This window comes from Lithobates pipiens, unplaced genomic scaffold (assembly GCF_037356315.1).
Source record: "Lithobates pipiens isolate NorthernLeopardFrog02 unplaced genomic scaffold, aLitPip1_a1.2 Scaffold_19, whole genome shotgun sequence".
NCBI lineage: Eukaryota > Metazoa > Chordata > Amphibia > Anura > Ranidae > Lithobates > Lithobates pipiens.
The window spans coordinates 427,788,044-427,932,222 of record NW_027507764.1 but is presented as its reverse complement, the minus strand read 5'-3'; the positions used below and the strand labels follow the sequence as shown (position 1 = coordinate 427,932,222).

The 144,179-nt window shown below is 41.8% G+C and overlaps 1 long non-coding RNA gene across 1 annotated transcript; it reads right to left on the bottom strand.

Annotated features, from left to right (window-relative positions):
• Positions 1–62,385: 62,385 nt before the first annotated feature.
• On the bottom strand, positions 62,386–118,688 carry LOC143998339 (uncharacterized). The gene is made up of 4 exons (XR_013277862.1): positions 118,531–118,688; positions 69,060–69,140; positions 63,166–63,302; positions 62,386–63,084 (listed from the first exon to the last, which is right to left on the bottom strand). It is a non-coding gene; the product is annotated as an uncharacterized LOC143998339 (long non-coding RNA).
• Positions 118,689–144,179: the final 25,491 nt, after the last annotated feature.

Sequence of the window (144,179 nt, the reverse complement as noted above, 5' to 3'; positions counted from 1 at the left end):
CCCCCAAACATTATATATATTTTTTTAGCAAAGACCATAGAGAATACAATGGCGGTCGTTGCAACTTTTTATCTCGCACGGTATTTGCGCAGCAATTTTTTGAACACATTTTTTTCAGAAAAAAAACAGTTTCATGCTTTAAAAAAAAAAAAAAAACAGTAAAGTTAGCCCAATTTTTTTGCATAATGTTAAAGATGAAGATACACCAAGTAAATAGATACCCAACATGTCACACTTCAAGATTGCACACGCTCGTGGAATGGCGCCAAACTTTGGTATTTAAAAATCCCCATAGGCAACGCTTTAAAATTTTTACTGGTTACATGTTTTGAGTTACAGAGGAGATCTAGGGCTAGAATTATTGCTCTCACTCTAACGTTCACGGCGATACCTCACATGTGTGGTTTGAACACCGTTTTCATATGTGGACAGGACTTACGTATGTGTCCGCTTCTGCGTACGGGCTCACGTGGACAGGGGCTCTTTAAAAAAAAAATTATTGTTAATTTTACTTTTTTTTTTTAGTTTGACACTTTTAAAAAAAATGTATTACTTTTATTCCTATTACAAGGAATGTAAACATCTCTTGTGATAGGAATATGGCATGATCACACCTATTTACAGTGAGATATGGGGTCAATAAGACCCCATATCTCACCTCTAGGCTGGGAAGCCTAAAATTCCAAAAAAAAAATGATCACGGCTTCCCAGCCGAGGCGGTGCCATTATTTTGAATGCAGAGGCCGGGCATGATGTCATAACATCGCGCCCAGCCTCTGAACAATCATAGAGACTCCGGGGACCATCTGGTCCGCCGGAAATCTCTATGATACCATCCAGGGGCCGGCAGATCCTGTGACCGACTCACCGATGGAAGCAGTGAGTCGGTAGAAGCACCGAAGGGTGGGGATGCCCCCTCCCACCGCCTGTAAGAACGATCAAGTGGCGGAACAGCCTCTATAATCATTCTTATGGTGCAGGGAATCGCCGGCTGAAAATGCCGATATCTGAATGATGTCTGTAGCCTCAGGCATCATTCAGATATAACACCACAAAGCCGACGACGTCATATGACGTACCTTGGGCGCCAAGTGGTTAATCGTCTCTGCGCTTTTTTATTTTTTGCACTAGAAACAAAGAGCGACAATTTTGAAAAAAACAAAAAATATAAAAAAAAAACATTTATTTCAGTTCAGGTAATATATATTCCCCTACATATTTTTAGTAAAAAAAAATTGCAATAGGTGTATATTGATTTGTTTGTACAAAAGGTATCACGTCTACAAACTATGGGATAGATTTAGGGACTTTTCTTTTTTTATTGTTTTTACTAGTAATGGTGGCGATGTGTGATTTTTAGCAGGACTGCGACATTGCGGCAAACAAACATTACACTTTTTGCGGACCAGTGACATTATTACAATGAGCAGTGCTATAAAAATGCACTGATCAATGTAAAGATGACACTGGTAAGGAAGGGGTTAGCACTAGGGGGTGACCAAGGAGTTAAGTGTGTTCCCTAGGTGTGTTCTAACTGTGTGTTACTGATCACTGAGAACAGTAGATCTCTGTCATGTCTTTTGTCAGAAAGGGGATCCACTTCTTTAAACTGGCAGATCCCCATTCTGCCTCTGTAGTAGGCAATTGTGGGTCGCCGGCAGACATTGAGTCCGCCCGACCTGCGGGCACTCTGCGCCAACCTGCTGATTGAAAGTGGTTAAGAATCCATGTTCTACACATCTGAATGTAGCATCTGAAAGCTCATTGTAAACATCTGAATGTACCATCTAAAAGCTTGACGCTTTTCATGAAATTATATCCATTCATCAGGAGCAGATGCAAGGAGAATGCCTAAAAAATTTGCATAAATGAACAACAATGACCTTGAATGTGACATATAGTTGTGCGCACCAAAGATAAACTGCGGACGGCGCCTCTTCCGGGAGCTGAGGCGATATGAATTGCAAAGATATACAGAATAGATGTACACAGAAATGAAATCCCCATGGAACAGCGGATGGTATGTTGTACATAAGTAGGGGGATCTTGTGTTGCAGCATCAAACATGATGCAAAGAGTGCACGGTATACCCAGAGTCAAGAGCTGAACAAGTTATTTCTCACACATGGCATAGGCATACTTGCAACTACACTCCAAAACACATTCTGCTACTTGTCCTGAATATAATGATACCATATGTGTGAGACTTTTTCACAGCCTGGTCACATAGAGAGGAGCAACACCCAAGGAGTACTTTAGCCAATATCTACTTTAAGACCAGACCTTATTCTGATACTTTTTTGTTTACAGAACCCCCAAACATTATATATTTTAGTAGTAGAGGCCCTGGAGAATAAAATGGTGGGTTTTGCAAATTTTTATGTCACATGGTATTTGCGGAGCATTTTTTCGAATGCAATGTTACACACTAATGCATGAATACATTTTAAACACATCAGGGTTTTCTCTAATCAGAAGCCCTGGATGACAAAGAGGGATAGGTGTCTCCTGAGAGAACTGGATAGTGCTTTTAGGAATGGTGACAGGATAAAGTACAGAGAGGCTAGAGCGAAATTAAAGAGAGGTATAAAATAGGTCAAATCCAAAATTATAAAAGCTAAATTGAGAAATACTTTAAGCAGTGGCGGCCCGCCCATAGGGGGCGCCCGGGTGCCACCCCCCCCCCTCCCCCTAGGTGTAAAAAAAAAAAAAAGTTAAAAAAAAAAACGGGCCCAAGGTGCTTTGGGGTGGGGGGGGAGGGCCGCACCTTGGGCCCGTTTTTTCTTTTTTTAACTTTTTTTTTTTTGTTGATGAGGACAAGGGCCTCTTCCCGACAACCCTGGCTGTTGGTTGTCGGGGTCTGTGGGCGGGGGGCTTATCGGAATCCGGGAGCCCCCTTTAATAAGGGGGCCCCGGATACCGGGCCCCCACCCTATGTGAATGAGTATGGGGTACAATGTACCCCTACCCATTCACCTGTGAAAAAAAGTACAAAAAAAACACAGGGTTAAAATATTTTATTGCACAGCTCCTGGGGGTCTTCCGTCTTCGGGGGTCTTCTCGCCGGACTCCTCCGCTATCTTCTTGTAGCTCTTTTGCTACAAGAAGATAGCGGAGGAGTCCGGCGAGAAGACCCCCGAAGACGGAAGACCCCCGGAGCTGTGCAATAAAATATTTTAACCCTGTGTTGTGTGTTTTTTGTACTTTTTTTCACAGGTGAATGGGTAGGGGTACATTGTACCCCATACTCATTCACATAGGGTGGGGGGCCGGTATCCGGGGCCCCCTTATTAAAGGGGGCTCCCGGATTCCGATAAGCCCCCCGCCCGCAGACCCCGACAACCAACGGCCAGGGTTGTCGGGAAGAGGCCCTTGTCCTCATCAACATGGGGACAAGGTGCTTTGGGGTGGGGGGGCCGCACGCCCCCCTCCCCCAAGGCACCCCCCCATGTTGAGGGCACGCGGCCTGGTACGGCTCAGGAGGAGGGGGGCGCCCGCTCGTCCCCACCCCCTTTCCTGGCCGGCCGGGTAGCGTGCTCGGATAAGGGTCTGGTGTGGATCTGGGGGGACCCCCACGCCGTTTTTTCGGGGTAGGGGGTTCCCCTTGGAATCCATACCAGACCTAAGGGCCTGGTATGCTCTCCGAGGGGGGAACCCACGCCAATTTTTTTTTCAGATTACATAAGGGGCGTGGTTTATGATAAGTGGGAGGGGTCAAAATGATGGGCGGGGTCATGATGGGCGGGGTCTGGCGCCCCCCCATCCAAAAACTTCACCAGCCGCCACTGACTTTAAGGAAATAACCTATGAGAAAGTTGGAAAGGGCTACAGCATATTCTTAACCATAGGTAGAGTAATAACATAGATGCTAAGCAAGGTATTCAATAAGCTGAGGAACTAAATAGTTTCTTTGGACGTTTTGAGGTCACAGATTCTCAGGAAACATATTTTTCAGAGTCGGATCTGGATGACATTTTGCCTCTTGTGCAAGAACATGATGTGCAATGGGCATTCAAGTCTGTAAATACTAGCATGGAGTCCCAATGATATCCCAGGGAGGGTCATTAAGTCCTGTGTGGCTGAACTGGCAGGTGTCTTTGCTAAGATACTTAACCAATCACTATCATTAGCTGTAGTACCAACTTGCCTAAAGTCAACTATCATTACTCCAATCCCTAAAATCAAAAATATAGATAGTTTAAAAGACTACTAATGTTTTGAAAGAGTGGTGTTAGGGCACATTAAAATAGGCTTGCCAAACAATCTTGATCCTCATCAGTTTGCATATTGGACAAACGGTAGTATGGAGGGTGCTATTGCTTTTACATTGCAAAGTCACCTAGAGTCCCCTGGCAACTATGTAAGAATAGTTTGGCATTTAATACCATAATTCCGGACTTACTAGTTGCTAAATTGCTGAAGCTAAAGTTGCCAGGGTCCCTTTGTTTATGGACAAGGGATTTCGGTGAAACGCCCACAAGCATTCAGGCTAGGTAAATACGTTTCCTCCAAGCGCATTATTAGCATAGGAAGAGGCATGCAAAGTTTTTTGAGTTCTCTCTTCTACTCGTTATACACTTGTGACTGTACTCCTTTTTTTTCCAATAAATTGTGTCATCAAATTTGCAGATGACACTACTATAATTGGTCGAATTCAGGGTGGTGACAAAGAGTACTACAGGTAGGATGTTGGAAGAATTGCAGAGGGGTGTGGGGAAAACAATCATTAAATACAGGAAAAACCAAGGAAGTGATACTAGGTTTTAGGAAGAGGAAAACTGACCTGGCACCATGCTACATTAAAGGAGAATTGGTAAAGCGAGTCCCTGTTTTTAAGTTCTTAAAGAGGAAGTAAACCCTTCCAAACAACTTGGACCTATAGGTAAGCCTAGATTAAGGCTTACCTGTAGGTCCAAGCAATATCTCCTAAACCTATATGGTTTAGGAGATATTTGCCCGAAAATGGGCACCGCTGTCTACGGCGCATGCGCCGTAGACAGCGGCGCGCATGCGCACTAAATGCGGCAAGTCCAAGAATGGATTTGCCAAATTTGTCGACTCCCGTGCGCATGTGCGGGAGTGACGTCATCGCGGCCTCGCCGTATGACAGCGGCGGAGCTGCGAGGCGCGACTCCCGTGCGCATGCGCGGGAGTGACGTCATCGCGGCTTCGCCGCTGTCATTGGTCGGAGCTGCGAGACGCCACCAGCAAGATAGACGCGGCGGACTACAGGGATCAGCGGCGACTTCGCTGGCTCCTGTGTCAGGTAAGTGACACATAATGAGCTACTATGCGATGCATAGTAGTCCATTATGCTTTACCTTTGCAGGGAAAAAAAGAGGAAGTAAACCCATCAGGGTTTACTTCCTCTTTAAGTGTTTATTACACCGAGTTTTTAACTTGGTCAGCAAACATGAGAGCTATCACTAAAGAGTGGCAGCAACATTTGTATTTTCTGCCACTCCTTAGGAAACATGGTCTAGGTAAAAACATCTTAGAGTCCTACTGAGAGCGTGCTGACTTACTGTATTCTGGCCCAGTATTCCAACTGCTCGTTAGCAGAAAAGGCTGTAAGTTTGTCTCTGTAGACAAAATGTATCAGTCCCGCTGTGTTGGTAGAGCCGAAAGGATAGTGAATGATTTGTCCCATTCTGGACATCATCTTTTCAAACTGCTGCAAACTGGCAGATAGCACGGAAATATTAGGGTGGGGACAAGCCGTTTCAGGCAAAGTTTCTTCCCCAGAGCCATTGGGTCTATGAATAAAGTCTTCCATAAAAACAAATAGACAGTAGTGAAGATTGGGCATTTGCTATGATAACTGCTCCTGTTGTGGGGGGGGGGGGATTAGGTTTGTGTGCATTATTAATAGGAAAGGTAGTGGTGCGCTGTACGTTGAAAAAGTATATCTATCGGTAAAGGCAATATATAAAATCCACAATTAGGGGATATGCATAAAATTCAATACAAATATAGTAAGAAGGTGTGCCTGTGTGGCCAATTAAACAATAATACTCGTTGCTACTAATATATAATCTGAAACATAAATACATAAAATAGTGGAAAAAAAACAACAGTATAAAATCCAAAGTGCAGCGTGTTGCGATCATAAAATCGCATAAAGTGCAAGTGCTCTACTGTGATGCGCATAGGCAAACCTTCAAGTATAAACAATAATAATGTGACAAACAATATTGGTGTATCAGACAGAAGTCCGTTTCAAGTGCAAGGTGCTGCGATTATTCCCATAATCGCACAGGGTGGGACTCCTTCAACATGATAATTTGTGAACAATGTGGGAATTTTGCAATGGAAAGGGCAGTGGTGCTGGTGAAAAGGGATATATCCTTTGTGGTTCCGTGTATGCCAGTAATGGATGTCCCCTTACCTTACCGCTGTAAGGTAACAGCGTATATAGAGGTCTTTGGGATCCTTTAGCGGAATTTCTCTTTAGTGTGGGGTTCCCAGGTCCTGACCAATGTTATGGTCCCTTTAAGGGGATTTCCTCTGAGGTATTGCAGTCAGGATTCCTCAATAATGTGGCGTATGCATGGGTTTAAGCAGAGATGGAGGAAGGACACTCCATAGTGTGAAATGCTTCAACAGGTTTATTTTATTAAAAAAGTTTAAAAGATACTCACAGACAAACAATCTGTACACACAGTGTATAAATGAGCTGCGGGCTCGGTCTACGTCACTTCCGGTCGCTGTGTCCCGACGCGTGTTCGTCACGAGTCACGTGACTTCATCACGTGTGCATTGTTACTGTTGCATTTTTTTTTTTTTTTTTTTTTTTTTTAAAGTTTAAATTTTTTATTAAAATATAGCAAATAAAACATGAACTTAGCTCCCTCGCAGGGGATTACAGTAACGGTGTTGCAAGACAGGAATGAAAGCTCAGAGAGCAAAAAGACAAACATAAGAAAAACACTGAGAGACCCAAGGAGGAGATATGGGCCCCTCCCGCTAAGGAAGAGGCTCCCAGTCTGAAAATATCAGTACCGTCCGAATAGTAAATTTCAGTGATCTGAGTAAACATCAAAAAGAGAGAAAATAAAAAATAAAAACCCCCCAGTCAACATAAAAAAAAATAAGAAAAAAATCCAACAAAAGGCCGCATAAGATACATGAGCAGACGGAAACAACCTCTGGGAAGATCGAGGCCCCGACACCCCAACAGGGAGCACGCTGTGCCGGGGTCTCGAAACCCCCTTAACCTGCCGATGTAACTGGAGGACTATATGCCTAACATTAGCAAAAAATGACTGGGATAAGTAATAGATCAAGAGAACGTACAGTGAACTAGGTGTAGGCCTCTGAGAGTCCCAACTACTAACATAGCTACAAACAGCTTATGAGGAAAAGGCCCAGGAGTAGTGGGACCGACAGTGCGAAGCTAGTGAGTCTAAGGCCACAAGGTGATAAAAAATAAAAAGAAAATAAAATAAAGATAAAACTGTTATGACCTGTCTTGAATCCTAAAATTCCCCAAAACCCAGTCCAACAGGGCATGGAGAGGGAGAGGATGTGGACGAGAGAAAGAAAGGAAAGAATAGGAAAGAGAGAGGGGAAAAGAGAGAGAAATAGGTGTACAGAGAGGGGTGCCTGGACCAAGGAGAGTCCGTGGAGATCATGATATAAAATGGAACTGGGGGCTAAACAGGAACCGAGCCCTGAGTCTGGTCTTATAGAAGGATCCCAATAAAGTTGGCCCAAGGTTCCCACACCCGCTTAAATTTGTCTATTTTGTCCAAAATTGAATGAGAAGTTTTTTCGTTGAACATAATCCAAGTAATTTTTTGTTTAAGTAATGGGAAGGAGACCCTGGGGGACTTCCAAGACCTGGCTATCGTCATTTTAGCACCGATAAAGAAAAAATGAATCAGAACTCGGCTATGTTTAGTGGTTAGGGGTATCGTTTGATTTAGGAGGGCAATTGCAGGGGATTGCGGAACAGCAAGACCAGTGACTCTACGAATAAGGCCAAAGGTCTTGTTCCAGAAGCTTCTGATCCTGGGGCACTCCCACAGGATATGGAGGAGCGACCCTAGATGGCCGCAGCCCCTAAAACATAGGGGCGAGGATTGGGGGTAAAATTTGGCCAGACGTGTCGGGACCAGATACCAGCGCGAGAAGACCTTGACGTCTGCCTCCATCAGAGAAATGTTAAGGATCCCCCTGAAGGCACTCGAGAAACAGGAGTGCCAAGTGTCCAAATCCCATTCAATATCTAGGTCACGCTCCCAGCTCAGCATGTATCTCGCCTTTTCCTTTGGATCGGCCAAAGCAGAGTAAATCAGGGAGATGCCCCCCCTCACGTCCATGGCTGACGAGCACCAAAGTTCATACGGGGAAATAGAAAGGGGGAGGGGATGATGGGAAATCAGAGTGTGTAGGAAATGGGCAATTTGGCGGAATCGAAATCTTTCTGAGTCTGGCATCTCCAGTTTAGATATGCAATGCCCAAGTTTGAGTGGCCCAGACGGGTTGAGAAAGTGCCCTATTCTATAAAGGCCTTTATCTATCCACCACTGGAATGCTCTAATATCCCTCCCAGGTGGGAATGAGGGGTTATTGAAGAGATGTGTAAGAGGTCGCCATTCTGAGGTGAGAATGTTGGCCTTGTAAAGCGTGTCGCATAGAGCGAAGGAATGGGAGAGGGTAGGGGCCATGATCGGGGGTCTAGATTTCGGGGGGCGCCACATCAGATAATCAATAGTGTGTTTGGGGATAGCTTGTCTTTCCATTTCGAGCCAGTCAGGCTTTGGTCCTCTGGAAAATACATTAGAAATCTGGCAGAGTTGTGCTGCTTGGTAGTACCACCAAAGGTTAGGCAGCCCAAGGCCGCCCTTCCGTCTAGGTCTAAATAGCGTTGTCTTAGGGAGTCTGTGGTTAGATTTGCCCCAGGTGAATCTAATGATCGCTGACTGTAGGGTTTGGATGTGGGATTTGGGGACAGGTATCGGCAGTGATCGGAAGAGATACAATAGTCTAGGGAGAAGAGTCATCTTGACCGCATTGATCCTCCCAATCCATGACAGCTTGTGGAGAGACCAATGCTCCAGGTCCTGTTTGAGTTTCTTAAACATGGGAGGGTAGTTATGTTTATATAAGTGTTCGATGGTGTGCGTAAGCTGGACCCCTAGATAGGTAATGAACGGGGAGCTCCAGGAGAATGGGAAATGCTCCTTGAGTCTGTTAACAAGGTCTGAGGGGACAGAAACATTGAGGGCTGTCGATTTGGCCATATTAACTTGCAACCCGGATACCTCCCCAAATTTTCGGAGGAGTTGGAGAATGTTAGGAGTCGAGGTGAGGGGAGAGGTTATAAAGAGGAGGACATCGTCCGCAAACAAAGCGCATTTATGTGTTGCTGTTCCGCATTTAACTCCCTGAATGTCTGGGTGGTTCCTAATGGAAATAGCTAAGGTTTCAATGCCAATGGCGAAGAGGAGGGGGGAGAGCGGGCATCCCTGTCTAGTACCTTTCCGAATCAGAAAGGGTTCGGAAAGGTGGCCCTGAAGTCTGATTCTTGCCTTGGGTTGGGAATAAAGGGCTCCCAGGAGATGAATGAAGTGCGGGCCAAAGCCCCATCTTTCTAGCACGCCAAAAAGGTATGGCCAAGTGATAGTATCGAAAGCCTTTTGCAAATCTATAGAGAGGAGGAAGCCTTCCTGTGAGGGTCCCCCATCCCAACCTGACTTAAGTAGAGAAATAACATCAACCGCCCTTCTTATCTGGTCCGGTCCCTGCCTTCCTGGGATGAAGCCAACCTGGTCCTTATGGACATATGCTCCAATAAAGGAGCCCAAACGGTTCGAGAGAATTTTAGTCATTATTTTTAAATCGTTATTAATCAACGAGATAGGTCTGTAATTGCTGACCAGGCTCTGGTCTTTCCCCGGTTTTGGGATGACCGAGATGTACGCTAAGTTGGCTTCAGGGTCCAAGGGTGACGCTCGGTTCAGGGAATTGAAGAACCGGGCCAGATAAGGGGACAGGATCTCAGAGTAGGTCTTGTAGTAAGATGTGGAGAACCCATCAGGACCAGGGGCGGAGTTGTTCTTAAGGGTTTTAATGACTGCTTTAATTTCAGCTTCTGAGATGGGGGCTTCCATCATTGTTCGGTGTGCTTCCGAAATCTTGGGGAGGGGAATGTTATCCATAAAGGTGTTAGATGACTGTGTGTTGTCCGGGTCAGGGCTGGAATAGAGCTTCGAATAGAATGCATGGAACGCATTCAGAATATGTTTTGGGTTTTGTGTGAGAGAGCCTGAAAGAGATTTGATTTTAGGGAGGGCCTGGGTTGTAAATTTAGGGGACAGCTTTGCTGCAAGGAGAGGGCCGAATTTGTCCGAATTAAGATAAAATCTGCCCTGCATCCATTGCATATGTCTTTCGGCGCTAGAGGTAAGAGCAGTGTTGAGGGCAATTTTGGCTGCATCCAGCATAGCCAGGGAGGAGGCCGTGGGGTGTTTCTTGTGTGCTTTACTTAAGGCCCGGAAATTTTTCTCTAGGTTAAGAATGTCAATGTGTTTTTCACGCTTAAGACGCGAGGCAAGTTGTATAAACTTGCCCCTCATTACCGCTTTATGTGCCCCCCATAACACCCCGGGGGATATGTCTTCAATATCGTTGGTGTTAAAGTATTCCTTGATGTCACATTCAAGGGCAGTACGATGAGCTGAGTTGGAAAGCAATGTTTCCTTCAGCCGCCATTGTGGAGTATGCGATTGGGAGAGGCAGTCCGAAATTTTCAGAATAACCAATGAATGATCCGACCAAGGCACCTCGACAATAGTAGCGTGAAGCGCATGGTGGATATCTGAGGAATGTAGGAAAATATGGTCTATACGGGCGTATGTCCTATGTGGAGCAGAATAGTGGGTGTAGTCCTGGGACGAGGGATTAAGTTCCCTCCAGGAGTCGATCATGCCCAAGCCATGAAAGAGTCTAGCAATGTTGAGACTCTGTTTGGGAGGTCTTTTCAGGAGGGCTTTATTAGGGGCAGACTTGTCTAGCACATGATCAAAGGCGACGTTAGAGTCGCCACCCATGAGAACCTTTCCTTCCAAATGAGGGGAAAGAAAGGTTAGCATGGAGGAAAAGAATTGAGTTTGGCCCTTGTTGGGAGCATAATAAGAAACGAAAGAGAAGAGGGATCCATTGATATGACCCTTGACTAAAATATATCTTCCCTCCCCATCCCTAATAACTTGGGACAGTGTGAAAGGGGTGCGTTTTGAAATGAGGACAGCTACTCCCCTCTTCTTGTCATCTGCATTGGCCAGAAAGAAGGTAGGGTAGTTTCGGTGCAGAAAGGAGGGGTTAAAGCTTTTAGGAAAATGCGTCTCTTGGATGAGGACGATATCCAGGCTCTTGGAATGGTAGCTGTGCAGGGCTTTGCGCCTTTTCATGGGGGAGTTTAGGCCCTGTGTATTATGAGATGCGATCCTTAGTGGTTGTGGTTTGGGGTCGTCATCAGCCATGGGTGTGAGGGAAAAAGCGCGAGTGCATGCCGGCTTTGCTTACCTGAACCAAGCGACCAATGGTCCCGACTTGGGGGATCCGATCATGACCCAGTATCCTAAGGGGTGTAAACCAGCTCGCTCTCCTTGGAGGCACCTGAGTGGGAAGAGAACCGTAAATACCAGGAAGAAGGAAGGGACAGAGGAAAAGAGAGAAGAGAGAGGAGAAGAGAGATGGAGAGTCCAGACGGAAAAGATGTCTGGATTCCCCAGGAGAGGGAGGGGGGGTTGCAGTTCCAAACCTGCTCCGATTCCCTCTAAGTTGCAGGGATCGGAAGGTGGGCAACCCGCAGCTGGGTTGCGATCCTGGTGTCACCAAGGGGGGGTTAGGCCCCAGGGTAACAGCAGGTGGAGTGGCAAGCAGGCCCGCTCCGGCCGTGCGGCACTCGCCAATAAAAAGAAAAAAAAACAAAATGACACCTAAAGCAAAAAAACACAACGTTATAAACATTAACAACTAGAATAACATGTAGGTATGGCAACTTTAACATACACTTAGTAATCCTAGTATAGGGGAAGGCCCCTAGGGAAGAGACACTCATGCCCTGCGGGCATATTGGAGAACACTAACAGTGAGACTTTGTTACAAAACAGGCATTCAGGGGCCAGAGGACAACCTCTGTGGAAGGGTAGGGGGGGTTAGCTGGAGGGGGGGGGGCGTGGGCCGGGTAGGGAAACTGTGGCCCTTCAGGAGAAGTAAGTTGGGGGAACCCCCAAGTTCACCTGGCCTGTAATAGAAAAAGAAAGTTAACCCTAAAAAACAGGAGGGGGGGGGGGAAGTGTAAGAAGTCAATCCGAGGTAACTCTAAAGTCAAGGACATGAGGACAACACTTCCAAAAGATCCGGTTAGGATGTAAAGAAACAAACAGACCCTTAAGGGTCAGAGGTGGAAGATGATCATCTTGGGGGGATCGTGTCACGGTGTCTCTTGGGTTGCTGCTTGACCCAGAGGGGGGTCAGAGGGCTCGACGGAGGAGGTCGTTTGGATGAGGTCGGGCGTGTCTCCATTTGTTCGGGAGAAGAGTCCTGGGAGATGAGTCCCAAGTGGAGGAGCAAGCGTTCGCCACTCTGGAAATCCGTGAAGCTGTGCGACTTTTCCTTGTAATGAAATTGTAGGCGGAAGGGGAAGGCCCATCTGTATTTAATCATCTTCTGGGAGAGAACATCAAGTAAAGGTTTAAGAGCCCTCCTTTTTTGGATTGTAGTGGGGGAAATGTCTGCAAAGATTTGGATTTTGACGCCATTAAAAAAGATATCTTCCTTGTTGCGTGACCTTTTCATTATTTCCTCCTTGACCCCATAGTAGTGTGGCTTGACCACGATGTCCCGAGGAAGGCCGTCTTTACGGGGAGGTTGCAGGACTCTGTGAGCTCTGTTCAATTCCAGCTTCTGGTCCGGGATGTCAGGGATAAGGATTTTAATCATGGTTTTAACAGTGTCATGTATATCCTCTTGCGATTCCGGGATCCCTCTGATGCGAAAGTTATAACGTCTGCTCCTGTTCTCTAAATCGTCGATTTTCGAAAGGGCAGTGTCCAATTGATCTTGTAGCGTCTGGATACAAGCAGAATTCTGATTGGTGCGGGCTGCGTTGTCATCCATCGTCTGCTCAATTAAATCAATTCTGCTCCCCAAGCTCTGGATGTCCGCCTTAATAGCTGCTGTAATCTGAGCAGCATTCTGGGCCAGACCCACTGCCAGCATGTCAGAGAAACTGTTCAAGAGCTGTGACACATCAGGGGGGTAGTTGGGCTGAGTGGGGGAAGCTTGAGGAGACTCAGCCATGCAGCTGGGTGGGTTGGATAGCGGGGAGAAAGGGTTTTCGGTCTGCAGCCTGCCCAGGAGAGATTCTGTGGATGCAGGAGAGGGGGAGAGATGCTGAGGGTTACTCACTGGTGCAGAAGGAGACGTCCCCGAAGTTGTCCCAAGTGAGGGGATTGCGGCCTCGCCGCGCGTTGCTTTAGCCGCCGCCATCTTGGGAGGCTGGGTGTCCGTCAGGCCGAAGTGAAGTTTGCGACTTACGTCTTTCTTAGTCGTCTTCCCCGGCATTCAAAAAGTTGCCCCAAATGTTCCGGAGCACGGGGATGGTCTCCCCGAAGGTGTCCGCTAAAGAAAGCGCCGGGAAAGTGCCGCGGAAGGCCGGAGCGGTGCGGAGCTCCCGTTCAGAGCGTCTTCCCGGAAGTCCCGCGCATGCGCACTCCTGTTGCATTTTTTTTATATAATGTGAGTGTTTTTTATGAAGAAATTTCATTGTACCTAGTTACAATGGCAATAAAGAAATTATCTATCTTATCTATCTTAATGAATTTCAGTGCATACAGAGACAAGATAATACCCACATTTTTGGTAAAATATAAAATATGGTGTTGCGCCGAGTAAATACCGTATTTATCGGCGTATAACACGCGCCGGCGTATGACACGCACCCCAAGTTTAGGAGGGAAGTTTAAGGAAAAAAACTTTTAGGAGGCAAGTTTAAGGAAAAAAACCTTACATTTTAAATGCCCATCAATGTAGCCTTCCACTGTCCCCCTGCAGCCCTACACTGTTCTCCTGCAGCCTTCCACTGTCCCCCTGCAGCCCTACACTGTCCCCCTGCAGCCCTACACTGTCCCCCTGCAGCCTTCCACAAAATTGCAGTATGGTAAGTTTTAAATTTACCGCCGCCGCCGCCATCTTCGGCTCCTCCCGCTGCGATCTTCGGCTCCTCCCGCCGCAATCTTTGGCTCCTCCCGCCGCCGCCGTCGAGATCTTCGGCTCCTCCCGCCGCCGCCGCCGAGATCTTCGGCTCCTCCCACCATCGCGTCGAGATCTTCGGCTCCTCCCGCCGCCGACATAGACCGAGCCGAGCCAAGGGTACTCGGGTACTCGGCTACTCGGCTCTGCTCGCAGTAACGCCCCTGACCCGCCCCTTGTCCTGGCTCCTGTGATGGACACAACACCGGGCCAATGGTGGGACGTAAAGGCTAGGAGGCGGGACTGGGCGTGACTGAGAGCGGAGCCGAGTACACAGTACACTCGGCTCAGCTCGGTAATTGTCGGCGGCGCTCCACAGAGCGCAGATCGGCAGGGGGATCGGCGTATAACACGCACCCACGATTTTCCCCTGATTTTAAGGGGAAAAAAGTGTGTGTTATACGCCGATAAATACGGTAGATACCATACATAGCGCGCTTTAAAATTGCGCAAGCTTGTAAAATGGCGCCAAACTTTGGTATTTATAATATTTAGATGACACTTTATAAGCCTTTATTGGCTACCAGGTTAGAGTTACACAAGAGGTCTGATGTTAGAATTATTACTCTTACTCTGACATTTGCTGCGATACCTCACATGTGTGGTTCAGTCGTTTAGGTATGCGTACGGGACCAATGTGTGCAAACATGGGGGGACGGGGGCGCTTAAAATGTTTTATTTAGTGCATGGTGCACTTGTACACTATAGTGCACTTGTACACTATGACAAATGTTGATCATCAACCGCAGACACCGACAGATGTTACAATGGAACACTATTGCACTATTGCAGATGTTTTTTCACTGGTACAGATGGTCATGGGGACACTGTGACAGATGTTTTGTGCACTGGTACAAATGTGATGGGGTACTGTGACAGATGTTTTGTGCACTGGTACAGATGTGATGGGGCACTGTGACATATGTTTTATGCACTGGTACAGATGTGATGTTTATTGGGGCACTGTGACAGATGTTTATGGGGACAGAAACAGTGGTTCTTGGTGTACCGAGTGTAGGGATCTGTGACAGCTCTGTGTGTAAAATCATCCCTTACACACAGAGCTTTCACAGAGGTTGTAGATACAGGTGGGGTACAGATGTGATGGGGTAAGGTGACAGATGTTTTGGCACTGGAACAGATGTGATGGGACACTGACAGATGTTTTGTGCACTGGTACAGATGTGATGGGGCACTGTGACATATGTTTTGTGCACTGGTACAGAAATGATGGGGTACTGTGATAGATGTTTTGTGCACTGGTACTAATGTGATGGGACACTGAAAGATGTTTTGTGCACTGGTACAGATGTGATGTGCGCTGTGATAGATGTTTTGTGCACTGGTACAGATGTGATGGGACACTGACCAATGTTTTGTGCACTGGTACAGATGTTTATGGGGGCACTGGGACAGATGTTTATGGGGATAGGGACAGTGGTGCTTGGTGTACTGTGTGTGGGGATCTGTGACAGCTCTGTGTATAAAATCATCCCTTACACACAGAGCTGTCACAGAGGTTGCAACTTCCCCCCACACTGGAGAATTGACACAGAGACATATGTCTCTGTTTACACTGTGAAGGTTGTGATGGGACACAGTCGTCTCGTGTTCGGGAGGGCCAATCACAGCACCATATCCCCATCCCATATTGGCTGTGCCCTGTGATCACAGCCATCATAGAGTCGCAGTGCTGCACGGCCTCACAGGTACGTCCACTCAGATCAGCGAAGCTTTCACCCGGCCGTTTATGTGCATTGGCCGGATGGGGAGTAGTTAAAAATAGGAGATTGTGTCAGAAATAACACAAAGTTCCCAAATAAGGACCTTTATGTTAGTATCACTAGGTTGTAATTTTCATGAAAGCTATCAATTATAACAAAACTTTCCAAGAGATTTCATGTTAAAGCTTACATGGGATTTTAGTGATTGCATTTACTGTACGTCTGCTTTAAAAAAAAAAAAAGCTGTGCTCTTTGAACTGCATCGCTGGGATACAAAATGTAAAGTTCTTCTACTCCATTTTTGATGGTAAGGAACTAATAAAATCAGATTTGAGTTAGGCTTCATTTACATGAACTATGAGGCCCACACAGCATGAATGAGCCATGAATGAACAGGCAGCCTATGTTAGTGAATGTCTAATTAGATAAACAGGCTATTCCCCAAATGCCAAAGTGACCTTGCATTAAATGAACATAGCAAAGAGTCATTAGCTATCTTTTTGTTAAGTAAAATATAGTTGGCTTGTCTAAAAACATAGCCTGCATGTCTTGACACAGAGAAAAAAATGTGTGAATATATATATATATATATATATATATATATATATATATATATATATATATATATATATATATATATATATATATTATCCTACATAGCCTACAATACTCAGCAATGGTATGGACACAGCTGGGCAGCCAAGTTTGAGAGGCGTACAGAGGTAAGTACGCAGCTCCGAACGCAAAACCAAACACGAACGATCCTCCCTGTATGTCTGTCAAACTCAGCTGTGCGGGTGTGTCTGTACAGCCCTGCATGATCCTTCACTACCATGGGCTTCCTGCATGCAGCTTCAGGTGACTCCAAAATGTGTAAAATAATGGCTCATTGGCTAACATGGTCATTCATGCTGTACATGCCTTAGCACCCATGTGATTGAAGCCTTAACACTTCAATACCGGACACTTTCACCCCCTTTCTGTCCAGGACAATTTTCAACTTTCAATGCTCTCACACTTTGAATGATAATTACACAGTAATTTTTTGAGATTTTGAGACAGACAGAACTTTTTTTTGGTGGTATTTAATCACCACTGGGTTATTTCTTTTTTGCTGTATAAGCGACAAAAATAACGACAATTTTGAAAAAAAACATGTTTTTTTTTCGTTTCTATTGCAAATAAATAATCTTTCTTCCTAAATCAAGGTATAAAATGTCTTCTGATACATTTATTTGGTAAAAATAAACCAAATAAGTGTATATTTTTTTGTCTGTGTGAAAGTTATAGAGTCTACAAACTATGGTATGCATATTTGAAAAACGATCAGTCCTGATGTACTGATCGTTTCTTACAAATGTCAGGACAGTACAGATACTCCCCAAATGACCCCTTTTTGGAAAGTAAAGAATGAAAGGTATTTAGTAAGAGACATGGTGAGTTTTTTGAAGTTGTGATTTTTTGGTAAACAAATCTCAATAAGCATATATTGATCGGTTTGCACAAAAGTTATAGTCTCTGCAAAATATGGGAAAGATTTATGGCATTTAAAAAAAAAAATGTTTTTACTAGTAATGTGTTGGTGATCTGCGATTTTTTGTGGTATTGCTATATTGCGATGGGCAGACAGCATGGCATACTTAAAATTACACATTAAAACACATTGTACTTACTACTCCTTCTGAGTATGGCAATACCACATGTGGGAGACTTTTTCACAGTTTGGACTGATTGCATACCAGACATTGCATCTTGTGTTTCACACAAATCAACCTATTGTATCAAAACCAATGAACTGTCGTGGTCAACCCTATACAAGTGATCATGGAATATAGATTAGTGCAGTGTCACCTATAGCAGTCCCAATTACTATCTGCCTCCAGAAATGTCACGTTCACTTACTAGAATGTACAGGAGGCTAAAGAAGGAAAGAATAAAAGTGTCTCAATGGTTCCAGGAGTTCAGTCATCTGCGGTGAATGGCTGGGACTGGAGTCTCACAGGAACATAGTCAGTCAGACGTGTAGATGGGTCAATTCAGGCTGCAGGCAGAGACATGGTCAGCAACAGGCAAAGAATCGGTCCAGGCAACAGGCAGAAATGTGGTCAGGCCAAGTTCAGTACATGTGGCAGGCAGAAGGAACACTTCACTGGTGTGGGGGTGATCAGGAACATTGCTGCTGGCTGCACTGTTTTTCTTATGACACTGGGAGCTAGTGTGGCAGCAATCAGGAAAACTGCTACTAACTTACACTGGTCAGATGACACTGGGACTGGTGTGGCAACAATCAGGGATACCATTGCAGGCTTACACTGGTATGGTGACACTGTGACTGGTGTGCTAGTGATCACAGACACTGTAACTAGTGTGGTGGTGAATAGGGAGAATATGAGTGCTGTGCCAGTGATCAGGGGTGTTGTGAGTGGTGTGGCAGTGATTCGAGATGCTGTGAGTGGTGTGGCAGTGATTAGGGACACTGTGAGTGGATGGCTGGGATTAGGGACATTGGCTGGCAGCACTGGTCTAATGACATTGTACATCTGTGGCAGTGATCAGAGCTAATGGCTGGTGGCACTGACATACAAAGATATCAGAACAGCCAGCCATTTTACATGATCACTGCCAAAACGATACAATGTCACCATAGTGACACTGAATGTGTTCTGGTGACAATATATATATATATATATATATATATATATATATATATATATATATATATATATAAATATTTTCATTTTTTTTTTTATTACATCCTGTCACCATAGAAGTGCAATGTTACCATAGTGACCCTGCACTACTTTAAGGAAGTGATTGGGATTTTTTTTTGCATTATGATTGCTCATACAGCTATAATGGCTGTCAAAGCAATCATTTCTGACAGTTCCTGGATGCAGCCATTAGTGCAACCATTGAGAATTAATGTGATAGCTGTGATTGGCCCTGTACCATGTGATCACTCTGACCAATCACATATCACAGTAGTTCTCAATAGCTGTATGAATGGCAGCCATTTTACTGCTGGACATGTGATCACTGTAATTGGTCACAGTGATCACATGGTACCAGGCAGAGCACCGCTGTTCAGTACTCGCATTTCTGGGAGGACACACTGGTACATCATCCTAGATTAGCGCTTGCTCCACCTGACCATATATATGCAGTGGCTGGGTGGGAAGTGGTTAAAGCTGAAGTTTAATATATATATATATATATATATATATATATATATATATATATATATATATATATATATTGGGATACATCACCAAACACATTAGGTATGTGTAATGATGTGTATCTCATTTATGGACGAGCCGAACACCCCCTGGTTCGGTCCGCACCAGAACCTTCGAACGGACCACAAATTCGTACGAACTTTAGAACCCTATTAAAGTCTATGGGACTTGAACGTTCAAAATCAAAAGTGCTAATTTTAAAGGCTAATATGCAAGATATGCAACAGACAACACCAGCAATAAGGGTAAGGGGTATCTTCAGGCATATACTGTGCTGGAGGCACACAACACCCACTTTAACTCCTGCTGATGTCTGTATTAGCGAACACCAGCAATAAAGGGTAGATGCAGGTGCATACTGTGCTGTGCTGGAGGCACACAACACCCACTAACTCCTATAGATGCCTGTATTAGAGAACACCATCATAAAAGGGTAGATACAGGTGTATACTGTGCTGGAGGCACACAACACCCACTAACTCCTGCAGATGCCTGTATTAGAGGACACCAGCAAAAAAGGGTAGATACAGGTGTATACTGTGCTGGAGGTACACAACACCCACTAACTCCTTCAGATGCCTGTATTAAAGAACACCAGCAAAAAAGGGTAGATACAGGTGTATACTGTGCTGGAGGCACACAACACCCACTTTAACTCCTGCAGATGTCTGAGAAAAGAACACTGTCCCTGCCTATCTTACTCTTTCCCTGCATGCTGGAACACACTACACAAGGCCGCCACGCTGGCGGCCTTATATAGTGTGGGGCATGTACTAAACCCCCTGAGCTATAATTGGCCACAGGCATTGTGGGCTGTTCGAGCCACACGAATTTGGTGCAAACGGTCCACAAAGTTCTGAATTCGCCAGATGAACGGCCGATGTTCGAGTCGAACACCGAGCTCATCCCTAATCTCATTACTTGCAGGCTGCTACATCTGCTGAAAACTATTCCTGAAGTGTCTCCATCACAACTGCCATTTATAGTGACTGCTATTGAGAACGTTTGCATCACACTCCCACTCCTTTCTGCCCATGCCACCATTCATATTGCTTATCATTCAATTGCTCCTCCATTCACAGAATAGTGCAACTTTTCTCTGCAGCAGCTTCTCATAGCAAGGAGACAGCAGCTCAAGGCACAACTTGTCAGCTGTGGAAGAGTCACTGCAGGGATTATTTTTAGAAGAAGCAGCTGCACAGGAACATGATGTATATTTTTCCCACCACTGATGCACCACCATGCAGTACATTTCATTGCAAATGGACTCACCAGCTAGTAAGACCCTTAGTTAAAATTGGGTTATATAAGGCAGGATGTAGTATGCATAAAGACCACCAGGTGTCTTCTTTCTATTCAGAGGTCTATTCTAAACTTCCACCAATCATTTGGATACCTAAAATAGGTAAGAATCAAAAATGCAATTCCCAATCTAAAGCATTGTTGAACAATGTTGAATCCAAAACCTTCTGTAGCTGGTGGCAATCTTGGTAATTCATGGGGGTTTTCAGATATAGTACACTATGAAAAGAAAAAAGCTTATACACAAAAGTGTACTGTCTCAGAGACACTTGAGAAAAAAGTGTCTAGAAACAAAGTGGAAGATTAATGTATTTAGTAGAATAGCCCAAATCATGCAGACACACACAAGGCACATGTGAAAAAAATTAGACAGGGGCGGGGCACTACATAAGGTGCTCAAATAGGACAAAATGTGTAAACACAAGCAGTTTGTTTTTTCACCAATATCATTTTTGCAAGCTCCAAGAAGAGATGGCAGTCTAATTGTACCCAAGGGCCGCAACCTGGGAGTCATTCTGCAGCAAAGTCCATCACTCTTCTGCTTAAAGTGATTGTAAAGGTTTGTTTAAAAAAAAAAAAATAACAAACATGTCATACTCACTTGCTCTGTGCAAGGGTTTTGCGCATCCTCCTTTTTCGGGTCCTCCTGACTCCTCCTCTTTAGGGAGTGCCCCCATGGAAAGCCGATATCCATAGGAGTACCCATGCAGGAGCGCTCCTGAATCCTGCTGCTGTGTCCATTGACACAGACAGCAGGACTCGGCCCACGCCCCTGGCTTTGGTGTCACTGGATTTGATTGACAGCAGTGGGAGCCAATGGCTCCTGCTGCTAATAATCTATCCAATGAAGACCCGAGACAGCGGCTGAAACTGCTGGGCTCGTGCTCATCACTGGAACAATCAGGTTTGGGTAAGAAAAAAATGGGGCTCTGGGGGGCAGCTGCAGCACAGAAGGTATTTCACCTTAATGCATAGAACTCCTTTTATAGTTTCATAGTTTCATAGTTAGTAAGGTTGAATAAAGACACCAGTCCATCCAGTTCAACCCGAGTGTCTACAATTGTCCATATCCCTGTACATTACACACTCACATTAATCCCTACCCTCAAGGAGCCCACAATCCAAGGTCCCCATTCATATACTAGGGCCAATTTTGGACAGAAGCCAATTAACCTACCTGCATGTCTTTGGTTTGTGGGAGGAAACTGGAGTACCCGGCGGAAACCCACGCAGACACAGGGAGAACATACAAACTCCAGGCAGGTAGAGTCGTGGTTGGGATTACGAACCAGCAACCCTTCTTACTGCTAGGCGAGAGTGCTAACCACTACACCACTGCGCCTTTAAAAGTATACATACTGCGCTACCCTGTCTTATAATACCCATAATGCCTTTATGGGGGGAATCTTTTTAAAATTAATGCACATGCTAAAAAACATTGCACCCAACAAATAGGTCAAATTCTTCACACTATTAAAACTAAGAAAGAATACAACAAACATCATCCCTCCCCTTTCTCACAAGCACAATTTTTAAAGATAGACAAACCCTTTAACATCTTCTCCTTTACCAATATGAAAAGCATGCCAAAATTCTTAGCCCTTGTACACACGGATTTCGTCCGAAACTGTTGCATACACACAGTCAGACAAAGTTGTCGGAAAATCCGATTGTACATAACGTGATGATGTTATTTCGTTACGACGGGACTACGTTCAGGCTAGTAGCCAATAGCTTTGGTCTAGGAATTTGATCTGAGCATGCATGGCACTTTGACCGTCGGAGTAGGCTACACATGATCGGAGTATGTCCGATCGGAGCATTTTGTCGGAAAATTCGGTAACCTCCAGTGGCGTCTGGTGAAGTTTTATGATGGGGGGGCGCCAGACCCTGTCCTTCCTTTTTGGCCCCTCCCACTTGGTGAAGATGGGCGTGGCTTCGTTGAAATAGTGGGCGTGGCCCTAAGGTGGTGTGATTATTGTCTGAGATGAACGAGGGATGGAGGGAGAGGGAGAGAGGGATGGAGGGACAGCAAGCCAAGATCCTACACAAGAATAAAAATATGTGTATTCTAGAAAGTTTAACATTCAGCAGATAAAGATATTGCAAACACCTGTTGTTAGTGCTTCAATCATCCCGGCAATATGGTTGTTATGGTGTCAGGATGATTGAAGTGCATTATTTCTAATATTACATTGTAATATAAAATTAAATCATTCAACTCACCATAATGCTGAATCAGTGGGAGCCCTGAGTGTGTCACTAGCCAGGTTGCCTGCCACCAGATGCCATCAGGTGCCCCCAGCAGAGTCCCTCCTTACATGCAGCCTGTGTCACATAAAATGCAGCCTGTGTACCACCAAATGCAGCAGCCTGTGTCCCACTAAATGCAGCAGCCTGTGTCACCACCAAATGCAGCAGCATGTGTCACCACCAAATGCAGCAGCTTGTGTCACCACCAAATGCAGCAGCATGTGTCACCACCAAATGCAGCAGCATGTGTCACTACCAAATGCAGCAGCATGTGTCACCACCAAATGCAGCAGCATGTGTCACCACCAAATTGCAGCAGCATGTGTCACCACCAAATTGCAACAACCTGTGGCACCATCAAATTTCAGCAGCATGTGTCACCACCAAATTTCAGCTGCATGTGTCACCACCAAATGCAGCAGCATTTGTCACCACCAAATTGGAGCAGCATGTGTCACCATCAAATTGCAGCAGCATGGGTCATCATCAAATTGCAGCAGTCTGTGTCACCACCAAATTGCAGCAGCCTGTGTCACCATCAAATTGCAGCAGCATGTGTCACCACCAAATTGCAGCAGCATGTGTCACCACCAAATTTCAGCAGCATGTGACACCATCAAATTGCTGCAACCTGTGTCACCTCCACAATCAGCAGATAAAGATATTGCAAACACCTGGTGTTAGTGCTTCAATCATCCCGGCACCATGGTTGTTATGATGTCAGGATGATTGAAGTGCATTATTTCTATTATTACATTGTAATATAAAATTAAATCATTCAACTGACCATAATGCAGAATCAGTGGGAACCCTGAGTGTGTCACTAGCCAGGTCACCTGCCACCAGATGCTATCAGGTGCTCCCAGCAGAGTCCCTTCTTACATGCAGCCTGTGTCACATAAAATGCAGCCTGTGTACTACCAAATGCAGCAGCCTGTGTCCCACCAAATGCAGCAGCCTGTGTCACTACCAAATACAGCAGCATGTGTCACCACCAAATACAGCAGAATGTGTCACCATCAAATGCAGCAGCATGTGTCACCACAAAATTGCAGCAGCATGTGTCACCTTCAAATGCAGCAGCATGAGTCAAAACCAGATGCAGCAGCATGTGTCACCACCAAATTGTAGCAGCATGTATCACCACCAAATGCAGCAGCATGTGTCACCACAAAATTGCAGCAGCCTGTGTCCCCATCAAATGCAGCAGCATGGGCCACCACCAAATTGCAGCAGCATGTGTCACCATCAAATTGCAGCATAATGTGTGACCATCAAATTGCAGCAGCATATGTCACCATCAAATTGCAGCAGCATGTGTCACCACCAAATTGCAGCAGCATGTGTCACCACCAAAGTGCAGCAGCATGTGTCACCACCAAATTTCAGCAGCATGTGACACCATCAAATTGCCGCAACCTGTGTCACCACCACAATCAGCAGATAAAGATATTGCAAACACCTGGTGTTAGTGCTTCAATCATCCCAGCACCATGGTTGTTATGATGTCAGGATGATTGAAGTGCATTATTTCTATTATTACATTGTAATATAAAATTAAATCATTCAACTGACCATAATGCAGAATCAGTGGGAACCCTGAGTGTGTCACTAGCCAGGTCACCTGCCACCAGATGCTATCAGGTGCCCCCAGCAGAGTCCCTTCTTACATGCAGCCAGTGTCACATAAAATTCAGCCTGTGTACTACCAAATGCAGCAGCCTGTGTCCCACCAAATGCAGCAGCCTGTGTCACTACCAAATACAGCAGCATGTGTCACCACCAAATGCAGCAGCATGTGTCACCATCAAATGCAGCAGCATGTGTCACCTCCAAATTGCAGCAGCATGTGTCACCTTCAAATGCAGCAGCATGAGTCAAAACCAGATGCAGCAGCATGTGTCACCACCAAATTGTAGCAGCATGTATCACCACCAAATGCAGCAGCATGTGTCACCACAAAATTGCAGCAGCCTGTGTCCCCATCAAATGCAGCAGCATGGGCCACCACCAAATTGCAGCAGCATGTGTCACCATCAAATTGCAGCATAATGTGTGACCATCAAATTGCAGCAGCATATGTCACCATCAAATTGCAGCAGCATGTGTCACCACCAAATTGCAGCAGCATGTGTCACCACCAAATTGCAGCAGCATGTGTCACCACCAAATTTCAGCAGCATGTGACACCATCAAATTGCCGCAACCTGTGTCACCACCACAATCAGCAGACAAAGATATTGCAAACACCTGGTGTTAGTGCTTCAATCATCCCGGCACTATGGTTGTTATGGTGTCAGGATGATTGAAGTGCATTATTTCTATTATTACATTGTAATATAAAATTAAATCATTCAACTCACCATACTGCAGAATCAGTGGGAGCCCTGAGTGTGTCACTAGCCAGGTCACCTGCCACCAGATGCCATCAGGTGCCCCCAGCAGAGTCCCTCCTTACATGCAGCCTGTGTCACATAAAAATGTAGCCTGTGTACTACCAAATGCAGCAGCCTGTGTCCCACCAAATGCAGCAGCCTGTGTCACTACCAAATACAGCAGCATGTGTCACCACCAAATGCAGCAGCATGTTTCACCATCAAATGCAGCAGCATGTGTCACCTTCAAATGCAGCAGCATGAGTCACCACCAGATGCAGCAGCATGTGTCACCACCAAATTGTAGCAGCGTGTATCACCACCAAATGCAGCAGCATGTGTCACCACCAAATTGCAGCAGCCTGTGTCCCCATCAAATGCAGCAGCATGGGCCACCCCCAAATTGCAGCAGCATGTGTCACCATCAAATTGCAGCATCATGTGTGACCATCAAATTGCAGCAGCATATGTCACCACCAAATTGCAGCAGCATGTGTCACCACCAAATTTCAGCAGCATGTGTCACCATCAAATGCAGCAGCATGTGTCACCATCAAATTGCAGCAGCATGGGTCACCACCAAATTGCAGCAGCATGGGTCACCACCAAATTGTCCTCTCCAGCGGTTTTCTAACATCTCTTCCCCAATAACTAGATTCTATTGCCAAATGTGAATTGTCAACTATGGGTAGAATATCAGCTTTCACAATGATTATTCTTCCTACAATTCTATACAAAACTATCCCCATACCTATATCCTCCTCCTTTTTTCCCCAAACTAAAAACCATGATAGGCAAATACAGTATATTTGGACAGCTAAAAAACATAGATCTTCCTACCTTTTTCTAACTAAGAACAAAAACGTAGGAGGCTTCTCCCTACCTGACATACAAAAATGATTACATCGCTTCTATTCTAAATCAAGTGTGGTGGAAAACTGGCACTCACAAACTAAGGACCGAAATAAAGCTCCATCTCTTTCCTACTATACACCTTCAATCCTTGATTGCATCTCTAGCACGGTACCAAGCTTATAAATCACCTTACCCCGCGATTTAGGCTACTTTTGATTCTCTAAGCTTTTAAAAAAGGGCACCCAAAAAGGGAAGCTCCACTTGTCTGCCTCATTCCCCACTGGCACATTTGGCCCCTTTTGGGGGGAAAGGGGTACCTGGGCGCATTGAGCCAGAAGTTTACCTCTCCTGAGGCTGACACATTTACAGTGTGATTCACGCATGTGCAGTAGGAAACTGCAAGGCTTCAGAGCCGGTTTCCCTTAACCAAGATGAAGGCATTGGCACCTAAGACCCGATTTTTAATTTGACTTTTAATTTTGAGGGGATGGGGCCTGGAACTCCTCTTTAACAATGTTAAAGACCTGAAGTCACATTCTACTCTCAAATCATTTACTGCTCCTAGAACAGAATACCATACCCCCAGGACTATTATATACAGTATATATCCAACTTAACCACTTGCAAACCAGTCGCCATCGTTATACGTTGGTACTTTTATACTAAATACCATTGTAAGGCTACGTTCACATGGAGACAGTCTTCAGCTGTTTTAGCGCTAAAAAAAGTGCCTGTAAAGCAGGGGTGAACTGACAACTCATGGGGCCCCCGGGCAATAGGAGATTATGGGGCCCCCAGGCAATCAGAGATTATGGGGCCACACAGTATACACAAACACACAGACACACAGTATACAATCACACAGTACACACAGATATGTTTCTATTGGCTGAGAAGGTACTGGAGAGGTGGGGCAGCTATAATCTCTGGATTTTTAGACCAAAAGGATGTCGGTAAGGGACATTTCAAAGACAGATGTAAAAAAAACACAATTTTTTTACATACTGTCCCTGGTTTTACTGAGGCTGGCAACCCTGATGGGCCCCCTAGTGGCATGGGGCCCTCGGGCAGTGCCCGAGTAGCCCAATGGTCAGTCCGCCCCTGCTGTAAAGCATCTGAAAAGCGCCTCTCGTGCCTCCCCAGTGTGAAAGCCCGAGTGCTTTCACGCTGGTGTGCTGCACTTGTGGGATGGGAAAAAAAAGTCCTGCAAGCAGCATCTTTGGGGTGATGCGGGAGTGCTGTATACAGCTCTCCTACACTGCCCCCGCCCATTAAAATTAAAGGGCAGGGGTGCAACACAGCTCTTTTAACCCTTCCTTTGGCCATTAGCGGGGTTAAAAGCACCCCGTTAGCGGCCGAAAAGCACCGCTAAAATGACAGTAAATTGCTGCTTACCGCTAATGGACCATCTCCTCAGTGTGAAAGCAGCCTTATGGCAGCAGATAGCAGATTGATGCCATAACCCCAGTATTTTTAACCACTTATGGATCAGCCTCGTTTTGAGATTTTGGTGTTTACATGTTTAAAACTTTTTTTTTGCAAGAAAATTACTTAGAACCCCCAAACATTATATATATTTTTTTTCTAATACCCTAGAAAATAAAATGGCATTCATTGCAATGCTTTTTTTCACACAGTATTTGCGCAGTGGTCTTACAAGCGCACCTTTTTTGGAAAAAATGCACTTTTTGAATAAAAAAATAGGACAACAGTAAAATTAGCCAATTTGTTTTATATTGTGAAATATGATGTTACACCGAGTAAATGGATACCCAAAATGTCACGCTTCAAAATTGTGCCCGCTCGTGGAATGGTGACAAACTTTTACCCTTAAAAATCTCCATAGGCAATGTTTAAAAAATTCTACAGGTTGCATGTTTTGCGTTACAGAGGACGTCTTTCATATGCGGGTCCTACTCATGTGTGCGTTCGCTTTACAATGTTTAAAAAAAAAGTCCCTTTTATTCCTATTACAAGGAATGTAAACATCCCTTGTAATAGGAAAAAGCATGACAGGTCCTCTTAAATATGAGATCTGGGGTCAAAAAGTCCTCAGATCTCATATTTAGACAAAAATGCAATAAAAAAAATTGTAATTTAAAAAATAAAAATAAAAAAAATTGGTCCTTTCAGAGCTATGGGTGGAAGTGACGTTTCAACATTGCTTCAGCCCGGCAATTGTATAGAGACGGATGGGGGCCAACTTCCCGTCACTCATCTCCATACCTGACAGAAGATAGGATGCAATCTCCTCTGCCGCTGCCGATTGCTCCGGTAAGCGGCAGAGGGCACCGGATCGAGGCAGGAGGGGGGAGCCCCTCTCCCACCACCGATAAATTGATCCTGTGGTGAATCTGACACAGAGAGCACTTTTATCTTGTAGCGGACCTGCCGCTGAAGAAGGGGATACCGGGGTTATGGCAGCTAGCTGCTGCCATAACAACGATATCCTCCTTCAAACAGCTACTGTAAAACTGCGGTGGGCAGTCTGTAAGTGGTTAAACATGGCGGATGGTCCTCTTTCAGATTAAAGTGATCTCTGCTGCAAATTCACAGTGAGATCACTCTTAAGGCAATTGTTTTTCTTTGTAAGGCCATGCCTGTCCTGGTCAAATAAACACAGGCAGGGACAGAAATGCAAACTTCGTACTACCTTAGGCTATACTAAAGAGGCCCTATACTTAAACACCACCTTTCCCCTATGCAGAATCAGAAATGATTTCCTGCAAGGTAAGGCTTCCAGCTAAGACTCTTGCCTTGCAGAGGTGATGGCTATAAGGAATTACACCTTGTAGGGGAGAGTAGAAAGAATGCTTTTAAATAGACAATCCCTGAAGCACAGAGAGTACCAGATTAAAATTCTATGGAGTTGCAGGGGAATAAATGGGGGAAACTCCTTGAAAAAAGGTCTTTTTATTTTATTTTTACTTTTTCCCCATCTCTGCCTTTGTTAAGCAAACACGGGCAGGGATTGCAAAGCTGTAACTAAAATGTGATCATATCTACTGGGTATTGAGCACATACTGCTGGCTGGCAGCCTACACGTCATGTCAGAGAGTGCCTTCAGTGGGGGAGGGGGGGGGGGAATTGTGAAAGAGAATTTGACTTTTAATCAGACTTGGATTGCAAAGGACTACCAAACACCCACTGTAGATGTTAATCAAATACAATGATTTAATGCACATGAGGCAGCACAGTGGCTAAGTGTTGTGTTTAGCACATCTGCCTGGTAGCACTAAGGTTGTTGGTTCAAATCCCAGCCATGGCACCACCAGCTGGAGTTTGCATTTTCTCCCTGTGCCCGTGTGGCTTTCCACCCATACTCCAAAAACTACCAAACACCCACTGTAGATGTTAATCAAATACAAAGATTTAATGCACATGAGGCAGCACAGTGGCTAAGTGTTGTGTTTAGCACATCTGCCTGGTAGCACTAAGGTTGTTGGTTCAAATCCCAGCCATGGCACCACCAGCTGGAGTTTGCATTTTCTCCCTGTGCCCGTGTGGGTTTCCACCCATACTCCAAAGACATGCTAATAGGCTAATTGGCTCCTGTCTGACTTGGCCCTATTATGTGTATATATAAATGTGAGTTAGGGACCTTAGATTGTAAGCTCCTTGAGGATGGGGACTGATGGGAATGTACAATACTGTATATATGTAAAGTGCTTCATAAATTGACAGAGCTATATAAGTACCTGAAATAAATAAAATATGCATCCATAAATCCCTCCATTTGACAGGAGGAAGGGGACAAGAGCCATGAAGAGGGGGATCCAAGCTGCCCTGTGCAAAACCACTGCTTATTATAAAAAAAACAAAAAAAACGTTACAATCACTTTAAGAACTTAAGCATAATTTGTTAAAGTGGATGTAAACCCAACCGTTAATATCCAATATAGGTGCCTGTTTAGTAAACTGTGATAAGCTGAGATCAGGATGATCTCTGCTTATCTCAGAGCATTGCAGGTTTAATATACCGAGATGAGTGCTGGAGAACTATTTTTTCTCTTCTCATCTCAGAACACAGAACGGCTGCATTGACTGCAACAGAAACGGCATGTTTAGTAAACAGAGATGCCACTTTATCTCTGCGCTTCTCTTTCAAGTTCTCCTTTCTGGCTTCTCCAGCCCAGAGGTGGAGATATCAGGAGATCTCTGCCAGAGAATAGCTTCTTCCTTCTCCCGTGGTCAAAAATGAAAGTAAAAACTTTCTTAACTGCAGTGAAAAATACACCAACAGCAGGTTACAAATACATTAACTATACAATTACACACAGAGATTATATATATATATGTATATATATGTATATATATGTATATATATATATATATAAATATATATATATATATATATATATATATATATATATATATATATATATATATATATATATTATACACACACACACACACACATATATATACATATATTTATATGTGTATATATATATATATATATATATATATATATCTGTGTGTGTATATATTTATATTTGTGTGTGTATATATATTTTCAAAAAACTCACGGAACGGATCGTTCCTGGGATCAGAGTCACGGATTGGATCATTTTTCGGATCAGCAAATAATAATTGGCTGAGCATGACTGGGTATCGCTGAGTATGGCTGGGTATTACCGAGTATGGCTGGGTATTGGCAAGTATTGGCTGGGTATGGCAGGGTATGGCAGAGTATTGGCAGGGTATGGTAGAGTATTGGCAGGGTATGGCAGAGTATTGCAGAGTATTGGCAGGGTATGGCAGGGTATTGGCACGGTATGGCAGTATTGGCAGGGTATGGCAGAGGATTGTGTATTGGCACGATATTGGCGCGGTATTGGCAGAGTATTGGCACGGTATTGGCAGAGTATTGGCACGGTATTGGCACGGTATTGGCAGAGTATTGACACGGTATTGGCAGAGTATTGACATGGTATTGGCAGAGTATTGACACGGTATTGGCAGAGTATTGGCACGTTATTGGCAGGGTATTGCAGAGTATTGGCAGGGTATTGGCACGGTATGGCAGTATTGGCAGGGTATGGCAGAGTATTGACAGGGTATGGCAGAGTATTGGCATGGTATGGCAGAGTATTGGCAGAGTATTGGCAGAGTATTGGCACGTTATTGGCAGGGTATGGCAGTATTGGCAGGGTATGGCAGAGTATTGACAGGGTATGGCAGACTATTGGCATGGTATGGCAGAGTATTGGCAGAGTATTGGCACGTTATTGGCAGGGTATTGGCAGGGTATTGGCAGGGTATGGCAGTATTGGCAGGGTATGGCGGAGTATTGGCACGGTATTGGCAGAGTATTGGCACGGTATTGGCAGAGTATTGGCATTTGGCACAGTATTGGCAGAGTATTGGCACGGTATTGGCAGAGTATTGGCACGTTATTGGCAGGGCATGGCAGGGTATTGCAGAGTATTGGCAGGGTATTGGCACGGTATAGCACTATTGGCAGGGTATGGCAGAGTATTGACAGGGTATGGCAGACTATTGGCACGGTATTGGCAGGGAATTGCAGAGTATTGGCAGAGTATGGAGGGATGACTGTGACTGCAATTGTTACAGAGCAGCGCTGTGGACACTACAGATCCAGCCCACAGCGCTGCTTCTATCCGATCTCTCCCCTCCACTTTACAGAAGGGAGAGAGGAACCAACGTTTGTTTACAAGTGATCGCTCCATCATTTGACAGAGTGATCAAATCGTAAACGGCTGATGGGTGCACCAAGATAGCTGCCGCTCCAGAGCTAGGCCGAAGCCGCGACCTTTCCTAAGGCCGAGACCGCGGTGACCGTGGTGACCCATTCGAATCACGGATCAGTGACGATCTGTTGCACCCCTAATATATATATATATATATATATATATATATATATATATATATATATGTATATATATATACACACACACATACACATATATATAGGCATATATATAAAGGCAGTGTTGTGGCTACAGAAGTACAACTGATGCTGTAATTTTGACAGCTGCGCAGATGATGCATCGCTGATAACGCAAGGTGGCTGTAAAATTCAGAGCATCAGATGAGTCCAGTACACACTGCGTTTGCATAAGTGTATATGTTAATACGCCTGTGTGAAAAACACCATATATATATTTATTTATTTATTTATTTATTATTATTATGTATTTATTTATTATTATTTTAATTGTTCATTTAATATTTTTATTGTTATGCTTTTTTAAAATTACTTTGAACTATTTAATATATATATATTTATTGTTTTTATATGAATGGTGCATATCTGCATGACAAATAGGGTACTATCATTTCAGAATACACCATTCGCATAAATATGCACATATGTTATGTATTAAATAGAATGTTTTACAGTTATGGGGTGTCTGTTTATTGGGTAGGGGGATTATATCTTTATTATTAACTTAATATGTGCAGTGTATGTGGAGTGCTTTGTATTTCACTTTGGGATTCGGATACTGAAATCTCCTGAGCTATTGTGAGATTACAGAAACAGAAGCCGTTCAGGGTTCTCAGAGCGTTTGTAGATCACTTCTATTCTCAGTGGGAGAAGTGATCTACATGATATATTAAACTGCCACATGGGTGAGAACAAATATCTCCGAGAAGAGCAGAGAACTCGAGAGATGTAAAATATCAAAATATACTAAACGGACACCATAAGCTTTAAACTGATGATATCCTTTGGAAAGTCTATTTGTTAATTCATAGTTTTGATCTAAATGGCAGCTGGTGATACTGTTTTGAAAGTGTTTGTTTGGGCGCTTTGTGTTATGGGGTGACAATGATATGCCTAGTCTCTCACAATCTTCTGCCTGTAAACCACTATGGCACATGCTCTCTCAAACTTTAAACTTCTGTGCTGATGCACATTGCCTAGACATTTTCCACTGCTGTCCCCCCTCCCTCCATTAGACAGACTCCATTTTTATTATGACAAGTCTGTGCCCACTTAGTTTCTGCAAGGTGGACACAGACAAAACCTGATCTGCTGATTGGCTACCAGATTTCGAGTGCTCCAGTATTAGTAAATCTCTCCCAGTACTTTGACTTTAACTTGACATATAGACAACACTAGCGTTTGAAGTTTCCTTGCACTGACCCTGTGTTGATCAACTCAGCTCAATGCAGCAGATCTGAACAAGCCCTTACTGTAAGTGTCATCAACTGTGTGATCTTTCATTATCCATATTTTCTATCTGAAATAGGAAAGCTTGACATGGTTAAATGCACTTGATTCTCAATTGCTTTATCAGTAGCGCTCTTGTGTTTGAGTGGCAGTTTGTTATGGAGCTTTGAATCATCATATTCCCAGATTTTTAAATTGCTGCATTGTAATCATTTTTTTAAATTCAGCTTCATATTTTTGTTTCCTAGCTGAGGCATACTGTAGTTAAGCCCTTTCTTTATTTATTTTTTTAAGGGTTTGTGATTTGAACATCGTCTATGTATATGGCGAGTATACAGTATACTGTACACGTAGAATGTATTTATGTAAATGTTCAAATTCATATAGAATTGTACACCTCTATTTGAACATAACTGATGTACTGTATGTCTCTGTCAGAGACATAAAAAACTATATTCGAGATATTAAGTTGGATTGTCACCTGATTTTAGATAACAATGTCACAGCATTAGCCTTGAATTGGTTCATTTTCTTAAATACTGTATATTATTTCGGTAAGATTCTCTCTAAAAGTAAACCCTATTCTTTAATAGTTGTTTCTGAGGTGATAGAAACCGCACCAAAATATAAAGTAACTTACTCAGGGTATATCGCCATTCCTAGAAATATTTCTGGTTACGACCAATTTCTAAGGTGTTTCATATGTGAAATCCATTCAATGTTATATAGATTGGGTTTTGGGCCTTTTGATGACATGGCGATAATACTTGGCTTTGTTTGCTCATGGTAAGAATTCTTCTGCATTCAAAGTAGCTTTTTTTCCCCCCTCTGGATCCTTCTAGCATGGTTTTCTAATTGGAATGTGCATGAGGCCTAATGCCCCATACGCACGGTCGTACATTCCGACAACAAAATCCATCAGATTTTTCTGACGGATGTTGGCTCAAACTTGTCTTGCATACACACGGTCGCACAAAGTTGGCGGAATTTCCAATCGTCAACAACGCTGTGACATACAACGCATAGGACGGGACTATAAAGGGGAAGTTCAGCATCACATGCGGCACCCTTTGGGCTCTTTCTGCTGATCTCGTGTTTATTGTGTGTTAGTAGAAGTTTGGTTAGAGACAATTCGTGCTTTTCAGACTTGTGCTTCAGATCGTTACTGCTCTTCAGTTTGTGCTTGTGGCTTCGTATCTGTTTTTTAGTGCGTGTAGTCAGTTCACATTTGTTTGTCAGTGTGTGCTATTTATAGTGCTGTATTTGATATTCAGTGTGTTCTTGTCTGTGTGTTGCTGATTTTCAGTTCGTTCTTTCGGGCCTTGCTGTTTTTCAGTGATTTCTGTTACTCCGTTTTAACCAGCTTACTGCTTTGAAGCCATGTTGTGTGTATGTACTCGTCGTAGAGTTCGTGCTGTGCAGGGGCTTGGTGTTGGGCTTTTAGCTTTGACACAAGCCCAGTCCATGAACAGGGTGAGGAGGAGTTCATGGAGCAAGAATTGGTTGCTCCAGCGTGACCAATTCTCGCATATGCCTTTGCTTCATAAGATCCGGGAAAATAATCCTGATGATTTCAGGAATTATCTCCGGATGACAGACCATCTGCTGGCTTTGCTGTCCCCTTATATCAGCAGGCAGGATACCTGCATGCGGCAAGCCATCACTGTGGAGCAGAGGCTAGTTGCCACTTTTTGGTACTTGGCGACAGGGAGAAGCCTGCAGGACCTCAAGTTCTCGACAGGCATCTCCCCCAGGCTCTGGAGAACATTATTCCAGAGACCTGTCCTGCCATTATTCAGGTCCTATATTAACCACTTGACCACTGGGCACTTAAAACCCCTTCCCAACCAGACCAATTTTCAGCATTCGGTGCTCTTACACTTTGAATGACAATTACTCAGTCATACAACACTGTACCTATATGAAATGTTTGTCCTTTTTTCACACAAATAGAGCTTTCTTTTGGTGGTATTTAATCACTGCTGTTTTTTTTTTATTTTTTGTGCTATAAAAGAAAAAATACTGAAAATGCTGTAAAAAAATGATTTTTTCTTTGTTTCTGTTATAAAATTTAACAAATTAGTAATTTTTCTTCATACATTTTGGCCAAAATTTATACTGCTACATATCTTTGGTAAAAAATAAATACAAATTGGTGTATATTATTATTTTTTTTTTTTTAAAGTTATAGAGTCCACAAGCTATGGTGCCAATATCTGAAAATTGATCACACCTGAAGTACTGATGGCCTGTCTCATTTCTTGAGACCCTAACATGCCATAAAAATACAAATACCCCACAAATGACTTTTTGTAAAGAAGACATTCCAAGGTATTTAAAAAGATGCATGGTGAGGTTTTTGAAGTTGTAATATTTTCCCACAATTCTTTGCAATATCAAGATTTTTTTTTTTGCTTCTTTTCACAAAATTGTCATATTAGCAGGTTATTTCTCACACACAGCATATGCATACCACAAATTACGCCCCAAAACACATTATGCAATTACTCCCAAGTATGGCGATACCACATGTGTGAGACTTTTACACAGCGTGGCCACATACAGAGGCCCATCATGCAGGGAGCACCTGCAGGCGTTCTGGAGCACCCAGGACAATTCTGACATTTCTCTCCTACATGTAAAAATCATAATTTATTTGCTAGAAAATTACAAAACATTATATATGTTTTTTTTAGCAAAGACCCTAGAGAATACAATGGCAGCCGTTGCAACTTTTTATCTCGCACGTTATTTGCACAGCAATTTTGCGAAAGCATATTTTTGGGGAAAAAAATGTTTTGTGCTTTAAAAAAAACAAAACAGTAAAGTTAACCCAATATTTTTGTATAATGTGAAAAATGAAGTTACGCAGAGTAAATAGATACCTAACATGTTACCCTTCAAAATTGCATACACTTATGGAATGGCGCCAAACTTCGCTACTTAAAAATATCCATAGGTAATGCTTTAATAGAATTACAGAGGAGGCCAAAATGATTGCTCTCGCTCTAATGTTCGCAGCGATACCTGACATGTGTGGTTTGAACACCATTTTCATATGTGGTTGGGACTTACGTATGCATTCGCTTCTGCATAGGAGCACACGGGGACATGGGCGTTTTAAAAAAAAATGTATTGTTCATTTTACATTTATTTGACACTTTTTCCCCAAAAATACGTTTTTTGATCACTTTTATTCCTATTACAAGGAATGTAAACATTCCTTGTAATAGGAATATGGCATGAAAGGTCCTCTTTACAGTGAGATATGGGATCAATAAGACCCCACATCTCACCTCTAGGAAGCCTGAAATAATAAAAAAAAGATCCTGGCTTCGATCGTATTGGCAAAACGGTAGAAGCAGCGGAGGGCGGTGGGAGGGGGGAATGTCTCCTCTCGCCTCCCGTAAGAAAAATCAAGCAACAGAACAGCTGCTATGATCATTCATATGGTGTAGGGAATCGCTGGCTGAAAAAGCTGATATCTGAATGATGCCTGTAGCTGCAAGCATCGTTTAGATATCCCCGCACAAAGTCAAAGTCATATGGAAGTTGTTAAAATGCTCTTTTTTTAACACAAAGTTGTCAATTTATACAATATTTCTAACAAATAGCATGTACATACCAAAAATGACATCCCAAAATAAATTCTCCTACTCCCCCTGAGTACGGCAATACCACATGTGTGAGACTCCCACAGCCTGGTCACATACAGAGGCCGAGTAGAGCTGAGCATGGCCGAGCATGGCCGAGCATGGCCGAGCATGGCCGGGCATGGCCGAGCATGGCCGAGCATGGCTGGGTATGGCTGGGTATCGCCGAATATGGCTGGGTATTACCGAGTATTACAGAGTATGGCTGGGTATTGCAGAGCATGGTATCACCGAGTATTGCAGAGTATGGCTGGGTATGGCAGAGTATGGCTGGGTATGGCAGAGTATAGCTGGGTATGGCAGGGTATGGCTGGGTATGGCTGAGTAGTGCAGGGTATGACAGGGTATGGCAGGGTATTGCAGAGTATGGCTGGGTATTGCAGAGTACTGCAGAGTATGGCTGGGTTTTGCAGAGTATGAATGGGTATGGCAGAGTATTGCGGGTTATGACAGAGTATTGCAGGGTATGGCAGGGTATTGCAGAGTATGGCCGGGTATTGCAGAGTATGGCTGGGTATTGCAGAGTATGGCTGGGTATTGCAGACTATTGGCAGGGTACGGTAGAGTATTGCCAGGGCATATTTGCCTTCACTAACCTTCCTAGCATGCTCTCATGGGCCCATATACACCTATAGCCTAGTCACATAGCTCCATAGTAGTGCTTTCCCCTAAACACCCACTAAAATGTGTACAATTGTTATTTGTGTCCTTAAATTCATGCAGAGTGCCAGAGGCTTTTTTTGGTGGCCAAAACTCATTTGGAACCCCCCCTCCCCCCAACCGCTAAGTCAGCTGATAGCAATCCTCTATCTGCTGACTCTGCCAACCCATACACACTATACCTACCTCTTTTGTGGTTAGATTTATGGATGAATTCACCAAAGCATGTAGTGCAAGGGCCTGCCTGAGTACTTTCAAATGCTACTGTTTAAAGTTTGTTTCTCCTATTATTATCTTGATAGGTAATAGCAGAATGTAAAAATGTGCTTCCATTTGTTCAGTGTGTATTTTTATTTTTTGTTATTATGACACTTCTTACCTGTCCAGTGGGGTGCCAATAGTGTAAGTAAGGAGGGGCTGCCAAATTTAACACACATTATTTATGTATTCAGCTCTCAATGAAGTGGAGAATGTTACCTGTCCAAAACATCTCCACCCCTTACATTTTTATAATGGGCCATCAGATGGGGTGAGGAATCTGATAAGTGGACCTTATACTTTTGTCTTTAAATACTCATTTCAAAAAATTTTATACTTATGTTGGCCAAAAATATTTGTGTCTAATCTGCTTGCAATGTTGATGTGCAAAATGACTATGTTTGACTCCACAGTTTCCTTCAACGCCACAGGAATGGCAGACTGTGGCCTCCCACTGCACCTGTTGGGACTTTCCCAGTTGTGGAGGTGCAATTGATGGGAAACACGTCCACATCGTCCCACCCCACAACTCGGGGCCATACTATTTTAATTACAAGGGGTATAATAGTATAGTGATGTTGGCGGTGGTGTCAGGTACATATGTGTTCCTGTATGTGGACGTGGAGAAAAATGAGTGGATGTCAGATGGTGGAGTTCTACTGGTGTCTTCAGAGTGGCAGTTTGGGCTTGCCACCTCCAGAGGAGAATGTGGAAGGACTCCCCTTTGTCGTGGATGAAGCGTTTGCGCTGGGGGACCATCTTATGCGGCCATTCCCGATGAGGACCCTCTCCCCGAGCAGGCCAGAGCCAGAAGAGTAGTGGAGAACACTTTTGGGATAATGGCCAGCCGGTTCCACCTATTTTTGACTCCAATCCACATGGCGGAAATATAAAGTGAATCATATAGTGCTTTCCTGCTGCATTTTGCACAATTATCTAAAAAAGAACTCAACAAACTATGTGGTCTCAGTTGGGCCTGAGGCAGACTTTCCTGAACTATCCAACCTGACAGCACTTGAAGCAGGCCGTCCTGACTTGCCCCCCCCCCAAAGCGCCCACGAGGTCCGAAACAGATATACGGAGTACTTTGCGGGTAGGGGGGTCATTGATATGCCAGACAATGTCTGAGAGACATTTTTTTTGTATTTAATTTTTTTTTCTTTCAATAAATTTTTATTAGTTTATAAAGGATATACAAAGGTGAGTGGTACAGGACATGTTGACATTTACAATTGTAATTAACAGTCAATGTAATAGAGGGAGGGAAGAGGGGAAAGGGAAAGAAAGGGTGAAAAAGAAACGGGTAAGTAGGTGGTTACATAAACAATAATGCAAATACTGGTTGCTACACAGGATACATCTTATCAGGGTTAAGATCTAGTTCACAGAATTCTTATATTTGTTGGTCCAAATTTTCCATTGCTTATCAAATAGATCACACTTCAATGCATTTATGGCAAGAGCACGCTCTATAGTGTGGTGTTGGTTCACTCTTCTAATCAGGTCAGAGATGTTTACTGTCATGGCAGTTTTCCAATGTTGTAATATCATGGATCTAGCAGAAAGAAGGATGTTGGAAATAACAATCCGCATATCATGCGGAAATTGTTCAATACCCATATGTAAAATTCCTAGGGATGGATTGGGGCGAGTGACAATACCCGTGAGCGATGTTATAAGTTGGAAAACTTGATTCCAGTAACTAACCAAGTTGGGACACTCCCAAAACATGTGCAGTAGATGTCCTAGCTGTCCACAATTTCTCCAACATGTATTTTGGGCAGATGGAAAAAATGTTGCCAGTCTACACGGTGTGTATTGCCACCTGTTAATTATTCTAATAGTCATTGCCCAATGATTAATAGAACGGGAGGCTTTTTGGATTTCTCGAAATGTGGTTGTCCACTGATCATCTGTAAATGATTTCCCTAAATCCGTCTCCCATTTAGCAATCGGTTTTGTTTTCATAAAAGATTGTTTAGCATGTAGAAGGGAGTAAAAAAGCGAAATGCCTTTCCTGGTGGGGCGTTCTCGAGTTAAGAAGTTCCACGCACTGGATGGCATTGTTATAGTAGGGGGAGGGTTACGTTTTAGAAAATGTGCCACTTGGATACAAGTAAACTGGTACTTGTTGGGGAGATTGTATTGAGCCATAATCTGTGTGCTGGAAAGAGCTGTACCATTAGACAATAGGTCTTGGATGGTATGTATACCGTAGTTGGGGAACTGTTTTAGGGACAGCATAGGGATTTTATGCTCGAGCAGGCTAAGCGGAAATTTGTATTCCACAGCATTTTGAGAGTTATGGGTATGATGTATGAAGAACCTCCTTGCTTGTAGGGAGGCTATAAGGGTGGGAGCCATGGAATGGAGAGCCCAGGGTTTCCAGACATCACTCGCGAGTAATGCCACTAGATCTGGTATTGGGGCTATATGCCTTTCCAGCTCAACCCAAGGTGGTGAATCTATAGTTTTGAACCAGTGTTGGAGTTGGTCCAGTCTAGATGCCCATAAATAATCAGAAACTTCAATCAGTCCTACTCCACCTACTCGGTTATGCGGAATCAGGTTGCTAGGAGAGCAGCGAGCTTTTTTACCATTCCATATGAATTTCCACAGAGTAGTAGACAAGGTTTTAAGGAAATGGGTTGGGATAGGTATAGGTATGGATCTGAACATATACAATATGAGAGGGAGAACTAACATGTTACATGCTGCCAATCTGCCCATCCAGGATAATTCGGTCTTGGCTATACATTTGAGCGTTTCATCTATCTTTAGAAGCAATGACTTAATATTGACGGAGACTAGAGTTTTCGTGGAATTAGTAATTGTTATACCTAAGTAGGGTATGCCATCTTCTTTCCATACATATGGAAGAGTGGTTTGAAGTTGGAGTTTGATACGTTTGTCAATTCCTAAATCTAGAATCAATGATTTGGCGAAGTTAACTTTATAGTACGAAATCTCACCAAAGTTTTTTAAAGTTTCATGGACTAAGGGGAGAGATCTGGTCGGGTTTGTCAGCATCAGTACAACGTCATCGGAAACAGGTTAATAACGTGGTTACGAGATCCTAACACGTGTCCAGCAATATCGGCCTGGGATCTAATGGCCTCCGCCAGAGGCTCTATCATAAGGTTAAAAATGGTTGGAGATAATGGACACCCCTGACGAGTGCCATTAGAAATAGGGAAAGGTGTAGAAAGCATTCCAGCTGTTAAGACTTGGGCGGATGGATTGGAATATAAAGCCAACATTGCGTTAGAGATAAAACCTTGTAGAACTTCCTTCATATAACACCACTCCACCCTATCAAACGCCTTCTCTGCGTCTATGGAGAGCAGCAGAGAAGGAGTTTTAGTTAAGTTAGCATAATGAACAATGTCAATAATACGTCTTGTAGCATCAGAAGTTTGTCTCCCCCTGATGAAGCCCATCTGGTCGCTTTTAATTAAAGAAGGCATAAACTCTGATAGTCTAAGGGCGATAAGTTTGGCGTAGATCTTTATATCTGTGTTCAGGAGAGAAATAGGTCTAAAATTACTAGGGGTAGTGGGATCTTTACCAGGTTTGGGTATAGTGGTCACGTATGCTTTTAACATTTCATTTGGAAAGGATGCTGAGTGTGCTGCCTGTGTGAACATCCTTTGGAGATATGTGGAAAGAATAGTGGAAAAGGTTTTAAAATATTCATTATTTAGTCCATCAGGACCTGGGGATTTCCCATGAGGGAGTGAAGTGATGACTGATGTTATTTCATGGTTTGTGAACGGTGAATTCAGCAATTCAAGCTGTGATTCGGAGAGTTTAGGGAGATCTAAATCTTTGAGAAAATGCTGTATTTTGGGAACAGTGGGTTGAGGAGTGTGGGGGTCGGTGTTAAGGTTGTAAAGCTCACTATAATATTGTGCAAATTGGTTTGCGATTTCTTGAGGATTGATTACTTTATGAAGGGATGTAGGGTGTATCAGATGGAAATCCTAGTTTTGGTGCGTATTGCTCTAATCCTATTGGCAAGGTATTTACCTGCTCTATTCGCACAGGCATAGGTACGTAACTTCAAGCGTCTAAGGTAGAAATCATAGTTTTGGGCCAAGTGATCTCTCAATTTTTCTCTAAGAGAGGTTATTTGGGTAGTCCGCTGGTGAGAGGGAGATGCTTTGTTGAGGGTTTCTAAATTGTGGATATCGGAAGTAATGGAGTCTATGGTTGCAGTATACTTTTTTTTAGCTCTAGCTCCTAGCTGGATAAGGACTCCTCTAATAAACGCTTTGTGGGCGTTCCAGAGTGTGAAGGGACTCTCTACTGAATGTTCATTTTGTTGGAAATATGTTTTAAGGTTTTGAGAAATCAGTTCTTTGGTATCGGGGTCCTGTAGTAATCTAACACTGCAGCGCCAGATGGGTGAAGAGGGAGAGACACCCTTCTCATGAATAGAAAGTGATATGGCAGAATGGTCAGACCACGTAATATCATGTATCTCAGAGGATGAAACATTTTGTAAGGTCCATTGATCGGACAAAAAAAAGTCTATTCTGGAATAAGACCCATGTACATGGGAAAAGAAGGTAAAGTCTTTCTCGTTGCCATGTGTGCATCGCCAGACGTCGTACAGTTTTTTCAGATTGCAGGATCGTATTTAGGCAGTTGTTGTTGTTGCGTTTAGCATTAGAAGTGTCAAGTTGTGGGTCGACAATGAGGTTAAAATCGCCACAAAGAATGAGACTGCCGTATTGGATAGGTTGTATTTTACGGAGTAGTCTATTTAAAAACCTAATCTGTCGGGTGCTTGGAGCATATAAAGATACAATGGTGTACGGTTTAGAATTAATATCACCCTAAAGAATAATATAGCGACCATTGTCGGCTGTGATGGATTTCTTGAGGTGGAAGGAGACCGTGTCACGGATGGCAAGAAGGACACCTCCGCTTTTTTTATTCGGGTTATTTGCCAGGAATATATGTGGGTAGTTTTTATGTGTACATTTAGGATGGTTGTCCTGTTGAAAATGAGTTTCCTGTACACATAAAATATCCGCTTTTAATTTCTGAGCTTCTGTCCACAGCGAGTAGCGTTTCACAGGGTGGTTGAGGCCTTTGGCATTAATGGAAACAAAGGTAATGGTAATTTTTCAGGTAAGAAAAAAAGATGTGTAAGTGTACTCACAGAATCCTTCGAGAATTATTAGAGTCATCTGAGCTCCAGGAGATTGACAGAAGAGATGCCGCTATGGTATTTAGAGATGTAGTGGAACAGGGGATGAAGAGTCCATCACGTGTAGGTCCAGTGCTAATGGAACAAAGGGTGTAACCACAAAAATAAACAATAACATATAGAACAATAAAAATAGAATCATATAAGCGATCCATATGCAAACAAAGCTGCAAAAATGACAAATGTCAGGGGTAAGAACAAGGAAAGATGAATAAATCCTTGTGCCCAGGGAGAGAACATATTTGTCAACGGTGTGTGATTATTTGCTGCCATCAGTGACATTTTTGGGGGCTCTTCTGTGTGAAACTACTTGCCACTCATCCGGAATAGGGTGTAGTTGTGTTGTAGGTGGTTCCAGAGGGTTTTGTTGTGGAAGTATGCCCCATTGACGCAGGAGTGCGATACCTTCAGCTAAAGTAGTAACTGTGTGCGTGGTACCATCATGTGAGATGGACAATTTCGCTGGATAACGCCATTTATGTGGTATATTATGGTTGCGTAAGGCCTTAGTGATGGTTGCTAAGTTTCGGCGCAATTGCAGAGTATGTCTTGATAGGTCAGGGAGGAGGATCAATTCAGCATATTGAGATATGTTGTTGCCTCGAGTACGAAACGCAGTCATAATTTGTTCCTTGATATGATAGTAATGCATCTTGAGCAAAACATCCCGAGGGGTACCTTCAGGTAGAAATGCTGGCTTGGGGATTCTGTGAATCCTGTCAATGGTCAGTTCCTGAGGAGATAATGTGGGGATAATGGTGGAAAATAGCGTGTGTACATACTGCAGTAATTGGTTTGGAGGAATGGCTTCAGGAATACCTCTGATTTTAATATTGCACCTCCTAGAGCGGTCCTCAAGGTCTGCTACTTTACTCTTTAGCCATGTTATTTCTTCATCATGGGATTTGTGGGCCTCTACTAAAGTATTGAAATAAGTTGTGCATTCCCCTATGTTACGTTCCATTTGGTCCACTCTATTACCTAGTGCCAATACTTCTCTATGGCAGTTAGTGATTTCTACAGTGAGGTCAGCTTGTATGGAGGCTTTGAGTGACATAAGCATCTCCTTAAGGACCGTATCTGAGACCGGTCGATCGGATGTGGGGTAGGTCGCAATCAGGTCGGATGCCGGTGGATGTATAGCGTGGCCTATGGGAGCGGATCCGCTTACCTCCATGTCCGCTCGGTTTACCTCAGGAGAAGATATCCGTTGCCTTTGTTTGGCTGGGCTTCTAGTCGTGGGGCTATTCGTTCCTGAGGAGGAGTCGCTGAGGGAAGTCGTTCGGAGGTGAGATTGTTGCGAGGCCTGCTCTTGATTTTCAGTCACGCACGAACCGGCGCCATTTTGTGAGATTCCGTGCGCCTTCAAAAGGTTCGGAAGTTTCCGCGGCGGTTGCTGACTCTTTCTATTTTTTGGCATCTTCGGTAGAAGCGAAGGTGTCTACTCTACGTTATGGATAGGTTTATGTGGAAATATGTCACCAATGGAGTCGTTATAGAGTTGTTCTCTCCGGTGGTCGAACGGAGCTCTCAGCTCAAGCGTCCATCTTAGCGCTCGAGAGACATTTTTTTAATAAATGTATCTTTCAAACTGCAATAATATTTGTTTTCATTTACTGCTTGGGTTTGTTTTAGCTGTCTCCTAGGTTTTTCTTTTGAATTTTTTTGGACTTTTTTTCTTCAACAGTGCAAACCAATTTTCTTTGAGACATGAGGTGACAGTCTGTTCTTCAGATAATATTATTATTATGTTGTGGGTTTGCTACACACACCTTGTTTTTGTTAATGTATGTAGTGCATTACTGACAAAAATATTCCTCATTTTCAACACCATGGTTGAAATGTGAAAATCCACTATGCACTACAAGTGCACTGCAAAAGTACACTTGAAACTGCACTTGGAGTGCAAAGTGGAGTTGCCTTTAGTAAATAACCCCCATTGTCACAGAAAACATGAAGCCACACATTGTTGATGATAAGAAATGTTTTTACTCCAAGCACATTCACATGTGTGTTTATAAAAGGGTTTTATGACAAACCAACATATTTGGAAGATGCACACAATTGTGATTCAAACTGGGAATTTTCCTCCTGATCCCATGCATAATGTCAACATGTGCTATCTCCCATCATGGGGGATCAATGTACGTGTTTTGGGGGTGCGACCCCTTCATCTCAGCCACTTTAGTAGCGAGGAAGGGGTTGTACCCACAATTGATACCCCATGATTAGAGATAGCACATGTTGATACACTGTGGGCATCTTTCAAATTTGGCTTTTTAAAAAATATAAAACTGTTTTTTAAAATCGCAAATCGATGCAAGCTAGTTTTGTGTGTTTCAGATTCTCCTTAAAACATCAATGTTGTTCTTCATTTTTTGTTGAACATCATTGATGTTTTTCTTTAGATTTTCTAAATCATGATTGCACCCCATTATCTCCCCGATGAGGATCTGGGCACTTTCACTGGTAAAATTAGTTTCTTCTTCCACAACATCCACATCACCTAAAAATAAACAAAAAACACACCATGTATTATAAAAATGCAGGCATACATCCAATAACTGAAGCTGTGGTCTCAGACACTCACCTGTTGTGGTGCCAATTTCACCAATTTCAACAACCTCTCCTTCCTCCTCCTCTGCTTGTGCTTTTGGGATTTCCCCTTCTTTGGGAGGTGTGGGGTCCCTGGTGTCCTCAGATGTCCCCAGTCATCTCTCCCCTATGAGAATGTAAAAAAGGAATACTTAGCACACTGATATTAAAGGGCAAAAATAGGAATATGAAACATTGCTTGAAAGTGTCATACAATTGTGTTTTTTGGCAGAGTTCAAAGCTGAAAACTTTATTTTTGACACTTTCTAAAGCTAGAATACTTACCTGTTTTGTGCAAGTTTCACAGATGGAGACACCCCTATAGTATCCACTGGAGCACGTGTGTGGGACACCCTAATAAAAAGGGTGTTCTGGTGTTCGACACTAGTGCTCCTGAGTCCAGATGTGTAAACAGCTTGAGTGTCCTCTCCTTTACACTGAATCAAGTTTGCATTTCATTCTAGTTACAAACCCCTCTAGACAACAAACTTCCTTTGACTAGAAATAGGTGTGAAGAAATGTAGTTAACTGCAAATTTCCAAAACATTGTATTTTAAGTGGGCGAACGAATGATTGAACCCATGAACATGAAAGTGGCCGTTTTAAACTGTACAACACTAAAGAAAAGCACATGGAGCAGTATGCAAGCAATAATAATAATATGAACACACGACAACTACTTACTTTTTTGAAGAACTCGCTTGATCTTTCTGTACTGATCATGCTCCCTCAGTTTCGGGTCTGACCATTGTTTCCTCAGTTGATCCTTGGATCGTCGTACCCCAAAATTCTTTGGCCTTTCTGATATTTGGGTTTGGGTAAGGTCCATACTTCCCATCATAGTCGTTCCTCTTTAATATGTCCACCATCTCCAACATCTCTACAAAGGACATATTTGAGCCTTAAATCTTCTCCTCTGGGATCGGGACATTTCTGGCTTCGGGCTTTCATCGTTGCTGCTACTCTCATGCACTTTCTGTGTCTCCGCCGTCTCAGAAAATCCAACAGAACCCACACACAGTCAGATTTTCTGACAACATGATCCGATCGCACATTTTCCGGTGAAAATCTGATGGTGTGCATGGGCCATAAGAATAGCAGAGAATCCTCTGCACACAGCACCTGAAAGAGCACTGAAAGTGCACTTGGAAGTGCAGTCGCTCTACATCTAAGGGGTAGATCTTAAATGAGTGGAAGCTCTGCTGATTTTATCATCCAACCATTTTTTATTTTCTTTGAATGTCCCCCTCGGATCTACAGTGACTTTACTTCCAAGTGCACTTTCATTGCACTTTCAAGTGCACTTGCAGTACAATGTGGATTCTCCTTTAATAAATGACCTCCTATGTTTTGCAGCAGTGACTGCAGCTATAGCCAAAAGACGGCTGCAGTGTGGATGCTATCTGCCAGGAGGGCGTCCCTGGAGATCCTCCCTTTAACTTCCCCTCTGCGCACCACCGTGGGCGCGCATCAGGGTAGTTCTGTGCTGGCCGTGTCCCCCAGACACAGCCAGTCACAGATCGCTGTAAACGGCCGATGTGATTGGCGATCGGCATGCCCAATGAGAGATGATCTCATATGTAAACATATGAGATCATCTTTCATCGCCGGCTTTCTCTCCTCCCACAGATAGCGTGTGAGGAGGGAGAGATGAACCACTGCATTTCTGCAGCGGTCAGTGTAAAAAAAAATAAAAAAAATAAAATAAAAATACAGTGCCCATCTGTCCCCACTGCCACCTGTCCCCACTGCCCCCACTGCCATCTGCCCCCACTGCCACCTGTCATCAGTGCCATCTGTCCCCAGTGCCACCTGTCATCAGTGCCATCTGACATCAGTGCCACCTGTTATCGGTGCCACCTGTCCCCAGTGTCACGTATAAGTGCCACCTGTCATCAGTGCCACATAGTGCCATCCGTCATCAGTGCCATGTGTCATCAGTGCCACATAGTGCCATCTGTCATCAGTGCCATGTCAGTGTCACGTGTCATCAGTGCCACATATTAGTGCCATCAGTCATCAGTGCCACGTATCAGTGCCACCCGTCAGTGTCACGTGCCATCTGTTATCAGTGTCACGTGTCATCAATACCAGGTATCAGTGCCATCTGTCATCAGTGTCACGTGTCATCAGTGCCACGTGTTAGTTCCATCTGTCATCAGTGACACGTATTAGTGCCATGTGTCATCAGTGCCACTTATAAGTGCCATCTGTCATCAGTGCCACATATTAGTGCCATCTGTCAGTGTCACGTGTCATCAGTGCCACATATTAGTGCCATCTGTCATCAGTGCCACGTATCAGTGCCATCTGACATCAGTGCCACGTTGGTGTCACATGTCATTGTCCTGGTGCTCCAGGACCTTCAAAAGTGTAATAGGTAGTCAACAAGTTATAGCTCCTAGAATGCTCCCTGCATGTTGGGCCTCTCTATGTGGCCAGGCTGTGAAAAATTTCCACCAATGTGGCATCATAATACTCAGCAGGAGTAGCAGAATTTATTTTGAGGCATTATTTGTGGTATACACATGCCACGTGAGAGAAATAACCTATTACAATAACAATTTTGTGGAAAAATTTGAAATAAAATAAAAAATCTTTATATTGCAAAGAATTGTGGGAAAAATTACAACATCAAAAAGCTCACCATTCCTCTTACTAAATACCTTGGATTGTCTACTTTCAAAAAAGGGGTCATTTGGGGGGTATTTGTACTTTCCTGGCTTGTTCGGGTCACAAGAAATGAGATAGGCCACCAGTACATCAGATGTGATCAATTTTGTGCGATTCGCACCATAGCTTGTAGACTCTCTAACTTTCACAAAGACCAAATAATATCCACTAATTTGGTTTTTTTCTACCAAAGATATGTAGCAGTATAAATTGTGGACAAAATTTATGAAGAAAAATTAATAATTTGCAAAATTTTATCACAGAAACAAAGAAAAATGCGTTTTTTTTCAAAATTTTCGTTATTTTTTCATTTACAGCGCAAAAAATAAAAAACCCAGAGGTGATCAAATACCACCAAAAGAAAGCTCTATTTGTGGGAAAAAAAAGGACAAAAAATTAATTTGGGTACAGTGTTGCATGAGTAATTGGCATTTAAAATGTGAGAGCACCGAAAGCTGAAAATTGGTCTGGGCAGGAGGGGTGTTTAAGTGCCCAGTAGGCAAGTAGTTAGAGACATATAAGGGGTTATTGCATGCAAGGAAAATAAAAAAAAAACAGCATTTTAGCTTGCACATAAATGGAAGATAAAATCAGCAGAGCTTCCATTCATTTCAAATCTACCCCTTAGATTTAGAGCGACTGCACTTCCAAGTGCACTTCAAGTGGATTTGCCTTTCGTAAATAACCTCCATAGACTTGCACACCTATATTCATTTTAAACATGCTTTAGCTTTAAATTTTTCCTGAATGAATTCAAATGGTCCTTCACTCATGTCCAATACTTGAGTGCTAATATTCCCACAAATTCAAAACATACCTTTGAACTGAATTTCAGCCAACTGGCTAAAACCATTAAATCTGACCTTTGTAGATGGAACAAGGAAGTATTTACTTGATTTGGGTGTAGTAGCATCTTGAATGGGAACAAGAACTACACACAACTTTTTCCCATTTTCCTTTTTGCCCATAAGGCCTTAGTAGCAAACACTTATCAAGAAAATGGATACAAAATGCTAACTCAGTGGTATAAAACATCTAGCTATTACATTAAATGAACACCCATGTATCTCCCTATTGTTTGAGATGTCAGAAAATGAGAATCACTCCTACAAATCTTTTGTGATTGCCCCGTTTTGACTACTTTCTGAGCTGGGGTTAAAATCTCCATTAAAACTTTGGCTAGATGGGAGAAATCACAATAACATTTCAAACTTTGGACTCCCTGGGTATTATACGAGGACTCTATAACTGCTAACTTCACTATTTCTTAGATTGGACATATTTTTGAGTTTTGGATTTCTGTTGGAGGATGGGGACTTGTATACACTTTCCTGGGGGACGGGGAGGAACAGTTTTTTTTGTTCTTTCCTGTTTTGCCTCCCAACTCAGCATGGGTAATAATTACCCCTATTTCTACCATTTTCCAGTGAAGACATCAGTCAATTTCACTGTTTGTTTTTCTAGTTGAATTACTTATCAAATACATCAATCTAGTGAGATTACTATAGACTGGCTTTGATAACTGGATTGTATTTGTTTTCTATATTCTGCCTAGCTATGCTGAAATGTCATTTATTTGACTGGGTGTCTGCTCCGTCTCTCTTTTTTTGTTTAAATAAACATTTTAAAAATGAAAACTAGCCCAAACTTTTTTTTTTCCAGCTTTCTATGTCCTCATTTTGGAGTTCCTCTCTCATTCCTATCTAATTGATGGGTGTAAGCCCCGTTCACATCGGCACAATTTGACGTGATTTGACAGGTCAAATCACATGTCAAATCGGACCCTATTGCCGGCAATAGGAGCATCCCAAATGCTGCAACGCCGACTTTGCGGCACCACACCAATTTCCAAAAGTAGTTTCTGCACTACTTTTGGTAACTTCAGGGGAGATTTCAATAGATAACTGTACATAAACCCACACATGTCTTTCAAGTCGCCCCTGAAGTCAAACTGAAATGCGGCTTTGAAATTGTGTTAAAAGCCGTGCTCAGGGTGAACGAGGGCTAAGACGGACAGAGCAGGAAGTGAGGGAAAATCCTTCTGTTAGCCAAATTATCTCAGCTGGGAAGAGAAGTGTAGGACATGAAAAGCACTGCCATAATTGGTCAGTAATTCCTATTTTCTTATATATTTCATATGGACATCTTTTTGACACAACAGTTACACTGACATAGCACAATCATCACTGCGTGTGTATCGCTGGGGGCAGTAGAGGGGGAAAAGATAGTGACTGGTCTTTTGCTGCATCCTTGCTGGCTTAGAATGGGAGAGTTGCTGTGGGAGATTAGTGTGCTTTGATGTGTATACAGTACTTCTGGTGAGTGTCCAATTCACTTACTGGTGTAGTGTGACCACACACTGATTTTGGTGCTGGAAGATTTCTATTTAAAAGTTTTTTTCTTTTACACTTGGATTTGCACACTATCCAAAGACATTTATGGACTATGGTTTTGTATGTGGTTTTGAGACATTTTTCATGAGTACTCTGGTGAATTATGTTAACCATAGCACATTTTATTTGCTTTTGCATGAACAATGACATTGCATGGAATAGCTTGAGCTAATACTATTATTTTTGCCTTTAACACTGTGAACACATTGGGGGTTATTTACTAAAGGAAGATCCACTTTGCACTGCAAGTGTACTTGGAAGTAAAGTCACTGTAGATCTGATCTGAGGGGGGCATGTAAGGAAAATAAAAAACAGCATTTTAGCTTGCACATGATTGGATGATAAAATCAGCAGAGCTTCCACTAATTTCAGATCTATCCCTTAGATTTAGAACGATTGCACTTCCAAGTGCACTTGCAGTGCAAAGTGGATTTGCCTTTCGTAAATAACCCCAATTGTGAATTACTTTTGACACTTTGGGGATTATTTATGAAAGGCAAATCCACTTTGCACTGCAAGTGCACTTGGAAGTGCAGTCGCTCTAAATCAAAGGGGGAGATTTTAAATGAGTGGAAGCTCCGCTGATTTTATCATGCAATCATATGCAAGCTAAAATGCTGTTTTTTATTTTCCTTGCATGTCCCCCTCGGATCTACAGCAACTTTACTTCCAAGTGCACTTTCAGTGCAAAGTGGATTTTCCTTTAGTAAATAACTCCCAACGTTTATGATTTTTATTGTTCAAAAAAGTTATTATACAACAATAGAATAACCTGAAATATATTTTGAGGGCACAGGCACTCCAATATACCTTTACATAGAAGACTATTGTCCAGAAAGATAGTTGACTATGTAATTTACTAGTACATTTGAGGACCAGGCAACTCACAACATGCATAGTATCACAGAAGGTCGGCACACCACCTCCAGTGTTCACACAGGGGATTCTCACCCCAGAGGTAAGACAAACTAGGTTACGTTACAATATATGAGGCATAATATAAAAAAACACACTACAAGTTAAAAAGATCCATGCATTGCCCTTGTTCTCCTATTCCGCCCATGTTTATTTGTTAACAGTGAATGCATTTTACTTGACAAAGGAATCTGAATGCCCATAGGAAATGATCATACACCACTGTATGTTTGTTTAGTTTGAATTATATTTTGAAATTCTGTATACCACAGAAGTTGACCCCTGGCCATGACTGTGGTTGCGTCTATTATGCTTATCATCACCTAGCAGAGTAGCTGGTTCCTCTTCATATCTACATTTTAATATTGGAAGGGGACAGAGGACATATACTATGAAATAACATTTCTATTCATGCCAAGTAGACAATGTACCATACAGGAATGTGAGATGGATACTGCCTACATAATTAAGATATGCTGTTCCATGACTTATATAAGGTCTCAGTCAATAAGACATAACATAAATAAAAGATTGCCTAGCTCTAATAAATAAATCACAATATCTGATTTTTGTTAAAACTAGTTTACTTATAGAATTTTAAAAAACGGTGCATTATTTTATATCATGTAATATTGTTTTGAAATGAAAGAACACATATAGTTTTTCATGTTGTGACTTTTTTTCACAAGACAGTCAGTGACAGAGTATATATCAATTTCCTCATATAATGTATGTTTAATGATTCGTTAGTCTTGCTAACATCTCAGCATTTTATCGATTCACAAGGGGGATTTCACACCCTGCAAGGAATAAAGTATGAGATGTGGTTTGTGCTATAAAGAAAAAGATCAAACCAAACAATAGGGAAAAGCGATAGAAAATTGTTGATGGCAAAATAAAAATTTGACCTTTTTTATTAGATCAAAGGGTCTTTCCTAAGTCAAGCTCCTAAATGAAATGAAATTAGTGGTGTGATCCTATTCCCTTGTGGTGTGAAACCCCGTCAACATGCGGCTGGATATAAATTCAGCGCTTGACATTCTGCTGAAACTTAGAACTGATATATTATGGAGACTAAATTGCCTCTCACTTTCGGAAAAGATGGTCCCTCCAGGCTAAGATTGATGTCCATGATGGAACAGCAGTAAGGAAACTTGCTGTGCAGCCTGTCTTTATTGCATCTGAATTGAACTGAAAAAAAAATTATTAGTCAACGTTTACAGCAATGAAGAAAAAGCTTTTATTTCAGCCTGATGTTACACTAGCATGTAATAAAAACACACTAGTGTACCCACCAAAGAACAGTAGCACTGCATTAGAAACATTACATAAATATAGTGATTTATTTTATTTTATGTAACAATGTTTTAAAATGGCAGAAGACAGGATTTGTATGGTCAGGTGTATGTAGTGTCATTTTTCAGTATGAAAGATAATATCACACACCCATCAGATATTTTTAGCATGGTAGAACAAATGGGAAGCACACTCTACTTTCCTGAAAATACTAGACTGAAAATCCACATATTGGCAGTAATTTTATACGAGAAAACCTAATCACAAGATGGTAAATTTGTAGGGGAGGAATCTTCAATTATACCAGTTTACAAGCTACAGAGAAAATGAAATAAGGCACAATCCTGTTCCTGAATATATGAATCCCAACCACGGCACTATCTGCATGAGGTTTGCATGATCTCACCTGTACCTGTGTGGATTTCCTCCAGGTACTCGGGTTTCCTCCCGCTCTCTGAAAAACATGCTGGTAGGTATATTGGCTCCTATCTAAATTGGCCCTAGTATACATGTACAGTATGTATGTATGAATGAGAACCTGTAATATATAAATTAATATTACTGATGTGTGTGTTCCAAACCTATTCCTGTTTAAAGTCGATTTTAGTATTATATGATACATTTTTTTAGCATGTGATGTGCTTTCCTCAACTACTACAACTACTTTTCTTTGGCCAGGATCTCTAGTTGCAGCAGATTGGAGTGGCAATGGGTGTGTCAGCGCATGAGAGCATCGTTTTTCCCCCTAATTCGCAAATCTTTTTATGGATAAAATGAAGGAGGAGTACCTATCCACATGTTCCTTAAAATATTTTTATTATCTGCACTGCCCGGGAAGAGGATCTCTTCCAACTTCAGAGGAACTACAACAACCTCCAAAAAAAAAAAAAATGTGACCACTCACAACAACAATACATATTAAAGCGGTTGTAAACCACTGGGCAAGTTTTTTTTCCTTAGCTGCAAGGTAAAGGCATAATGTGCTAGTATGCAAGCACATTATGTGAACCTTACCTGAAAACAAAGCCTTTCCAGCGCCAAAATGTCAGAGCTGCAGGCACTCCTATCTTCACCCACCTTGCCTCCGTGTTTTCGGACAACGGCTCTGTGGCTGGCCAGAGCCGCAATGATGTCACTCATGCATATGTACGCAGGAGCCTCTGTTTACTGCACAGAGCTCTGAAGGAATGGCCTGGGTAGCCTTTCATTCAGAGCACATGTGCCAGTAATGCCACTGGCTGCATGTACAGTAAATATCTCCTAAACGGTGTACATTTAGGAGATATTTACACTACCTTTAGGTAAGGCTTATTTTAGGCTTACTTATGGGTAATATTCAAAGATGGAAGTTTACTTCCACTTTAAAGTCCACATCCATATAAAGAAAAGCTATAGATTGACCCACATACCTCAGGAATGACAGCTGGTGATGGATTTTCCATGTCCTGGATTCGGTTCACTGGACTGTTGTCAAACTGCTCTTAAGTTTGAGTGTTAATCCAAATCCCAATAAAAACAATGGGAGCTGAATCTTTAAAATCACATCTGATCTTTTAATAATATTTAGATTTAAAAAAAGCAAAATTATTTGAAAAAACATTCTAAATTTGCTTGTGAACTAGCACATCTGTAAGATCATCTGTAAAGGGATATTAAGAAAGAAAAATATTCCATTTGCTGCTGAATGGCATTTCCTTATTGGAGTTTTTATATTAAAAAAGGGCATGGGCACCACCTAACAGACACTTTGCTCTGTTGGTAAAAACAAAGTGGTGGGGCATTTCCTTTATCTTCACCAGGCCCCTATCCAGGATGAGGGTCTGGTATAGATGTTAACGTGGACCCCACGTGAAAAATAAAAGGCAATGGGGTCCCTCTCCTGGCCAGTAGAGCCACGGGACACTTTTAACCAAGCTGATCTGTTCTTGGTTAGATGGTGTGAAGGGCAGGGAAGAAATTGGGGTCCATTAGACCCCGAATGTCTCCATAAAGAGTACCTGTCACCTGCCCAATGCTATCACATAGGGGTATATTAACTCCTTGTGATAGCAATTAAGTTAAAACAAATATAAGAAAAAAAAGTAAAAAACAAAACAAAAACGTAGCCCTGCACACCTGCAAAAACGCAACCGCGAGCCCAGGGTGTGCATGCACATGTAAACTGCAGTCGCACCATTTGCGTGACAAATCACCGCAAACATCAGAATGAGAACAATAAATTTAGTACAGGAGCTACTAGCTAAATTTAAACTGATGAGCTGTAAAGGCTTTTTAAGCTTCACCTATGAGGATTTTTGGGCATCATCGTTTTTGGCAATAATGTGGGCGCACGCAATTTTAAGGCATGGAATGTTTGATATCTTTTTACTCTATGCAACCTCATCTTTTACATTTTACTTTCAAAATATTGTATTTTCATATAATAAAATACAAAGTATCTTTTACAACAAAAAATTCAGGAAGGTAATACCGTGGTACAGAATGGAAAGTGGGTTACAAGACATGACTGTACAAAACAGTAGTCTGAGGTGGAGAATTGACTAAAAACCAAAACAACACACTAATTATTCTTTAATTCACCTACTGGTAGGATTGGTCTTGTAAGGTATCCACCTCCCGTCTAAGCATTTTCTCCTAGGTAGGGGGTTCTGAGGTTATCAGTGAGACCTCCCCACCCTGGAAAAGAGGGGGTGAAGGAGCCCCCACCCCCCGGCACCCCCAATTGGAGCAAACTGTGGCGGGGAGCGGGAAACCACCCCCAGGAGGGAACCACTAAATAATACTTTCTGTCTCTAGAGCGGAACCCCAGTAAGGTACCAATCATAGTAGCCAGATACTCAGAGAGAGAAGGGGTAGCCAACTAAGAAGAAGGAAGGAAGAAAGAACAGAGGCAGGGTCAGGGGAGGGATGGGAAATAAGGTTCATACAATGCTATTTTGGACTTGGCTTTGGTTAGGATGACTTCCTGGGGATATGGATATACCAATGAATTGAGCCCAAGGTTCCCATACCAGTTCAAATGTAGTTTTAAATCATTGAGAATACTAGCCAGTTTTCCTGGGCCATAAGCCAGGAAACTTTCCTGACAGCTGCCCTTGATGAGACTGTGGGTTGCTTCCAAGCCTTAGCAGAGTGTTGTTTTGGCTCATAACAGTATAAAGTGAATCAGTTTGCAATTGCATTTGGAGATCCTTGGTTTATGTGCATACAGTAGAGAGAATTCAGGAGACCTGGGAATCTCGCAGCAGGTAACTCTTTTAATGAGGTTTAACATTTTAACATCCTTTTCCAGAAAATCCTGATTCTGGGGCATTCCCACCAAACATGAGCGATCATGCCCAGCAGCTGGCACTACCTAAAACATAGTGGGTTGACTGATGGAAAAAATTTAGCTAGTCTAGCTGGTGTCATGTTCCACCTAGACATAATTTTTATGTTCGCATCCATGAGGGAAGTATTGATGATGCCTTTGTATGCAGTGGCTAGTGCCGATTGCCAAGTCTCCAGGCTCAATTGGATTTGGAGGTCCTCCTCCCAGGCTAACATGTATGGGGATTTACCAGAAGGTTGGGAAAGTAACGCATAGACTACTGAAATGCCTCCCCTCTGCTCCATGGTCTGACTGCACCAGAGTTCATAGTTTTTTGGGAGGATCTGGTTTATCAGTCCAGATGCTGTGAAGGAAATGGTTGATTTGGTTAAACCAGAACCGTTCCGATTGCGGTAGGTCTAGAGTCCTGACGCAGTGTGCTAGGGAGAGGGTACCTCTAGAGGTGAAGTAATGACCTATAGAGTACAGCCCTTTGTCAAGCCACCACTGAAAGGCCTTTATCTCTAAACCTGGGGGGAATTTCGGTTTCGACAGGGTCTTCATTTCCGAGGTAAGGTTTGGGTTTAATTTTAATTTTGTCCAACAATGCACAGGAGTGTGAGAGTGTAGGGGCCAGGATAGGCCCCTACACTTTTCCCTTTTTCTGGAAGGGTTCCAGAGTAGAAAATCCAGGGTGTGATGAGGCACATTCTATCTGTATCCAACCTGGTTTTTCCCTGTTAGAGTATATTAGAGAGAACTGGGCTAGTCTGTATGCTAGGTAATATCTATGTTGTCTACAACAGTTCACTCTCTTCATCACTAGATGCACTTGCTCCTCTAACCACATGCAGAATCAGGCCCCGACCATTACAACCCTGGCAAACTGACAACACTAGAAGTCTCAAGAGACGTTGCCGTGCTCTTGAACGGCTGTGGCGTAAAACCAAATGCCTCCAAGACTTTACCATATATAAATCTGCCCTTCTAAAATACAATTCCTGCCTCCATGCTGCCAAACAAGCCTACTTTGTATCTCTTATTAATACTTTGTCATCCAATCCCCGTCGGCTCTTCTCAACTTTTAACTCTCTGCTTCGTCCCCCACCCCCTCTACCCACCAACTCACTCACTGCCCAAGAGATTGCCAATCACTTCAAAGACAAGATTGATGCAATTCGCGTGGACACCTCCGCTGTGCGCACATCTTCCCCACCCAACATACCTGGCCTAATAGCACATTCAACACTCTCTTTTGAATTGGCTACTACTGAAGAGGTTGCAAAACTTTTCTCAGATGCTCACCTAACCAATTGTCCCTTGGACCCTGTTCCCTCACAACTATTAAGGTCACCCTCTAATTCTATCCTATGCTCCCTCACTCACATCTTCAATCTCTCCCTCTCAAGTGGCACCTTCCCCTCCCCTCTAAAACATGCGCAGATCACCCCCATACTTAAAAAAACCCTCACTGGACCCCAACAACCTGAACAACTTAAGACCTATCTCATTACTCCCATTCACCTCTAAACTTCTAGAACGCTTAGTCTACAACCGCCTTAGCTCCTACCTCAGTGAAAATAACCTTCTGGACCCATTACAGTCTGGCTTTCGCTCTCAGCACTCCACGGAAACTGCCTTACTAAAACTCACTAACGATCTACTAACTGCTAAAACCAACAGCCAGTACTCCATACTCCTACTACTTGACCTCTCTGCTGCCTTTGATACTGTTGACCACCCGCTCCTCCTCAATAAACTACATTCCCTTGGCCTCTGAGATTCTGCGCTTTCCTGGTTCTCTGCCTATCTATCACAGCGCTCCTTCAGTGTCACCTACAACTCTGTATCCTCCTCTCCATTGCCTCTTTCTGTGGGGGTCCCCCAAGGCTCTGTTCTTGGACCCCTTCTCTTCTCTATTTATACCTCCTCCCTTGGTCACTTGATAACCGCCCATGGCTTCCAATACCACTTATACGCCGATGACACCCAAATCTATCTGTCTACTCCTCACCTCACTCCTTCAGTCTCCTCTCGCATTACTAACCTGCTAACTGACATATCAGCATGGATGTCACACCATTTCCTTAAACTAAACCTCTCTAAAACTGAGCTATTAATAATCCCCCCTGCACATGCCCCCCTCCATGACTTTTCCATCAAAATCAACAATGCAACCATCAGGCCCTCCCCTCACGCCAGGGTACTAGGTGTAACCCTAGACTCTGACTTGTCATTTCAGCCCCAAGTCCAATAGTTGTCAAAGGTTTGTAGACTTCACCTCTGTAACATCTCTAAAATTCGCCCCTTTTTAACAAATGAAACTACCAAGCTCCTCATTCACTCTCTTGTTATCTCTCGCCTTGACTATTGCAACTCCCTTCTCATTGGCCTGCCTCTCCATAGGCTATCTCCTCTTCAGTCTATCATGAATGCTGCTGCCAGACTTATCCACCTTACCAACCACTCAGTGTCTGCCAACCCTCTCCTCCAATCCCTACACTGGCTCCCAATCACCCAGCGAATTAAATTCAAAATACTAACCACCACATACAAAGCCATTCACAACTCCACCCGAGCTACATCACCAATCTTGTCTCCAAATATCACCCAAACCGTCCCCTCCATTCTTCTCAAGACCTCCTACTCTCAAGCTCTCTCGTCTCTTCCTCCCACACTCATCTCCAGGATTTCTCCAGAGCCTCTCCAATCCTCTGGAACTCGCTACCTCCACCGGTCCGGCTATCCCCTACTCTTGCTACCTTCAGGCGATCCCTGAAAACTCATCTATTCAGGGAAGCCTATCACGTCTCAAACTAATCTCCTACCACTTCCATCAACTCATTCCCGACAGTTATAACCTTCTGTACCACCTGCCCCACCCTTTTAGATTGTAAGCTCTTCTGAGCAGGGCCCTCTTAATCCTCTTGTATTTAATTGTACTGTAACTGTATTGTCTCCCTTTTATATTGTAAAGCGCTGCGTAAATTGCTGGCGCTATATAAATCCTGAATAATAATAATAATAATGTAGGTGTGGAAGACCCAGCCCGCCCTGTTTTTGAGAGAGATACAGGGTCTGTTGTTTTATCCTTGAACCTGAGCCCCCCCAGATAAACTTTAGTATCTTGCTCTGGAATGACTGAAGGTGGTTCCTCCTCAATGGGATGGGGAGGGCTCGGAAAATTTAGAGAAGCCTAGGCAGCACAGTCACCTTAACGGCATTTACTTTCTTCAGCCAAGATACATTTTTTTGGACCAGGACTTCAGGCCTTGTTCCAGCTTATGGTACATGAGAGGGAAGTTTTTATTGTATAGTGCGTCAAATTTTAGAAGTGAGGGAAATGCATTTGAAAGTTGAATTATTCCAGTCAAATTAAAAGTTTAGTTTAAGCAGGGAAACCAAACCATCTTGGGGGTGAGAGAGATGTTTAGGGCTTGGGATTTGGAGTAGTTTACTTGAAGGCCAGAGATGTTCACGAAGGAAGATAGAGTCTTGCATAAATTGGGGAGGGATGTTAAGGGAGAGGTAGCAAAGGGTATTAGGTCGTCAGCAAACAATAGGTGCTGATAAAGGAGTTTAGCCTGTTTGCTAGGATTTTAGTGAGGATTTTCAAGTCGTTGTTTAACAACGAAATTGGCCGGCAGTTCCCTAATGCCGCTTACACACGACCGTTCTTATGGTCTTTCCGACGGAGTTCTGCTGAAACAGTCTTGCCTACACACGATCACACCAAAATCCATTCATTTAGAACGCAGTGACATACAGCACATACAACGGGACTAGAAAAAGGAAGTTCAAGACCCAGTGCCACCCTTTGGGCTCCTTCTGCTGATCTTGTGTTTATCTTGTGTTAGTAGAAGTTTGTTTAGAGACAATTTGCGCTTTTCAGACTCCAGCTTATTCCGATCGTTTTACTGCTGTTCAGTTTGTGTTTGTGGGTTTGTATCTAGTTTTCAGTGCGTGTTCGTCAGTTCCTATCTGTATTCCTGTGCGTTCTGGTCCGCTTGTTACTGTTCTTCAGCTCACTCTTCACAGGCTGTTCTTCAGTGCATTTGTTTAAGTTTGTTCTGACCAGCTGACCATTTTGAAACCATGGTGCGTGTACGTACTCATTCTCGAGTTCATGCTATGTGGGGGCTTGGTGTTGGGGTTCATACTTTGACCGGAGCCCGACCCATGAACAGGGCAAGGAGGAGTTCATGGACCAAGAATTGGTTACTCCAGCGTGACCAATTCTCGCACATGCCTTTGCTTCGTAAAATCCAGGAGAATAATCCTGAGCATTTCAGGAATTATCTCAGGATGACGGACCCCATTTTTCACGGTCTGTTGGCTTTGCTGACCCCTTATATCAGCATGCAGGATACCTGCATGCGTCAAGCCATCACTCCGGAGCAGAGGCTAGTCGCCACTTTGCGGTACTTGGCGACTGGGAGAAGTCTACAGGACCTCAAGTTCTCGACAGGTATCTCCCCCCAGGCTCTGGGGATTATTATTCCAGAGACCTGTTCTGCCATCATTCAGGTCCTGCAGAAGGACTATATTAACGTAAGTTTTCTCCTTTAACATCACATTATATGTATTTAATGTTTGCTAATGTATTATATTTATTTCATCATTCCTTAATTACCATGATTGGAATATGCTGTGAATGTCCCCTTTATCCTCATGCATGCTGGTAGCTTTTTTAATACTCCTTTTTTGGCCTACATGCATATTTGCCTTCACTAACCTCCTCAGCATGCTATGCTGGGCCCATATACACCTATAGCCTAGTCCCTTTAACAATGTATATTGTCAGTTCTATTGTACTGCTTTCCCCTGAAACACCCCCTAAAATGTATCCAAATGTAATTTGTGTCCTTTAATTCATTTAGAACCCTCCCCCACCCCTAAAATGTATCCAAATGTAAGGTGTGTCCTTTAATTAATTTAGAACCCCCACCCCCTAAAATGTGTCCAAATGTAACGTGTGTTCTTTAATTAATTTAGAACCCTCCCCCACCCCCTAAATTGTGTCCAAATGTAATGTGTGTCCTCAAATTCCGGCAGAGTGCCTGAGGCTTTTTTTGGGGCTCCCAAAGTCACCTCCAACCCCTCCCCATACAATTTTATCAATGGGCCATCAGAGGGGGTGAGGAATCTGATAAGTGGGCCTTATATTTTTATCTTTTTAAATACTTCAAAAAAATGTTATACTGATGTTGTGCAAGAATGTTTTTGTGTAATCTGCTTGCAATGTTATGTGCAAAAGTACTTATATTTTTTTTTCTTGTTTGATGCCACAGTTTCCTTCAATGCCACAGGAATGGCAGACCGTGGCCTCACATTTTGCTGACCGTTGGGACTTTCCCAACTGTGGAGGGGTGATAGATGGGAAGCATGTCCACATTGTGCCACCACCCCATTCGGGGTCTTACTATTACAACTATAAGGGGTTTAATAGTGTAGTGTTAATGGCGGTGGTGTCGGCACACTATGAGTTCCTCTATGTGGACGTGGGGAAGAATGGCCGGATAGAGGAGTCTTCGCCCAGATGGCGTTTTACCAATGTCTCCAGACTGGTGGCCTGGCATTGCCACCTGATGCGGACAACATGGAAGGACTCCCCTTCGTCTTCATTGCTGATGAAGCGTTCGGTCTGGGCAAGCATCTGATGAGGCCATTCCCTCAAAGGACCCTCACCCCGTAGAGGAGGGTTTTTAACTACCGGCTGGCCAGTAGAGTCATTGAGAATACCTTCAGGATAATGGCCAGCTGGTTCCGCCTGTTTCTGACAGCAATACATATGGCGGACTACAAAATCAACCACATCATCCTGCGCTGCTGCATCCTGCATGATTATTTAAGGAAACATTCCCATAATTATCTATCCTCAGTTGGGCCTGAGGCTGGACTTATTCCTGAAAATTCCGGGACAGGCCTGGATACAGGCCGTACTGGCTTGGCGCCCCAAAGTGCCCCCGTCAAGTTCGGGAGGGGTGCCATTGCAATGCCAGACAATGTATAAACTTTTTAGTAAAACATATTTTTTCTGATAACATCTACAATTTTCTTTATTGCTTGCTTTCCTTTTTGCCTGTCTCCTAGGTTCTCCTAGTGCACTTGTAGTGCCAAGTGGATTTTCCATTAGTAAATAAGCCCCATTGTCACTGTAAACACAAAATGACTTACAAAACTGGTATTGAAAGAAGAAGCCACACATTTTTGTATTTCAAAAGGTTTACTATGTGCACATTTACACATCTGCGTTTCTAAAATGTGTTAAAACTTTTTGGGGGTTTTTCTCTATATGTTTTTTGGTATTATATTTTTGGTCAATATTTTTTTTTGTCATGTTTTAAAACATAACATACACAACTCTGGAACTTAAAAAAGTTCAACGTTTAAAACTGGGAGGCAATATCAGACATTATAGTGTCAAAAATGTCTTGATCTTGCATTCATCAGATGGGGTGATGTCACCCCTGTATAAGCCAAATTTTGAAGATGCACACAAATTGGGAGTCCAAATGTGTAATGTCAACATGTGCTATCTCCTATCATGGGGGATCAATGGACATGTTTTGTGGGTGCAATCCCTTCCTCTCACCTACTAGCGTTATGAGGAAGGGGTTGCACCCACAAAACGCATACATTGTGATCCCCTGATGGCAGATAGCACATGTTGATACACTGTGTGCATCTTCAAAATTTGGCTTTTAAAATGTTAAAAACTAAAAATCAGAATCTGGTCATCTAAAAAGGAAATGAAGAACATGATCGATTTTGTTTTAGGGAAAAAGGGATTAGATTCTCCCCAAAACATCGATCATGTTCTTCATTGCCTGCTGCATGATGTCCAGGTGATTGCACATTGCGTCGATCTCCCCATTCCATGATCTTGGTAATGAGAGTTTGGGTGCTGGCGCTAGTAAATAGCTCCGCCGCTTTCCCTTCCACAACCAGAACATCACCTAAAATTGATAAAAAAAAGATGTATTTAGAAATATGCAGGCATACATAGATTACCTGAAGCTGGGGCGTTAGACACTCACCAGGTGGGGTGCCCATGTCGCCCACTTCCTCCACCTCTCCTTCCTCCACACCCCTGGGGGGGGGCTGGGGCTAACTTTTCATTCAGGCTTGCGAGGTCGGGGGTCCCTGGGATCCTCTTGTCTGAGTCTTTTCTCCCCTATGAGAATGAAACAAAAGGTATACTTAGCACACAGATATTTAAGTCCAGAAATAGGAATATGAAACATTGCTTATAAGTGGTGTACAATTGTCTGTTTTGGAAGAGATCCAAGTTGAAGACATGATTCAAATTCCCGTTTAACCAAACTGCAATACTTACCTTTTTTGGCCAAGTTTCACAGATGGAGACACCCCAAGTATTCCCTGGAGCCCCTGTGTGGGTTACCCTAAAAAATGTTCTCTGGTGTCCCACACTGGTGCTCCTAAGTTCAGATGTGTAAACAACTGCCGAGTGTTCTCTCCTTACATTCCACTGAATCAAGTTTGCTATTCATTCTAGTTTCAAAGACATCTACACAACAATATCCTAAACTTCTTTTAAAAAGCCAAATTATCATGGCCAAAATGTAGGTATAACCCTGCACCAGCTAAATACATCGTATTTATTGGCAAACAAACTACCATATTTATCGGCGTATAACACGCACAGGTGTATAACACGCACAGGTGTATAACACACACACTAATTTTAAGAGGGAAGTTTCAGGAAAAAACATAAATTTTAAATAAGACAGCTAAAATTTAAGTATTGGCGCCCGATTTTCATGCTGAAAAAGTTTCCTACGAATGATTACTGTGCCCATGAACATGAAAGTTGCCATTTCAAACTGTACAACAGTAAAGAAAAGCACATGTAGCAGCATGCAAGTTAATTATCATAATAGGAACACATGACAAGTACTTGAATATAGGGTGTGTTGGTGTTGTGCTGTTCTTATTAAAATCATTAATCAAGGGAGTATCTATTTATCCCCTGATGAAGTCACGTGGTGTGACGTCACACGTAGGGACGGGAAGGGCGCTCAGTGTTGTTTTGCACAGACACGAGTTCGCTGCTCGTTGGATACAGGCTGATTTTAAATGAAATAGTGTGTGAGTACCTTGTGTTTATTTTTAATAAATTGGACATATATGAAATTACTACACTATGGTACCCCTTTTTTGATTCATTGGGTTCTATGGAGGTATAAGGAAATAAAAGGAGATAAAAGGAGAAGTGTGGATTTGGAGAGAGGAGTCTTAAAGGGACCCTTACTTGCATTGCGATTGTCTCCTTGCCATAAGTGGGTTCCATGGAGGTATAAAGAAATAAAAGGAGAAGTGTGGATCTGGAGAGAGGAGTCTTAAAGGGACCCTTACTTACATGCGCTTGTCTCCTTGCCATAAGGTAAGGGGCCATTGCCCATCTGAGTGTGCGGTCACAGTAGAGAGAACACTGGGAAGTGGTCACTGGATTGGAATGCACACTACCTGTCACAGAAAAGCACTTGCACTTTAAAGAGACTGTGTTTTTTGTTTTGAATTGGTTTATGTATACAGTACTTATTGAAAATATCCGAATCTAGGGTGGATTTCTATACACATTCCTGAGTGTTTTTTTTTTTTTTACAATTGGCTCTGTAGTGTGTTTACTAATTTTGAGAGTAATATTATTTTTCCCACCACTATCTGGGTTTTATATATATATTTTAAAAGATCAGATCTAATTGACTTTTTACAGTGCATTCTATCATCTGCACTTATTAAATTAGCACATAGCACTTTTTATTTTATTTATTCATTTATTCACGTTTAAATTGGATTTTTATTGAATTTAATATTTATATATACAAATGGGCATATAACTTAATGCATTTAAAGTGGTTTGTTTAAACGCACAGGTTGTCTCTGTAGTGCATTTACTATTTATTTATCGATTTTCTTGGGGGGTGGAGATAGCCGGAGTTCAAGAAGGACGTGCAATAGAGGAGTTCCTGTCACAGCGGGGATATCGCGGCTAACAGCACCCAGCCCAGACACCAAATCGGGCCACAGGAGCGGCGATCCGGTCCCTAAAGATCCGGGGACCATTCCGCGGACATGCCGGGGATAAAAAACAGACCGGGCAGGCCGGCGAGACTGACGGAGTATTTCTCCTATGGGGGCAAGCAAGATGGCGCCGGCCGCACATCCACTAAAATTGGGATCTTGAGGAACATGTATAGGAAGGAGCACAAGAAGATCAAGGCTTCCCTCAGATCAGGAGCATCAGCGGAGAATGTTTATGTCCCCAAGCTGTGGTATTTACAAAAACTGAGGTTTCTGGACAACCAGACTGAAGCCAGGAAATCTCTTTCGACCCTTCCCTGCAACCTTCCCTCCACCCCAGCAGAGGCTTCCCAGGAACAACCTGGGCCTTCCATCCTGGAAGGCCCAGCTGGAGCCAGGTATATTATTTTTGTAGACATATTTATTGTCCTTACATTAATGATGTTAACTAGATGTTATAATTGCTTACAAATCAATGATTTTAGACTAAAAATGTTGTATACATATCAGTAGTGGCCAGAAATGTTGGTGACCAGCTTGAAAAATGCTGGGGTCAGAATGATAGTCTTTTCTATTTATTAACATTCAATTTGCAAGTCATGAGATGAAAATTGTGTGTAATTGATGAAACAAAAACTACATTTATGTCCCTTTTTTATACACAGGATGAGCTCAGCCAGGAGGAGGCCGTGCCAAGTGTCAGCCAGGAGGAGGCCGTGCATAGTGGCAGCCAGGAGGAGGCCGTGCACAGTGGCAGCCAGGAGGAGGCTGTGCACAATGGCAGCCTCACCCAATCCCAGGTGCCTCCCCTCTGTCTTACCACCAAAAGGCCCAGGAAGGGGACAATGATGGAGGACGCAGCACTGGGCCTCATTCGGGAAGCCAGCAATTTCCTGAGGAGCCCCCCCAATGCTGAAGAGCCCTATGGCTGCTATCTAGCCACCAGGTTTCTGGAATTAGAGAAAGGCCAACGCCTCCTCTGGGAGGAAATTTTTTATGAGGCCCTTCAGAAGGGGTTGAGGGGCCAGCTCACAGAGAACAGCCGCATTTATGAGCAAGCCCATCCTCCTCCTCCTGCCACAAGTCCACCACCAGAGCCCCAGTCTCCAAGGAAGGCTGCAGGAAAGGCTGCAGGGCAGCGTGGAGGGAAGGCTGCAGGGAAGCGAAGAAAGTAATGGCCTGGGTTCAGTTTGGTCTGATAGAAAATGCAGGCTGTTGTTGTACCATAGCCCGGGGACAGATATGTCATCTGCTGCTTGTCCTGATCTCTGGGATTCCTGGACCAGATTGTGCTCCCTATTATATGGACTCCTCAAGATCCCAATTTTGTTTTCCACTAACTTGATGTGTGCCCTGAGGGCCAAAAGGCTTCACAAATTCCAAAAGTTTCTCCAGCGTTGCCTTCCTCTTTATTTTGTTACCCAGAATAAATGGATATTATTTTCACAAAATACTTCCCTATGTGTTTTTATTCAAAAAGGACAGTTTGCTTTTGAGTAGACAGGTACATTTCAAAAAGACTATGGGGGTTATTAACAAAAGGCAAATCCACTTTGCACTACAAGTGCAAACTACAAGTGCAAAGTCCACATGAAAGTGCACTGCAAGTGCACTTGGAAGTGCAGTCACTGTAAATCTGAAATGAGTGGAAGCTCTGCTGATTTTATAATCCAATCATTTGCAAGCTAAAATGCTGTTTTTTTATTTTCCTTGTCCCCCTTGGATCCACATCGACTGCACTTCCAAGTACACTTTCAGTCCAATTTCAAGTGCACTTTGCACTTGTAGTTTGCACTTGTAGTGAAAAATGAATTTGCCTTTTGTCAAAATAACAAGGGACACCAACCTCCTTAAGGTTAACAAAAAATTCAAGATAATAATGTTATTGTAGTAACTTGAAACTCAAAAAAATTTAATTATATGGATATCACTAGTAAATAATTTGTAAGTAATTGATTGATGAAATAAAAAATTATAAAAGAGGAGTATAAAAAATAATTGTAAACATTATTTATGGAGATTGGGCTTTTAATAAATAGAATATTATTCATGAGATGAGGATAAATAATGCAGAAAGAAGTTTGTGAGAATTCTGTGTGAATATGAGCAGCAAAACTTCATTCTTCTAGCATTCTAAAGAAGAAAAGAATGCGCTGTATTAAAAGATCACAGAATTAGCAGCGTGAGGAATGTGCTAGCTCCAATAGGAACGGTAGTTTTACCACATCGAGTGCTTCCGTCTCATACTTGCTTCAGAGCATGCGTAATTTTTGGTCCGTCGGACCAGTATACAGACGAACAGTTTTCCCGATAGAAATTGATTCAGTCAGAAAGATTTAAAACATGTTCTATTTCTAGGTTCGTCAGAATTTAAAAAAAAAAAGGTCCGCCCGAGGCATACACATGATCAGATTACCTAATGGAATAATTCCATTGGACCTTTTCTGCTGGTCGTGGGTACACAGCATGACTCTTCAAGATTTTTATCAGGTTAGGGGATGACGGTAATGAAAGCCGTGTTTAAGTCAGGGTTGAGGGGAGTGCCTGACACTTTTTCATTGAAGTCAGATAGGGGGCTAAGGTCTCTTAAAATGCTTTATAGTAGGGCACCGAAAGCCCGTCGGGGCCTGGAGCCGATCCCCTCTTTAGATTTTTAATGATCTCCAAAGTTTCTTCTACTGAAATTGGTTCCTCCATGATGGTTTTGAGCTTGTTGAAGAGTGTGGGGATAGGGAGGGTGTCCCTGAAGGCTAAAAGGATTTTGGTGGGGGTCAGAGGTTGTGATCGGGCTATGAGTCTGGATCCTAGGGAGTGTGCTAATCCTCATCCTGGGGGATAGTTTATTGGCTAGCATTGAACCTAATTTATCCCTCTGAGAAAATTTTGCACCGCTCCAACGGATCAGCTTCTCAGCTCATGCTGTGAGGGCTGGGTTCAGTTCCAATCTGGCGGTGTCTATTTGTGATATGGTGACTCCGGTCGGGTCTCTTTTATGTTGGGCCCTAAGGGACGTGTATGTTTTTTCTAGCTTTTTTTCTAGCTTACCTATGTCTGCCTTCCTTTTGATTTGGGATGCGATTTGAATGATTTTGCCCCTCATGGTGACTTTATGGGCTGCTAAAAGCACTTCCGCAGCGACATCCACAATATTTGTGTCTATGATTTTGGCACTGGCGACATTGGGTAGGTGGTGTGTGGACATGAGAATGTGATCTATCCTAGCGTAAGTTTTATGGGGGCTAGAAAAGTGGGTGTAGTCCCTTTTCGTTGGATTAAATTCATGCCATACATATGCCAGTCCTTCTGCATGGATAAATCTAACAATCCTTTAGGCTAGCTTCGGTTGTGCAAGTTAGAGTAATTTTAGTTGGGTTGGATTTGTCTAGCCCTTTGTCAAATGCTACATTGGAGTCTCCTCCGAGTATGGGAGTGCCCTCCAAGAGAGGGTTTAGATTTGACATCATTGCTTGAAAAATGTTATGCTGACCCTTATTTGGGACGTAGTAAGATATAAAGGAGAATAAGTGGCCGTCTATCAACCCTTTAACCAGGATGAATCTACCTTCCAAGTCTTTGTATTCTGCCTGCCAGGAAAAATTGCAAGTTTTGGAGAATAAAATTGCTACCCTTTTTGACTTGCCCTCTGCCTTTGCCAAGTAGAACAGAGGAAACTGATGGTACAGATAGTTGGGGCTATACCGTTTAGGGAAGTTCTTGTACCATAACCACATCTAGTTTGAGGGATTTGTAGCTGTCAAACATCTTTCTCCTTTTGATTGAAGAATTAAGTCCCTGAGCATTGTCTGTAGCTATTTTAAGTGTGGGTCTGGGTGCGCTAGCCATGGAGAAGAGGTGGGAGAATGCTGTCTAACTCTGCGTCACTTACCGTTAGGTACTGTATGCCAATTTTCAGACAGAAGGGCCTTCCATGCAGAAACACTGTGCATTTAGGAACCTTGTTATGAACCTGGATGGATATTGAGAGAGAAAAAATTGTTGAGTATCCCAGATAGTGGAGGGGATGGGAGAGAGGGGAAGAGAATAGCGTGAGAAGGTGAAAAAAAAAAAAAGAAAAAAGAGAGATGAAGGGGCCATAGAGAGCCTCTTCAGTAGTTTTAGATCAGCTCCCTGGGAGAAAAGCTGCCCCCTGGGGCCAAGTCCAACAGAAATCATCTGCTCAATTAAAGGCAGACAACCTATCAACCTATCCCGCAGAGCCTATGGAGTCTGAGGGATAGGCGGAGGTGCATGCTCAGCACCCAGCACCTTGGTGCCTAATTAAAAAACAATTAACTTTTTAGAAAAATAGAACACAGACAACTCCATTCCCCTTAGAAGATCTTTATGGTGAAACCCCCACCCCCTGTGTGGGCATGGATAGTGATCCACATTCTTAGCCTAGCCTCCGTTGGAGCAAAACACAAGCAAGATTAAAATGTTCTAGGCATCTATTGTCAGGAAGGCCCATTAGCAAAAGTTAGCAATAATTACTGGTCTTCCAGCAAGTTAAATCCGGGGTTGACCAAGCTCCCCCAGAGTCAAACCAAACAGTAATAAGGGGAGGAAAGGGGCGAACCGAGGGAAGAACAATTTCTAACTGGTAAGAAAGGGAAGACAATACTTGAGAGAAATTGGTGGAACTATAGCTCCTTTCAGAGGGGAAGGAAGTCCCTGGTGTCTACTCCCTCTAGGAGTATAGAAAAAAAGATATGAAGATTGCAGTCGACAATTCAGTGCTTCAGGTCAGACCGTTGTCTTTTGTTCTCTTCGTCCTTGGCTTGTTCCATAGGGGAGTCAGTGGGCCAGTGGGTGAAGGTCGTTTAGCTGAGTTGTAGGCAGGGTTGGAAGTGTCCATGTCCACTTCCAATGAGATAAGTTTCAGAGATAAGTGGATCTTCTCTCCATCTTGGAAATTGGTGAATGAATAATACTTGCTCTTGAAGTGGAATTTGACAGCAAATGGGAAGGTCCACCAGTATGAAATGTCCTTTTGGGCCAAGACCGAAAGAAGGGGTTTCAGGGCCCGTCTCCTCTGGATAGTGGATGGGGACAGGTTGGAAAAAATTTGAATAGGATTACCTTGACATGAAATTTGTGTTCATCGCTCTAGTTTGCTTCATTCTTTCCTCCTTGACCAAGCAGAAGTGTGGCTTTGCAATGATGTCCCTGGGTGAGCCACCCTTTCTAGGGGGACCCAGGGCTCTATGGACTAATTCCAGATGGTGTTGTGGTATGTTCAGGATTTAATTATCTCCTGGGTTGCTTGTGATACATCAGCAATGGACTCAGGAGGACCTCTGATCCTGAAATTGTATCGTCTGGATCAGGTAATATTATAGACCTATCTGGTAATGAGGTAGATACCTGGGATGCCAACCATTTATATAGATGTATGTAGTAAGTAATGAAAAAAATCTACATAGTATACAAGCAAGTCAAGTATAAGTTTGGGCATGGAGACAGATGGGGAGTGAGGTGCAAAGCAATATTGATGGGGACAAACAATGAAAGGGAAAATGTGATGAAAAATAAGAAATAAAAACAAAACCAGATAAAAAGTGACATGTGAACTCTGTTGTACAGGTGTAGTGATACAGTAAGTGATGTGTTGCATGCTAGTGAAGAGTAATGCCCTGTAGACATGATCAGACATTCTGACATGTTTTTTTACGACGGATGTTGGGTCAAACTTGTCTTGCATACACATGGTCACACAAAATTGGTCGGAAATTCCAAACGTCAAGAACGCGGTGATGTACAACATTTATGATGAACTGAGAACAATTAAGTTCAAGAGCCAGTGCTGCTCTTCTGCTTGATTCCGAGCATGCGTGGAACTTTTTGCGTTTGAATTGTGTACACGCGATCAGAATTTCCGACAGCGGATTTTGTTGTCGGAAAATTTGAGAACCCAAATTTTGTGTTACGGAAATTCCGATGGAAAATGTCCGATGCTCTACACACAGTCAGAAATTTCCGGCAACAAGCTCCTATCACACATTTTCCATTGGAAAGTCCGACCATGTGTACGAGGCAGAAGACTGCTTACCATAATTCATGTGTCCTCAGCATTTGCAGTGTGGAGTCATGAAGAGAGAAATCCCATGATGCTAATCCCTCCATATATATCCCCCAGAGGGTGTGGCAAGTTCCACCCTAACTCCATATGCAGGTGGCTGAATGGCTCAAAAGCCAATCAGCCAACAGGTAGAGGCAAGGTGTATCTATCCAGGGGCCTAAACTGAAGGAACCAGCAAAGTCCCCCCAGGGGACAATGGAGGTCAGGCACAACATGGGAATGAAAAAGTGTAACCTTTAATGTCCCTCAATGTCCAACATGAATGGTAGCTGCAACAAAAGTGTATATTTAAGTAGTTAAATAATTACTTGGAGGGCCAACCATATAGTATATTTGTGAAGGGTCTATATCGTGTATGACCCAATCAGATAATACTGTAGACATATCTGGTAATGAGGTATATACCAGGAAAGACAATCATTTATATATAGGTGTATGTAGTAAATGAAGAAAAATCGACATAGTATACAAGCCAATCAAGTATGAATGTGGGCATGGAGACAGATGGAGAGTAAGGTCATCAAAGTTTCCCTTTCATTGTTGTCCCCATCAATATTGCTTTGCACCTCACTCCCCATCTGTCTCCATACCCACACTTATACATGATTTACTTGTATACTATGTAGACCTTTTTCATTACTTACTACATACACCTATATATATGGTTGACTGAGTATCTTCTGAGTATGTACCTCATTACCAGATAGGTCTATAATATTACCTGATTGGGTCACACATTCTATAGACCCATCGCATATATACTAACTTGTAATTTGATACATGTGATTCCTTAAATGTAGCATGTTACAAAAGGTGATCTTTCCCTTAAGTTATTAAAGATGCAAGTTTTCAAGCGGACTTAGATCCATTTTTCTAGTTTTATACAATTCTGAAAACTACATATTTTTACACAGAGTTACAAGGAGAAGCAATAAAATACACCCACTAATAAAATAGACCTATTTTTCACACCCTCAAGTGGTATTGGCTATTGTAAGAAGTTAGGTTGCATAGCTAGTATTCAAAGATTTATGCCCTGTACACACAGTCGGAAATTTGGACGGAAAAGGTCTGATCGCATTATATTGTCGGAAAATCTGATCATGTGTGGGCTCTATCGGACTTTTTCCGTCAGAAATTCCGACTGAAAAAATTTGAGAGCAGGATCTAAACTTTTCCGACGAAAAAATCTGATCAGACTTTTTCTGATCGTTTATAGAGAATTCCAATGGACAAAGTGTCACGCATGCTCAGATCAAATTACGAGACCAAAGCTATTGGCTACTAGCCTCTACGTAGTCCTGTCGTACGCAATGAACGTTACCACGTTCCAAACTATTGGATTTTCCGACAACTTTGTCCGCCCGTGTGTATGCAACACCAGTTTCGGAAAAAATCCGATGGATTTTGTGGTTGGAAAGTCCGACCGTGTGTACAGGGCATAAGAGTGTTATTGGAGTAACTAACCCAGAGATAAGAAGTCCAGGCACAATCCTCACTTCAAATGAAGGTTGTTTTGAAATGCCCATTTATAAGAGATGCAAAAAAATAAAACTATTAATAAAATAAAAATATTTTTTATTGAACACTTGAATAGTAATGGTTTGGTAAGTGATCAGAACTTAAATTGGTTATACAATTTCAGTCAGTGTCTCTGAGTGAAATATTGAATGGTAAGGTGGGCCTCTGGCTGCTCACTGATCCTGGAGATACAAAGATACTAAGGAGGAAGGATGTACAGGTTCAGGTTCCTAAAGGTTTGCAAACAGATGAAGGATGCCTGACTGGCAGCCTGATGACCAATAGGCTCAGCCATGTCTGCGTGAGTGTATCTGGAGGTAACCTCGAGGAGCCACACCCCTGATGAGATGCATATGGCTGTAAATCTGCACCAAGTGATGGAGCTAACTGGTGGGAAGGGCCTCCACATTGTCCAGGGCCACATGCAAACAGGCCAGGGAGGATAGCTTCTTGCTCCTCTCCACACAGTCCTCTCTCTCTGGGTAACCCTCTAGTCCAACCCCCTTCCTAATTGTTGCGTGCACAGTCATGTTGCAACTGGAAGGGGCGATCCTCAAACTGTTTCTACAATGTTGGGAGCATGAAATTTTCCAAAATGTATTGGTATGCTGACACCTTAAGCGTTCCCTTCACTGGAACTAAGGGGGAAGCCCAACCCCTGACACACAACCCTGCATCGTAATCCCCCCTCCACCAAATGATTTAGACCAGTGCATAAATCAAGGTCCATAAAGACATGGATGAGCAAATTTCGGGTGGAAGAACATAACTGGCCTGAACTCAACTCAATAGAACACCTTTGGGAGTTAGAGTGGGGACTGCGAACCAGGCCTTCTTGTCCAACATCAGTACCTGACCTCACAAATGCACTTGTTGAAGAATAGTCAAACATTCCCCTAGACACACTCCTAATCCTTGTGGAAAGCCTTCCCAGAACAGTTGAAGCTGTTATAGCTGAAAAGGGTAGGCCAATTCAATATTAAACCCTATGGACTAAATCTGGAAAGCCATTAAAGCTCATATGCGTGTAAAGGCAGGCTTCCCAATACTTTTGACAATATAGTGTATTTGCCACTATGATTTTAACTGAATATCTTATTTCTGACAGTAAAACCTTTTTTTTCCTTAAACCTTTGATTAAATGTATACAGACTTTTCAAAAGGACCCACTAATGTAGTAGTTGTGTCCAGTACACACGATTGGACTATCCGCCGGACAATTAGACCGTGTGTTGTCTCCAGCGGACTTTTTCTTCCCAAAAGTCCGGCGGACTTTAAAAGAAGACTTGACTCAAAATTGTCCACCGGACTCCGCTTTTGAGCGGACAATCCGCTCGTCTGTGTGCTAGTCCGCCGGACTTTCCAAATGAACGGACTTGCCCACACACAGACTAAAGTACATTCATTTTGAACGTGACTTAAGGTACGACGGGACTAGAGAAGGAAGTCAATCTGGCCACCTCCATTGGTGAGCTTGACACCTTGCTAGCCCCGTCACCTGGTATGGATTTTAAGGGGAAGCCCCTACGCTGAAAAAATGGCGTGGGGGTGCCCCCAAAATCGATACCAGACCCTTATCCGAGCACACAGCCCGGTCGGTCAGGAAAGGGGGTGGGGACGAGCGAGCACCCCCCTTCCTGAGCAGTACCAGGCCGCATGCCCTCAAAATGGGGGGCGGGTTCTTTGGGGAAGGGGGGCACCCTGTGGGCCCCCACCACAAAGCACCTTGTCCCCATGTTGATGAGGACAAGGGCCTCTTCCAGACAACCCTGGCCATTGGTTGTCAGGGTCTGCGGACGGGGGGCTTATTGGAATCCGGGAGCCTCCCAGATCCCGGCCCCCCACCCTATGTGAATGAGTATGGGATATCGTACCCCTACCCATTCACCCGAGGGAAAAAGTGTAAACTCTCCCACTCTGATGCTTCTTTTTAGTCCATTATAATAAGTCATTATCAGACTATAGCCACTGTAATCCAGCTGAAATCGCATATTATTTACTGTTTAAAGAAACTTTAAAAAACTTTTTTCCAGGGGTTAGGCAGCACCATCTTAAGTATTGTTTTCTGAGTCCACAGTGGAGTGTATTTCCGTCCTTACATTGAGCACTTTCTGTACTGTTAGCCAAGCCTCCTTTTCAATCCAACATTTCTATGGCAACCCTGCTTCCCTGTTCATAGCTTACTTGTTCATTTCATAGTATTTACTTGTGCTGATGTCTAATGTTTCCCTTTGTCCGACTTATCAGCTTCAGCTGATAAGACTGCAGTAATGGCCAAGTTTAGACTGTATGTGAGGTCACATGGCCACATGGTGTGTAGGAGGAAGCTCTGAGTTATTAGCAGAGTTCAGTGTTGTGCCGTAGGAAGTTCTGATAACAGATAGATAAGACATAGAGAGTGTGCCTTATATCAGGGGAGATCTGGGCATGCTCAGTGACTTAATTTTACAGAACAACAAGGATTACAACAATACTAAGCAAGTAAGGAGATATCTACAAGCAGTGTTCATTAGGGTTTTTTATGCTGATTTACATGGAACAAAGTTGTGGGGGAGAGTTTACAACCACTTTAAGTCTGATTAGCCACTCAAACCACTTTCTTGAGAAAGAAGAAACAACAGAGTTATGGTTGATAGCTTCAGCCATAACCCTGGTAAAACACTTGCAAGCCGCAATGTATAAATGCGTATTGCGGTCAGCAAGTGGTATAGACATGCCGTGTTGATTGAAATAATTTATCTACTTGCTCATTATTCTCAACAAGGTTATAATTTCAAACTCACATTCTTTAGGACTGTTTAGCTGCGGTGATCATACAAATGTATCACAGTCTGTTGTTTTTTTTTTGTTTTTTTTGTTTTTTAGGACTACCACAATGGATTTTCATAACTTTGGAAACAAGTTATTAATCCTTAAAAGTGTATGTATAGTCAAACTTTTTTTAGCTTTCGTTAGAGTGGAATAGTTATATAATAGTTATATTTAGCTGGCTGTTGGGAGATTACCCTTCAATTTCTGTCCTGCAGACACAACAGGAACTAATAGGAAATCTCTACAAAATAAAGGTACTTTCCCTCTTTTGTTGCTACCAGAACACATAAACACTTTGAAAGATTTGCCTTCACCTCCTGTACTGGTGACAGCTGAAAATTTTGGGATTTCCCATCAGTTTCTGACAATAGTTACTAGGACAAATAAACATTGTGATCTCTCCAGTGAGAAGAGAGGTAGCCAATAAAAACCTTAAAGGGGTTCTAAGTTCTCCCTACTCTTTAAAACACAGAAACATGTTTTGGTTATACAAACAGTTTAAATATCACTCAATCGTCATCTATAAAACCCTATCTTTACTTAAAGTGGTTGTAAAGGTAGAAGGTTTTTTATCCTAATGCAGTCTATGTATTAAGATAAAAAGCCTTCTGTGTGCAGCAGCCCCCCTCAGCTCCCTTAAAACTTACCTGAGGTCCATCTCTATCCAGCATGTGCTTGAGTGCTTCTTACATCTGGACTCTCTGATAAAGCACTGCACAGAGCAGGCAAGTATAACATATTTGTTATTTTTAAAGAAAAAAAAATAAGACATCTACAATCAGTTTAAGATAGATCAGGTAGACAGTGGCAGACATGGGCGGAGTGCGGGACGTGAGGATGTAGCTACCGCCCAGGGGGAGGGGCTAGCCTGCGTTAATCGCGGTGTATGGGCAGGCAGGGGATGGAGGACGTGGCGCGGCCAGGGGAGGTGAGAAGCTCCAGGACGGGCAGCGTGGACTCCCCCCTGCTCTAGCCCTGTTACACGTATTCGGCAGGGTCCTGTATCCCGGCCGCCCGTGGAGAGAGAAACAGCTTGAGCGAGCAGATGGTAATATTGAGCTGCCGGCGGCCCCCCTCTGCTTGTGCTCCCTCCATCCCCCCCTCCCTCCACTGACGTAAGGCTGGATGGAATCTCCTACAAGACACAGTGATGCTGGAGGAATCTAAAGCATCTTAGCAAAAGGACGGTAACATGTATTTATTCAAATTACCCTTCCTGTAATTCTATAAGAACTGCCTATTAAGACTGTGCTGTTTATGACCCTTAGTACATGTATGCATGGGGATGCTTTTTTTTTTCTCTGAAGATGAGCTAATACAGACTTTGTGGATAGATATCCCTGGGAAAGGCTGTATTTATGGTGGGATGTGATATCTGAATAGGAAAAATGCCATCTCGATAAATGTTGTGGCCACATCTTCAAGAGACAGACTGGAAATAATCAGTGAAACAGATTATATAGGATATGTTGTATTGGACTTTTCTCATACACACAGAAAATGCCTTGGCTAATGATCAACGAGGGAACATTTTGAAGCATGGCATTGGTAATATTCAGAGAAATTCCAAACAGGAAATATCAATAGGCCACGCCATGGCGGAACTATCACACATTTAGGGCTGGTGAACCCCTGGCATTCAAGCAGTATTTCTATTTAGGTGGTGTTGGTCGGAGTTAAATGTAGAAAAGGGCGTAAGCTCTGGAGGAGGGCACTATGGGCGCGAACCTAGCTAGATAACGATGTAATATTCCCAAGCTGTGTGTGAATATCCAGAGCAAAGCCAAATAAGATCAGGGGGCATTGGAACTCTACAAGTCCCATGCCTGGGAAAAAGCGTATGATGTAATACTGGGAGAAAGGATACATCATCATGGTACTTGGGAACTCCTCCTATATTTGCATGTGAGCTTTTGTGCATGGAAAACTAAGTTGATAAAACATTGTCTCAGAAGGACATCGCTCGAAAAAAAAAAAAGGGGGTGTAACGGTCGGTGGGAAGTTATCCCCAGGCGGACATACGTGTATGGTAAAAATAGATCCAATGCCCTATACCTGGAGAAAGTACTTTACCAGATATTTAAACGCAGAGGGTAATTGAGTGAAAATCAATAAGGTGGGCAACATCCTGGGTGACACTAGGAAAGGAGAGTAGCGGACCCAGTGAGAAGTGGGAATTTTGCCCCCAGTAGGAGCAGGACAGAGAGGTGGGCTAACAGGATAAAAGGAAAAACTGGGGAGACATAAAAAACGATCCGAGAAGGACATCATGAGCAAATCGGCAAATAAAGCCTCCAAAAATGGGGCCTCGCGGACCCCAAAGGAAAAAGGACTGGACAGCACGATCCAACAATACATGACACCAGGAGTAAGCCCTAAAAACCCTGGAACAAGTAAGAAACAGCTGCCTATGCACCACAGAGAAAAGGATTGGAAAAACACAAAGAGGGCCCATCAATCTAGAGATGATATAGTAACAGACAGTGACACGGAAAATAGTAAAGTAGATGAGTCCAGGGCAGAAGATCACCCCCCCACAAAAGGTGAAATGCTGGAGATGTTGATGAAACTTGAAAATGCTATTAAAGCAGACATCATGGGGCTCCGGGAGGACCTGGGAGGCCTGTTAGAGAGAGTAGAGGCCACTGAGAACCATATGGACCAACAGGCCCAGGAAATATGTAAAGTTAAGGAGCAAGTAACAGTAATACAACGAATACAGAGGGATATTATGTACAAGTTGGAAGACCAGGAGAACCGGAGCAGAAGAAAAAAACTTAAGGATCCGCTCAATCCCGGAGGTAAAAGGCGAAGACTTGAGAAAAATTTTTGAAAGCATTTCTTCCCCCTGTTGGGGGGATGAGTTGGTGGGCCCCCAAAAATCGACAGAATACACAGGATCAGGAAAACAAGACACCTAGACACAGAAAGACCTTGTGATATAATTGCAAGTCTCACCTTTTTTTAAGAAAAATCAGCACTCTGGAGAAAGTTAAGGGGGAGGGCCCCCTTACAGTATAATGGTTGGGACTTGCAAATTTTCTCAGATATATCAGCTGAGACGTTAGCAAGGAGGCGGCTCCTGAAACCGCTGCTGGTGGAGATGCGCGCCCAGCAAGTAAAATATAGTTGGGGCTTCCCGGCATGCCTAATGGGGGTTAAAGATGGCAAAACAGCGAAGCTGAGATTCCCTGAAGATCTGACAGATTTTTGTAACAAATTAGATTTGCGCATACCTGAGCTCCCAGGATGGATGGGAGAGGTTAGGGATTATCACAGTCTGTAGGAGTTTCTAGATGGGATTCGGGGGGGGGGGGGGCAGAGATCGCAGGGGATACAGGTCAGGTATCCTCCCACCACCTCCTAATGGAGGAGGGGGGAAGAGGCACAGGTTAAGGAGCCCCAGGCCCCAAAACAAGTTGATTGGAAGATGGTATGGGCTTATACGACCATCAACCAACCAAGGGCCAAGGCAGGGCCGCAGGGAGTGGGGGGAGGGAGTGAAGGGAAGTGGGGGAGATGGGAGGGGAAGAGCAGGTGGGGAGGTAGGGGGGCGGGAGGGATAGGGGTGAAAGGGACGAATAGTAGACCACCTGAGCAATACAGTAAAGCACCTGTGTGGAGGAAGAGATGCACTAGGTCAATAGGATGTAAAGTAGTATAATGATAGGCACTAATTTCTTATCATACAATGTGAAGGGACTGCATACCCCAACAAAGAGATATAAGATCCTAGCGGAGCTAAAACGATATGAAGCTGATGTAGTGGCTCTTCAGAAAACACATATCTCCCTGGCATCAAATACTAAATTATTTTCAAAGAATTTCCCTACTTGGTATTACAGCGACACAATATCTACAAGAAGTAGAGGGGTTGTTATAGGTTTCTCGAAAAAAGTGAGGTTCCAATTATTAGATAGAATGAGTAATGCAGAAGGGAGGTATCTGTTCCTGAAGGGCACACTAGACGAAATGGAGTGTACGCTAGTCAATATCTATGCCCCTAATAGTAACCCTATCGGCTTCTTAAACAGAATATTAACCAAATTAATTGAATTCAAAAAGGGGTATGTGATCATACTGGGAGATATACATTTTTGTCTGAATTCGGGAGTGGACAGTACGTCAGGGGCACAGAGGACGAGAAATGAACAGTTAAAAAATATTTTGCAAAAACTATATATTAGTCAATTGGTGGATGTATGGAGAATCATGAATCCAAAGGCCCAGGACTACTCGTTCTACTCAGTGGTTCATAGGACATACTCCCGTATTGATTACATACTCATAGATCATGGTTTGCTAGATTATGTGGTAGAAGCGGGTATTGAAGTGATTACCCTCTTGGATCATGCCCCAGTAAAATTAAGAATGAATATCGCGAGAAGCAGGACAAGTACCCCATCCTGGCGGATCAATGAAGACCTGCTACGCGATGAGGAGGATAGGGCCAAGGTTGGCAGAGAGATTGAACAGTATTTCACATTAAACAATACGACGGAAATAGCAGGTCACACATTATGGGATGCACACAAAGCATACATCAGGGGAATTTTGATAGCACTAGGGTCAAAAAAAAAATGAGGGCCGAGAATATTAAAGTATTAATGGAAGAGATATACAACTTGGAACACGTGCATAAAAAAGGTCAGAATCAAAAGGAAATGGTGTATAAAAAATTAGTAAGTAAAAGGGTAGAATTAAAGGGCCTGATGGAACACGAAACCAAGAGGGTTTTCAAGGGCCTGGCCCTTGAACAAAACCTATGGGGAGATAAGCCGAGCAAGTATCTAGCAAAGATGTTACAAAAAAAAAATGTTATCGGAAAAATGGTAAATAAAAATGGTAGTATGGTATATACAACGAAAGAAATTGCGGATACTTTCAGGAAATATTACGAGGGGATCTATTCAGATAGACATCAGGGGGCCCATGATAAGGCTAGAGAGAAGAATATCTTGGCCTTTCTAAAAAAAGTCAGATTACCTAAAATAAGCATTCAAGACAGGGAGATTCTCGAGAGGCCAATAACGGAAGAGGAAATAAATAGGGCATTGATAAAATCAGCCCCGGGAAAATCTCCTGGACCAGACGGGTTTACACGCTTTACTATAAAACATTTCGAGAAATTCTCACCCCAAAAATGTGCCAATATATTTTTCCTCTTCCTTGGGAGAGGAATATAAAATGAGTAGTGAAGGCCTAATGGCTACAATTACCTTAATCCAAAAAGAGGGGAAAGATCCAACACAATGTACAAGTTTCAGGCTGATCTCGTTGCTCAACACAGACACAAAATTATATGCAAAGGTCCTGGCAGAGTGGATGAGGGGTTTGATGACAACCTTAGTCCACCCAGACCAGGTGGGGTTCATGCCAGGGCGGGAGGGAAGAGGCAACAGGATAAGAACACTTCTCCTAATCCAACAGATGCGACGGGGGGGGGACCCCCAGTCTACTCTTGTCGACGGATGTGCAGAAAGCCTTCGACAGAGTGGACTGGGGGTTCATGTTTCACACAATAGAAAGGATGGAGATAGGCTCGAAATTGATCCAGAAGGTGAGAGTTTTATATAATCAGCCTACGGCAAGGATAAAAGTTAATGGACAGGAGTCATCCCATTTCGAAATGAAAAGGGGAACAAGGCAGGGGTGCCCATTGTCGCCCATCCTGTTTGTGTTGTCATTGGAACCCCTCTTGGTGTCAATCCGGGAAAACCCAGACATATTAGGTGTAAAAATCGGGAAGGAGGAACATAAACTCTCCGCATTCGCGGATGATATACTGTTTTACATTAGCAACCCAAAGAAGACTATGCCAAACTTAATAGGGATGCTAGAACAGTACGGGGACCTATCCAATTTTAAAATGAACCAGCTTAAATCTGAGACATTAAACATCAATATCAATAGAGTTGAGGAGCAGACACTCCACCAAGAATGGAGTTTCCCATGGCGGAAGGAACTCAAGTATCTGGGAATCAAGTTGGCTAAGTCCGAGAAGAAACAGTACCGAATCAACTACATACCGTTATTAGACGAAATCCAGGCGGAATGCAAAAGATGCGGTAATAGACCATTATCGTGGCTAGGGCGTATAAATACAGTGAAGATGATAATATTTCCTAAAATTCTGTACCGGTTTCAGTTGCTACCGATAGCACTTCCCAACGTTTATCTCGTGAAATTAAAATCGCTACTAATGAAATGTATATGGAAGAACAAAAAACCCAGATTAGCCCTTGCCAGCTTGCGACAACCTAAAGATAGGGGTGGGTTGGCGATACCAGACGTACAGACTTATTATAATGCGGTCATTCTGTCTAGAGTGAGTGAGTGGACAAAGAGGGAAAACACGGAAAAAAGGTGGGTAAACCTTGAGCACGTAAGTTGTAAGGCACAATTAGTAAAGCAAATATGGAACCCTCCACAAAAGAGGACAGTTTCCCTAGAAGGGAATAATTTAACACGCAACACTTTTAGAATTTGGGATAAGTTTTATAGGCAAGCAAATGGGAAATATAATTCACCTCTCATAGCATTAAAGGAAAATTAGTACTTTTTGTTAGGTTGTAAAGAGATAGGAGGAAATTGGGTGAAGGAGGATGCACAATTAAAAGACGTAATTAAGCACGGGGTTTTAGAACCATTTCACGAAATTAAGCAAAAAACAGGTTTAATGGTGATTGATGGTTGGAGATACGCTCCGCTCTCCCACTTTGTGGGAAAACTACCGCAGCCGCTTCGATCGGCTGGAGAACTGACCCCCTTGGAACAATTATGCATATCAAAGAACCCCCAGGGGCTTGTTTCAAGGTGGTATAAGTTGTTGTTATCAGGGGGGGAGCCGGGAGTACCGCCATTCATCAAAAGTTGGGAAAGGGAATTGGGCACTCAAAAAGACAATGTAACGATAGGCAAAATATTTAAATTAGTGCATAGCGCTGCCGTAGATTCTAAAACGGCAGAGATGAGTTATAAATGTCTGTCGAGATGGTACTACACCCCAGAAAAGAACAGTAAATTCCAACCAGGAAGTCCAAGGGAATGTTGGCGTGGGTGCAAGGAGGTGGGCACAATGGCTCACCTATGGTGGGGCTATCCAAATATTAAAAAATACTGCAATAAGATCCTACTTCACATTAAAGAGATAACTAAAATCAAGGTGGTTGCGGACCCCTGGGTAGTCTTATTTCATGGCATAAAGGGTGGGGTAAAACAGTATAAGGAGTCCTTAATCCCGCATCGATTAAATGCGGGGAAAAATTAATCCCAAAAAGATGGCAGGAGATAGAGGCGCCTTCAATATGGGATTGGGTTGATGCTGTAGAAGAGACCTATAAGATGGAATGCTTATGTAATAGTCGGGAGGAGAGGAGTAACAAACACACCACCATGAAATGGAAGAGTTGGCAAGAATTAAAAAAAAAATGGTGCTTTACAGAAGGGTTAAGGTCATAATGCTCACACGGGTGCAAATCTGGCAGAGAATGGTAACTTCGAGGTGGTGGTCTATGGGGTATGTTGGGGGGGAGGGATGAGGTAGGGTGGTCGGAGGGGGGGGGATAAAAGGCCAGGGGATGTAGAAATAAGGCGGGAAGGCAATGTCAAGTTGTCAGAAAATATGGGTGACGATAGCACATTGCAACATGTTAAGAAAAGATTTCAAATAATACATTTTCAAAAAGGAAAAAAAATAAAAAAACACAATGATGTTAAGTGTATAATAATTTTTAGAAATTATTTTGTGGGTTTAGAATCTAGAGCCATGCACGTCCCCACTGCTGAATCTATGAGTTTCTGATCTATATCCTTGCCTGTTCAGGTGACACAGAGATATTTCTGATTACCAATGTAGAGGTTTATTTTTTCAATTTTCAATATTTATTTAGTGCGCTGAGAAAAAAATGCCAGCTCTATTCTCAAAAACCAGCTCCACTTGTTAAACTGTTGATTTTGTTATTACTGTAATGTGAAATGAAAAAAACTGATGACATTTTTTAATATTAGCTGACATTTTTACCAGGACATGCTGCCAGTAAATCTGCCAACTGAAAAAAAAACAAAAAACTAGCAGGATTCCTTTAATATATTTAATGTAATGTATTCCTGTAATTGATAATTAATTCCTGTATTCCTTTAATTGATAATCAAAGATTCTTGCAAGCAACTAGTGTTTGTTGGAATAATCTAATATCTCAGCCAGCAACTGGTAGCACACTCCCGATATAAATTTGTTAAATAAGTGTTAAATAAATAAATAAACAGTTTTCATGTCTCATAGGGGAGATGTCAGGGGTCTGTTTAGACCCCTGACATCTCACCAAAGCCCCCCTACAGGGTTGAATAAAGAAAAAAAAAGGAAAGAAACATTGTAATAAATACATATTTGAAAGTAAAATTGTAGAAAATAATAATAATAAAAAAAAAAACTGTCCACTCCCCCCTCACAAAAGCAGAAATCAATGTAATTATCTATCTATCTATCTATCTATCTATCTATCTATCTATCTATCTATCTATCTATCTCTCTCTCTCTCTCTCTCTCTCTGTATATATATATATATGTATATATATATATATATATATATATATATATATATATATATATATATATATATATATATATATATATATATATATATATCCTGCTGTCACATGACATTTAAAAGAGTATCAGTAATCGATATCTACAAGTACTTGAAAAAAGTATCAGTACTTAAAAACGTGGTATCGGGACAACCCTAATTTCAATATGTGATTTTATCTATGTTGTTTTGGATCAAAGTCCAATATATCTTCTGTGCAAAAATTATACTATGTTAATCTTCTTTTAAATCTTCTCATTCATAAAATAAAATAAAACTTGCTCCCTCTGTTATCACCTGTCATTCACGGCTATGTTAGTTCACCATTTACGAGCCGCTGATCTTAATTGGAACACAGCCAGGCTCAATTTAAACCACAGATAATCAACACAATGCCAAATGTGTCTCTGTATGTTACTTTCAAATCAAATTCCGTTGTTGTCACTTTGCAATTGCTTACATAAACACATTTTTCATTTAAATCAATAACATTCCATCCGCGTAGCTCAAATAGGGAATCAACATTATTTAATTTCTTCCTTAAAGTGTGCAGTGAACTAATTAATCCACTTCTGAAAAATCAAAACATGAAAAACATAAATTTCAGTGACATAATCCTTAACCACTTAAGCCCCGGACCATTTTGCTGGCTTAAGACCAGACCAGTTTTTGCGATTCGGCACTGCGACGCTTTAACTGACAATTGCGCGGTCGTACGACGTGGCTCCCAAACAAAATTGACATCCTTTTTTTCCCACAAATAGCATTTTTGTTTGGTTTTCATATTTGTTTTCATATTTGATCACCTCTGCGGTTTTAATTTTTTGCGCTATAAACAAAAATTTGAAAAAAAAAGTTTTTTTACTTTTTGCTATAATAAATATCCCCAAAAAAGATATAACATTTTTTCCCTCAGTTTAGGCTGATACGTATTCTTCTACATATTTTTGGTAACAAAAAGGGCAATAAGCGATTATTGATTGGTTGGCGCAAAAGTTATAGCGTTTACAATATAGGGGATAGTTTTATGGCATTTTTATAATTTTTTTTACTAGTAATGATGGCGATCAGCGATTTTTATTGTGACTGCGACATTATGGGGGACACATCGGACATTTTTGACACATTTTTGAGATCATTGTCATTTATACAGCAATCAGTGCTATACAAATGCACTGATTCCTGTGTAAATTACACTGACAGTGAAGGGGTTAACCAGGAGTTGCAGTGTAGGGGTTAAGTGTGTCCTAGGGGTGTGTTTCTAACTTTGGGGGCGTGGCTGTGATTTACAGATCACTGATCTCTGCTCCAATCACAGGGAGCAGAGATCAGTGTCACTTGTTGCTAGGCAGAATGGGGAGATTACATCGGCATCTCCCCGTTCTCCCTCCCTGTGAGACGGTCGTGGGTGACCCCTCGGCGATCAAGTCCGCAGGACCCGCGGTCGGACTCACGGGGGTCCTGACCGGCACTCGCGCCGCGTGCGCGATGGTATGGCACCAATTTTAAATGAACGTACCTGTATGCTAATTTGCCTGTCTGTGCCATTCTGCCGACGTACATCGCCATGCGCTGGTCGGGAAGCGGTTAAACTTCTATTTCAATATGTGATTTTATCTATGTGGTTTTGGATCAAAGTCCAATATACAGTATCTTCTGTGCAAAATGATACTGTGGTAATCTTGTTTTAATCTTCTTAAAAATAAAACTTGATCCCCAATGCTCTCCCCTCGGGTTTTGTGCTCACCTCAATTGATGTGACCTCACAACTAAGTTTAGTCAGAAAAAGCGCTTTAGTCTCACAGGACTAATGAGATGTATTTTTCTCCTTCCAGTTTCTCTGTATATGTCTCAAAAATGGCAATATTAACCAGTGCATGCAAAAGATAAGAGGCTCCTCATAGTGCTTAAACTGTTTAAAACTTTAAACTTTATTAAAATAAATATATTGCACTCACATGCATAAGGTGCTCCAGTGCACCAATTATGCACAGCATTATTTATTTGCGAGCCGCTGATCTTAATTATAACACAGCCAGGCTCAATTTAAACCACATATACCGTAATCTACCTTTAATGTACTTGCCAGTGAGGTTCGCACTTAGTAAATTATTTAAAATTTTTACCTTGAAAAAACAAATACAATAACATCCTGTTTTTGTATCTGGTGCTTAGAAAAGGTCATGCTGTGAATTCAGTTGACACACTGCCCACAGTGGAAATTGGGCCTTCGGGCATTCCTCTCTTAGTGCTGCAACTGAAAAGCTTTTTCATTTTGTTCTGTTAAAACAAGGGTTTTCTGTCCACAAGCACCTAACAAAAGGTTGTGCATCAGTCATCTATTGTTCATCTTACACTTCACTATCGTGTACCTGTGATGACTGGAATGTTGTGAAAGCCTCTCTTGCACCTCCTGCCCAACACTCCTAAAGGTGGAGACAGAGAGTGCAAGGGCACAAAGTGGCACGAGTGCCAGGGTAGCTGCCTGGCAAATCTCTTTAGGTTGATGAAGCTAGGGGTCACAATCCTAAGAACAGGATACTGAAGCCACTTGACACCAGAGCAGGACAAGGTAGCAGAGGCATATGCAGGCAGTAACCAATGGCAGCCAGGCAACAAGGGACAGAGTCAGCAGGCCGAGCAAGTCCACAGAGCAAGCCAAGGTCAGTAACAGCCAGGCAGCACAGTACAGCATCAGCAGTCAAAGAGGAGTCCAGTAAACAGGCCAAGGTCAGAGAGATCAGATTAACAAAGTTAATGCAGGAGTAAAGACAAAGTCTAGGAGAAAGCTGGGTTATACACAGGCAAGCAGGTTCAATGGATCGGGTCTCAGCAACACAGGTGCAAGCTAAGTCAGCTCATGCTGACCGACCAATTTAAACAGGCCACAGGGCGCCAAGTACGCACTCCAATTTTATATGCATACCTATGCGTGTATGTGTGTGAGTGTGCAAACAAATGTGAACATGATGAACTGGAATCTATTGCCACTTTTCTTAGAAGTATGAGCATGTGAGCAATGCACACACACAAAGATATAAGCATAAGCTCACACTACTTTTCTGGTGCTGGGAATCGGGTTTACCTTACATGCACTCCCAAAGTCCTAAGCCCTATGTGAAAAAACAAAAGCGAGCATAGAAAATGTATTATATACTGTGTACATACTGTATACTGGATATATATATATATATATATATATATATATATATATATATATATATATATATATATAGTAGGGGGTAGGCTGTTCTTTAGCATTCTTATTCTATTACTTTTGGCATTTACTACAATAGTTTTGTTTTTTGTTGGTATGTCATCATTACCCAGATCCCAGATAGCAAGCAATTGTGCTGCAAGTTTGAAAATGACTTGGTAAGTTATTGCCAGACTTGCCAGGCTTCACAAGTTTGTTGCACAATTGCAGCAAGCCTGTATCGCATGAGTCTGGATCAGCTTTCTTTGCAAACATTCTGCACGTTTGCTGCAAGTTCTGGCTCACTTATGTTGTGCAATAGTCAACCCACCACAGGGGTCATTGTGGCTGAATTTTCATGCTGTAGACTTGCAGAGCTCTTGCTGTACTCACCAATGCCGCTGTGCTCTTGCTGAAGACTTGCCAAGCAAATTTGCTACTAATTGTGAAAGTGTCAACTAGAACTTGTGCTTTAAGTGCTCTGAAAGTGGACAGTGAAAATGTGCAGCAAGTTAACAAACTTACAATTCACCACTGCCACACATTTGTGGCAAGTTATCTTGGAAATCAGGGTTATCAGACTCATCACACAATGTATACATATACTGTACATGTATAGGTGCTTTAAAACGGAGCTCCACCCAAAAGGGGAAGCTCTTCTTGTTTGCTCCCCCCCCCCCACTGCCACATTTGGCACATTTTGGGGAGAAGGGGGACTGGATGCTAGTTAAAATCAGGTACCCGTCCCCACTTCCGGGTAAGATCGTCGCACAACGATTGCAGCAATCTACAAAATTTCTCCTTCCCCACTGCCTTCTGGGAGACACACAGGTCCCAGAAGACAACGGGACTATTCAGAAAGCACAGCGTGACTCACGCAGTAGGAAGCTTCCCTTAGGGAAACTTCCCTTAGTGAAGATGCTGGTGCCTGCACACACAGCCAATGGATGAATCGGCTCAGGGTGCCAACATTGTGGAATACCTAGACTAGTGATGGCGAACCTTGGCACCCCAGATGTTTTGGAACTACATTTCCCATGATGCTCCACTGCACTACAGACTGCATGAGCACGATGGGAAATGTAGTTCCAAAACATCTGGGGTGCCAAGGTTCGCCATCACTGACCTAGACAGTTAAGTGTCCTTATATTAAAAGTCAGCAGATACTGTATTTGTAGCTGCTGACTTTTAATTGTTTTTTGACAGGCTGGTACTCCTCTTTAACCACTTGCCGCCCGCCCTATTACAAATAGACGGCGGCAAAGTGGTTTGATAATCCTGACCGGACGTCATATGACGTCCTCGGGATTATGAGCCACTGCGCGCCCCCGGGGGCGCGCATCGCGGCGATCGTTGTTGCGGGGTGTCAGTCTGACACCCGGCAACTACGATCTCGGTAAAGAGTCTCCGACGGAGACTCTTTACCACGTGATCAGCCGTGTCCAATCACGGCTGATCACAGTGTAAATGGGAAGAGCCGGTGATCGGCTTTTCCTCACTCGCGTCTGTCAGACGCGAGTAGAGGAGAGCCGATCGGCTGCTCCTCTGACAGGGGGGGGTCTGTGCTGATCGATTATCAGCACAGCCCCCCCGAGGATGCCCACACTGGACCACCAGGGACACCACCAGGGAAAAGGTAATCCTCCCTAGACCACCAGGGATGCCCATGGTCAGCACAATGGATGCCAATCAGTGCCCATAATGGATGCCAATCAGTGCCCACAATGGGCATCACTGATTGGCATGCATTATTGTTTGGCACTGATTGGCATCCATTAGTACAGTATAAAACCAATGCCGCCTATGAGTGCCCACCCGTGCCGCCTATGAGTGCCCACCTGTTATGAGTACCCACCTGTGCCGCCTATGAGTGCCCACCTGTGCCGCCTATGAGTGCCCACCTGTGCCGCCTATCAGTGCCCACCCATGCCCATCTGTGCCGCCTATCCATGCCCATCTGTGCCGCCTATCCATGCCAATCCGTGCCAGCTATCAGTGCCAATTTGTGCCACCTATCAGTGTCCATCCGTGTCGCCCATCCGTGTCGCCCATCCGTGTCGCCCATCCGTGCCGCCTATCAGTGCCGCCTATCAGTGTCCATCAATGCCACCTCATCAGTGCCACTTCATTGGTGCCCATCAGTGCCGCCTTATCAGTGCCCATCAGTGTAGCCCCATCAGTGCCCATCAGTGAAGGAGAAAACGTACTTATTTACAAAGTTTTGAAACTGAAACAAAAAAAAAATTTTTTTTTCAAAATTTTCGGTATTTTTTTATTTGTAGCGCAAAAAATAAAAACCGTAGAGGTGATCAAATACCACCAAAAGAAAGCTCTATTTGTGGGAAAAAAATGATAAAAATTTCATTTGGGTACAGTGTAGCATGACCGCGCAATTGTCATTCAAAGTGTGACAGCGCTGAAAGCTCAAAATTGGTCTGGGCAGGAAGGTGTTTAAGTGCCCTGTATTGAAGTGGTTAAGAAATGGATGCAACCCCACTTGAGATTTGCCGTTGCCTTAGCTTGTCAGTTTGGTCAGTTTGGGAAGCAGCATAAATAATGAGGTGGAGTCAGAAGAAGGTGGGGTGGAGTACGAAGAAGGCAAGGTGGAGTCAGAAGAAGGCAGAATGGTGTACTGACAGTTGTCAACTAGACAGGAAAAAGAGAAGCACTTTCATTATAAAAGTGAAGACAAATTTGCTTCCTTATCTTGAGGGAACATGATCCTATTTCCTCAGAAAGAAGAATTACACTGCCTCATGGAGATGGTTCCAATTTAAGTAGGACTCTAACTCGTCCAGAAAGATACATCTGATTTATCTGATGCAGAAAGATATGTTATATTTTTCAAGAGCCAAATGGAAGCTATACAATCCTGCCAATTTATTAGTTATTTATATATTTCTTTAGTAAAGATTATATTTCTAGCATCACAAATCCTTTATGGACATTCTGGGATTACTAGTTTGAGTACTGAGAACAAGATTTAAGAACCCTGAAAAGAGTTAAAAATGTTTAGTTACTGGCATTTGAAACCTAAATAAGAGGGCCTGAAATGGAACTTGAGAGGCATGTGTATGATCTCTGTTTCTTCCATAAGAAAGTTCAGCTGCTGCGGTCACTGCCTGTGACTTGAGAAAAAAAGTCTACACTGAGTCATAAGGTGAGAGTTTTAAAACAGTTGAGAAGATGCTTCTGTGTCCACAGCTTGACTTTGGGATTGGGAAGCATTCCCTGTACCTGCACTGAAAAGAAGACCTGACTTCTTTGTAAGGCCTCTGGTCTCTTGCTATGTGAAAGCAGCGTGTCAACTGAGTACCCCATTTTACATGCAGAGGATAGATAGGAAAGTTCTTTGGCTGAAGACCAGGGAAGCTACAAACAGAAAATAAACTTTTAATGACACATAGTTACATAGTAGGTGAGGTTGAAAAAGACACAAGTCCATCAAGTCCAACCTATGTGTGTGATTATATGTCAGTATTACCTTGTATATCCCTGTACGTTACAGTTGTTCAGGTGTTTATCTAATAGTTTTTTTAAACTATCGATGCTCCCCGATGAGACAACTGTCTATGGAAGGGAATTCCACATCCTTGCTGCTCTTACAGTAAAGAACCCTCTATGTAGTTTAAGGTTAAACCTCTTTTCTTCTAATTTTAATGAGTTGCCACGTGTCTTGTTAAACTCCCTTCTGAGAAAAAGTTTTATCCCTATTGTGGGGTCACCAGTATGGTATTTGTAAATTGAAATCAAATCCCCTCTCAAGCGTCTCTTCTCCAGAGAGAGTAAGTTCAGTGCTCGCAACCTTTCATCATAACTAATATCCTCCAGACCCTTTATTGGCTTTGTTGCCCTTATTTGTACTCGCTCCTTTTCCAGTACATCCTTCCTGAGGACTGGTGCCCAGAACTGGACAGCATACTCTAGGTGCAGCCGGACCAGAGTCTTGTAAAGCGGGACAATTATTTAATCTCTGGAGTTGATACCCTTTTTAATGCATGGCAATATTCTCTTTGCTTTGTTAGCAGCAGCTTGCTATTGCATGCCATTGCTGAGTCTATCATCTACTAGAACCCCCAGGTCCTCTTTCATCCTAGATTCCACCAGAGGTTCACCCCCCTTCCCCCCATGTATAGGTTCTTATTTTTGCCATCCAAATGCATTATTTTACATTTTTATACATTAAACCTCATTTGCCATGTAGTTGCCAATCCCATTAATTTGTTCAGATCTTTTTGCAAGGTTTCCACATCCTGCGAAAAAGTTATTTCCATGCTTAGCTTAATATTGCCGACAAATACAGTGATTGAACTGTTTACTCCTGCCTCCAGGTCATTTATAAACACATTAAATAGTATTGGTCCCAGCACAGAACCCTGGGGGGACCCCACTACCCACCCCTGACCATTCCGATTTCTCCCCATTTATCACACCCTCTGAACTTGCCCTTGTAGCCAGTTTTCAATACATGTACTCACCCAATGGTCCATGCCAACGGACCTTATTTTGTACAGAAAACGTTTATGGGGAACTCTATCAAATACTTTTGCAAAATTCAGATACACCATGTCTATGGGCCTTCCTTTATCTAGATGGCAACTCACCTTCTCATAGAAGGTTAATAGGTTTGGCAAAAATGATTCTTCATGAATCCATGCTGATTACTGCTAATGATACTGTTCTCATTACTAAAATCCTGTATAAAGTCCCTTATCATCCCCTCCAAGAGCTTGCATACTATACAGATATCATAATAAAAAACACCTTTCCTCACACTATTTTCATCAGCATTCATTACCCCTTTGACATTTCCCCATCTATAAAGGGTATACAGTGTTGGTAAATTGAAATATATACCCCCACAGAAAACCCTTATCTTAAAGATGTCATTAATAGGGGAAATATCATTCAATTAAATAATCTTTGAGTCAAATCTAAGTGAATTAGAGGAATTAATAATTTTGCTTTGAATATTTTAAAATGCACATCTCTGGAAATATTTTTTTTCCACTGAAAATGTTGTAGTTTTAATTCTGCTAGAGTTTTAAACATGAAGTTTTCACACTACTCTTTAGCATAATCCATATATCTTTATAATGTTAAAGATTTTATTAGACCAAGCACATTTTTATAGTGTTTAAGCTTTTACAGTTCACTAGGGTTTTCCTTGTTTACGTGCTCGTTCCAGTGCTAAAAGTGGGTCATTTACACGTGTATCAAGAGATGGCTTTTATTTAACTCTAAGGACAGGCATATGTAATATATAAAATATAATTGCCATGTTGCCTTGGGTCAAGAATTTTTATTTTCTGTATAATCCAGATATACTTTTCTTTTTCTTAACAGCAGGTCTGGTTTTCCCATTAGAACAATATACGTGCTGTGCCTAGGGTCCACATTATTTTTAGTGCCCACAAAGGAAAAATAAAATTATTTGTAGCTGCCTTCACCCTGCTTTTTTTACTTGTTTATCTTTTATGCAGCAATAAAATGCCTTGCTTATTTTTAAACACTCTTCCACAGTTGTCATAGACAATCCTGCCCCTCTCAGTCTACTGGTTGTGCTTTTCCAGAGATTTCCTGACTGTTGCTACATTATCCTATAGTGACTGCTGTTTGTGGTTCAAAATGAGAGATGGGGATACATATATTTACGGTGTCGAGGAAGTTTGCCATAGTTAAAGCCATTGAGGGAGCTACACAATTGGGGTCAGAGTGCGGAGTGGTCCCCAGTGCTCTCCTGATGCAAAATGTAGCAATGATTAACAGATCCTTGTTTGATTTTTATTTTTTTGTCATCATAATTGACATGTATAGCTAAGAGTAGTACTATTTAGAAGGAAAGGCCACGTATGGTATTTTAAAAAGTTTATTATCAAGAAGCTATTTAAGGCTGACTTCATGATCCAAATGGGCCGATTTAGCCAAGGTTTTGCGAATCTTGTTAAAATTCAGTGAACCTGTATTAAGTGACACATTTTATTGAAGTCTTGGGTTAGGGAAAGGCAGATATGATCAAATTTTGGACCAATATGTAGCAAACTTTTCTCAAAAAGACAGTACGTATTTTTGGCATGTAATTCATTTTTTTGCTTTTATATTAAGATTGATTTACAGCAGCAACACGATCTGATTAATTTCAACTTAGTAGTTCTGGCTGCAATGGCTGCACTTTCATCAAACAGTAATAGACTTGTTGATTTAGCATTCACATACGATCTAGACACAATAGGAAGAAGTCCTATAGGGAGGGAGAGACAAGTCAGAGAATATTAACTAAAATAAACATTACGGTGTATAATCTGAAATATAATAGCTACAAATATTTTAAAGTGGTCAGTGACAGTTTAACCTCCCTGGCGGTATGATTCAGTCTGATTTTAGGTGCTGAAAGCGGTACAATTATTTTGCATGGAAATTTGGCGTTTTATATTGTAGTCCTGTAATTCTTAGGAATAACTCTCTTAAATCTGTTCAAACCAGAGTCTAGCAGACATCCCGGGTATGATAAAGTTTATAATATAATAAATAATAATAAAAATTATTCAATAATGTAATCAAATCCTAAAACACTGAAAAAGGGACACTTTTTGGTTGCTATGGACAAACAGTATTTGGCACTGTGAATCGAGCGGAGGAAAGCTCGCTCATACAGCGCGGAGGACATCGCTGGATCCAGGGGACAAGGTAAGTAACTCTCCCTGTGTCCTCCCCTGCATCCAGCAATGCGATCCCAAGTCTGGCTCGGGGTTACCGCTCCTGTCAGTAAAATCCCAACCCAAGCCAGACTCGGGATTACTGCTAGGGAGGTTAAAAGCAGCTTATTTAGGTTGCAATTTAGAAGAGAAAGAAAGAGAGATGAAGAAGGTTTTTTTTTTTTTTAAATACAAATTAAAATGTAGAGAAAATTTAAATGTAGAGGAAATTAGTCTGTTTATTGCTCTTGGGTTCTGACTTATTGTCAGAGCTGATGTCATTCAGGATCATCTTCCAGCAGAATCCTTTCCTAGGAGGTAGAAGGACGATATTATTTGGTTTCTGAGGGTTTAGGAAACAAAGTGCATTGATTAGGTAGGTATAAACTTTGGCCAATTAAGTCCTTACGTTTACTGATGCCAGAGGTCAAATTAACATTTAACCCCTTGATTGCCCCTAGTGTTAACCTCTTCCCTGCCAGTGACATTTACACAGTAATAAGTGCATTTTTATAGCACTGATCTCTGTATAAATGCCAATGGTCCCAAAAATGTGTCAAAAGTGTCTGATCTGTCTGCCATAATGTCGCAGTCCCAATAAAAATAGCTGATCCCCCCGACATTACTAGTAAAAAAAAAATAATAATAATAAAAATGCCGTAAATCTTTCGCCTATTTTGTAGACACTATAACTTTTCCGCAAACCAATCAATATACGCTTATTGCTATTTTTATTACCAAAAATATGTAGAAGAATACATATTGACCTAAACTGAGGAAAAATTTTGCTTTTTTTAAAAAATAAATTGAGGATATTTATTATAGCAAAAAGTACAAAATATTGTGTTTTGTTTTTTTTCAAAATTTACGCACTTTGTTGTCCTGATATAAATAGCAGATCACCACCATTACTAGTAGAAAATTAAAAAAAAAAATGTCATAAACATATCCCCCATTTTGTAGACGCTATTTTTAACTTTAACTTTGCGCAAACCAATCAATATATGTTTATTGCGATTTGTTTGCCAAAAGTATGTAGAAGAACACATATCAGCCTAAACTGATGAAGAAATTAGTTTTTTACATTTTTTGGATATTTATTATAGCAAAAAATACAAAATATTGTGTTTTTTTTCTAAATTGTCGCCCTTTTTTTGTTTATAACATTTTTATAAAAGTTGTTCTAAATGATAAAAGAAATAGCTGACTATTTTCAGCAATAACATTTTTCCATCTCTATGTACAGCACTGTGCAAAAGTTTTAGGCAGGTGTGAAGATGAAAAGTTAAGTAAAAATGCTTTAAAAATGCAGAGTGAGTAAGTGAACAGAAGGAAAATCTAAAGCAAATCTATATTTGCATACCCTTTGGCTTCAAAACAGCATTCATTCTTTTAGGTACACTTGCACACAGTAATCAGCAATAATCAGCAATATGTTTACATTTCAAATTCGTTTTCAAATTCTAATTCGTTTTGCATTTGAAATCTATTCTAATTTGTTTCAAATTCAAATTTGGATAATTTGTTATTTTGGACACATTTTGTTTCATTATAGTTTATTTTGGATTCATTTATATTTGTTCCAATTGTGATTCAGAAATTTGAATACATCTGAATTTCCGAATATTGAAAAATCAGCCCAAATTTCATTTCGTAACAAACCGAACCACACATGTCTAATTAGCAGATCTGAGTATGACACATTTTCTGATATACCCCTGAATTTTATGTTATTACGTCTGGAGTGGTCCTCCATGTTGGCCAATTTAGTTTTAAGACACTGAATTTGGGAGTCATATGCTGTGTATGCATCCGCTAGCTCATTAGGTGCCACATGTATACCCACCAATTTAGTTTGTGTTGAGTTCTCTCAGCATGATCTTGGGTAGTGATGTTAAGGGCTGAAAACATCGTTTTTAAAATCTGTATGCAGAGTTTGGAGTAGAGAAGACATCCTGCTTTTCATGTAGGATTCTGTTATTGGTTGATCACTAACGTGGAGGTCCTCAATGGAGGGCAGAGGCTGGGTAATGGCTGCAGGCAGTTCTATGTCTGTGTCTATAGGTCTAGGTGCAGACTCAGTGAAGTCCTCTGTTTTCCCATGACTGGACTTCTGTTTGTAGGGTATAAGTAGGGGGAGAAATCACCCGAGCAAATGCGTTCCTCAGGCTGTAGGAGAAATTGTACAGAACTGTTCAGTGAGGAAGGCTAGTGCAGGGCTGCATCGGGTCCCAATTAGGCACCATCTTGGCTGCTATTTGTAGTCTGTTTTCTGTGGCTTCTTCCCCTGTTTGCAGTGTTTGGATATGTTGGGCAACTTTAGTGTGTGAGGTTCAGGAGTCGGAGAAGGCAGAGGGGCCTTCATGGCTTACTAATTCAGTTATCACTTGAAAGGATGCCACAATGCTGCATGTGTCCTAAATGATGAGCCACTGGCACCATGAAAAGAACCCTAGCTTTTCAGAGTCTGTTCTTGTGCCATAATTGCAGATGTGCTCACTGATGGCACATTGTTGCTGGTACATCCTCTAGCACATGGCCAGAATTGAGTTTCAGCACATGTTGATTGACATGCAACTGATGTTGGCTCTGCATCTTGCCAGATAAACCATGACAGGTATGATCACCTAAAAGGTCCAAAAACCCTCCTGCCCTGTTGAAGCACCCCCTGGAGTTCATACCCAGACATATGCAAGGCAACATTTGTGAATTTTCCCTGGGGAAGGGTAGCCAGCAATTTTTATCTATTGTCACACACAACCTTACCTGGCCATAGATGGCATGGTATCAGCTACTCTTGGCCTTGGCCTGCAGAGCTGCCAGCTCTGGCCCAGTGTAGTTCCCTTTTCCCAGGTACAAATGTTGCAACAGGGTCTTTAGCCTGGGAAATTGGATATGCTCTGGAATGCTTGGGGGGAGGGGGTCAGTTGCTTCTAAAGAGTCAGAGGATGAGATCAGTAAAGTGAAGATGTACAGGTGACTGTGCTGTCACCATCTGAGAGGTCACATGGTTGGACCACTAGATAAAGCAGTGTACCTTGTACATTAGACATGTGCACACTGAAATATTTTGTTTTGGAAATTTGTTTTCGTCAGAAAAAAAAATTATTTAGTTACTCCCGAAATTCGTTTTTATTTATTTTGTTTCGTTAAAAAATGCATTGATCCAAAAATCAGAAATAATTAAGGTCCGTTCGACAGGGTGGACTGGGACTATATGTTAGAAGCCCTAAGCAAAATGGGATTCCGTGATCATTTCCTCCAATATATCATGGCTCTGTACTCATCTCCTACAGCAAAGATTAAGATCAACGGTCACCTGTCGGACGTCTTCTCCCTGTCAAACGGAACTAGACAGAGATGCCCCCTTTCTCCAATCATTTTCGTCCTCACGCTAGAACCAATGCTCCAGAGGCTTAGAGCAAACCTGTCCATAAAAGGAATACAGATCAAAGACAAGCATTACAAAGTGGCAGCCTATGCCAGCAATGTCCTTCTGTTCCTTACATATCCCATAACCACTATCCCCAACCTCCTAAGTGATTTCTCCTTATTAAAATCAATATCCAACCTCCAAATCAATTTCAGCAAATCCAAAGCCTTCAATATCATCCTGCCCGAAACCGTTCTCTCACAGTGCCAAACAAACTTCCCCTTCGGATGGGAAAAACATGCAATCACATACTTGGGTATCCAATTACCAGCCAAACTAACAGACCTCTATCCCAGAAACTATCTTCCTCTGCTTAACACCATATATAAGACCTTAACAACTGGAATAAGCACACCATCTTGTGGTTTGGAAGGGCATCAATTTTGAAAATGAATGTTCTCCTCAGAGTTATCTCCTACAGACAATACCAATTAAACTTCCTCCCACCTTTTTTTCCACATACAAAACCATATGCTTGAAATTCATTTGGGTGGACAATCATCCGCGTATACGCTGGGAGAAAATGATATTACCCAAAACAAAGGGAGGAATGGGGCTCCCCGATGTACAAAAGTATCAATGGGCCTGCCTTTTGGCCAGGATAACTGATTGGCATGTTCATGGTAAAAATAAGGCCTGGGTCGATATAGAAAAGGCATTCTCCCCCTTCCCGTTACAACACCTCCCATGGATAAGCCCACAGAAAATCCCATCAGAGCTCACGTCACACCCCTTAATAGGCCCAACTTTGCAAACCTTTCGTAGCATCTGCAAAAAAAAAAAATATAACATCTTCACCCGGCCCACTGACTCCTTTAGACTGTAAACCGGACTTTCCTCCGGGCATAAAATACCAACACTCGAACTGCAGCACAGTAAATAACTCCATTAGAGCGGGAATCTTCTTTGACAAAGAAGAAATAATCCCCTTCCAATCCCTCCCATCTAAATTCCTGGATAGAGACATACCCTTGTTCAATTTCCACCAAATCAGACACTTATTACTCAACACGTCAATGACTCATAACTGGAGAAGAGAGCTGACACCTTTTGAGAACATATGTACTAGACGCGAACCCCAAAGACACATAGTCTCTGAGCTATACACTTTACTATTTTCCAAGATCTCCAGCGTAGATGATCCTGCTAGCAAAAAATGGGCAACAAAAGTTGAACATTGAGTTAACACAGGAGGACTGGGACCACATACTATTAAACATTCACAAGGGGTCCCTGAACGTATCCGTCCAAGAAAATGGCTATAAAATCTTTTCAAGGTGGTACAGAAACCCTGACAAAATATACAAATGCTACCCCAGTATTCTCCCATCCTGCTGGAGATGAGGAGAAGCTAGGGGAACACTTCTGCATGTGTATTTCAAGAATCACGACATGCTCCCCAGACTTCGAACCAGCCCAATATCTGCTCCACCACACTTCCATACCTCAGGGGTGATATAGGAAATCCCTCATGCTACATTTGATTAATGCTGCAAAATTATGCATTCCCACCCACTGAAAGTCTACCACCCCTCCCAGTATAGCAGACTGGTTACGGCGAGTGGGCAGGATAGCCGAGATGGAGCATCTCATCCATCAGATCAAAGACACCTCACCTAAATTTCATAAAATATGAGCCTGCTGGCTACACTTCCAAGAAACCACAGAATACAAATCATTACTGCACAATCCCTAGCTTGACCTGAGGGGCAAAAATCAGATTCCCTGATCTGGGAAACTTCAATTAACCCTCCACATCCACCATCCTTCTATATTACCGTCCCTTCCCTTTCCGTACCCCCTCAATCTTCTGATGGACATACGACCTCACAGATTTCACTCTATTCCAGTAATAGGCACATTAAGAGGGCTTTTCGAGCCCACTCAAGATTTGAACTCCGGGAAATAGGATTTCAATATAGAACACAGTTAAGACAGGGAGAACGATCACATACAATCAGCTGACCGTATCCCTAACCCTCTCACAGTCAGAACCCTATTGGGGTGAGAAGGGGAGGAGGTGGACTACCTGTCATTATTGAAACAACCCAGACATATCCGTGCCCGGAGTCTAGATAAAATTTCCTTCAGCAATTTACGGAACATACCACCAAGTACTGGATGTCGGACCTAGATGAAGAGTTTAGATTGAGTTACTAAAAAGTTTCATATTTCTCTTTTTTTGTATTAGAATGAACTATGTCTAAAATATCTAAAGACCAACTGTTTATTGTATGAACATGTAAGCTATTAAGATGTAAAAGAAACTGCTCTATGGTTGCATATTTGTATATTGATAATTTTCAATAAACATACTTAAAAAAAATATATAATAATTAAAGTTGAATCTGTCATTGAAGGCTTATGGTGTCTGTCGAATGTTCTAAGAAGGTTTGATGGAGCAGTTAAACTGTATGACGATGCAATCGTACATTTCCGGTTCGAATGTTCCGCCTACAAGCTATAGTAGAATTCTAATGTTGTATGACACTAGTAATAATTATATTTATTAATTATTATTACTAGTCAACCAACATTAGAATTCTTCTATAGCCTATGGGCGGAGCATTTGACCAATTTCCACTCAATCTTCATGTCAGATCTTTCAGTTTTTGGATTCTGCAATTTCGTTATAATTTCTTAAAACGATAACAAAAATACCCGAATTTCAGACAAAAATGCATTCGGACGAAAACGAATGCACATGTCTACTGCCAACATCCTAGCCAACATAAGATTCATCCAATCTGCAGTGAACTGTACTGTACTGTACTGTATGTAGCATCCCTGCCCATACTTGCTGAACTATATATCTTTGGTCATGTTTATCTTTCCGCTGACAGCAAGTTTCAGTGACAAACATGTTCTGCTTTATGTGCTGGCTGAAGGGAAGGCTATCTGGGTAAAATAATGGTGACTGGGTACCTACTACTGTGGTGTAGCACATTCCCTAAACATGAAGAGGAGGGTCAATCTCACACAGTGGAATGGAAGCAACTGCAGTACCAGCAGTTTTGCCAAGCAGGCATTAAGAGGGTTAGCATGAAAGTAGTTTGGGGACATTTTTTCTTTCACTCCAGCAGCTGTAGAAGAGACACATATTGTAAGAAGACAGTAAGGTAGGTTTAGAGGAATGCTATTGAGGTCCCACACTTTGCTTGACCCTTAGGATAGCCCCATGACCTCTACCCTGCTTGATTCAATGGATTATGTTAACCCCCTGAAACCCCTTTCAGACCTTGCTCCCTGTAGCTGGATTCCAAAGATGTTGCAGGAGATGCAGCAGGATAATATTATGGGAGAGGGGAGGGACTATGAGGCAAGTAAGGAACTATGGGTAATATGGGCCTTTTGCTGCTGACTTGTCTTGGTGAGGTGCTGCTTCCATGGTGCTCTGTGGTGTACAATCATGGCTGATGCACTGCAGGCAGAGGCTGCAGACAACAATGGTGGCGTTGGCATCAGAATAAAAAAGCACACATTGTAGAGATCTGGGAATAGCAGTGGCCTGTACCTATACCACAAGATTGATTTGGATGGCTGCTCCCTCCAGTCCTTCACCCCTGACCTTTGACACAATCCTACATTTTTTTCTGTTCCGACTCTCCCACGGAATACTTCTGCATTACACCCATGGACACTGGGGCCCACTTCACAGTAAGCTCCAACTGCTGTACCCTGATGGCCGTGTAGCTGAACAATGTCTCTATAATGATTGTGCTATCTTTCATATCTTCAATATATGAAATCATATTATCAAATAGTTATTTTGACTTCTCACAGACAGCTTTTTTGGGACTATGGAGGAATTAGCAGAAGAGAAAGATGGTACAGTAGAAGAACTTGCAGGCACCTAGCTCCTGTGTACCTGGGAGGAGGATAAACTGGAAGGCTTTGTCAGCCCCCAACTAAATCCTGTGAATGCTGTGGTTGTATAGCATGGCCAGGTGAGAGGAAAAGCAGATATGCCCTGATTGTAGATGTTGCAATCCAACCAGTGCTTTGTTCTACAGAACTTCATAGAATCTGCTTGGTCCTGCAGAACGTATTATCTTTGCATTCAGAACATCTTCCTATCACCTAAGGCCATCTGTCATTTTTTTTATTAATAAAAGGAACTGCATACATTTAATGACAACTAGGGCAATAGGGCAATATACTGTATATGTTGTGCTTTGGAGCACACTACTTTAACACACAAGTTAGCAGTGACACTCTGCTTATAAAGGGCAGCAACAAGTGTTTGCTTCCAACTCCAAAATAAACAAAAAATGCCCTAGCAATAGAACACCCTCTACCAAAAACATAAATGTTGGAATGCTAAACCACAGCACAAAATGGGTAAAGAAAAATATTGTAAAAAAATGCAAATAATATACCCACCAAAAAAGACTGTTGTGGGCCAGCAAAGCTGATAAATAGTCACCACAGTTGTTGCTGACACACACACAAAAAGGTAGTCATAAAAATTATTGTTGGATCTCAGACACAGGGACATGGCAAGGTGCCCAGGAATATGTAGCTCACTACACTGCTATCCACAGTAAATTAATACAATATAGCACAGTATATGTCAGTATAGTATAGTAAACTAACTCTCTCTACAGTGCTCCAATATACGTTGAACTGGAGAACGTGCTTAGAAAGAGAAACCAAGCCGATAAGAGGCATATAGGAACTCAGCTATAAGGAAATATTAGAGGAACTGAATTTATTCTCTCTTAAGAAGAGTAGATTAAAGTGGGATATGATCAACAACTATAAATACATAAGGGGTCCATATAGTGAACTTGGTGTTGAGTTATTAATTTTAAGGTAATCACAGAGGACAAGAGGGCACTTGCAAGGTCTGGGGGAAAGGAGATATCATGTCCAAATATGGAAAGGTTTGTTCCCAGTAAGAGCTGTAAAAATGTGGAATAGACTCCCTCCAGAGGTGGTTCTGTCCAGGTCAGTGCATTGCTTTAAAAAAGTAATTGATTATTTCCTAAATATAACTGGATACTAACATTTAGGCTTCATGCACACGAGATGCAGATGCAAACGCTGCTGGACACATGTTGAAACCGGCGTTTAGAAACGCACGGTTTGCCGCGATTTTACCGCGATTTAGCGGCGTTTTACCGCGTTTGCGTCTAGAAGCGTTTAGTTAAGCTAACATCATAGACCCTCCCCAGCTCAAAAAAAACAGTATTATTAACTATTTCAGCAATTTTGTGAGACCAGAGTGAGTAGCAGCAGCTGTAAGAGCTGCAGTGTACTTGTATTTAGCGTGTCACTTGCCACGGCACCTGCCACAAGTTGTGGATTGTCCACTTGCCACGTCACTTGCCACGTCACTTGCCACGTCATCTGCCACAAGTTGTGGATTGTCCAACTGCCACGTCACCTGCCACAAGTTGTGGATTGTCCACTTGCCACGTGACTTGCCACATCACCTGCCACGTCACTTGCCACGTCACCTGCCACAAGTTTTGGATTGTCCACTTGCCACGTCACTTGCTACGTCACTTGCCACAAGTTGGGGATTGTCCACTTGCCACATCACCTGCCACGTCACCTGCCACAAGTTGTGGATTGTCCACTTGCCACGTCACTTGCCACATCACCTGCCATGTCACTTGCCACGAGATGTGGATTGTTCACTTTCCACGTCATCTGCCATGCCACCTGTCACAAGCTGTGGATTGTCCACTTGCCACGTCACTTGCCACATCACCTGCCACGTCACTTGCCGCATCACCTGCCACAAGTTGTGGATTGTCTACTTGCCACGTCACTTGCCACATCACCTGCCACGTCACTTGCCACGTCACCTGCCACAAGTTGTGGACTGTCCACTTGCCACGTCACCTGCCACGTCACCTGCCACAAGTTGTGGATTGTCCACTTGCCACGTCACTTGCCACGTCACCTGCCACAAGTTGGGGATTGTCCACATCACCTGCCACATCACTTGCCACATCACCTGCTACAAGTTGTGGATTGTCCACTTGCCACGTCACTTGCCACATCACCTGCCATGTCACTTGCCACGTCACCTGCCACAAGTTGTGGACTGTCCACTTGCCACGTCACCTGCCACGTCACCTGCCACAAGTTGTGGATTGTCCACTTGCCACATCACTTGCCACGTCACCTGCCACGTCACTTGCCACATCACCTGCCACAAGTTGTGGATTGTCTACTTGCCACGTCACTTGCCACATCACCTGCCACGTCACTTGCCACAAGATGTGGATTGTCCACTTTCCACGTCACCTGCCATGCCACCTGCCACAAGTTGTTGATTGTCCACTTGCCACGTCACCAGCCACATCACCTGCCACAAGTTGTGGATTGTCCACTTGCCACACCACTTTCCACGTCACCTGCCACGTCACCTGCCACAAGATGTGGATTGTCCACTTGCCACGTCACCAGCCACATCACCTGCCACAAGTTGTGGATTGTCCACTTGCCACATCACTTTCCCCGTCACCTGCCACGTCACCTGCCACAAGTTGTGGATTGTCCACTTGCCACGTCCCTTGCCACGTCCCCTGCCATGTCACCTGCCACAAGTGGATTGTCCACTTGCCACATCACTTGCCACATCACCTGCCATAAGTTGTGGATTGTCCACTTGCCACGTCACCTGACACAAGTTGTGGATTGTCCACTCGCCACGTCACTTGCCACATCCCCTGCCACAAGTGGATTGTCCACTTGCCACGTCACTTGCCACGTCCCCTGCCACAAGTGGATTGTCCACTTGCCACGTCACTTGCCACGTCACCTGCCACAAGTTATGGATTGTCCACTTGCCACGTCAGATGCCAGTCACCTGCCACAAGTTGTTGATTTTCCACTTGCCACGTCACCTGCCAGGTCACTTGCCGCGTCACCTGCCAGGTCACTCGCCACGTCACCTGCCACAAGTTGTGGATTGTCCACTTTCCACGTCACTTGCCACTTCACCTGCCACGTCACTTGCCACAAGTTGTGGATTGTCCACTTGCCACATCACTTGCCACCTGCCATGTCACTTGCCACAAGTTGTGGATTGTCCACTTGCCACGTCACTTGCCACCTGCCATGTCACTTGCCACAAGTTGTGGATTGTCCACTTGCAATTGCAATTGTTTAAAATATTTTTCTAATGGTTTTTCATCATTTGCAATCATTTTTGAGATTTTTAATGTAAAAAAAAGGTCACCTTTAAAAACGCATATAAACGCAAACGCGGCTAAACGCGGTAGCGGCGTTATGCCGCGTTTTACTGCGTTTTGCGTCTGAAACGTGGAAATTTTTGCTTCTGAACGCATTTTTTTGCTTCTGGAAAAACGAGATTAAACGCAACTGCATAAAAACGGAAAAAAACGAGACTGTGTGCATGGACACATAGGATAACATTGAATGAGTTCAGGGGCAGTTGAAAAAACTGTCCAACTGCATCTGAACGCGCGTTTAACTGCGTCTCGTGTGCATGAGGCCTTATAGGTAAAGTTAATGCAGGAAATATCCAATTTCCTCTTGGGGGACCAGGGAGGATTTTTTTCCCCTGCTGGAACAAATTGGATCATGCTTTGCTTACATATAAAAAGTTAAATAGGCTATGGGAGTACCTCATCCTATAGATATGTAAGAGATAGAGTTGATATGATGGACATTATTAGTAACAGTTATTACAAATGTCAAGAGGTCGATGCATTTCACATCTTTGCTTCTTCAGGACCTTATATTTTTGAATTATAACAAAGATCCTGTTCAAAAACAGAGCGGGACACATAAGTATTGTTTACATTTGGATTGCATAGGAGTGTAACAGAATTAATTTCAAAATATCATCCACTAAAGTGGAGAATAGTTTATGTAGGGACTCACATCTCAGAGGAACCAGAAAAAAAATAACGTGCCAGGTGTCGTAAGAGAGCGATCCAACAACCAGTGTCTTTAAACAAAAAATTAATCAATATAAGTAAAACCATCAGAAAATCATGTGATTTATTCTGAAAATGCCAATAAGCATAGAATCAATAGATAAGACATGGGTTTGTAGGCTAACCATAGCAATAAAGTACTTACAAAGGATGGAGTCCTGGTTGGAAAAGGAAGGAGAGAGGGTGTAGGCATCAACCAAACACCAGATCACAGAGGATCCTGCAATTACTCCATAAACAAATCCCTAAAAAAATATTTTTCAATATGTAATCAATGCGCCACATAATAGGGATAGGGTTAGTATCCCTACTAGAGCATGGAAACAGACACAAAAGGGAATAATACGATGTATATATACCTTAATAATATGAAGTAACTTAATTTTGCTGTTTAGTATGAAGTTGCTCACTTAATTGTAAGAACAGAGTAAGCCCCTGTACACACGGTCGGAGATTCTGCCATCCAAATCCGTCGGATTTTGTCCGTTGGATTTAGTCCGACGGATTGTGTCCGAAACTGTTGCATACACACGGTCAGACTAAGTTGAATCCGATCTTTCAGAACGTGATGACGTAATTTCGTTACGATGGGACTACATTCAGGCTAGTAGCCAATAGCTTTAAATAAGGAATTTGATCTGAGCATGCGTGGCACTTGGTCCGATCAAAATTTGCTACACATGATTGGAGTATGTCCGATCGAAACCAGTTGGTCGGGAAATATTTCCAACACGTTGGAAAATTGGGTCCGACGGATATTCCGACGGAATCAGTCCGATGCATACCACACACAGTCGGATTATCCGACGACACGGTCCGATAGGACACATTCCGACGGATTCTCCGACCGTGTGTACAAGGGCTAATAGGTATATTCTACAAATATTAAAAAAATACATAATGAGAATACTCCTATTCACATTCAATGGATATATACAATACTAGTGAAAACAAACGATTCATTAAAAATAGGGTATAAAAGGATGACCACTGACCATCAGAATGGTGGCAAATGAAACTCTACACCTTGCTGATATTGCTATCTAGCCAATGTCTCATCTTCCATCCACACTCATTATCCAAAGGATCTATGGAATACATAATTGCATATCTAAAATCAGCTCATATAATGAACATAGCCATCTGACTATTGACAGAGCCTAAGATAGACTCACCTATATCTCCCATCAGCAAACACTGCACCATTCACCCAGCCCCTACATGGCAGACTGAATATATAGCCGTTTCATGCTTTGCTGGTTTTTTTTCTTCCTCTGCATCAACTTTCGGTATAGTATTGTGTATATGCGATTGTATAATTTTGTTTCCCTTTCATTGGTTGAACTAGATTGACTTGCGTCTTTTTTCAACCAGACTATGTAACTATATAACTGACTGACAAATGGATGTTGGGCACTAACAACTGGCAAGACTAATCCTGTTGACCACATTTGAAAGGTCAGGTTATGGGTCCTTTAATATATGATTCTAATGAGAACTTCAAACTCACAGTATTCCCTGCTAACCCACGGTGCTACGAACCTGAACCTCTTCCTTAGTAGTTGGTTTTGTGATGGGCTGGCAGCGCAACCAAATTGAAAGGGCTGCCCTATCACAATACACATAAACATGCAAAAAACTGCATAACATTTTTGAAAATACTGAAAGTGTGAAGGAGTCCTAAAAGTGTACAGTACATGCACAGCATGCCAGAATACAATACACTCAAAATTGGTATATGCAGGTGAAAACATTTTTTAACAGAATAGCATGCATCCACAATATGAAAAAACATGGTACTATATTTTCTATTTTTTCTTTTCTTTACTTTATAAATAAATGTAATGGTTTATATTCTTAAATATACAGGTCACCTATGCTACTTGCTGAAATCATTTGTCCAATAGTCACATTTTTTAATTCAAAATTAAGTATATAACAAAAGAAACAATTTGCCAAATAGAAAAAAAAAAGAGCTTTGTTGCTAAAGTAAATAATTCAGAGTTGTAAAAAGCAGCACTTAGAGCACATTACCCATACATGTACATGCTCATTACACACAGCTGGCTAACAAAACATTCTCCTTACTCCACACAAATAAAGGGTCATGTGGGGTGACTGAAATACCTGTTTTAATTTAGCCGTATTTTTAGCTTATTTTTTTTGTGTTTTTCAGCCTTGGGATTACTGGGATTGCTCTATTCACACTTCCCAATTCCAAATCACATAGAGATAGCTGCACAATGCGCAATGTGCCTTTGGTGCTATTATCCCTTAATGACACCCCAAACACAATGCAATTCTGCTGTAATTGTCACACTACAGGATTACGCCACAATTATGGCAAACCGGGCCTTTCACAATTGCGTGAGGCAGGTGCTTATTTTCAGGGGACAAAGATGTGTGGGACAGATCATTCAGGGGGATAGGCTGCCTGTGATGCAAAATCATGTGCAAATCACTCCACAAGATCACGCAGTGGGAACACTTGTTCCTGCTACACGATAATGAGAACGGTGCCTCAAAGAGCTAATCAAAATGATGTAGGGGCAGATGTGAGATGAGGCATGCTCAGCAGACTATCATACTGGGGCCAAGTTTGGAGCTAATTAACCTGCAAGCAAGTATTTAGAGTTTGAGAAGAAACCAGAGTACTCAGAAAAAACCCACGCAAACAACACAAACATAGGCAGAATGTGCATACTCCATGCAGATAATGTCCTTGCTGGGATGCAAGCTAATGACCCCTGCATTTGTTAATCATAAATGAAAGTGTTAAAAAAGAAGCAGTTTGTTATTTAATAACAATTAAATTAAATTAGTAACTAATTAATATACTGTATACAGTATGTTATTACTGTATAATGAAACAAAAAAAATCCATCAAAAATTAAAGATATCCTTCTGACAGGAGCCATTTTCAGGCTGGATACGACCATTATATCATAAAGAGTCAGGGTCAAAGGAGGTTCACCCTTCCTCACTCATCCATACCAGCCTGGGCCCCTTTTGTTCAATTTATAAGGTATCACAATCCCACTGCTTCTCAATATTAAACAATTTATATTGGCATACACTCTTATGACCATATACTCTGAATGCCTTATTAAGATTATAGAACAACCTAACCTCCACCACAGTTTACTACCACTAAGATACATTTTTCTGTACCTACACATATTGTTACGTTTTATAGATTGAAAGTAAAAAATTCAAATATAATAGCTAATATTATAATAATAATAAGTCATTTTAGTTGAGTAGTTCTCAGACAACCCCTCCATCAAATGATTTGGACCAGTGCACAAAGCAAGGTCCATAAAGACATGGATGAGCAAGTCTGGGATGGAGGAACTTGACTGGCCTGCAGAGAGTCCTGACGTCCTGACGTCAACCTGATAGAACATATTTGGGATGAATTAGAGTGGAAACTGCAAGCCAAGCCTTCTCGTTCAACATCAATGTCTGTCCTTACTAATGCGCTTTTGGTGGAATGGTCAAAAATTCCCATAGATACTCTCCTAAACCTTCTGGGCAGCCTTCCCAGAAGAGTTTAAACTGTTATAGCTGCAAAGGGTGGGTCAACTGAATATTGAACCCTATGGACTAGGACTGGGATGCCATTGAATTTCATGTGTTTGTAAAGGCAGGCATCCCAAAATGTTTTCTAATATAGTGTATATGCTGTAGATGATTACTTCTTGCTGGCCATCACTTCATTAGGCTAAAGTTACACATGACATCTTGGCTAGCTCAATCGTGCTAATAAAGTTGCTGGTGAACAATCACTAGAAGTGACAATTGATAACTAAACAGACTAAACAAATAGCTCCCAATAAAGTAAGCTTCCTCATAGTTTGTGAGGAAAAGACATACAGTAAGTCCCCCCGTTTCAACCTACAGTAGGTGTGTGTATGTATGTGTATGTGATATTGCTTCCTGAAGAAGGCATCTAAACATTTTTTAAAGTTGTGGACACTCTCAGCTAGTACCACTTCCAGTGGAGGGAATTACACATTTTTTAAATGTTTTTTATTGCCATATGCAAGTATGGTACAGAGAAAACAGGTAGCATATTTCAACCCGTAGACAATACACAAATACACAAATAGACACCACTGATTTTTACCACTGCAAAAGGTACAACACCAATAAAGGTCTAAATGAAAAAATAAGGATTCAATTAGAGAAATGTGTCTAGCCATAGTAGTTAGTCACAAAATACTGGATGACAATAGTTATTCGTATCAAAAACTTAGCTGAATCAGGGGGACTCAAAAAGCCCTGTAAGATTATTTTCTATGAAATGTAGCATACAGCCCCTCTATTTATATGTCTTTGTGTGCTGGCTCTTGTCCAGCAACGCCCACCCCATGGTGGGAGGTTTTATGGTAGGCTTTATTTATCAATGTCCGTCCAACTACATCTGACCTCTGTGCCCCAGATTTCCCAAAGAAGGCCTCACAAATTTTACAACCTTTATTTTATTGTAGGGGGATGCCCTTTTGCTCACAGGAACATGGATTGATTTCTGTGTACATCTCCTTTACCCAGTATCAATCTCTAGCTTTCTCTAAGGTAAGACATTTGTTGTCATAGTAGACATATGAAACCAACTGTGAATATTGTAGCATTATAGATACAGCAAATACACACACATTCCCTCTCCTTCTCTGGTTCTAGATATCTGTTAAAAACCTTTGTATACATCATACATTTATATATATATATATATATATATATATATATATGCATCTTGATCTACTTACGGCACAAAGTATAGAACATATGGATATATATAGTCTTCCATTTCTACTGCTCAATAGTTATGTCTGAATCAGCAATTTATCTATCTACCCATATGTGGTTTCCCTCTAGATTTTCTAACACTTCATAGAAAATAATCTTACTTGGCTTTTTAAATCCCCCCGATTCAGCCAAGCTTTTGGTATGAATAACCGTTGTCATCCAGCATTTTATGACTAACTACTATGGCTAGACACATTTCTCTAATTGAATCCTTAATTTTTCAATTAGACCTTTATATGTGTTCTATCCTGTGTGAGAGGCTCCCAGGCCCTCCGGAACGGGCCATCCTCCTTTGGGCTGCCTGCACTGCAGCACTTTTTGGTAAAGCTATTCACCCATAGTGTTTCCACAGCAGATATATGATGTATCTGTATCTTCATCTTGTTTTATATTAAACTGAATATGTATTATATGATTAATGTATGTTCTCCTTTTATTTATATTAGTCATATGATAATTGCTCTAAAAGCATTGCATATGTATATATGTACTATAAAGCTCCTGAAGAAGCAGTAGACGCAGTAGACTTAATCCATGAAACATATGGAGCAAGCAATACACAGATGGTAGTACTGTAATAAGATGTCACAATATGTGACTATAGAGCCAATGTCTCTTGATTGTCATGCTTGGTTTTATAACTGTATACCTGTATAATTCTTTTATACATATTTTTGTAATAAAAAAATTATAAAATCTCTACCTGAGACTACTGCCTTTCCTGTTATATGGTACCAACAGTTGAGACTTGCTGACATCCTTCATCTCCAAGCCCAAGCACCAGCGAAAACTTCTCAAGATTTCTATTCACGACATGATTTCTCCAAAGATTCAGTTTCCTTTTAAGCTGCTTAGAATATTTTCTCCAGGGCCTTAGAGAGACCTATTCAACTGGTTTGTGTGATAAAAAATATCAGCTAAGTAGGCATCTTCAAAGCACTCAGCAATATCTGGTCTACTATTTTCTTGAATTTACTCCTTTAATTCTTCTATCAGCTCAGCCATTTGGTCGATAACTTTTTCTCTGCTAAGCCACCTGATTCCTGTATGTAGCAGGATATTTACATGACATTATTCACACTTTGTTCAGGTTTTCACAAGGTTTTTTAAACATTCTTGGGTGCACTGATATATGTTTAGTAAAGTTATCCACTTTTGTAGCATCATTCAGATCTTCTCATTTCAGCTACAGGAGTTTTTGACATGAGTACTTCTCCATGAAAAAAGCAATGTTTTTTGACAGTATTAGGATCCTCCTTTTTTAAAAGATAAAAGTGAACTATTAATAGGGCACCATCAGTACACATCCCAACATATCCTTTCCAAGATAGGCCTGTTGTTTTGAGATACTAAGACAAAAATATTAAATACATTTTGATTGGTTGTTTCAGACAACGCTTTGCAGAAAAAAAAAAGTTTTCATGAATGTCACTAACATTTTCAAATTTTACAAATACTTTAAGATGGCATGCCTTGGTTATATCTATTGAGTCATCAACCTGGATAGAAAAGATGCAATTTTTCAATTTATTATACTAAACCACTTCAGCTTTATGTCATCAATAGATTGACCTTTTCAATTTCATGTACTGCATCTGGTCCTAGCAATTTACATGCTGACAGTATTAATTTCTGAGCAATACGTTCTGCCACTAAATAACTTGCTTCCTAAGCCCCTTTACTAGCTGAAAATGTTTCTTAGTAAAGCTGTACTTTGCTTATTTTAGAATTTCAATAACCAAATAAAATAATTAGCACATTTAGATGCCAGTTGGCTGTGATTTGTATTATCCTCATAAAATAGTATTTTTAATTTTGATGGAGCCATTCTCTATTTGTAATTTGTTTGCAACAGACAAGGCACAATGGAACAGGGCAATTTGGACCATTGGTCCATGAAACTCAAGAATAGGTACATTTAAAAGTAAAGAGGGCTTTTTTTCCAATATTGTATCAGTGCATGGAAATGACTCAGCAGATACTTCCTTGCTAACCTTGTCAATTGTTTCTATATACAGTACAGAGGCCTTGACTCCCCCTCTTTTTTCTGACACCTCCTTTTCACAAAACACCACAATGCACCATAAAGGTATGTTTATATAAATATATAACACAATGACATACAACGTTAAATATCTGAATCACAGATTCACAATAACTGGTGTTCAGCACAAAACCCACTTTGCACTGATGCTCGGAGTAAAACCCAATCTATGGGGGGTTTATTGCAAATGACGCAATGGACTTAAACTACAGATGATTGGAAGACTGAAGCACAGAAAGTGCACTGTTAGTTTTCATAAGGAATTTTAGACAAAGGGTATATTTTTCAGTGTACTGCTCAGTCACATTTAACAAGTCCTGATGTTCTCTATAAAACAGAAAAACTGCACTTTTTGATCTCAGGTCCACTCTAAAGTAACTGAAGACATTAGGTCATATTATTCAATTTGAATTCACATATGCAGTGACAATGATAGTGAAAATTGTGATGATTGCGTCCCCTAGACTATTAAGAATGAAATTATTCACTTGACCTCCAGAAGATTTACCCCCTTCATGACCAGGCCATTGTTTGCTATATGGCACCGCGTTCATTTAACTAACAATTGCGTGGTCATGTAACACTGAACATAAATTAAATTTATTTAAACAAGTATGCAGTGTAAGGGTCTTCCTGGTTGCATTGGAATTACGTGGACTATTAGGTAGAGGACCACACACTGGGTTGTTGAATCTAATAGAGATTGTATAATTAAATGTGTATGGCCAGTTGTATGGTGTCTATACAAAGCTGATAAGTTAAGCGCTAAACTGTTGGATCCTGACTTGCATTCATTTGGATGCAATAGGATTTACTAGAGTAGTATGAGGTTCACAATTTATCAATTGAAGTGTTTGTTTGTTTTTTACATGCTGGAAAAGCATTACGTGAAGTTTGCTTGAATGTTACATCTGGTGCAGGATCAAATCAAGCAGAACATGGTGCAGGTGAGGAGAGGCACCCCTTGGTGATAAAGATTGTGTATGGCCACCTTGAAGCAGTCTGCCTTATTGTTAAATTACAGGTCAGGAAGTTAGCTCCAGGATTTTAGCTCTCATCATTTTTGGTTCTACTGGGCTCCTGAAACTTGCATGCATTTGTTTTATTTGGTTTTATGGCCCAATGTAAAAAGCACTGATCTGTGTAATTGCCAAAAGCAACAAATCCACTTGAACATTTTTTTTTTTTGCTACCGTTTTGAAGCCTGATCATCTCTGTGTGAAGAAGAGAAATGCTCCCTCTGCAAATAAAATTTATTTGGATGTTGGGCAAAAGAACAAAAACAAAACCCATCTGGCTCAGTCTGTGTTTCATAGTTGTAAATTTGCCTCTAAAGTGCATTATATGTGTTAACTGAAACTGTGAAGCCAATCTGACTTTGGTGGATGTTTATTGAATTAAAAGGTTAATTTTCATGCTTTCAAAAATAAATACATTACATTTATATAATTTTTTTCCCCACAAATAGAGCTTTCTTTTGGTGGTATTTGATCACCCTTTTTTATTTTTGTGCTATAAACAAAAAAACGACCTACAATTTTGAAATAGAACAATATTTTTTTACTTTCTGCTATAAAACATATCCAATAAAAAACATTAAAAATCTAATTTCTTCATAAATATAGGCCAATATGAATTTGGCTACATATCTTTGGTTAAAAAAAAAATTCAATAGGCGTATATTGAGCTATGGAATACGTATTGGAATTTTTTTTATACTAGAAATGGCAGCGATCAGCGACTTATAGTGGGATTGTAATATTACAGCAGATAATCTGATGTTAACTGATACTTTTGGCATTTTGTGGGAACCAGTGACACTAAAACAGTGATCAGTGCTAAACATATACACTGTCACTATACTACTGACACTGGCTGGGAAGTGGTTAAACATCTGGGGCGATCAAAGGGATAAATGTGTGCATAACCAGTGTTTATGTGTGTTCTGTGGGGTATTTTCACTAAGGGATGTACTGTTTTTTTCCCCTGCCTTGCAGAGAAACAAAAACCAGCACATTCCTGCTGACAGGACAGAGTTCTGTATTATTTACATAGACAGACCTCTGTCCTATCTTCCTCCTTGCTGATCAGCGTGTTTCGGCAGTCATGCATTGTCCAGCACCCACTGATTGGCTTGGGCTGTGACTAATCACAGCATAAATGGCGCACCATTCTGTGTGTGCCTACCTAGAAGAGCATAATCAAGTATAATGTATATATACATGATTCTGTGCAGTCAGACTGCATTGTACCAGTAAAGCTACAGGGAGCAGCCAGTAAGTGGTTATTTACAGTTTTCCCATGCGTGTTAACAAAAAACAAAACATTCAAATAGTGGCTTATTTTCATGAATACCTCTAGTTCTATTTATTTATTATTTATTACAAGTACTGAAAATATATGCAGCATTTACATATATATTGTACATTCACATCAGTTCCTTCCCTCGAGCAGCTTAAAATTTACAGTCCCTAGTTCAGAAATATACATGTAGGTTAGTTCAAGGTGACAGGGTGGTCATCACATCCTCCATATTTTTCTTCTTGTTGGGCGTCAAGCAAGGATTATATGAGAGGCCTACCTAGGGATGGGTTCTTCTGGGCTATACTAGGCACTTTGTACAGAGTCACTGCCATACACATACCTATACTTGAGCCACACTCATGACCCGGTACATGACAAAAATGAATGAACTCTAGTAAAATATCTTGATGTAGTAAGCATCACCTCAGTTTCTTGTGCATTTAGGAGGGACACGCAGAGCCAATGTCCATCTCCAGCTGTCCAGCCCCCCACTTCCAGTAATGATATGGGGTGCACCTATCATGGACTCCAGGTGTGCACTTGACTTCACTTAACTATTTCTCTTCCATACCTGTGTACAGGATGAGGGCCTCAATGTTGCAGATCTGCTCCCATTGCTGTGGGAGACAGATTGTCTGCCCCCATTGCTGTGAGAGTCAGATTGCTGTTGAAGGAGTTCCAACAACATCTCCCTTGCTGCTAGAGGCTATCTCACCTGCCACATATACATGCTTAATGACAGGCTGCTAGACAACCCTTTGCTGCCCTTGGTAACCACTATATCGTCACACTATATTAACACTGGTACTGATGTCTTCATACCCCAGCCGAGCCGTGACTGGGTTAGTGACCCGAGTTGTAGCTTATATGTGTCAGCTACTTACATTTCTCCCCTTTAGTAACTTCAGACCAGGCAAGGGCAAAGTTTCAAAAAACAACAGAAAAGGAAGGGAGAGGGAGGCACACCTAAGTGTAGTATTAATGACACAGTTTAGTGCACAAGATGAATTTCACGTACAAGATGTGAGAAAAACACACGTATTGTATCAGAGGGATTATAATCCTTTAGGGACTGCCACTGTTCAGTGGTTCTTCCGGGGTCCAGATGGCTGTGAAGGGGAGAGCTGGGACGCAGGAAGTGACCAGAAAGTCTGAGCTGCTTGGGCTCCTGTGTCTCAGCTCTCCGCTTCACAGCCAACTGCCCCCCAGAAGACCTACTGGACAGTGACAGCCTCTGAGGATGATGATACCTCCAATACAATGCGTGTGTTATTCCTCACATCTTGTAAGTGAAATTAATCTTGTGCAATAAACGGTGTAATTAATACTACACTTAGGTGTGCCTCCCTCTCCCTTCTTTTTCTGTGGTTTGTTACAGAGTCTTGGACACACTCTGGGGATAGCTGCCACCAAAATTACTTTTTATTATTTGAGACTTTATTCCTGGATTATGGAATTTACCAACCTATTATAAGCACTATTTATATACATATTTTTCCTGCTACTGCGGTGCAATTGTCCATATGTTGTGTTTTTTTTACTTCTAAATGTTTCAAAAAGTCTTTACTAAGGAAAAAATTAACATGATGGAAATCACAGGGAACAGTCTGGAATAAAGTGCAGGCATTCCCCTAGCATCATTATGCCTTAACTACAGGCTTGCGGCTGCCCTAGCATACCTGCTTAGATTAAGTCCATGATTGAATGAGTCCATAGTGGGTTAAACTCTGATCCTGGCAATTCTCTGGTCCTCCAGACTCTGATAACAGCATGGCAGGATTCCATCTCCCACATCTCTGGGCCTATCCACCTTGGCTGTCCCTTATTCTCCTCCCCTTTTTTAGGCTTGGGCTTTCTCACCCTGGGTGCGGACCCTCTGTCCCTTTTATATCAGATAGAACCAGTGGGTCAGACCTAGAAAAAACCCCCCAGACAAAAAAAAACAAAACACACAAAACTCTTAGCTTCCCGACTGTGTAAATGGGCAGCCGGAACTTCAACCTGCCTACACAAATACAGATACAGGCGCCAATTAATATACCAGCATGTCTTTGGAGTGATCTTAAACTGTTTGCAACAGACAATGCACAATGGAACAGGGCAATTTGCATCATCAGTCCATGTAAAATCCAAGAAAAGGTATGTACACGTACTAATAAAACAGAAGAAATCCCTCCATTCCATGCTGCTGGCTCTATAAGGACCACTCCTCTCGTCCCTCGACACTGTTGTTGTCAGCAGCCAGGACTTTAACAGTATCATCCAGCAAGCAGGATTTTAAAGCCACCCATAAGCAGATATTAATCTGATGAAGCTGTGCATCACAGTGGAGATTCCTCAATAAACCTTAAAGTGGTAGTATGGTCAATTTTTTAACTTTTACCTACAGGAAAGCCTATAATAAGGCTTACCTGTAGGTAAAAATAATATCTCCTAAACCTGTACGGTTTAGGAGATATTCCCCTCGGTATGCGCCGCTGACTGCAGCGGCGCATGCGCACAAGGGGGTTCTCTCCATGAAAATCCGGCAGCGCTCGTGCGGCCGGACTGAAATCTCCCGCGCGCATGCGCGGGAGTGACGATATCGCGGCTCCGGCCACTCACAGCGCCGGAGCCGCGATACCCGGAAGAGACGCCGAGGGAGCATGTCGGCTCCCTCGGCGTGGATCGGGCCAGATGTCGGGGCCTCGTTCTAAGGTAAGTATTTCATAATGAGCTAGTATGCGGTGCATACTAGCTCATTATGCATTTTGCTTTGCAGGTTTAAAAAAAAAAAAAAAATTGCGGGTTTACTACCGCTTTAAGAGTTTACTGAATCCCAGTGGAAAACCCTGATGCTGACTAAACAGGAAAAAGGACTTTATTTTTAGCCTTATGGAAACTTCAAGCTAATGTCTCCCATTGTAGCCTCTCAACGGTGAATCAATTCAACCATGCTCACCAAAAATTGAAACAGCATTGTTGAATAGTTTGGCCTTTAACACATACCTTAGACACATTTTATTAGTAGACCACTAATAAGATCTGATGGTCATACATCAGGGCTGTCATACTGAAATGATACTGCTCTGTAAAATGCATAAATGTACTGAAGAATACAAGAATGAATACAAAATCCACAGCAATTAGCCATTTATTTAAATAAGCAGGTATATGTGATAGAGTTGAATGAGAGCCCAGAAGGATTTGTTTTACTTATCATAATTGCACAGTAATAAATTACAGACATCATAAAATGCAAGCCATAGAAATACAGAAATTACAGTTCAGTACAAAGCAAATTTTTTTTGCAACTTCTCAGAGTAAAAGGCAAACTAAGCTAGTCAAATTAACCTTTTTGCTGTAAAATCTATTTTGAATGTTATTTGTAATTATGCACACTATTTTAACATCTAGAAAAAATTACTTGACCTATGTGTCTACTATCATTATTAAAGTTTGACGTAAGAATCCTACCATAATACCAAACAAGTAGAAATAGAACATAATACATACATGACAGGTGCCACTGTAATTTAACAACCTGGGTATTGAGAATTACATGTATGTAATGACAATATCTTCACTTATTGGCAAACCATTAAAACATTTTCTCATTATGACAAGATTTAAATTAAATGTAATCATTATTGTTTATTAACTGCTGCTTCATTGTAAATAAATATAAGTCGACAGAGAGGCTGAAAAACCAATAATACCTCTTCTCATGGTTTAGAGTGTATAGATTTATAACATTAAAAATTAGCATGAAAAATACTTTTTTTAATTATTTATGCATTAACAGCATAACACTGGAACACTAAACATTTGAATAGTATAATTAATTGTTCTGTAGTGTAGCTGTGCATAGTAACCAATCAGCTTCCAACTTCAGCTTGTTCAATTAAGCTTTGACAATCAGTACCCAATAACACTGTTATGACTTTAAGGAATGACGTGCAATTTCAAATCTTACCTGAAGTAGCTTCCAATGTGTTTCTATGGCAGTGTCTTAATAGGTACAATTTCAAGTAGTGTGATTTGAGAAGTAGTTCATGTATTACTTTTTGAGGACTTCAGTAGGATTTAATTGCCATAGACTATAATGTAAATCGTGCTGCAAATCGTACCTGTGCCTATATCAGCACTACTTGAGCCTGAAAGAAGTTGAATATTAAACCTTTGCTAGCTAAACTTTTGTTCATAACATCACTGTTGCTCCCTGTGACATAGACAGCCACTCTCGCTGAAGTAGCACTGAAGTCATATCAATTCATTACAAATCCCACAGAAATAGTGCTGAAGTCGTGCTAAAGTCGGACTAAAACCAAGAAGCTGATTACTATGCACAGCTGAACCAGATTTTGTGCACTAATTTTAGTAAAAAGGCAACAGGAAGATGCTTCTAAGTGCAGTATTCCAACAGTTTTTAACATGTATACGGTTCAAAACACTTACAAGATCCAGTAATAAAACAGGTACATCAATTAGATAATCCTGGCTCCTATCAGCATCTGCAGAAGAAGAGGAGAGTGAGGGGGCAAGATGGCCACTGTAAGTTTTACTAGTTTCAGTAAATCTCCCAAATGAGTTCTCAGCAATATCTTGAACATTGAATATTTATTCTGTCACAAAAGTACAGTGAAAATCCAGCATCACAAAACACCTTGGCACATTTTACACCTTGGGTGCATACTCATATGGGCACTCATATGAGTAAGCACCTTGGGTGCATACTCATATGGGTAAGCACCCATATGGGTAAGCACTTACTCAATTAAGCTTTGATAAAAAGCACTGCTGAGCTAGAACACAGAGGGGTTGATTTACCAAAGGCAAATCCACTTTTCACTACAAGTGCACTGCAAGTGCAATCAGTTTAGATCTGAGGAGAAGATCCAAAATGAGGGGAACATTTTATCATCCAATCATGTACAAGCAAAAGTGCTGTTTTTTATTTTCCTTGCATGTCCCCCTCAGATATACAGCAACTGCACTTGCAAGTGCGCTTTCAAATGCACGTGTAGAGCAAAGTGGATTTTCCTCTAGTAAATAACCCCCAAAGTTTAGTGAAACCTAAGTGAAGGAATGGATACCCACCCCCCCGTCTAACAGGCTCACAGCAAAACATACAAAATTGAGGCTGTCAATCACCCGCTGTGTGCTGGAGGGTAAAGTGGGCAATCGCCTGGGGGGCTGTGGGGTCAGCATAGAGTATTATCAATTTTATCAAGTCCGCAACATTGCGGCAGAAAGATCAGACACTTTATTTTGGGACCATTTATACAGTGATCAGAGCTAAAAATAGCCATTGATTACTGTATAAATGTCACTGGCAGGGAAGGGGTTAACACTAGGGGGTGATCAAGGGGTTAACTGTGTTCCCTGGGTGTGGTCTAACTGTAGAGGGAATGGGGCTGACTAGGGAGAGAGAGAGATTGGTGCCCATACTTAATATGAACACACAATCTCTGTCCTGTTTCCTGAGAGAACCAAGATTTGTGTATTTATACACATATATCCCGGTGATGATTGAGATACGTGTAGAGATTTAAATGAGGCATCAGTATTTAGATTGATTGACACTTTCTTGTTCAACCACTAGATGGCCTTAGTGAGGAGTTCTCTGTATTGATTTTATTATTTTGAGAGGCATTAGCTTTTAGGGCCACTAGATGTCGCTCTATATTGTTTATATACAATTATTTATATTTATTTTTATTTGTATTTCTATGATGTGTAGCAATATTCTATTCCAGTATAGGATGTTATGAGCTTAATATGATGTCTATAATTAGAAGAATGTACTTTTTCACTGCAAGATTTATCTGTGTATGTGTGCATGGTTTCTGACAATGTGGAGGTGTCGCTGTTTACGGTTGCTATGACAGCGGCGCATACCACATATAAGCTTCGGTGACACCTGTCTCCCATACCCTTTGATAAAGTCACGAGGTTGTGACGCAACATGTCAGAGAGGAGCTAGGTGTCATGTTCATCACTTCCGGTCGTGGCCGAGACCGGAAGTTAGTTTGTTTACTGATTTGGGATTCTTGCAATTGAAATTTGACGAGAAGAGAAAGAAGTGGTGGAAGTGTCATCATTAGATATACAGTGCTATATTGGCCGTTGATGGTCTGTATTTGAGGTGAGAGGCTGGGGAAACAGGTGGTGCACAAGCTGAGCACTTAAGTATCGGTGGACTGTCACTTATTTGGAGTTGCTTCTATTTTTCATTTCACTGCATGGATTTTTTTCATGGTCACTGGGTGTTTCTTATATTTTATTGTTTTTTGCCCAATTTTTTGAGATCAATGTTTGATACAGTTTGTTCACAATTGTTTATGATTTATTGGTTTATGAAAACGGATTAGCACACCTGCTTTTTAAATGATTTTTTTCAGGTCTAGGGTTCAGACTTTTTTGGCTGCAGCTTTTCCAATTGTCTAATTGTCTAATTGTTAATTGGTCAAATCATTTCTTTGTTCATTTGTATTGAAAAGGTGGTAGGGTAAGTGCAGGAATTCTCTATGTTTTACTTTTTATACATTAAGATCAGTAGACTGATTTATCTGTGTTTTAGGCAATTACAAAGTCAAAATGGACGTGAATTGTGGATTCTGTGCCCAAAAAGTTAGGCTAAGGGCCAAGGGCTAGTAGACAGCATTAGTTTTAGGTTTCCTGCAGCTGATAATTTCTCTATTAAAGAATTACAATGCCCAATTCCTTGCTGTATATTTTTGTGCAGGTGTCCATCTTTGTAGAGAGATAACTTTGCTTCTTCATGTCCAGTCCTGCCCCCTGATGAGTGGTAATATGATGACTGGTGGGAGTAATGTTCAAGAAACAGAAGGACTTAGCAGCCCGTAGAGACATCATGCAAGCCTGGATACACCCCACTCTAGCCAAAATTGCTTCAGTGAAACAAGCACTTCAAACCCTTTTTCTCATGGACAAATTAGACACAATCCCTCAAAAAAGAGCGTTTTATTGCCACATGGTGCTGCTACATGGAGCGCTCATTTTTTTCCAGAAAAAAAATCTCCTTACACATAAAACCCTTCCACTTCTCAGACTGGTACCTACACACAGACTTCGCCAACACACTGGGCAAACTTAGAATCAAAGATACCTTTGGCCCTCAGACCCATCCTGACCCTCCCCCTAGGCATTCCAATTGCTCTATTTGATCCATAACTGCCTTTTAATTAGAGATGTACTGTATATGTATCTGCAACCTTTTCATTATCCGGTCATTGTGTGTGCATGCTTCCATTCCTCAGGATGTTTCTTTGGTGGAATTCAAGATTAGTTACTTAAGTTTAACCAGTTACTCTTTTTTCAGCTATTATACGATCATTACTGTTTTTGAGTCATGCGGTCTTCAGTTCTATTGCTTTATATTGTGAAGTCTACGCTATTTGCCCTTTTGCCTTCGCAAACTTCTTATTCTTGTTAATGGTATTTTATACTTTTTTATTTAAATTTCAGTAAAAAAAAATAAAAGCCACAATATAGTAAAGGACGGAAAAAACACAGCCGCACTCTGAAAATAATCTATTTTCTTGTGCCTTTTATTGTAAAATAAAGATCACCTAACACGATCCACAGCAAAAGTGATACAGAGCAAAACTGACCCGTTTCACACTGAAATCAGTGCTTACTCATAGCTATAAGTAAGCACTGATTTCAGTGTGAAACGCATCAGTATGTTCTGTATCACTTTTGCTGTGGATCGTGTTAGGTGATCTTTATTTTACAATAAAAGGCACAAGAAAATAGATTATTTTCGGAGTGCGGCTGTCCAGAGTTTTTTCCGTTCCTTCCCTATCTGTGCACGCATTAGCCAGCACCTGGGGCTCTTTGTCTGGAAGAAAAGTAATTATCTTGGTGGATCGGCCTGGAGCAGTGGTTCCCTTTTCTCCCAAAGCAACAATATAGCAGTAGAAATAAACGTGTAATTTGCACTAAAATGTGGAATTTTGCAATAGAACAATTCTAACCTTAAAAAAAAAAATGTGAATGGAGATTCATATCCCATCTTTGATTTTGGAAATGATTGTTACTTAGTTTTGTGTTGTGGTCACTTATATACTCAAGTCAGCTTCAGCAACTGAAGGTACCAGATCAAATATTCACCTATTTTATTGTGCAAAAGAAACCAAACACTACAACTTGGGAAAAATTAAAAGGCCTATATATTGTGCGACATAAAAAAAATAAGCTGACATCATTTATCAAAGTTTATATTTTATTTTTAATTTTCTAAAAATGAAAAAGTTGTTCTGTAAAAAGTAATAAATAAAGTAATTTTTAATAAAGAAATAAATAACAATAAAATAAAGTAATAAAATAATAAATAAATAAAGTAATTTCCCTTTGTAAATAAACAAGACAAAAAATTGAAATCTTGGATTTAGTTATTTCATCAACATCAACATTTCCATTCAATCTCTGGCTCAGGTTTGTATTGAAATTGCCATGACAATTATTTATAACTTTATAGAAAATAAATCTTTCTAGGTCAGAAAAACTTAACATTAAGTATTAACACAATATATCAAAGGTAATCAATTACTTACAGAAGCTCATGCTACTGAGTTACAGATGGCATAATGTAAGTATATATAGAATACCTCACTGTTTAAACTACACGCTGTATGTAAATATATAAAGCATAAAATAACAAAACATCTATGCAATCACAGTCTGGGCCTCATAATTTGAGAATCTTTCTGAAGGATAAACTGCCTGTAGGAACCAGTCGGGTTTTCTCTTTAATTTGATAATTTTGATAATTGATAGATACATTTTGTGAGTCAAACAAAGAGCAGCTTTATCAGCTATTATTTTATCACAATTATGATTACATGAAATTCTGACCAAGAGAAACCAACAGGGGAAGCTTCCCTTCTTGTTTTCTTTTTTCTTTTGAGGAAGTCTGCTAACCTTGAGCATGACGTAATGGACAGCTGCAGGAAACTTGGCACTTAAAGAGAACATTACAACCAATATTGATATTTACAGTATTCAATAGCCCATGGTGGCTTTTTTGTGTCTAGATTCAAGTGGACTAAAGGAACCTATCTATTAGAGATACTAGATCTGTCCTAGTTTTTATACAAATGACAAGCATAAACCTAACACTGCCTCAATACTGTAATAATAATAATTATATATTGCCAGCCATAAAGTACTCAATTTGATAAGCAATAATGCCTCGCACTAAAATGATATCGTTGTGACATCATCTTTAGTCCACTAAAATCCACTTGTAGTGGCAGAATCACTGCCAATATATTTGAAGTCACCATTAGAGCACATGGGAAGTGATGCTCAGGATTAGACTGACATTTTGCACTTGATATAATAAAAATGCTGGTCGCAGAGCAACATTTAGAAGGAAATTAGGGATTAGGAATGCTATAATTGAATAAAAATGTTGAATTGATGTACGGAGCTCCCTTCTATGGTGGAACTTCACACAAGAATCCGGGATGTTAAAAGGATAAAATACCTAACTGCCTTACTTAATAACTCTCTGGATAAACACATTCAAGTCTAGAACATTTGGGAAAAATCCCCCACAACTGACTGACTCCCCATCACTCCAGGTTCTTGCTTCCACTCAACCACATAGAGAAGGTTGAAATGGACCTGGCTGGCAGCCTGGCTGTCTGGACACTCTGATTCCCCCTTTTCCCTTTTTTATATTTTCTACCCTTTCTCCTTTTTAATATTCATTACTTGTAACCATGTATGGAAATGTACACTGGGGTACTTATTCTGTTTAAATAGGCCAAGTCCCCCCCCCCCCCCCGGTTTATAAAATAATCTGTTTAGCTGATATTTACTGTTGTTCACCTCTTGTGTAATGCTGACGACTTCATAAGAAAAATAATATACTGGTCTTCTGCATTATCCCACGGTGAGTGGGATTCTTTCCCACTATTTATATAGCACCAACATATTGCACAGTATTTTGCAGAGCACATTTTCTTCCATGCTTATTTTATTCCTTGTCCCAACAGCACTTACACTTTAATGCTCCAGGTATATTTACCCACATACACTTTTGAGCCAATTCAAGCAGAAGTTTTGCACCACAATGTTTTCAATGGTGGGAGGAACATGAGGTATCTAGCGGAAAATCACCTAAATAGCATAGAAAACAAAGAAACTTCAGTATTCCTAAAGGTAGGATCATAGTGCAACACAAAGCCTTAGTGCTATAAGGAAGATTTGCTGCCACTGTGCCAATAGTCAATCAAAGTTAGATTTGAGTATTCTCTGTAAATATAAGAATGCGTTTATGTTGGGCAGGTCATTGAAATTCTGTTAATTTAGTTTGCTTGCATCCCATACTGCTATCCTTACAACAACCATTCCAAGAACTTGCACATGGAGTACATCGCAAAGTGAATAGTTGCCATGCAACCTGTTATGTGTCTCTTGCTTGTGGGGAGCTGAATTTGTTGCACGGTTATTTTGAAAAGCACAAATTACTTGTTTTTATCTGAAGGAACAAAGGACACAGCATTTTTTTTTGCCATACTGTCAATTCATATTTAGATGCTGTGCTTAGCTGAGGCAACTGCAAATACCAATCCATCCGTAATAAAATACTTGGCACGTAAAATAGAGAAAATCAGCTAAAATAAAAAATAAATGTTATGACATTTGGCAGAGGTTCAAATGAGAACTGAACACCCCGTACAGTGACATTTTTATCTTTGCAACCCAACACTGATCCTTAATGAAAGGTAGCCCAGAGGAAAGCAGAAATGTTCCACACTGCAGCCAATTAGAATGTAACTACTATTTTCTGGCAGTTTATTTTGTAATAAGTCTCAGAACATATTGAGAAGAAAAAATATACATATAAAGTAGAACTATGATCAAACTACAAAATCAAATATGGGGTGTAAGCTACCCATGCCAGGTAGATAGGAAATACCTATTAGTTCATTGGATAAGCACTAACCTTTGATATGGTGACAACACTCTTCCTTCTGCAGTTAGATCAATGCTGCATTGTCACTGTAGTGGCATGGATACTTATACCATTGATAGCCCTATTAGTGAGTAGTAAAGCTTAGCTCCGCCCACGTACATTTAGACTGAAAGCACAATCCTCTCTCTACAAGAAATTGTAAGGCAAGGGAAATTATACAAAAACCTTGCTAGTCCCTCAAACCCCTCCAGCAAGCTTGTGCTTTTGGTTCTGCAATGGATAGAGTAAGAATATGCAATGTATTTTATTGGATTATTTATTTCACCCTGGTCAATCACCTGAGAGGTTTGTTCTAGCGATGCAAGCTGGAACATGGAATAAATATTTTGTAAGATCTTCTAGGAAAGTTCACTCCCCTCCCAGGCTTTGCCTGAAGGGGATGTAGTGGTAGAAGGTCCCTGCAGAGTGTGTAGTTTCTGAAGTCCAGCTCATGCTTCTCAGGCCATTAAATAGCTTTAATTCCTACTCATCATAACCCGTATAATTAATCTAGGTTTGATTTTCTAAAGGAAAATAGACTATTAGCAAATGAAGTGAAGCACTGATGACTTCCATCCAATCATGTGCAAACAAAAATGTTGTTTCTTTTCTTAATATTCCTTGCATGGGATTGAGTATTCTTTGCGAAGTGAAGTTAAAGTGTTTGCAAAGCCAAAAATAAAAACATTGCATTGTCTCTTTAAGTTAAATAAATGTGATTTTTCATATGTGCACTGTATTTCCTGCTGCTGATGCTTTAATGTACCTGGTTGATCCTGCCTATGCTGATCCTCCTACAAGTAAACTGACCATGGCAGCTGATCAGTTTACATCTTGTGTCCTCACGCCAAAGATACAAGCATGCTGTGCAAGAGCACAGTGTGCCTGTATCTTACATGATCAGTGAGAAGGCTCACTCAGATGGGATTGACAGACTGACATTTGCTGCTGAGCCTGGTTGTGTTCCATTGCCATGGAAACACAGAAGCTCTGGGGCCATATAAATTCTGGTTTTGACATACTACCCCAACACTGGACACACGCACTGGCAGGTCTATGCATTACTGTGGAGCTGACAGTTTGAAGCTGAAGAACACAGTAGAGGCAAGTTTTTTTGTTTTTTACCACTTTCAGACCGGACCAATTTGCTGGTCAAAGACCAGACCACTTTTTGCGATTCGGCACTGCGCCGCTTTAACTGACAATTGCGCGGTCGTGCGACGTGGCTCCCAAACAAAATTGACGTCCTTTTTTTCCCACAAATAGAGCTTTCTTTTGGTGGTATTTGATCACCCCTGCGGTTTTTATTTTTTGCGCTATAAACAAAAATAGAGCGACAATTTTGAAAAAAACGCATTCTTTTTTACTTTTTGTTATAATAAATATCCCCCAAAAATATATAAAAAAACATTTTTTTCCCTCAGTTTAGGCCGATACGTATTCTTCTACATATTTTTGGTAAAAAAATCGCAATAAGTGATTATTGATTGGTTTGCGCAAAAGTTATAGCGTTTACAAAATAGGGATAGTTTTATAGCATTTTTATTAATAATTTTTTTTTTTTTTTTTTTACTAGTAATGGCGGCGATCAGCGATTTTTATTGTGACTGCGACATTGTGGGGGACCCATCGGACATTTTTGACACATTTTTGGGACCATTGTCATTTATACAGTAATCACTGCTATATAAATGCAGTGATTCCTGTGTAAATGACACTGGCAGTGAAGGGGTTAACCAGTGGGTAGCAGTGTAGGGGTTAAGTGTTCCTAGGGGCGTGTTACTAACTGTGGGGGGGTTGGGCTTTCATTTAGTGAACACTGATCTCTGCTCCAATAACATGGAGCACAGATCAGCGTCACTAGTTGCTAGGCAGAATGGAGAAATGTTGTTTACAACGGCACTTCTCCATTCGGCCGCTCCGTGAGACGATCGCGGGGATGCCCGCAGCGATCGAGTCCGCGGGTCCCGCGACCGGACTCACGGGGGTCCCGACCAGCGCGGGAGCGTGCCGCCGGCGGCGCGCTCCCGATGGCAGGGCGGAAAATTTAAAGGGACGTACATGTACGCCAATTTGCCTGCCCGTGCCATTCTGTCGACGTACATCGTCGTGCGCTGGTCAGCAAGTGGTTAACAAATAAACTCACAGTGCGGCTAACCATCATTTAATCCATGGGCACACAAAGGTGTTTTGAGCCAGGTTAGCAACCACTTTAACCACAATTACTTGGCCCTGAAGAAAATTCCCTTGCAGAATGGCACTCCACAAAGTGAGCAGCGCATTTGTTATTTGTAAAGCAACCCTAAAGTCTCAGATCCCAAGTCCCAGTCCAAAGAAGCCATGATGTCCATACACCACACTGATGGCCAAATGTTTTCTTCCACCCCCCCCCCCCCCCCCCCCAAAACACATACATACAATTTTGCTCTCCACCTGCTCTGAGACATACAATAAATAGCAGCTAGACTTAAAATCAGTTTACTGTATCAGATCAGCGATTGGTTGCCAGAGGTTACAGTGTATCATTACCGCTTACTGACTGGTTGCTAGAGGTTACAGTACACATTACGGCTCACTAGTTAGTTGCTAGATGCTACACATGATTTCTGCTTGTTGATTGGTTGCTAGAGATTATTGTACAGTAATACTGCTCACTGATTGGTTGCTAGAGGTTACAGCACATCTCCTCACTGCAGGGGCATGATATACATATGAATGCCACCTTTATTTACATATCTATGCCGCTGGATGCAGCTATTTACATATGGATGCCAGTAATTTACATGTAAACACGGGTCTGCAGGTGAGTCATCTGTACACAACAATAGGACAGAGATTGGCAGCATTAGTAGCAGCACTTTACACTGAGATATCAGGATACCGCAAGGGACTAAAACTTCAAGGGACAAGGGTATTTAAACTGGGATAGTTGGCAATTATGAGGCAGCTGCTTTGGGCCCCATAACAATGGCAGGGCCCAGGACAGCTGCCCCTTTTGCCCTGCCTTAAAGACGGCCCTGTATGCAGCTGAAGTTAAAGAAGAGTCCTGCTTAGTCAGATGCCTGTCTTGGCCTAAAGGTTCAAAATGATAAATTGTCCATCTAGGCTTAAAGGTTGGTCTGTGAGAGTGGCTTCAGATACTTAAAGATAGCAGTTCATCTGGCCTACTGAATCTGCATTGTCTGTGGCAGAGGATAAAAATATAACAAGAAACTACTTAGTCGAGGGAGTTTTTGCTGCTGTTTTTCTGTATCTTGTACCCCCAATCCACTTTTCTGGACAATTGAGACAATAAAATAGCAAAAAATATGTAGATTTACAAACTGTGTGTCACCGTTAGTGGGTTGATGAGTGTCAGAAGGCAGCTGCAAAGTAAATCACAAAAAGGTTTTAGATACACTTTAATAGACATGTGCAGAGTAAAATATTTCGTTTCGGAATTTCGTTTTCGTCTGAAAACTTAATTTATTTAGTTACTCCCGAAATTCGTTTTTATTTATTTCATTTTTCGTTCAAAAATTGCATTCGTCCGAAAATCCACATGAATCACGGTCGAATCTGTCTTTGAAGGCTTATGGTGTCTGTCGAATGTATAAAGAAGATTCGACGGAGCTAGTATATAGCATACTTTAGAACCCTATTAAAGTCTATGGGACTCCAACGTTCAAAATCTAAAGTGCTCATTTTAAAGGCGAATTTGCAAGTTACTGTCCTAAAAAGTGTTTGGGGACCCGGGTCCTGCCCCAGGGGACATGGATCAATGCAAAAAAAAGTTTTAAAAACGGTCGTTTTTTCGGGAGCAGTGATTTTAATAATGATTAAAGTGAAACAATAAAAGTGTAATATTCCTTTAAATTTCGTAGGGGGGGGGGGGGGGTTGTCTATAGTATGCCTGTGAAGGGGCGCATGTTTCCCGTGCTTAGAACTGTCCCAGCACAAAGTGTCATTTATGCAGGAAAAAAAGTCCTTTAAAATCACTCGCAGCTATTATGAATTGTCGGCTCCCGTAATACAGAGAACACTCATTGAAAGTCATTGATAAAAAAATAAATAAATAAATAAATAAAAAAAGCGTGGGGGTCCCCCAAATTCAATTACCAGGCCCTTCAGGTCTGGTATGGATATTAAGGGGAACCCTGCCTCAAATTTAAGAAAAAAATTGACGTGGGGTTCCCCCTTAATATCCATAACCAGACCCTTCAGGTCTGGTATGGATATTAAGGGGAACCCCGCGTCAAATGTAAAAAAAAATTGACGTGGGGTTCCCCCTAAAAATCCATACCAGACCCTTTATCCGAGCACGCAACCTGGCAGGCCGCAGGAAAAGAGGGGGGGACGAGAGAGCGGCCCCCCCTCCCTCCTGAACCGTACCAGGCCACATGCCCTCAACATTGGGAGGATGCTTCCGGGGTCTGTGACCCCTCAAAGCACCTTGTCCAGATGTTGATGAGGACAAGGGCCTCATCCCCACAACCCTGGCCGGTGGTTGTGGAGGTCTGCGGGTGGGGGGCTTATCAGAATCTGGAAGCCCCCTTTAACAAGGGGACCCCCAGATCCCGCCCCCCCCCTGTTTGAAATGGTAAGGGGGTACAAAAGTACCCCTACCATTTCACAAAGAAAGTGTAAAAAATGGTTAAATAAAACAAACACACTTTTGAAAAATTCCTTTATTAAAAATAAAAAAATAAAAAAAAGATTCCAGCGGCGGTAATCCACTCTTGCTATCCAGCGACGGACGATCATCTCTCCAGCGATGTCTCATCTCATCCAGCGCAGCGTATCCATCCTTCTTCTGTCTCCGTGGAGGAGACACTGCAAGGATTCCGGCGGCTGACGTTTCTTATATACGGAGGGCGGGGCCACCCGTCACCTGACCCCGCCCCCTCTGACGCAAGGGGAAACCCGGGGTTCCCCGTGACGTATAGGTGACCCCGCCCCCCTCTGATGTAACGGAAACCTGCCTGTGTTACATCAGAGGGGTGCGGGGTCACCCATACGTCACAGGGAACCCCGGGTTTCCCCTTGCGTCAGAGGGGGGCGGGGTCAGGTGACGGGTGGCCCCGCCCTCCGTATATAAGAAACGTCAGCCGCCGGAATGCCTGCAGTGTCTCCTACACGGAGACAGAAGGATGGATTCGCTGCGCTGGATGAGATGAGCCATCGCTGGAGAGATGACCGTCCGTCGCTGGATAGCAAGAGTGGATTACCGCCGCTGGAATCTTTTTTTTATTTTTTTATTTTTAATAAAGGAATTTTTCAAAAGTGTGTTTGTTTTATTTAACCATTTTTTACACTTTCTTTGTGAAATGGTAGGGGTACTTTTGTACCCCCTTACCATTTCAAACAGGGAGGGGGCGGGATCTGGGGGTCCCCTTGTTAAAGGGGGCTTCCAGATTCTGATAAGCCCCCCGCCCGCAGACCTCCACAACCACCGGCCAGGGTTGTGGGGATGAGGCCCTTGTCTTCATCAACATGGGGATAAGGTGCTTTGAGGGGTCACAGACCCCCAAAGCATCCTCCTAATGTTGAGGGCATGTGTCCTGGTACGGTTCAGGAGGGAGGGGGGGCCGCTCTCTCGTCCCCCCCTCTTTTCCTGCGGCCTGCCAGGTTGCGTGCTCAGATAAAGGGTCTGGTATGGATTTTTAGGGGGAACCCCACGTCAATTTTTTTTTACATTTGACACGGGGTTCCCCTTAATATCCATAACAGACCTGAAGGGTCTGGTTATGGATATTTAGGGGGAACCCCACGTCAAATTTTTTCTTAAATTTGAGGCAGGGTTCCCCTTAATATCCATACCAGACCTGAAGGGCCTGGTAATTGAATTTGGGGGACCCCCACGCTTTTTTTTTTATTTATTTATTTATTTTTTTATCAATGACTTTCAATGAGTGTTCTCTGTATTACGGAGCCGACAATTCATTATAGCTGCGAGTGATTTTAAAGGACTTTTTTTCCTGCATAAATGACACTTTGTGCAGGGACAATTCTAAGCACGGGAAACATGCGCCCTTTCACAGGCATACTATAGACAACCCCCCCTACGAAATTGAAAGGAATATTACACTTTTATTGTTTCACTTTAATCATTATTAAAATCACTGCTCCCGAAAAAACGGCCGTTTTTAAAACTTTTTTTGCATTGATCCATGTTCCCTGGGGCAGGACCCGGGTCCCCAAACACTTTTTAGGACAGTATCTTGCAGAATCTTTTCTCTCTGTCAAATCTTTTTTCTCTGTCGAATATTTTCTCTATATAATCTTGGACTAATAGAGGTAAGGTTAGGCACATTCGAACACAGGTTCTATAGACACAGATTGTTGTCAGAGTCATGTCGAATCTCCTATTCTATATCGAACTGTTGTAACAATGAAAACGAAAATAAAGCATTTATTTATGTCGGATCTTTCGTTTTTCGGATTTTGTGCTTTCGTTATCGTTTGTCAAAACGAAAACGAAAATAGCTGAAATTTGGACGAAAATGCATTCGGACGAAAACTAATGCACATGTCTACACTTTAAAGAAAAACCCTTAAAGTGGTTGTAAACCCTTATAAACCACACTGGCCTACAGGTAAGCCTAGATTAAGGCTTACCTGTAGGTCCAAGAAATATCTCCTAAACCTACACGGTTTAGGAGATATTTGTGAAAACACAGGCACCGCTGTCTACGGCACATGTGCCGTAGACAGCGGCACGCAGGCGCACTGAGCTCGCCGCTGTAAGCGGTGACATGCCGCGAGTGGCGGCTCCCGTGCGCATGTGCATGAGTGACATCATTGCAGCTTCGTCGAATGACAGTGGCGGAGCAGCGAGACCCACCGAGAAGATGGATGCTCCGGACTACAGGGGACAGCGGTGACATCGCTGGCTCCTGTGTCAGGTAAGTGACACATAATGGACTACTATGCGATGCATAATAGTCGATTATGCTTTACCTTTGCAGGGAATCAAAGAGGAAGTAAACTCATCAGGGTTTACTTCCTCTTTAAGGGTAAAAAAAGGACGCAAGGTTCTAAGTTCTATGTCGTTATGTTCCACAACAACCATTCTTGTCTGCTATATAAATATTATTTTTCAACTACTGTTTTTGACTCAAACTATGATATAGTACAGTAAATAACTATTTATGAATCGCTGAGCCTATATTTTACATATGGTTTTAAATGTATAAGCATGTGTCTGTGCCCCTTCAAGGAGATTCACCATCTCCATTTGTTCTTTTAACTGTTATTACAAAGAGAAAGAAAATCCATCATTTTGGGTTGTCAACAGAACTGGAATAAAGGGAAAATTTTCCACTGGGGACACCAGTTCCGCTGACCCTGGTGACAACCAGGGATTCCCTCATTTTGGAAGGATTTCCTTTCACTTCTTGTTTTGGCTATGGCAGAAGAATGAAATTCCTCCAAATGGGACATGGATTGACAAAAAAATAAAATAAAAATTATAGGGGGTTATAAGCCCCCCCCCCCCTTACTCTATCCATAAAGAAAACTAGAGTTTTACCATTAGTTCTGCAATGTACTTTGAAGAAACAGTTATTAACTTAATTTTTTAGCTAATTTGTAGCCAAGAACTTGATACACTGTTATTTACAGTATGCTGTCTAACTGCAAGACTTAAACAAAGAAACACATTGAAATGCTTTTAATGCATCATGGGAAATATGTTTTTCCTGATTCTGTCTTATCAGCTATAACATGCCAAGGAAGAAAAGTGGTCCCCTCACTAGAACAAACAATTATATTTCTCCACATGATTTCTAGTATTTTGAGGCATGAAAGCAATACAAAAAGTGCATTTCCTTTATATAAAGGGATGTAGCTACTTGTGATTAGTCACGTTAAAAACTGGAGTTGTTCTATAATGTTTAAGCTGTTTTACAGCTTCTCCAAGGCACTTCTTTAGTTCCAATGAGTGTCAGGAAGATACCCCAGCATTTACAGGTCTAGGATTTTTTGCAGCACAGGTAACCTAGATACTTGCAATGACAATTGAATGTGTAGATGTTGATTTTTCAAGAATTGAATGGGAGGTAAGAAAATTGTGGAACCAGTTCTAGTTACATAATTTCATTTTTGGTGCAGGAAGTCTTCATAGGTGTTAATTCCTAAACTTACATTGTGAATTGTCAAATTGTGGGGGTAGAGATGTTAAAATGGCATTATACATGGAAGGCAGATGGTATTTAAGATTTCCATTCCTGGGATAATAAGACCCCTTTCACAAGGGTGGATAGAATTCAGCTTTTAGCTGCGGATAGATCAAGTTATCTACCGCAGCTAAACTCACAAAATTATGTTTTCCTATGGCCCCATTCACACACTGCATTTAGCCACGGTTTCATTACATGGGGTTTGGTGCAGTTAGAAAAAATAAATCTGACTGCGCCAGGATCAATTTATTGCACATAACTGCAGGTAATCGCAGTGTACTATTTTACCTGCAGATAGCAGCGACAACAAGGAAAGAAAAACAACAGGAAGCACATCAGAAATGGCAAGAATGTAACAACACAGCTAAACGCAGACCCTTGTAAACGCAAGTAAATGCAGATAATCGAAATGTACCACTGCAAGTGATCGCTGTGCCTGGATTCTTGGAATTTCAAAATAACAAAACATTCTATTAATAGGGGCAGAACAACTGCCTGTGTAAAATAGGCCTAAAATGACATTTACCTGTCCAGGGATCCAGCTTTGTCCTCAACAGGGCCGGTTCTTTACCGATTTTTGGGTCCCCTGCGCAAGCATGTTTAATGTGTAATATTTCAAATGAAATAATGGAGGGGGGAGGAGGACATAAGGCAGAACCTCTCCTTTTGGTTGAATTTCTATTTTAAGAAATGAAAACTGTAATGCGATGGTTCTCATAATGTGGTTGCCCCACTCTAGACATAGCCTATAGTTGCCATGCGGGAATGTGGAAGGTAAGTAAGAGAGGTATTACTCCCCACGTTTCTGGAATTCTCATCAAAGGCTTATTTGAAGGGAAGAGGCTATATAATTTCTGTGAGGAGCAAACATATCAGACGCCAAGGTCCAGCCTTCTCTTTTTTTTTTTTCACAATACATTTTTATTGAGAATAAATCTTGTATTAGAAGCCTTTTCAATCAAACAGCTACTATAATTTTCTTCTGGAGAACTTGGAATTTAAGAAATTGGGCTTTTTGTGATTGAGGTCACTGCCAGCATTAGAGCAGGAGGAACAATGTGTTCCATTTTAGAGGACCTTTTCCTTGGGAAAACTGAATAAGTGGATGAGTGTACCAGTTCAGGTATTGCTGTAACTGGGTTTGAATGTGATGACAAAGTTAAAGCATGAAAAGGAACTAGCCGGCTTGCCTAAGATTGAGCTATTGAGAAGATTGACTTTTTTTGTGTTCAGTAAAATTAGACAATGCGGAGATCCCTCAAGAAGATACCACCATTCCTCAAGGACCAGCTTAATGGCCAATAACACATGCAAACTTTCTGATGCCATAATTCTTCTCTGCTGCTGTAAATCATTTTTTAAAACATAACACAGGGGTCCTTTTTACCTTTTACAGATTGCACAGGTACAGCACTGATTTGCAAGGTAAATGCAAATTTTCCAACAGTGCAGCACTGGACCCAACTATTCACTTATATACCATATATAATCATTCCCTCACATGCTATATGAAAATCCCCACCACTAATCATAAACAGAGTATCATACAAATGATCAAAGTTGTTTATCAACCAAAGAACTGAATTGTGCACAAAAAATAATAAATTACATCCAACACACAGTCTTTGTTCTGTGATGGTATTTTTAATCCTTCATTTAACTCTATTATTAATCGCCCTTGCAACACTTAACCATCTTGTGCCTTCAATCTCTGTTACACCTTCACCAATTAGCGTGACTCTGCTCTCACTTTTTATGGTACACTTCTTTAGCATAGGAGGTCATAAACAGGTCAGAACTCAGTGAGTATACCGGGCACTGATAAGGTATTCTTTAGATTCACATATTCTCACTCTCAGATAAACTTCATCCACTTTATAACATGGGCTTATAAAGATCAGAGCACCTTCGATCCTCAATGTCATTTCAGTGTTAGTGTTCTGGTAAACAATGTGATGATGTCACACAGAAATCCCTTCCTTACTAGTTACATTCATGCAATTTTTGGGCTGTGCAGTTATAATTTCACTATAAATCTTACCACAGTAAATGTGTTGATTTACAGGTACAGATGTTTAAAATTACCTGGCCAATGCAAAGCTGGTCTGTTTAGAAAGGCCTATTTCAGAGAATCATAAACTTCCACGGTTTTGGGATGCCAATTCTTGGGATTAGCACTTTTATGGGACGGGGCAGTGATTGGAAAGGAGTAACTCTTGATAAATTGACAGTATTGGTATTTGAACCCTCATTGCATTGATTTCAGACTGGAGGGAGGCCACTAATTTGCAATCGCCGGCACCTTGTTGGGTTCCAATGGGAGGAAGAAATGTTACTTTTTGATGCTTGAAGCGGCACTCCTTGCCTTTTTATTATAGCCTGTTTTCCCTTAGGTACTGTAAAACCATCAGACTGGAAGAGTAGGCAAGATACGCCACCATGCACATAGAAGAGCCCTCAAAAGATTGAATTCACTAGGTGCTGGAAGATCTCAGTAGCATTAAGTAACTTAAAGGGAATCACAGGATATTTATAATGTCCATCCCAAATTGAAATGTGGTCTTCCATTCTTCTCATTCCTTTATTTGAACCAGATTGTTCCACTTAGGTCAGGTTTGGAGAAGATCGGGGCTCTATTAAAGAAATTGAATGAGTCAATAATGAGAGCAATGGGAATCAATTTTTAACAGTGACAATATTCATTCCCTGAGTGTCTATGTAAAGTCTTAAGGTTTCATCTTTCACTGGGCAAAGGAGGCCCAAAGCAAGGAATATGAAAGTGGATCAATTTGTGATCGGCTAGTGTTGCTGCAACCATAGAAGGCCATGAATGCTAGAGGAGGTGACAAGAAAGGAGAAGGTTTCCAATGTAGCACTTTGATGAACATATCCAGGGAGATCATTTGATGATGTATGGGGCCACTGTAAAGTTCCATTATTGGCAGACAAACAAGAGAAATGAGATGGGTTCCAGGGAAAAGTCAAAATTCAGGGTTGGGGTGTCCTAATAAAATTTGCCACCAGAGTTAATAAAGTTAGGAACGGTAATTGATCAACCTTTGGCATACAGTTGGATGTTAAGAGTGGGATCCTTATTTGAGGGTGGAGGAATTGGTCTAGCATTCCCCTCAAGGCATACAAGACCTTGGATTTTCAAGGACACTGGGGACATTGGATGTAAAAAGCATTCCTTCTCCCCTGCAATACATACAGAGGCCCTTTGTCAGGTGAAACGTTTTGAAGGTGCATGAGGGTGAGAGGCATGGCAAAGGTGGCCAGGGTATCAGGGGAGGCTTGCAGGGAGTCTAGATCAAGTATAGAATGACACTAAGGACTCTTTTACAGGGGAAGCTCAGGGGTGGGGGGTAAAAAATGGCTGATCTTCAGTCTTACCCCCCCCCCCCAACAACCACCCAAAGGCTAAACAAGAGCCTGAGAGGGCTGTCCACATGCCATGCATGGGATGCTTCGCACCATAGTCTGTGCAAATGTAAAGGGGCAAACCTGGGCCATGCTGGTACTACAAGCCAAATGTTTGACTCACAGTTGTGGTGCAAATGTGGTGCATTAGCCCAATTATAAACTATAATTTGGGAGAAATAAAAAAAAACAGATATTCAGGAGGTGGTAGGATCACGTCCTGAATTCCTGAATTCGGGAAGGAAGCAGCTGCTTCACCGTGGATCACTTTTCAGAGCCCCTGGAGACTTAAACACCTAGCAGGGAACACATTTAAACCCTTAATTGTAAGAGCGGGGGGGGGGGGGGTAGGTCGCGCTATGGAACTATTGAATATAGTTCTGGTAAGAGCGGCCTCTATTTCAATTTCAACCCAATATGGGTGAAACAATAAAGTGAAATGGAAGGGGGGGGGAAATAGAAATTCAAATAATTATAATATACATAAAATTTTCCAGCGTGCTGGTAAGTAATAAAAAACTATATGGTACCAAATGGTAATCTATACTAATTATTCTAAAATATATCTATATGCTTGTCAATAGATGTCATCAAACCATAATAATCATTAAACCATAAAAATCATGAAAATCATAAAACAATGAGCCATAGATCAATTAATGTAACATGCAGTTCCTAAATTACAATATTAAAGTGTAAAGTGCCAGTGAACAGATAGTGCCAGTATCAAAATGCACAAAAAAACAATCACTAGAAATGTAGAAGATGAAGAAATAAAAGTGAAAAGCAATAATCTAAAAATAAAAATATAAAAATAAAAATAACCTTACAATTATCTGTTATACATATCAAATATTCATTTGTGCAACTGTGATTGAAAGTCCGTGAGTGAGTAATATAAAATGGATGAAGTAGAGAAATGCAAAAATGCAAAAATGATGAATATAAAAGTTGAAAAAAGTAGTGAAAAAAATTAATAATAAAAAAATGGTGACAAAAATAGTGGCAAAAAATAGTGGGATATCTTCTATAAGTGAGGGTGGAGGGAAGGGGGGAGAGAGGGGGGTGACTTCAACTGTTGCTCCCGGTGCTCAGTGACCACTTATGCAATTGCTCTCACCAGAGGTATAACCCCGTCCGGGGTGGATCAGCCTTCACAGTATCAGCCACCGTGTTGCTCTCTGGCTTGCCTCTGGTGTGGTTCTGGGAGTCCCTCGTTCCTCCGTTTGTATAACGTGCTCGATTATATGCAATGAGGAAGAGGCATATCCATGGTGTAGTATGTTTTAAAATTCCAGTTTTTATTTAAGTAAACAAAATTACTCACAAACATTCATTGACTGCAGACTCGTTTGTTTGTGCTGCTTGGTTTCTTTAAAAGAAGGAAAGGTCCCGTTCGGCTGCCTCACCATGTGAATTAGAGGTGTATGCTGTCTGGCCACGCCCTACGCGTTTCATCATCAAAGACGTCGTCTGGAGCGGCCATCTGCATACACCTTTTTCTTTATATAGGGTGTAATGTGCCAACGCGCATGTGCGGAAAAAAACACCACCATTTTAGTTGAGGGAATGCCCTCTATTAGCGTAATACAAAACATATTAGGCTAAGCAGGAGATTGTTCAATGCGCCTGCATTAATAACGATGTTTAGTGCCGAAAGAAGGTTGGACATTACTCCTGTGTATATAGAGAATCTATGTAACTGGGACTTCACTATAAAAGCACTAGCACTCCATAAATTCAAAACTAAACCAGAAAATAAAATAAAAGCATTAAGTGAATGCATTAGTAAAGAGAGAACGGGGAATACAGCAGAATAAATAAAAAACGGAATGAGATAAAAATGTGGTTGGATGGTCATAAATATTTATGAATTTTTTATGCACATATACCCCTTAGTGAAGAAGTGGGAAATTCATAAGGGAAGTGGTGTAAATATTAAAATTAAATTGTGGGGTGTGTGTCTGGAATGTTGTCCATTTTTTATTTGTATTAAAAAGATTTTAAAACTATTTTAAAATACTAAAAGTATTTTTAGAAGTGGTAAACGTCGCATAAGAGTAAAAATAGGAAAAAAAGAGAAAAATAAGAAAAAAATATAAAATTGAGGATAAAAATAAGGATGGAAACTGATGTTAAATGGTTAATTATATGAAACTAATTCTTATTCTATTCTTATACTAAACCCTTAATTGCCCCCTAGTGTTAACCCATTCACTAACAGTGACATTTACACAGTAATCAGTGCATTTGTATAGCCAAAAATGTGTCAAAAGTGTCCAATCTGTTCCACACAATGCTAAAAATTGCAGGTCACTGCCATACTAGTAAAAAAAAATAAAAAAAATAAAAAGATAAGGATGCCATAAATCTATTCCCTATTTTGTAGACACTATAACTTTTGTGCAAACCAATCAATATATATGCTTACTGCGTTTTTTTTTTTTTTACCTTTTTTTTAACATATTGGCTTAACCACTTCAGCTCCGGACCAATAAACACCTTAAGGACCAGAGGTCTTTTTGCAATTTCGCACTGCGCTGCTTTAACTGGTAATTGCGCGGTCATGCAATATTGCACCCAAACGAAATTTGCGTCCTTTTCTTCTCACAAATAGAGCTTTCTTTTGATGGTATTTGATTGCCTCTGCGATTTTTTTTTTTGCGATATAAATGGAAAAAGAGCGAAAATTTTGAAAAAAAAAGATATTTTCTTCTTTTTGTTATAAGAAAAATCGAATAAACTAAATTTTAGTCATACATTGAGGGCAAAATTTATTCAGCCACATGTCTTTAGTAAAAAAAATGTCAATAAGCGTATATTTTTTGGTTTGCGCAAAAGTTATAGCGTCTACAAACTAGAGTACATTTTCTGGAATTTACACAGTTTTAATTTATGACTGCCGATCTCATTTCTTGAGGTGCTAAAATGGCAGGGCAGTACAAATCCCCCCCAAATGACCCCATTTTGGAAAGTAGACACCCCAAGGAAATTGCTGATGGGTATGTTGAGCCCATTGAATATTTATTTTTTTTGTCCTAAGGGATTGAATAAAAAATTTTTTTTACAAAAAGTTGTCACTAAATGATATATTGCTCACACATGCCATGGTTATATGTGGAATTGCACCCCAAAATATATTCCGCTACTTCTCCCGAGTATGGGGATACCACATGTGTGGGACTTTTTGGGAGTCTAGTCGCGCACGGCACCCCGAAAACCAATCACCACCTTCAGGATTTCTAAGGGTGCAAATTTTTGATTTAACTCCTCACTACCTATCACAGTTTCGAAGGCCATAAAATGCCAAAATAGCACAAAACCCCCCAAAATTACCCCATTTTGGAAAGTAGACACCCCAGGCTATTTACTGAGAGGCATGTTGAGTCCATGGAATATTTTATATTTTGCCACAAGTTGCGGGAATATTACAAACTTTTTTTTTTTGCACCAAGTTGTCACTAAATGATATATTGCTCACACATGCTATGGGCATATGTGAAATGACACCCCAAAATACATTCTGCTGCTTCTCCCGAGTACGGGGATACCACATGTGTGGGACTTTTTGGGAGTCTAGTCGCGCACGGCACCCCGAAAACCAATCACCACCTTCAGGATTTCTAAGGGTGCAAATTTTTGATTTAACTCCTCACTACCTATCACAGTTTCGAAGGCCATAAAATGCCAAAATAGCACAAAACCCCCCAAATGACCCCATTTTGGAAAGTAGACACCCCAAGCTATTTACTGAGAGGCATGTTGAGTCCATGGAATATTTTATATTTTGCCAAAAGTTGCGGGAATATTACAAACTTTTTTTTTTTTTGCACAAAGTTGTCACTAAATGATATATTGCTCACACATGCTATGGGCAGAAGTCAAATTACACCCCAAAATAAATTCTGCTGCTTCTCCCGAGTACGGGGATACCACATGTGGGGGACTTTTTGGGAGCCTAGCCACGTACGGGACCCCGAAACCAAGCACTGCCTTCCGGATTTGAATATAAAATGCTATAAAAAACAAACTAACCAGAGTCACCCGTAACACTTATACGGTGATCAGTGGTAAAAGGGTTAACTAGGGGCAATCAGGGGGTTCAAATTTTTATTAGGTAGTATATGGGGGTCCCTGGCGCTATATAAAAACCTGACGGGGAACCTAAATAACTAACTGGCTAACCAGCGTCACCAGTGACACTTATACTGTGATCGCTGGTGAAAGGGGGTGAAAGGGTTAACTAGCAGCAATCAGGGGGTTAAAACCATTATTGGGTAGTATATCGGGGTACCTAGCGCTATAAAAACCTGGCGGTGAACCTAAAAAAATAACTAGCTACCTAGCGACACTAGCGACACTGATGCAGCGTTCAGAAAAATTATCGCTTAGTGACACTGGCAAAAGGGGGTGAAAGGGTTAACTAGCGGAAATCAGGGGGTTAAAACCATTATTGGGTAGTATATCGGGGTACCTAGCGCTATAAAAACCTGGCGGTGAACCTAAAAAAATAACTAGCTACCTAGCGACTGTAGCGACACTAATGCAGCGATCAGAAAAACGATCGCTTAGTGACACTGGCAAAAGGGGGTGAAAGGGTTAACTAGTGGCAATCAGGGGGTTAAAACCATTATTGGGTAGTGTATCGGGGTACCTAGCGATATAAAAACCTGGCGGTGAACCTAAAAAAATAACTAGCTACCTAGCGACACATGCAGCGATCAGAAAAATGATCGCTTAGTGACACTGGCAAAAGGGGGTGAAAGGGTTAACTCTAGGGGCAATCAGGGGGTTAAATCTTTATTGGGGGGTGATAGGGGGCTACCCTGGACCTAACACTAACTGTCCTGACAGTTTTTACTGTCACAACTGACACTGAATGTCAATCAGGGGGTTAAAACCATTATTGGGTAGTATATCGGGGTACCTAGCGATATAAAAACCTGGCGGTGAACCTAAAAAAATAACTAGCTACCTAGCGACACATGCAGCGATCAGAAAAATGATCGCTTAGTGACACTGGCAAAAGGGGGTGAAAGGGTTAACTAGCGGCAATCAGGGGGTTAAAACCATTATTGGGTAGTATATCGGGGTACCTAGCACTATAAAAACCTGGCGGTGAACCTAAAAAAATAACTAGCTACCTAGCGACTGTAGCGACACTAATGCAGCGATCAGAAAAACGATCGCTTAGTGACACTGGCAAAAGGGGGTGAAAGGGTTAACTAGTGGCAATCAGGGGGTTAAAACCATTATTGGGTAGTGTATCGGGGTACCTAGCGATATAAAAACCTGGCGGTGAACCTAAAAAAATAACTAGCTACCTAGCGACACATGCAGCGATCAGAAAAATGATCGCTTAGTGACACTGGCAAAAGGGGGTGAAAGGGTTAACTCTAGGGGCAATCAGGGGGTTAAATCTTTATTGGGGGGTGATAGGGGGCTACCCTGGACCTAACACTAACTGTCCTGACAGTTTTTACTGTCACAACTGACACTGAATGCATTGATCAGTAAAGAAATGATCAATGCAATCAGTGACACTGTGACTGGGGGGGGAGGGGGGGGCGATCGGGGGGGGGGATCGGGGGGGGGTTTGTGTGCCTGTGTGTACCTACATGTCAGTGTAGTGTTGGTGCACACTTACTTTTAGTCTTCTCCTCGTAGTCCGGTCAAAAAGACCGCCCCGAGGAGAATGACATCACTTCCTCCTTCCTGTGTAAACAATACACAGAGGAGGAAGCTTCTCATTGGCCAGGAGCGATCCAGAGGGGGTGGCCGAAAACCAACGGCCATCCCCTCATCACGGAGCGCTCCTGGACCGAATCGGACCGCCGTAAACAGCAGGAGGGGGTCCGATCGGACCCCCCACCCGCTGGAAGGCAATCACGTAGATGTACGTGATTGTGCCTGCCTGTGCCATTGTGCTGACATACAATGGCAATACGGCGGTCCTGAAGTGGTTAAACTGATGAAGAAAAATTGGGATATTTATTATAGCAAATAGTATAAAATACTGTATTTTTTTCAAAATTGTCATTCTCTTTTGTTTATAGTGCAAAAAAAAAATTCAGAGGTGATCAAATACCACCAAAAGAAAGCTCTATTTGTGGGGGGAAAAAAAGATGTATGTTTTGTTTGAGTACAACGGCGCACAATCACGCAATTGTCGGGTAAAGCGATGCGGTGTCATATCTCAAAAAATGGCCTGGTCATTAAGGGGGAAATTCTTCCGGTCGTAACTAAATCTACATCACAGTGGATATATTTATTTATAATGCAATGCACAGCATATTGGCATGTTATAACAGACCTACTTGCCAAACAAACGCATACAGTGATGCCCATGCTTTCCCTTGTTGCTCTGCTCATCTTCTGTTTTAGCCCTGAATGACATAACCCCTGTAGATGCATCAAACTAGAGAGCAGTTCCAAAAAAAAAGCTGTACACTACGTTGCAGTGTATGTACAATTAATTATCACTTCAGCCTGCAGTCACAAGGAATGGTGAAATGTATTTGCATGCACACTATGATACCCTCTGGAAAGCATGCACTAATACTTTTTTACTGTCAGTGATTTTTAGTAACTTTTAGAATTATTAGTGTGCACATAATTTGCTCACATTTCTACATGAAAAGCACATAAAGAATTGTTTACTAAAAACATTAGAAAAAATCCTATTTATATTCTAGGTACTGAACTCTTAATTGGTATGCATTTAACATTTCTTAGTGAATTATCTATTTGTTTGTTACCATCTACAGCAGTGGTCATCAACCCTGTCCTCAAGGCCCACTAACAGACCAGGTTGCAAGATAAGTGAAATACATCACAGGTGATATAATTTGCTGCTCAGTGATTGCAGTATTCTAGTCTTCATTTGCCCAAGGTAATACATAAAACCTGGCCTGTTAGTGGGACAGGGTTGATGACCACTGATCTACAGTATGTGAACATTGTGTGCAGTTGGCAAATATTATGAAACTACAGTTTGATTGTTTGTCCTGGTATGTGAGCACATCTATGCTAATCATTTAGTAGATTGGACAA